Source organism: Lampetra planeri, chromosome 21 (assembly GCF_965212315.1).
Source record: "Lampetra planeri chromosome 21, kcLamPlan1.2.h2, whole genome shotgun sequence".
In the NCBI taxonomy this organism is placed as follows: domain Eukaryota; kingdom Metazoa; phylum Chordata; class Hyperoartia; order Petromyzontiformes; family Petromyzontidae; genus Lampetra; species Lampetra planeri.
The window spans coordinates 851,469-973,090 of record NC_136127.1 but is presented as its reverse complement, the minus strand read 5'-3'; the positions used below and the strand labels follow the sequence as shown (position 1 = coordinate 973,090).

At 50.1% G+C, this 121,622-nt stretch overlaps 1 protein-coding gene across 1 annotated transcript; it reads right to left on the bottom strand.

The window, feature by feature from the left end:
• Positions 1-40,116: 40,116 nt before the first annotated feature.
• On the bottom strand, positions 40,117-112,934 carry LOC144724777 (transmembrane channel-like protein 1). Its single transcript, XM_078604163.1, has 21 exons — positions 112,769-112,934; positions 111,502-111,612; positions 109,970-110,357; positions 109,408-109,548; positions 100,287-100,377; positions 94,150-94,231; positions 93,814-93,920; positions 93,395-93,493; positions 92,121-92,263; positions 90,457-90,604; positions 85,979-86,173; positions 84,119-84,298; positions 82,659-82,832; positions 72,089-72,217; positions 68,989-69,056; positions 65,542-65,781; positions 64,385-64,510; positions 54,924-55,002; positions 53,686-53,945; positions 47,669-47,676; positions 40,117-43,387 (listed from the first exon to the last, which is right to left on the bottom strand). The coding sequence occupies exons 1-21, from the start codon at positions 112,932-112,934 to the stop codon at positions 43,128-43,130; spliced, it is 3,195 nt and encodes a 1,064-aa protein (XP_078460289.1). The 3' UTR covers positions 40,117-43,127.
• Positions 112,935-121,622: the final 8,688 nt, after the last annotated feature.

Below are 121,622 nucleotides of genomic sequence, written 5' to 3'. Positions count from 1 at the left end.
ACGGTGCTCCGAGAGAGAGAGATCCAGGAGCCAGTGTTGAACAGCCAAGACACTCTTTATTCAAACACCCACAAAAGACTGCAATGTGATCAGACAAGGTTTACGACTCAGTCTGCAGAGACGACAACATGCCTTGCTCCAATCCCAAACAAGCAACCCCCACCCCGTGTTGACTTTAACGCCACATCAAGCATGAATTATCATAAATATTTGGTAATTTAACTCGAATAATTAACATTCCTTTATCCTTAATGTATATGAATTATGTTACATTTGTAGCACTTGAAATATCACACGCCACGCGTTCTGTTGCTAGGCAAGCGAGCAGAGTACAGTGGGAGCATCTGAGGACACGGTTGTTGTCGTGGCATTAAGGGGGAGGTCGTTAAGAGACGCGACAGGTGTTAGGGGTGACTGAGGATGCAGGCCGGTGATTGGTCAGGAGGGTGAGTGGTTAATGACAGGCGCCGGCCTGGCGGCAATAAAATGGTCACGTGAGGCTGGGGGCCTGGGGGCGAGTTGCAAAGCGGGGGATGAGATAATTGATTGGGACTGATTGGTGCGGGGAGCTGCACATCAATTGGTGGGTCACGCTCCCTTCCATATGTAGGACTTGAGAAACACTCGTTCCCGCGCTGGGTTGAGATACGTGCACGTGGCGGACAGTGAGGGCAAACGGGGACACAGGGCGCTGAGCGACTTACTGTCGTTGTTGTACCAATTAAGATGGCATGGTAGTTAAGGGGGGCCGCAGGTGGCCAGGGGTAATTGAGGACGCAGGCCGGTGATTGGACGAGAGGTATGGGTGTCTGAAATTGGAAACCGCTGTGTCTACAACAACAACGCCACGTGGCACTGGGGGCTGGGGGCGAGTAGCGAAGCGGGGGATGATCTAATTAATGAAGGGGAATTGGTTCAGGGATAAAGGCGGAGAGCGTGGAGAGAAACGGGGTTGGTGCCTGGGACGAGTGACGAACGGATGGAGAGACGGAGCAGTGGACAAAGAGAATATAGTATAAGGTAGCAGTGGACATAGAGAATATATCTTCTTGGTTCTTGTATATTGTATAATAATAAATAGTATTAAAGTGTACTGTTTAATACAATGTATAAGGTAATATCGTAATTGTATAGTGAATATACAGCAGTGTGGTATACAGTTGGGTGGGTAGAATAATACATAGTGTAATATTACAATGTATAGTCTAAAAACATATTAGTTGCTGCGGCGCCATATTATTAACATTCTTTCCCTTTATTAATTCTAACCTTACTCCCTCCCTTTGATACTGCTAATCCTGCATAATGCATGGGCATAATAACCCCTCGCCAATCCTCTTACGTATCTCACAAGTAGTACTAATCGCATATCTGCATTTCCCATAAATATGCTAAATTCCTCTTGATATGCAAATTATTTTGTCAAGACGCTCTTCGCCCCTCCATCCCAGCATAAATAGTCGCTCCAAGCCTGGAGCGTGCCATTCAGACTCTGTCTACTTGACAGACCTGTTCTCCACCTGAAGATGGCTGCTTGCATTGTGGCCGAAACGTCGTGAGAATTATTTTATTATTTTATTATTTTTATTATTTTATTACTTCCCTTCTACGTGACTTTACCGAAAGAACCAAGAAGATGAATCCCTGCAGTCACGAAAGCTTTAAATCGAAAGAGAATATAGTATAAGATAGCAGTGGACAAAGAGAATACAGTGTACGGTAGCAGTGGACAAGGAGAATACAGTGTACGGTAGCAGTGGATAGAGAGGATACAGATGGAGTAGCAGTGGACGGAGCGAGTACAGCGTAGGATAGCAGCGGAGTAACGGACCTTGGTGGAGAGAGCTACGACGGAGTGGGACGGCAGAGAGAACAAAGAGCGACTGAGCTGGAGAGAGAGCAGAGAGGAGGGTCGCTGGAGGAGCAGAAGGAGAGCGAGCGAAGCCAGCGGAGCGGAGCAAGCGAGCGGAGGGACATTGAGTGATGTTGATGGGGAGTTGCGAGTGGAAGAGTACGGAGGGACATTGAGTGATGCCGACGGAGGAGATGTGAACTATATGAGTTAATAAAGAACCGAGAAAGACAAAGAAGCTGTCGCGTCAGTACGATATAATAATGGGGAAAACCCGGTAAAAGCATACGGGGCGGAACTATATGCAGTGAGCACGCCCGGAACATGTAAGTCCTAGTCTGACAGGGCTTAATTGACACGTTGGCACAACATCGAAGTCAGGGTTCTGTGTAACCTCTCCACCATACCGTCCATATGGAGGTGATAAGGCGATGTGCGCACCTTCTTCGTACCCAATTGCTCGCAAACCTCTTTCAACAGCTTGGACGACTTTTTTTTGCCCTGGTCCGTCAAGAGACGTTCAGGGGCGCCTTTATCCAATACGTAGCCATGAAGGAACACGTCCGTGATGGTTCCAGCTGATTGGTTTGGTAGCGGCCAGGACATTGGCCAACGTGACAAATACTTCCCCCACGGAGTGGAGTGGGGGAAACGCAGATCGATTTCAGCGATGGGCGATCCGCTCTCATCAGAGGTTTGCGGCGAGCGCATTCTGTGCAACCCTGTAGCAGGTTATAAACGTCATCGGCCATGCCCAGCCAGAACAAGTGCATTTTTAGAGTAGCCAATGTCTTTTGGACACCAAGGTGCATTAACTGCTCATGCTCGGCACATATAACCCTTCCCCGCAGAACGAATGACAAAACAATGGCGTATCGATGGGATTCCTCGTCCCATCTCATCAGCAAGCCTCCGTCAAGGATCACCGGCGATACTTCTCATCTGTTACCCCGACCCTTTGCTTTATTGACACTGTGCCACAGTTTGAGCAGGGAGGCGTCTTCCATCTGGAGTCACCCCCATTCGTCATTCGTGAGGCCGAGTGTTCTATCATGCATCTGGACCGTGTCCATAGTCAGAACATCCGCAGGTGCCACCATAGCCTGAGGCAACTCCCCATCAGGGGTTTTGCAGCATCCCGCACCCATGAGGCATGTGCATGAATCTCGAGGTGGCAGTCTTGAGAGAGCGTCCGCGTTATGATGACGAACACCCTTTCTGTACGACACTTTAAAGGTATAGTCTTGAAGGACCTCTAGCCACCGCGAGAGCTGCCCGGACAGTTGGTCAACCCGCAGCGCGTACTGAAGGGCCGTGTGATCTGACCGCACCTCAAACGCCCTCCCATAGAGGTACGGACGATATACTTGGACAAAATAGACGATGGCCAACAATTCTCGTCGCGTTATGCAATACCACTGTTCTACAGGGGATAACACCCGACTCCCATAAGCCACGACCTTATCCTCCCCGTCAACAACCTGGGACAGCACGGCGCCAATCCCAGTGTCACTGGCTTCCGTGTTGAGGAGAAAAGGTCGGGAGAAGTCGGGATAGCGGAGAGTTGCTTTGACCAAACCCTACCGCAGTGCGACAAACGCCGCCTCCTCCATTCCCCAACGAAATTTCTGGCCTTTGACAGTAAGGACATGCAGTGGTTTTGCGATAGTCGCAAAGCCGGGCACAAATTGACATCCTGGGGGTCAACAACAACAACCGCCATTCGCCACTAAGTGGCGGTGACATCACCACGACGCTTGTGCCAGGCTATGTGCACCTTGAGGCCACGTGAAGTGTCGAACGCCCGCTGGCAGGAAGTCACGGAGCAGACCCAGATGCCACAGGTTGACTGACTGAGATGATTGGCTGATGCACCACCTTTGCCCCCTACTGTGCCAACTTGCTGTGCTTTTGCCACCCGGCGCTCCGCTTGTTGTTGTGAGCGTCGCTCCTCCCCCCTCCATTGTTGTTGGAGGGCAGACGTCCTCCAACAACAACAGATGCAGACGCAGTTGCCCAGTAGCGTCCTTCACGAGCCTCTCCACAGAGGCCAATCTTGACACCGCTGGTACCATCATCGGCAAGTCCACTCAGCTCTACATCCTCCTGTACCACATCACTCCATTTATTCTCTAGCCCGTGTCGCGCACGTTTCGCCCCCTCGATCCGGCCGAACAAAAGCTGTTTAGGCATGCGGTGGCTGAGCATGCGGGCAACATAGCCCAGCCAAAGCAGCCTTGCCTGCCGGAGGAGCTCACCGATGGGACTTTGCCCAGATCTTTCAAGGATTTGTGAGCTCCTCACACAATCCAATCTGGTTAAACCCAGGATGGATCGAAGGCAGGCCAGCCTAGATGTTTCTAACCGGCAAAGATGTTCCATTAGAGGGGTCCACGTTTCGCAAGCGTAGAGAAGGGAGGGAATGACCGTGGCCGAGAAGAAATGAAGCTTCGTTCGGAGCGACAGACCAGGTAGCTTCCACACAGAATTACGCAACCGATGAAAAGATAATGCCGCTCGACTGATTCGGAGTGAGACCTCTGCTGTTAAACTGGAGCCGGTCATGAGCACACTGCCCAAGTATGGGAAACTTTCTACTCTCTTCACAACTGTCCTATCACCAATTGGGAGTTGTGGGGGTGGAGTGTCCGATGGTACAAAATACCCAGGCAGGTGCTTAGTTTTGGTGGAGCTGATGGTAAGGCCCCACGTCTTAGTGGCACGCTCCAGTCTCAGCAGCAGCGTCTCCAACGCCTCCTCTGAATGAGCAGCTATTACCAAATCATCGGCATACGTGACATGCTCTTTGGTTCTTTGGGTAAAGTCACATAGGTAGAAATAAAATAAAACAAATCACGACGTTTTGATCACAACACAAGCGATCTTCATCAGGTGGGACAACCGCAGAAAGAAAATGCTGAAGTCGGCGGGAGAGCTGCCGTGGCAAGAGGTTATATAGGTGTAATAAAAGACTTGACCACGATCTCTGGCTCAGTGTCCTTTATTCGGTCCGTACTGCGTTCCCACACGGCTGTCTCTCTTATTCTCTCTGTGCTGGTTCCGATGTCACTCCAGTCCACATCAGCAGCCCCGCTGCTGTTCTTGTCGCTCTTGCAGCCCCACAGCAGCTCCGCTGCTGTACTCTCACACAGCTCCCTTGGCTGTTCCTGCTGCAGCTCTGACAGCCTCGTGCTGTCTCGCCTTCTCGTTGCTCCTGCGACTCTTGGCAGCCACCTCGCTGCCCCTCACACACAGCCTTACTGCCTATCTCTGTCTGCAGCTTTACACCTCCCAGTAGCTCCCTACTGTTCCCAGGGTTGGCTCCCGCTTCTGACGGTGCCCCCTCGGCTCGTACGCCCGCGTGGCCCCACACCTTTCCATTCACACCCCGACTGCCTTCTCCTTCCGGTTTACCCGCTTAAGGACCCCCTACCTTTCACCCACGTCACCTGGCTCCGCCTCCTCGTGACGTCACATCCGGAAGGTCGCTTTCGCCCGCATTACATAGGTAAGAGAAGGGGGAGGAGGCAAGGGGGGAGAGAGAGAGGGGGGGGTGTGGGGTAGGGGGGGGGGTGTGGGGTAGGGGGAGGCAGGGGGGCCGCGTGAGCGCTAGGGGAAGAGGACGTGAGGCTGGGGGGGGGGACGTTGGTGGGGCTAGCAGTATCCCGGCAGGTAATGATGGAAACAAAAACAACAAGTTAAGGCATTACCTGGTTGATAACATCCTTCCAATGATTGTTCAATTTGTATCCGTATCCATCTTCTCGGTTGAAGTTGTGTCTGTTTATATATCTGGATGGCTTCATGAACAAACCTTTGATAGTAGCCCAAAGGTTTGCAGAGTACCTTGGTCTCGGAAAAAACAATATCATGCGAGCCCACAGCGTTATGACAATGGCCAGCTATGGCAGAGGTATTGGTTCTGCCATGTTTCAGATCTGCCTTGTGTTCGCGAACACGGTCTGAGACATGTCGTTGGAAGGATGATATCAACCAGGTAATGCCTTAACTTGTTGTTTCCATCATTACCTGCCGGTTTACTGCTAGCCCCGCCCACGTCCCCCCCTAGCTTCACGTCCTCTTCCCCTAGCGCTCACGCCCCCTCTACCCCAACCCCCCTCTCTCTCTCCCCCTTTGCCTCCTCCCCCCTCTCTTACCTATATAACCTCTTGTCACAGCAGCTCTCCCGCCGACTTCAGGATTTTTTTTCTGTGATTGTCCCACCTGATGAAGATCGCTTGTGTTGCGATCAAAACGTCGTGATTTGTTTTATTTTATTTCTACCTACGTGACTTTACCGAAAGAACCAAAGAGTATGGATTCCTTATGTCACGAAAGCTTCAAATCAATACGTAACATGGTTGAGCAATTGGGAGCCATCCATTGACTGCACCGGGCATCGATCAGCCTCCCATTGTATCTGTACCAGATGGAAATTCCTCCAGTACAGCTATTGAAGGCTTCATGAACTACGTGGTCGAAATAGATGTTAAATAATGTTGGAGCCAGAGGACATCCCTGTCGCACCCCAAGATGTACAGGGAATGGTTCCGACTTCCGGCCATGTAGTTTTACCCAGGCCCGCTTACCATCATGAAGGTCCTTAATGATCGTGAGCAGAGGGTCAGGGACTCCGAAAGCACGAAGAACAACCCAGAGCCCTGGCCTACTGATGGTATCACAGGCCTTGACCAGGTCGTGTTGGAATTCCCTACACCTCTGCTGTAGCAGACGTACAGAAAATATGGCATCTGTGCAGGACCGCCCTTTCCTGAAACCGCATTGGGGCTCCGCAAGCCTCTCCTCAGCGTGCCTAGCAAGGTGATGTTGAATAATCCTTGCCAGGACCTTTCCCGGCACACTGAGGAGTGAGATGCCCCTGTAGTTATTACAGTCTGTGCGTTCCTCCTTCTTAAAGAGGGGGACCACCAGGGCATCCCTTCAGTCCTGCGGAACCCGTCCAGTATTCCAGACTGTTGTTATCATCTCATGTAGGGCAGTCTGTGCACAAACGGCACCCTCCCTCAACATTTTGCTTGGGAGATCATCTCTGCCCGGTGCCTTTCCTGGTCTCTGGATCGCCTTCAGTACTTCTGTAGTGATTTCCGACGTTATCTTGGGAGCGACACTATTTATTCCGCATTAACACGTAACACAACACGATCTACACTCGGGTCTCGAATGCCCATCTAACTACGATACGGCCGAACTAGTCACAGTTTTCTATCCCGGTTCGGACCACAAATGCGGTCCCGGACTGTGTGGCTAGAGGCATCTTCTCCTCGACGTCAATCTTGGTAACACCAGCACACGAAGAACCCCGAGCTCCGAACGGAGCCCTCGTTATATGCTCCTGGGCTGGGGCTGGCTATGCCCTTCGCCCCACCCACCTTCCAGGCCTCTCGAGCTCCTTCTCGAAGGTTCACGAGAGCTCCTTTTGACCACGTGACCACCCCACAGCCCCGGTTCACTGGTGGCCCCCCTTTAATATCGTCCGGTCACGTGACAGCAGGTCAACCAGCGTATCATGCCCCAAGATAACTCTGGCTGGCTGACGCTCCCTCACCGGGAGCCCGCACCGCACACTGCTCGCGGTGCCTCCGCGCTAACCAGCGCTCACCCAAACCCCGCTAGGGTTGGTACTGCATCCCGTAACCCGGGCTGCCCGTAATGACAACACATTACCGGCCGTGGCTTCGCAAGTCCCGGCACCATACAGTTACAAGCACAGTCACTACACTTCCTCAACAGATGGCACCTCAGCCAGCCACTCACAAGGGGTGACTTCTTCCAATATTTGAGGCACCGCAGCCTCGGCAGGGTCATACCCACTTTGTCCCACGTTATCTAGGCTAAGGGATGACAACACATTACCGGCCGTGGCTTCGCAAGTCCCGGCACCATACAGTGACAAGCACAGTCACTACACTTCCTCAACAGATGGCACCTCAGCCAGCCACTCACAAGGGGTGACTTCTTCCAATATTTGAGGCACCGCAGCCTCGGCAGGGTCATACCCACTTTGTCCCACGTTATCTAGGCTAAGGGATGACAACACATTACCGGCCGTGGCTTCGCAAGTCCCGGCACCATACAGTGACAAGCACAGTCACTACACTTCCTCAACAGATGGCACCTCAGCCAGCCACTCACAAGGGGTGACTTCTTCCAATATTTGAGGCACCGCAGCCTCGGCAGGGTCATACCCACTTTGTCCCACGTTATCTAGGCTAAGGGATGTCCCCTCCCCCAGGACCTCACAGAAATGCTCAGCAAATCAGCAAACCCGTTCCTGGGGGTCAGAGATTGGATCACTGTTCTTTCCCCTAATGATGGTAATATGTGTGGCGCTGCAGGTTACTTTTTTTATGGAATTAAAGAGCGATTTGTGATCGCGGGCCATTGAGGCAGAGTCCATCTCCTCAGCAACCCGCGACCACCACCCATCCTTGCAGCGGCTCACGGCTCTCCGAACCTCTGAGCGAAGGCTGCGGTAAGCCTCCTCATTCTCCGACATGGGATGCTGTAGCCGATGAGAGTGGACCTGTCACTATTTCTCAGCCAGCTTGTACACCTCCTCTGTCAGCCAGGGTCTCTGGGGACGTCTGGACCGTGTACCCAAAGCAGCCATTGTAGCTGCATGAGCCACAGTCCTAAACCTCGCCCATTTCCCCTCGACATCAGGAGGAGTGGGGGACGATGCCAACCCCAGCTGCAAGCGATGATTCAATTTTCGCTTGGAACTTTCATCAGCTAGCTGAGACCATGCCACTAAGGGTTTGAATAGGGTCCTGGGTGTACACCCACCACTGGTGTGGAAGAATGGCAGGCGCATCTTACAAATGACAAGTCGATGGTCAGTGGGCAGATCAGCTCCACGGTAGGTCCTAGTCTTCTTGGTTCTTTCGGTAAAGTCACGTAGAAGGGAAGTAATAAAATAATAAAAATAAAACATAATTAAATAATTCTCACGACGTTTCGGCCACAACGCAAGCAGCCGTCCTCAGGTGAAGAACATGTCTGTCGATAAGACAGAGTCTAAATGACACGTCTTAGGCTTGGAGTGTCTATTTAAGCTGTGAGGGAGGAGGAAGAGAGCCTTGACAAAAGAATTTGCATTTGAAGAGGAATTTAGCATATTTATGGGAAATGCAGGAATGCGAATAGTGCTAATTGTGAAATGCGTGGGAGGTGGGCGGGGGGTTTTCAAAGTCATATTATGCCCATGCATTGTGCAGGATTAGCAGCATCAAAGGGAGGGGCAGGGGCAGGGGCAGCACCAACAAAGGGAAGGAATGTGAATAGTATGCAGTTGCAGCAACCAAACAACCACGTAAAAAACTAAAGTATAAACTTCATAGTATCATCAGTATACGAAATATACTCTCCAATAAGCTGAGCTACTAACAGTAAGTAATACATTACAATTCTATGTCGCAAAAAATATAATATGCTTCCAGCTAAACTTTTTTCCCTTACATCAAACAGGTCTACCCCGTACTATATGCTGCCATAGACAAACCCAACATTAAATTACATACTGTATTACTATACACCACCCTATACCTTATACATTGTTATATTACACTATGTATTATTCTACCCACCCTAATGTATATCACACTGCTATATATTCACTATACAATTACGATACTATATATTACTTTGTACATTGTATTAAGCATATAAATGTTATACTATTTGTTATTATACACTGTACCATTGACCATCGTGTGAAAGATACTAAGAGGCAGCAACGAAATATGACAATGGGAGAGTAGCAGAGCAAAGAATCCATTCCCTGCGGAGAATACAATGCCAGTGAGTGGAACGCGGTCTGAGAGTCACTGTAAACGTGAACACAATCAGTTAAGATCCGAAATGGTTTATTACGTCCTTCCAATGATTGCTAAGCCAGAATCCATCTTCTCGGTTGAAATTGTTTCTGTGTTTGTATATGTGGATCGCCTCATGAACGAATCTCTCATGATAGCCAGATGGCTTGCAGAGAACCTCTGTCTTGGAGAAGTCAATGTCATGTGAGCCCACTGAATTGTAACAGTGATCTGCCACGGCTGAGGTGTTTGTCCTACCGTGTTTCAGGTCTGCTTTATGTTCACGGATGCGGTCCGAGACATGTCGTTTGGTTTCTCCAATGTAACTGCTACCACAGAGGCAACTTAGTTTGTAGACGCCAGGGTACTGTATGTCTGGAACCACATCTTTTACAGACGGGACCAGATCACGGATTTTATGTACTGTGTTGAATCGGACCTGGATCTTGTGTTTAATCAGGATTTTGGAGATCTTTTTTGTGACCCCAGCAATGTAGGGTAAGGTGATGGTCTTGAAAGACTCCTCAACAGGATCCTTCTTGATGGTTGGAGTGATGGCCTTGTGGATTGTGTAGTCGGAGTAACCATTAGCCTTAAGAGCTTGGCGTACGTGTTTGAGTTCACTGGCAATGTGTTCCTGGTCGGAAATGCATTGGGCTCTATGGTATAGAGTCTTGATGAGGGAATTCTTCTGGGATGGATGGTGGTGGGAATCCGGTTTTAGGTAAGCATCCGTATGGGTGGCTTTCCTGTAGACAGAGTGGCTCATTGAACCATCAGGTCTCCTTTTAATTAGGACATCTAAAAAGGGTAGCTTGCCATCTTTTTCGACTTTCATGGTGAATCTGATGGCTGGGTGTATGGAATTGATGTGGTCGAGAAATTGGTCTAGAGCAGGCCGGCCATGTGGCCAGATGACAAAGGTGTCGTCTACGTACCTCTTCCATAAGGTCGGGCGTAGAGTGGCAGTCTGGATGGCGTCAGTCTCAAATTTCTCCATGAAGATGTTGGCTACAACCGGAGATAGGGGGGAGCCCATTGGGGTGCCCTCCGTTTGCTTGTAGAAAGTTCCATTCCAGGTGAAGTATGTATTGGTTAAGCAGTGTCTCACCAGGGGGGGGTACCCCAGCATTCAGTCCTTGATGAACCAAGTCTTCAATGATTGCGATGGTGTCAGGTACAGGAACTTTGGTGAATAAGGAAACCATATCAAAACTGACAAGCAGGTCGTCTGGGGACAGGGCAATCCCCTTGATTGTCGATACCAGGTCAGTAGAGTTTAGTACCGCAGAGGTGGTTTTTCCAGTGAAAGGCCGTAGGATTTCAGACAAAAAACGAGCCAATTTATAGGTGGGCGAGTTGATAGTAGAGACAATGGGACGAAGAGGTGTATCTTCTTTATGTATCTTTGGCAAGCCGTATAATCTTGGTGGCCTGGCTGCAGAAGGTTTCAACGAGAACTGTTTGGTCTGATCAATTAATGCGGTTGAATCAGAAATGATTTGCTTGGTTTTAGAGACGAGGCTGTTGGTGGGGTCTCTTTTTATTTTTGTATAGCTGCCATCGTTGAGTAGTTCTTGGATTTTGTTGTTTTCTGTTTTGTCCATGATGACAGTGGCATTGCCTTTGTCGGCTGAGATGATGACAATGTCATCCCTCTTTTTTAATTGAGCTAATGTTGCTAGCTGGCATCTTAGCGTTTTTGAGGGTTGCAGAGATTTCAGATCTTGCTACGTCTGCAGCGATGTGACTCAGGCCCTTGAGAGCTACATCTACTCTAGCAATTATATCATTAACTGGTATGTGTCTAGGTGTGACTGCAAAGTTTAGTCCTTTAGCTAAAACGGATTTCAGACCTTCAGAAATAGAACTGTTACTGCGATTAATTACGACTTTGTTAACATCTAGCTTTTCAATGTGTGGGTCCGGTTTCTTGTTTGAGAGGCGGTTGAATTTGGAAATCAAGTTGTTCTTACATTTGGTCGACATAGCGTCAGCTGAAGAGGCAGTCATTTTATCTACATGTTCCCAATCCGATGTGGACATTGTTGCACTCAAAGATAAGTGTGATTTGTAGAGTGTCTTGTCTAACTGATCTAGTTCGGTGCGCGTAAGTTTGATTTTCTCTGAGATAAGAGCTAAGCTAGTTCTAGACAGAATTCGTTTCGCATTAGAAGAAGTTACAGCAGCAGATGTTAGTGTAAATGCGTTTGGTATTACCTTAGAGTCGCGGCATCTCTTCAGAAAGGTGAGAGACTCGATTAGCTGAGCCTTCTTATCCCGGAGCTTGTTGAAGGATCTCAAAGTTATGTGGAAACCCTCCCCGTAGAGGCGGTTAAATTTCGATTTAAAGCTTTCGTGACTGCAGGGATTCATCTTCTTGGTTCTTTCGGTAAAGTCACGTAGAAGGGAAGTAATAAAATAATAAAAATAAAACATAATAAAATAATTCTCACGACGTTTCGGCTACAACGCAAGCAGCCGTCCTCAGGTGAAGAACATGTCTGTCGATAAGACAGAGTCTAAATGACACGTCTTAGGCTTGGAGTGTCTATAGGCGCATCCACACATCATGGATGCATGCCGGGTCCAAGCAAGAACATCTGCTGGACTACATAGTGACGGATCAGCGGATGCGAGCCCATGTCCTTGACACCAGGACCTACCATGGAGCTGATCTGCCCTCTGACCATCGACTAGTTATCTGTAAGATGCGCCTGCCATTCTTCCACTCCGGTGGTGGGTGTACACCCAAGACCCGATTCCAACCTAAGGTGGTCTGGTCTGCTGATAAAAGTTGCAAGCGAGAATTTCATCATCACTTGCGGCTGGGGTTGGCATCGTCCCCCACTCCTGATGTCGAGGGTAAATGGGCGAGGTTTAGGACTGTGACTCATGCAGCTGCAATGGCTGCTTTGGGTACGCGGTCCAGACCTCCCCAGAGACCCTGGCTGACAGAGGAGGTGTTCAGGGTGGTTGAGAAAAAGCGACAGGCCCACTCTAATCGTCTACAGCATCCCACGTCAGAGAATGAGGAGGCTTACCGCAAGCCTTCGCTCGGAGATTCGGAGAGCCGTGACGCGCTGCAAGGATGCGTGGTGGTCGCGGGTTGCTGAGGAGATGGAGTCTGCCTCAGTGGCCCACGATCACAAATCCCTATTTAACTCCATAAAAAAAGTAACCTGCAGCGCCACACCTATTACCTTCATTAGGGGGAAAAAACGGTGATCCAATCTCCGATCCCCCAGGAACAGGTTTGCAGATTTGTTGAGCATTTCTGTGGGGTCCTGGGGGAGGGCAAATCCCTCAGCCAGGAAAACATTGTGGCACAAAGTGGGGATGACCCTGCTGAGGCTGCGGTGCCTCAAATATTGGACGAAGGCGTCACCCCCTATGAGTGGCTGGCTGAGATGCCATCTATTGAGGAAGTACTGAAGGCGATCCAGAGTCTGAGACCAGGAAAGGCACCGGGCAGAGATGATCTCCCAAGCGAAATGCTGAGGGAGGGTGGCGTTTGTGCACAGACTGCCCTACATGACATCATAACAACAGTCTGGACCACTGGACGGGTTCCACAGGATTGGAAGGATGCCCTGGTGGTCCCCCTCTTTAAGAAGGGGACCGCACAGACTGTAACAACTACAGGGGCATCTCACTCCTCAGTGTGCCAGGAAAGGTCCTGGCAAGGATTATTACACATCGCCTTGCTAGGCACGCTGAGAAGAGGCTTGTGGAGCCCCAATGCGGTTTCAGGAATGGGTGGTGTTGTACAGATGCCATATATTCTGTCCGTCTGCTACAGCAGGTAGGGAATTCCAACAAGACCTACATCTCTGCTTTATTAACCTGGTCAATGCCTATGATACCATTAGTAGGCCTGGGCTCTGGGTTGTTCTTCGTGCTTTCGGAGTCCCTGACCCTCTGCTCACAATCACGAAGGACCTTCATGATGGTGAGCGGGCCCGGGTAAAACTACGTGGCCGGGAGTTGGAGCCATTCCATGTACACCTTGGGGTGCGACAGGGATGTCATCTGGCGCCCACATTATTTAACATATATTTTGACCACGTAGTTCGTGAAGCCTTCAATAGCTGTACCGGGGGAATTTCCATTTGGTACAGGTATAATGGGAGGCTGATCGAAGCCCGGGTGTGGTCAAGGGATGGCTCCCTATTGGTCAACCACGTTATGTATGCCGATGATTTGGTAACTGCTGCTCATTCAGAGTAGGCGTTAGAGACGCTTCTGCTGAAACTGGAGTGTGCCATTAAGAGGTGGGGCCTTACCATCAGCCCCACCAAAACTAAGCACCTGCCTGGGTATTTTGTGCCATCGGACACTCCACCCCCACGGCTCCCAATCGGTGATGAGGCAGTTGTGGAGGGAGTGGAGAGTTTCCCATACCTGGGCAGTGTGCTCATGACCGGCTCCGGTTTGGCAGCGGAGGTCTCACTCCGAATCAGTCGAGCGACAATATCTTTTGATCGGTTGCGTGACGCTGTGTGGAAGCTGCGCACAAAGCTTCAGGTCTTCTCGGCCACAGTCATCCCTCCCTTCTCTACACTTGCGTAACGTGGACCCCCTTAATGGAACATCTTTGCCGGTTATAATCATTTCGACTGGCCTGCCTACGATCCATCCTGGGTTTAACCAGGCTGGATTGTGTGAGGAGCTCACAAATCCTTGAAAAATCTGGGCAAAGTCCCATCGGTGAACTCCTCCGGCAGGCAAGGCTGCGTTGGCTAGGTCATGTAGCCCGCATGCCCAGCCACCGCATGCCTAAACAGATTTTGTTCGGCCGGATCGAGGGGGCTTAATGGGCTAAATGGGCGCAGCAATGGGCTAAAGAAGAGATGGAGTGATGTGGTACAGGAGGACGTGGAGCTGAGTGGACTTGCCGATGACTGGTACCAGCGGTGTCATGATAGGCCTCAGTGGAGGAGGTCGTGAAGGACGCTACTGGGCAGTTGGAGGCAGTCGCCCTTCAACAACAACGGAGGGCGAAGGAGCGACGCTCACAACAAGGAGCGGAGTGCCCGGTGGCTAAAGCACAGCAAGTTGGCACAGTAGGAGGCACAGGTGGTGCATCAGCCACTCATCTCCGTCATCTCAGTTCGTCGACCCGTGGCACATGGGTTTGCCCCGTGACCTCCTGCATTTGGCGTTCGACACTTCACGTGGCCTCAAGGTGCACATGGCTTGGCACAAGCGTCGTGGTGATGTCACCGCCACTTAGTGGCGAATGGTGGTTATTGTGTCTCTCTATGTGCTTGTCTCTTTTTGTGGGTCTCTCTCTCTGTGGTTGTTTCTCTGTGTGTGTCTCTGTGTGTGTCTTTGTGTGTGTCTCCCTCTATGTGGATGTCCCTCTCTGTTTGTGGGTTGTCCCTCTGTGTGTGTCTCTGTGTGTTTCTCTCTCTCTCTTTGTGTCTGTGTGTGCCTCTCTCTGTGTCTATCTGTGTGTAGGTGTCTCTCTCTGTGTGTGTTTCTCTCTATGTGCTTGTGTCTCTTTATGTGGGTCTCTCTCTCTGTGGTTGTCTCTGTGTGTGTGTCTCTGTGTGTGTCTTTGTGTGTCTCTCTCTATGTGGATGTCCCTCTCTGTTTGTGGGTTGTCGCTTTGTCTCTCTCTCTTTCTCTCTGTGTCTCTCTGTGTGTGTCTCTTTGTGTGTGTCTCTCTCTGTGGCTCCACTCCATGCTCGCTGGGGAGAAGCTGCTGCGGGACGTGCTCCGCACCATGAAGGAGCTGCGCCTGAAGCTGGAGGCACCGGGAGATGGTGGCAGCCCTCCCCCTCCTCCTCTTTCCGGAGTTGTGCTTCTCCTGCGCGCAGCCCCCCGGCCACAGCGACTCCCGCAAGCTACTGAAGCTCCGAGGCTGCAGGAACGTGCCCCTCAAGAGTGCCCCAAACATAGCGCTCTACATGTGCTGCGTAAAGGCACTGCATTCCCGGGACCTAACCAACCTACTAGACACCAAATGGAGAGACCATTTCTCTCCCCTCATTGCGGCCACCCCTCAGTGGAAACAAATGTACAAGTCTCCCGTAGCCAAACGCTGCGGTGACCTCCAGTGGAGGTTGGCACACTGCACGTAACCATCGGCCGTGTGGCTCAGCCGAATCTCGCCAGGGGTAACAGACTTGTGCTTTTCCTGCGGTGCCAGGGAGGATCTGCCCCACCAGTACTTACACTGCCAGCGGCTCAAACCAATGTTCCGCCTTTTGGGGGACATCTTCAGGAAACTGGGGGTACCCTTCTACAACAGCAGCTTCGTATATGGGGTGCCTTACCTGGCTAACAAGCGCCATGACCTCGCCAACTTTGCCTGTGCTCAAGCGAAGATGTACGGTGTACAGAACGAGAAAAAAGATGCTGGAAGGTGACACTGACAGCTGCTCTGTGCTTCCAGTGTTCAGAGGCCTGCTTAAGGCATGGCTCCGACTGGAGCACGCATACCACACACATGTTGGTGATGTGCACGTCTTCTTCGAACGCTGGGGAGCCGGAAAAGCCCTCTGTACCAGCATGGATGGCACCCTCATGTTTACCTTCTGAAGCGCTCGCTCGTCACCGTGGCGTGCGCGATGACCACCACAACCACGTGACTTTTCTTTCGTGTTGTGTGCGGTGCTTTTAGCGCCACAGCGCGTGAATTTGTAGCGTTTATTTTCATTTGTTTGCTGGTGACTGTGTATTTCATATCTAAATCGCCTCCAGTGCTTTTGCTGCTGGTTGCAATAAAAGTTGTTTAAAAGTCAAGTCTGTGTGTGTCTTTCTCTCCATTTGTATCTCTTGCTCTTGCGGGTTTTTTGTTCCTGTTTCCCGGCTCTCTGACATTGACATGCTAATCTTCTCATTGGCACACCCCCGGTTGCTGGAGCCGTTTCACATTGACATGCTAATCTCTTACATTTACGTACAAAGTCCTTGTCTAGCTTCGCCCACTTACCCTTGGGTTGGGCCCACCAAAAGCCTATATAACCTCTTGTTGCAGCAGCTCTTTCTCCTACGTTAGCAGTTCTCCTGCTGTTTTGTTTCACCTGATGACGGTTGCCTGTGTTGCGATTGAAACGTCGTGATCTATTCATTTTCTATCTACGTGACTTGACCGAAAGAACCAAAGAGTATGGATTCCTGCAGTCACAAAAAGTTGTAAGTCAAAAACCACTTACAGTTGTTATCATTGAAATAGGACGAAAGCTTTCAGCTCAACCCCCGTTATAAGAACAAATTTTCCTGCTTCAGCCTTGAATTTAATCATCAGGCATCGTACAGAAATACAACTCTTGTAGCTGCTCCCGTTTTATTGCCACCACATTGCCATGTCACATATTTGAACCATGGTTGCTTGCAGCCACAACGCAGATTTATAACCACTATACGATATCGGCGAGTTACCCGACTTGTTGTGTGGCACTACTCCTGTCTGCATGCACAACGGTGCTCACAGCTTACAGCAGCACTGCAAAGCCTCACACATGATCAATCCCTGCTCATGCTCACACAGCGCTCTTTCTACGGCGTGGCTCCAGGCACCAGGGAAATACTTTCAGGTTAGGGGGAGAGGTGGGACCATTGTGGCCCAGGTGAAGCTAAACGGAATTATTTTTAAGGCTATAATTGTACTAGTATTACCATGAATTTACCTGATTAAGCAGCACGGATTCCAGTGAAAGACTAATGTGGAATCCACTTTGTGACTCTGGCATGAGGCTTACCGAGGGCTTTTGCCAGTGGGCCATGCGCTTGCCGTGATTGTATAGTGATTCGTACTCTGCGTTGTGGGTGCAGCAGTTATGGTTCAAATCCGAGTCTCGGCAGTGTGGCGATAATGATACGGCAGTGGCTCATTAACTTTTTTTTCCTGCAATCTGTATCTGAGTTTTTGTGTTCTTCTATTTAACGATGTTGGTTTGAAAAGTGCAACACCTTCTGAAACGTTTAGAAGTATCATTGTATTTAAATTAGTAATGAAACTATATATATTGCTCGCATGTGTCCATCCATCTGATATCTGGATTAATGGTTAAACCATTGTCTTCAAGGAATGTCAAAGCCAAGAGGTACGATGTTTGGGTCTCGAATGAGGTACTTATTCTGGATGTCCACAATGTTCTGCTCTGTTCATAAGCATAACTGGGTGAGATTTTAGGTTAGTAACAGCGTAATCCCAGAATCTGACGCAATCTTGAATCAACGAGGTTGTCATTGGCAAGAAAATGCGTAAACTCCATTGTCGTTTGAATGTGGATATTTGGTAGCCTGTTCATTGGTGTGCGTTTCAGGGTTCTGATTATTATGCACATTGCATTATGGGCAGTCATCGACTTACGAACTGGTTCCGTTACTGAGGTCCGTTTGTAAGTCGAATTATTCGTAAGTCAGAACACAATAATGTACTCTATTTAAATGCACATACGGTCAGTATTCATAAATGTGTTATAGTTCAACAAAAAAGGGAAGCGTCGTTAAACTCATAAATAAAAATAAATATTGAACATTTGCATGTCATACTGTAATACATATTGTATAATAAATACAACATAAAATAACACACAATTGCACACACATGGAGGCACACGTGCATGAACACACACTAACGACAATGATCTCCCATATAGCCTTAACAGACTGTTAGGGCAAGTGCTCTTAGTGAGTACCTATGAAGGCCGGCCATGACACACTAGGTGGCAGTGGCTAGCACTACGCTGGTCGCCTTTGACTGCCAGTGGAATGTTAATACACCATAGCAGGTACTCATTTATGGCTGAGTTGACCTAGGGGAGGCCCAGGACCCATTCAGATAATCGTCAAACTTGGGTCGTTAGGTTGGTAGCGCAGCGCGTTAACCGTTGCACTACCGCTCCCCCCACACACACACGTGCGTGTACACACACATGCACACTCACTTTTTAACACACACGTGTGCGTGTATACATATGTAGTGGGTTCAACTGAGTCGCACACTTAGACTTGGAGCCAGCGCATTTATTTAGTTCCAACACACGGGGTAAACTTTCCCCTTAACATGATAACAACCTAGGGTGGTGACCACCCGGCTAACTACACTAGTTACCACGTAACTGTTAACTATGGACCCGGGACCAACAGCATACTACCCGGGTCCACGTGCTGGAAGACTCGTAGAAGGAGATCGTAGTCGAAGGGTTTCTTTCCCGGGATGAACAACAACCACGATCCCTCTCGAGACTCGGCTTATATTCTTTGCAGCGTGGCAGGCTCCGCCCTTGGCCATGCCCCCCTTCCAGAACCATCAGGAAGAACCTGGGTTCTGCCCACGTGATCCTCCTAGCCCCATCTTCGGGTCCCCCCTGTCATTCAACCTGGTCACGTGTCCTCCCGGGTCAACCAGAGTGCCATGGCTTCACACGACCTTCCCCTTTGATCGGCATACACACACAGCGTGCCCTCTAGGGCCGGCACTGCACTTACAGTATGGTGCTATCCAGCGATGTCACTCTAAGCACACCGTGCCCCTCTAGGGCCGGTACTGCACCCACAGCATGGTGACATCCAGCGATGTCACTACACATTTTCACAAACATTCGCTTCCAGTGGGAGGCTGACTCAGTACATCTGAAGTATTTGAATGACGGCAGGAAACTCCTTGACGGGTAACACACTTTTTATTAAATCTTGACTTGTCACTATACAACGAGTGGTCTCTATTTCTCGGACTACACCCACTTCACTCGACACGTGTAGTTACTATTTCTCCGGCTACACACACTTCACTTGACTCGTGTAGCTTCTATTCCTCCGGCTACACACACTTCCCTTGACCCCGTAACGTCCGTGGAGCCTACAGGCCCACCCCAGCTTGGGCGTGGGCCCCAACCTCTGAGTCCCACGAGCCGGCTCTCTCACGGACGTTCGGCCCCGGGTCCCAGGGTTCCGCCTCTTCCTCCGTCTTCCGTCTTCGCTGGTACTCTCCCCCCGTGCGCCTGTGCGCATCCCCTTATATAGTCCCCGCTCACGGGAGACGGAGTGTATGCGGACCTCGACGTGAGCATCGCTCCTTAGTTGACCAATCACGCCGCGCTGTTCCTACGATCCGTTTTCCCCAGCGCGTGTTACCACTACACAACCAATCACGCCGCGCTGCCACACGATCACTCCCTCTCAAGTGCGTCACCGGCACACAGCCAATCACCACCACACAACCCATGACCCCGCGCTGACCCCTGATCCCCCACCGTCAGCGCGCGTCACCAACACACACAGCCAATCACTACGCGCTGACACACGATCCCTACCCCAGCGCGTATCACCACTACATCACCCCCTCCCACATAGCTCGCAGCCGGCCCGGCTGCTAAACAACAACACAACACAACGTCAACACAAGAAAAACCCCACCCCCCAAGTGTGCCCCGTAACGCAACAACAACAACACAACAACAACAACAACTTATGTACAAATCGACAACCAACGCAATAAAAGTCAACAACAACACACACAACACCTAGATAAGAAGCTATGTACAGCCCGACGAACAACACAATAAAAGCGAATTTCAGAAAATGAACGCGTCCAGTGTCTCTGCGACTACATGCAGTGACGAGGCGCTCCGGCCGCCTCGACTCCTCAATCGGTAGATCATAACAAGTAGCGCGACCTAGCGCGAGTCCGCCTGGCCGGTCCGTCGTATGGGACGGGACGCTGACGACCGTCCGGTGGCTCCGGCTGCTCTGGACGGTGCGGATCGGGCCTGGAATGACCGGCCGCGCCGCGAAGATCCGGCCGCCGGTGGTCGGCAGCTGTCAGTTCCGAGACACCTGGGAGCGGATCAGGCGGAGACACGTGAGGATCAGGCAGAGACATTTCCCCCCTTGGGTCATCGGTCACGTCACATGCTCGGCCCTCACGACACAAAGGGAGGCCATATGGAGGCGAGAACGGTTTCAGTCGGGAGGGGTGGACGTACCAACGACGCTTTCCCCATTTTATTTGAACGCACTGGGGGCGTGCAACCCGCACGACCTCCACGGGTCCCCGCCATGGCTTCAACAATTTAGGCGATGTAGCCAAAGGTGCCTGAGGGCAATGCAGCCAGGCCCTATCACCTGGTTTCCAGTCGTGCCCGGACACCTTCCGTGCACGCAACCGCTCGTTTGCAATTTGGCGAGCCCGCGAATTAAGCCGTGCGGCCTCCCTTGCCTCTGTCAGCTTATGGATATTAAATTTAATATGTTCTGCCAATTTCGAATTTGTTCGTGGTGCGGACAGGCCCAGCCGCGTTTCCATGGGCGGGTCGGCTTCCCGACCGTACATCAGATAGAATGGGGAAAATCCCGTTGCTGAATGGGGGGCCATTCTATACGCGGCGAGGACCCCCGGGACCTGCAGGTCCCAATCAACATGTGCCTCACACACCTGCTGGCACAGTATAGAAGTCAAAGTCCTGTGGAGTCTCTCCACCATCCCGTCCGTCTGTGGGTGGTACGGGGAGGTACGCACCTTCTTAGTACCCAATAGGTCGCACACCTCTTGCAGCAATTTACTTGAAAAAATTTTCCCTTGGTCGGTCAGCAAGCGTTCGGGAGCCCCCTTGTCCAGGACGTAGCCCTGGACAAAGGCGTCCGTCACAGCCGCCGCCGACTGGTTGGCGAGTGGCCACGCCATAGGCCACCGGGTAAAATATTCGACACCCACCAACAGGTACTTATTACCCCTAGGCGTGACTGGAAAAGGCCCCAAAATATCGAGCGCAACGAGTTCGTTAGTGCGCGAGACCTGAATAGATTGCAGCGGTGGATTAGATGCCACGGGCGGTGGTTTCCGTCTGGCGCAATCAACACATCCCTTTAGAATATTTACCACGTCACTCCCCATCCCCGGCCAATAATAGTCACGCTGAAGCAGAGCAAGCGTTTTGTTTACTCCCAAATGCAAGAGGCGTTCATGTGCGGCCAGGACAACTTTCCCCCTCACAGCGGAAGGCACCACAAGTGCGTGCCGCCGGGACAAACTATCCCATCTCATTAATAGGCCTTGCTTAAGTACCCAGGAGCCAGTTCGCTCCCGGCCCTCCTCGCGACCCCCCACCCTGCGGCGCAATGCTAGCAGGGAGCTGTCTTCCATTTGGAGATGGCCCCACTCAATCAGCGACAGTGAGAGTAGCGAGTCCTCTCCCTCAGGGGTAGCGGGAACATCCCCGATTGGTGCACCCGCGGTCGCAGCCAACGCCCCCATACCTTCCCCAACTGTCGGTTTACAGCGCGCCGATCCCAATAAGCACGCACATTTGTGACAAGGCGACAATCGCGACAGGGCATCGGCGTTTGTGTGGCGCAACCCCTTACGGTATGTAGTCGTGAACTGATAGTCCTGGAGGACTTCCAACCACCGTGACAATTGGCCTGAGGGTTGGGCGACCCTCAATGAATACTGAAGCGCCGCGTGGTCCGTCCGGACCGTAAAGTGACGGCCATAGAGATACGGTCTAAACTGTTGTACAAAAAAAACAATAGCAAGCAGCTCGCGACGGGTGACGCAGTAGCGCTGCTCCGCCGGTGACAATACCCTGCTACCATAGGCGACCACCCTTTCGACTCCCCCAACGACTTGCGAGAGCACCCCCCCAATGCCCGTGTTGCTAGCATCCGTGTCTAGCAAGAAGGGACTCGCAAAGTCAGGATAACGCAAGGGTGGGGCACCCACCAAGGCGTCCCGGAGGGAGCAGAACGCGGCCTCCTCCTCCGGTCAACATCGGAACTTGATTCCTTTTGCCGTTAGAGCGTGCAAGGGTTTTGCAATGGTGGCGAAATGCTCAACGAATCGGCGGTAATAAGAAGCAAACCCGATGAAACTGCGCACGTCCGAAACTGACGTGGGCGTCGGCCCTGAACTGACACAGTCCGTCTTCGCGGGATCGGTAGAGATCCCCGAAGAGTCGACAATGTGGCCCAAGTATCTAACGGACTTACGAAGAAGGTGGCATTTGGCCGGTTTAAACTTTAAATTAGCCGATCGCATTCTCAAGAACACCCCTCTCAATCGCTGGAGGTGTTCCTCAAACGTCTTACTGAAAACAATGACATCGTCAAGGTAAATCAAGCACGTATCCCATTGCAAGCCCGACAAAACCAACTCCATAAGGCGCTGAAATGTCGCGGGAATGGAGTGAAGTCCCATGGGTAACCGGTTAAACTGGAACAGGCCCCCTGGAGTCCGAAACGCTGTCTTAGGTTTAGACTCGTCGTCGAGTGGCAACTGCCAGAATCCCGATAATAAATCAAGAGTCGAAAAATATCGCGCACCAGACAATGCATCGAGGGACTCGTCCATTCTGGGGAGCGGATACGCGCCAGCCACAGAGATTTTATTCAGGCGACGGAAATCTATGCAAAATCGCAAGGACCCGTCCTGCTTTTTAACCAGCACAATAGGTGCTCCCCAAGGACTGGAAGAAGGCAAAATAATGTCGGCTTCCAGCATATCGTTGAGGGCCGACTGAACGTGTTCCTTCTCAGCAGGACTCAGTCGGAAGGGATTTTGCCTGACCGGTGCCGCATCGCCCGTTTCAATATGGTGGCGTAACAGGTTCGTGCACCCAATGTCATACTTATGCTTACTAAACACATCAGAAAACTCTATCAGCAACGCCCGCAGCGCACCCAACTGTACCGTTGACAAATCGGTCGAGTCCGCGCACAGCGAATCGACCCATACAAGGTCCTCCCTCGCTGTAATGTTCCGCGTGGGGCTCGGATCAACCTGCGCAACCAGCCGCTCTTCCGCAGGGACCCGTGCCGCGTGAGCTAGCACGGTGTCCTGCTGAATAACGGCCGGCCGCGACCCAGCGTTTAAAACCATCACAAACGGGTCCTTGTCAGCCCGAACCAAAGTGTGAGCCACCGACAAATCGAGACCTCCGACAGCCCTATTTGAAGGACCCAACAGCATGCCTTGTTCCGAGGTCTCCCCCACCCACGGTTTCCGCAACCGGAGGGGAATTAACATCTGTGAACCCGGGGGCACGTGCACGGTCTGTGTCGCTAACGCTTGTATCGTAGCGCACGCCGTCCGAATTTCAGTAGGGTTCGTCAAAAATGAAATACGGCGACCCGATGGTAGTTCAATGCAACGCTGATCGATGAGAATTTTAATGGGCATTTTAGCCAAAAAATCTGTGCCCAATAGACAAGGAACCGCCAAGGAAGAAGAAACGAAAACGGGGTCCCGACAATTTTATATCTCCAATGCAAATGGACGCCCTAATCTGACCGATAATGCCCAACGATCCCCCATTAGCGGCATAAAATGGCACGTCCACTGGGAGCAGCGGTCGACATTGGACGGGGAGAATGTTGTAAATGAGGTCCGATATAATAGTCGCCGACGCCCCCGTGTCCACTAACACCCTGACCTCGACCCCATCAATGAATCCCGTAACGACGGATGATCCCGCCGAGGCAGCCACTATTCTGTGCCCCAACTCCGACCATTTAATGTCCCCCCGGTCCCGGCCGAACCCCCCTTGCCGAACCGAATTCCCGAACCCTAACCGGCTCTCCTCCGCCGCAACGCGACGGCCCATGTGTGTCGTGCACGTAGGCCGAGCATGTGAGGTGCCGCGACTTGCCGGGGTTAGTAGGGACGACTTGGGGCCTTGGTCGTCGTCCAGCCGAGGTCCCATGGCACGCTGACGTGGAGCGCGGCAACCGGACGCCACGTGGCCCCGGAGGCTGCAGTTATAACACGTGATGAGGGTCGTCGGAGATCTCGGTTGCTCCAGCTTGCGGGCCGATCGCAGAGGCGAACGACCCCCCGACCTCCAGTCCCTCGGTCGTCCCGTGGTGAACGCCTCCTCTCGTGGGCTGACAACTTGGGGTTCGGTGACCACCGGGCCCAGAGCTGAGGCCACGGCAGCGTTGCAGACGACCCCCTGTTTACGTTGAAGGACCTCGTGCGCCTGTATACTTGTTGCGACTCGCAAGGAAGAAATATCGATCTCGTCGGCCGTGTTGATGGGGACCCCCAGGTCCTGCGCCAACTTGAGCAGTTGCTCCAAGACCATCGCGTCCTGGCCCTCCTCGTCCATACGAGGGAACGCGGCGTCGGCGAGAGCCAGCAACGCCGTCCGGTAGGCGAGCACGGTCTCCGTGTCCACCTTCCGCCTTGCGTAAAAATGATGGCGGCACGCCGAGGGAGGTCCGTAGACCTTGGCCATGAGACCCAACGCGGCCTTAAGCGTGGAGCGGTCCGACCTCCGTGCTGACGTGAAGGCCGCGAGCGCGTTGTCGTCCAACATGGCAGGCAGTGCCCGCAGCGCCGTAGCGTCGGACCAGGCGGACATTTCCTGATGCGCCAGAAATCTGCGCTGGAATTGGCCCCAGTCCCCGCCATCCGCCTTGAAGGCTGACAATGTTGGAAGGCGCTGTTGAAAGATGAAGGCGTCCTCTGCCTCGTGGTTCCTCTCCGCCCCTCCGTCGGTGTGCGAGATGGCGGCCCCAATGGCGGGTGTCTGATGGCGGTCCGCAGCGCGCGTTGATGATGTAAGCGGGCGCGCTTGGAGAACCGCTGCCACGTGGTGCTCGCCGTTCCCGCCAAAAGATGGCCGCGCAGTAGAAAGGGCGGGAATCCCCCAGTCATTTTGGCGGGAATCCGCGGGGCGACCCTGTTGAATGTCCGCCGACGTCCCCGCTCCTCCCGACGTGCTGATCTCCGCCAGGATGGACGCGGCGGCGAGCAGCAGCTCCGCCAGACGGGAGTGCGCCTCGCGGAGCACGGCTTCGGTCCCCAATCGCTCGTCCGGCGCCCTCGGCGGATCCTGCGGCGTCGGCATTTCTTCTTCCTCACCCCCCGATGCCAGCTGGCCCGAGTCGTCAAGGTTATCCTCGCGGTCAATCTCGTGAGTCCGACGGGTCTTCCTTGTATCCATGCTTGGAAGACTGTTTCACTTTTGACGCCAGTTGAAGTATTTGAATGACGGCAGGAAACTCCTTGACGGGTAACACACTTTTTATTAAATCTTGACTTGTCACTATACAACGAGTGGTCTCTATTCCTCGGACTACACCCACTTCACTCGACACGTGTAGTTACTATTTCTCCGGCTACACACACTTCACTTGACTCGTGTAGCTTCTATTCCTCCGGCTACACACACTTCCCTTGACCCCGTAACGTCCGTGGAGCCTACAGGCCCACCCCAGCTTGGGCGTGGGCCCCAACCTCTGAGTCCCACGAGCCGGCTCTCTCACGGACGTTCGGCCCCGGGTCCCAGGGTTCCGCCTCTTCCTCCGTCTTCCGTCTTCGCTGGTACTCTCCCCCCGTGCGCCTGTGCGCATCCCCTTATATAGTCCCCGCTCACGGGAGACGGAGTGTATGCGGACCTCGACGTGAGCATCGCTCCTTAGTTGACCAATCACGCCGCACTGTTCCTACGATCCGTTTTCCCCAGCGCGTGTTACCACTACACAACCAATCACGCCGCGCTGCCACACGATCACTCCCTCTCAAGCGCGTCACCGGCACACAGCCAATCACCACCACACAACCCATGACCCCGCGCTGACCCCTGATCCCCCACCGTCAGCGCGCGTCACCAACACACACAGCCAATCACTACGCGCTGACACACGATCCCTACCCCAGCGCGTATCACCACTACACATCTTGCAGGTGGATCGCTCTGTTGAACAAAATAGTTCTGCAGTTCAGTTTGCGAGTGCGAGTTTTCGTTTGCAAGTTACAAAAATTATCATGGAAGCTGGTTCGTAAGTGCGGATGTTCGGAAGTCGGGTGTTCATAAGTGAAAGACTGCCTGTATTTGTGTATGCGCTCCCATACCAGGCTGGAGCATTCTACTCTGCCAACAATTAGATTAGTAATAGGGTGATAATTAGCAGCAAATCAGCTAAGGCACCCCAATTTGTTCCTGCATGTTTCTGTAGCAGGACGATTCTTGATTTGGTCTTTCCTCACATCTATTTTTACGTGGGGTTTGAAGGTCAGGCTTATAACCACAACCTCAAGATATCTTGAAGTGGGGTCATAGTGCATTGAGCGACCACAGAAGGGCACATCAAGGGTGTAATCTGATGCATGATGGTTTAGGCCATGGGTCGGCAAACCTCTGGCTTAAAGAACCACAGAGCCGCATACGGTGGCTCTTTAAGGACTGCAGTTTGACTCTTGAAATTCGAAAAAAATGGCTATTATTATTTTGGTTGCCGACCCCTGACCATGGAAGTGCAGCTCACCATGGAAGTCCGGTTTTCCTTGGAAGTCCAGTTTACCATCGAAGTCCAGTTTGCCATGGAAGTTCAGTTTGTCATGAAAGTCCAATTTACTGTGGATGTCCAGTTTACCAATGAAGTCCAGTTTACCATGGGCAGGGGTCAGCAAGCTGTGGCTCCAGAGCCGCATGCGGCTCATTAAGGACTGCTTTATGACCTTATTTATTAAGGATCCTCTCGTATTCATCACGTGCATTGCGGCTCTTGAAATATTGTTTTTTTTTACCAAATTCGAAAAAATGGCTCTTGTTTAGGTGGAATGCGCTTGTGGTGGTCTTGGAGGAATTTGGTCGGAGTCTTCAGTGACAGCAATATGCCTCCAATAAAATATGACTCGAGATTTGTGCCCTGTGTCATCTACATACATGTGTCATCTACATACATGAACTTGCGAGATGATGTACATGACAGATGATTTTTACGTTCAATAGTGATGGTACTAGTACCGAGCCTTGAGGGAGGCCATTGTTCATTATTCAATTTTTACTGCAGTGACAACACAATGTGCACAATGAATACATCAATTTGCGTCAAATATTATAGAACTTTGCAAAAATTATCTACATTTGAATTTTAACAAGTGCATGTCTAATCTCGAGCAAAATTTATATTTCAATGCACACATTATGGTACAATTGAAATATTTAAATTATTACCGCTCTAAAGTGCAGTACATTTATTGGCACCAACTTGTACGGTGCAACATCTGACAGGCTTGTGCGTATGATAAAAACATAACTGGAAAGGGCGTGGCTAATTTCTGCGTGGCACCGCCAGGGAAAACGGAGTCGACGCTTCCTAATGAGCTTGTGATGTCACAGGATCACGGCTCTGTGCGCTGCAAATTCGGCACTTTTTTTTAAATAAGCGAACAAGAGTATCGCTGAAAAAATATAAGTGGAAAACGGGCTAAAGTATACTGCACCATTGTGATTTCAGGTGATTTTGTGGAAAATTAGCAACCTTGAGCCACCCCTTGACTCGGTCTTAGATGGGTGCCCAGTGTGGTGTGCACATTGGAATGTATTACTGCACACCTATAATTCAGTGCTTTGGAGGCAATGTTGAATCCCCAAAAGGTGGGGGCTAGCAGCTTCGCCAATGGTGACGTCATCATCACGATCTTTCACCGGCTTCTTTGTCTTCACAATTGTTATATTCATATGTATGTTGTCTTCATCATCATTGTTTTTAAGTAATGTGAAACTGCCTGTGGCTTAGCCCTACAATTTCACACTTCTGTGAAGGGTTCATGCAATAACCTGATTGGTCGACTTGGTATGCCAAGCGTGCCAAGCGTGCCGACATCATCACGCTGGACCTTCAGACGTTCCTCCCCTGGCTGCTAACTGGCTGTGAGAATTTGCGTGTAATGGGGCCTTATAAAAGTCATGCTGAGCCGGTGGAACCGGGCTGAGAGCATTTGAACTTGTCAATGAGGACCTCTCTTACCGGTAATTGCCGAAATGGCTGTGGCCTGACAAAATGGTTTACTGGTCGACATTAATTTTATTTAGAGAGGCATAGCGCTGTTGTTTTTTTAAAAATATTGCACTCACTGCAGATAACTGTAGTGTCATAAGCACACTATATGATAGCTGGTGTCAAACTATACCACACGCTCTCCTGCATGGCCTTGTGGGAGCCTTGGTAAAGTTATTTCCGTTTAGTTTTCTTATAGTTCCGTTTTGATGATGTACACGTACGTTATCGGAATGGAATCAGAAGAAAAACTAATGACGTACGTCATCGGAAGGGCAAAGGGTTAAGCTGGATGCGTGGCATGCTTGTCATTTTGAAAAAATAAATCCGGAAACACCATTTAATGGCGATTAAATGGCGCTGGTGTGTTCGGAGCACACACTTATGAAATATATCAAATCAATAAGCAGACAATACGCCTCAACATATCTGTCCATCGATGTTAAAAGACAAGTTACACACGGCCTTCTGGGAGAGCATAATTTCAGCAGCACTTGTTCAACACATGCAAACTCTGGATCAGTTTTGACATTCAGTGTCTCCTCAGCTGTCAGGCTTGCTTTAGATAGGATAATCTTGATTTGAAACTTTCATGACTGCAGGACTTCATACTCTTTGGTTATTTCGGTAAAGTCACGTATATAGAAAAAATAACGAATAAATCACAACGTTTCGATGGCAACACAAGCCATCGTCTTCAGGTGATTTTTTAAAATAAACAACAGGCGGACTGATGAGGAGGAAATGTAGCGAGATAGCTACTACAAACAAGGGTTATATACGTAGGGTAAGTGGATGGGACTAGGGATGGTATTTGCAAGTGGTGAGTATCGGCTAATTTGAGGAGGGGGAGGGGGGAGCTATCGCAACAAGTGAGAGGGTGGGGGTGAAATTTACAGAGGGAAAAATTGGGGAGGATTTCCACACTACTCAGACATGACTTCAACCGAGAAGATGGATGCAAAATGTAGCAATCTTTGGAAGGACATTGATCAACCAGGTATGGTGTTGACTGTTGTGTTGGCCGACTCTCTGAGTTGCATTACATTTCTAAGTTTGCTAAGTTTGATATCTTTTTTCGTTTCTCTCTATCACCTTTTTCCCTCTGTAGTTTTCACCCCCATCCTCCCGCCCGTTGCGACAGCTCCCCCTCCCCCTCCTCTGATTAGATGACACTCACCCCTACCCTCTCTGCGGTTACATTTATGTAGGGATGTAAGTAGAATCCCTACGGGGTGTATGCTGTAAGCACCCACGATTTATGCGAGCGAGTGCACCTACCTTTGGAGGGAGTCGACGGAGACATTACGGGAAGCGGGCCCTGCTCGGCGGGGTCCCGTCGCTGGAAGAGAGAGGGGATGTGCCAGGGAGTTAAGGGGGCCTGGAAATAAGGGCCCGAGGACATGAGATGCTGGCTTCTATTCCATCTCGAGAGACCGAGCAGGTGGTGTGACCGAGGGCGGCACGAGGCCAGGCTCGGGGGAGAAGAGGAATGGGGGTGGAGTGGAGGACTCAGTCCAGCGTGGAAAGCGATCGGTGCGGCGGCGTGGGGAGCCCGGAGAATCGGCTATAGAGGGCTGAGTGATAAAGGGACTTCTTCCAAGGGGTCTAGCGAAATCCCCTCAAGTGTTGTGTCCAAGTGTTGGGGACCAAGAGACGACCGGGATCGGCGGACGAAGGCCTACTCCAGAAAGGGATTGTCCCCCGCCGTATGCTTCAAATGCGGCCATCCGGGTCACATCGCCAAGGGGTGCCGGACTAAGCGGGGATGGCCCTCTGGGACGTCGCCTTCCTCTGGTCGACCGTCATTCGTCCCACAGGGCCTTCAGGTGAGTCGGGCTACACTGCACACCCGGCCCTCACACTCACCTCACCCATCCGATTCACGCATCGCGGTCGGATCCGCCAGGGACGGCTGTCCGGTCAGTTTGCTTGGCGAGAAATGCAAGGTAGGGAGACAGATGGGTGGCAATGACGACCCAGTCAATGGTGGGCGTTAGGCCAACGTATTGTGGCCGCGGCCATGACATGTTAATTGATACGGGGACATCTGCCACCATCATATCCGAAAAGATTTTTGATTGCTTGCCGCCTAAATTGGCTATCGTCCGTCCGGTCGAGGTACGGTGTTGCGCGGCCAACGGCGGATCGTTGGGCATTAAGGAGCAAATGGCGGCGACCGTGACCATTGGTGACATTACATTATCTGGCACGGTACTGGTTTCAAAATCGCTGGCCGTACCTTGCCTCTTCTTCTTCTTGGTTCTTTCGGTAAAGTCACGTAAAATAATAAAAATAAAACATAATAAAATAATTATCACGACGTTTCGGCCACAATGCAAGCAGCCGTCCTCAGGTGAAGAACAGGTCTGTCAGAAAGACAGCGTCTGAATGAACACCACCAGGCTTGGCAGCGTATATTTAAGCTGGGTTGGAGGGGGAAGAGCGCCTTGACAAAGGAATTTGCATATCAAGAGGAATTTAGCATATTTATGGGAAATGTAGGTATGTGATTAGTACTACTTATGCCCGTGCATTATGCAGGATTAGCAGCATCAAAGGAGGGGATATGGGAAATGCAGGTATGTGATTAGTACTACTTATGCCCGTGCATTATGCAGGATTAGCAGCATCAAAGGGAGGGGATATGAGAAATGCAGGTATGTGATTAGTACTACTTATGCCCGTGCATTATGCAGGATTAACACCATCAAAGGGAGGGGATAGGGGTAGCATTAATAAAGGGAAGGAGTGTTAATAGTATGTAGCTGCAGTAACTAAAACCACCACGTACCTTGCCTGTTAGGTACGGATTTTCTGGGGAGAATGCCCATTAAAATCCTTGTTGACCAAGGGTGTCTCGAGTTTCCGTCGGGCCGTAGAATGGCCTTCTTGCCCTTTCCGACTCGGCTGGTGAAGGCTAACACTGTCATTCAGGCCCTCGCCCGGCAGACGGTTTTGATCCCTCCTGGAGCACAAATGCTAGTACCCTTGCATCTCAGGAGGCAACTTGATCGGAACGCCACTCATGGCGGTGTTTTTTAAATCCTTTATATTAAGTTCACTTGCTTGCTTGCTTGTGCGCTTACGACCGTGCAAATCTTTCGGTCGTTTTTTAACCCACTTTCCGTGATCCAATCGAGCTGACATTTTGCACACAGACTCGTTGTGCGTGACAATTGCTTTTCGTGAAAAAAATCCAAAATTTTACACTTTTTAGGATTTTTTTTTTATATTTAATTACCAATTGCTTAATGGTGGCAGGCAATCATATGACCCATAGGTGGCAGCCATCTCAAGCCAGAGGACGAGAGGACTCTAGCCGCCCGTTTCAAAGACCAATGTCCTTATATACGACTTTCCTTATATTTAATTTAAAATACCAATGTGATAAAAATGAAACTCTTACTCAAGAAAAACAGAAATTAATAATAAAATAAAACCGATGCCACGCATATAAAGGATTTATAGTGAAAAACTTTGTTTTTACGGGTTAATTTTTTTAACACCGGCCAACAAAGTCAGTCGAAGCCTTATGTTTGTGGGGGCTCAGACGATCGTCAGGGACGACCAGCAACCCTTTATTCAGATTTTGAACACGGGTCTGGGACCCACAATCATACAGGTGGGCACGGTTCTGGCTCACGCTTCGCCAGCGGATGAACATGTCATGGGATTTAACTCTGAAAGATTAGTCGCAGCTGCGGAGCAGAGGGAGAGCTGCGATGACGCGTGGGTGGACGCTCTGTGCACCGAGAGCCCTGATCTGTCCGAGGATTAGAGGTCTGCATTACGTGCTCTCCTTCTTGAATTCTCGAACATCTTCAGTAAATCTAAATACGACATCGGCCGCACGTCCTTAGTGCACCATCATATTGAGACGGGCGATGCGGCCCCCATCCAGATGAACTCGTATAGGCTGAGCCCAACGGAGAAAGAGCATGTTCGCCAGATATTATCGCGCCTTCCACCAGTCCGTGGGGCGCGCCGATTGTCCTCGTGAAAAAACAGGATGGCTTCTTACGGTTTTGTGTGGATTTCCGGAAGTTGAACAAGGTATCGGTTGCCGACGCTTACCCACTCCCGCGGATGGATGATTCCTTGGATGTTCTGTCGGGGGCACGGTTCTTTTCAACCCTTGATTTGCGTTCCAGCTTTTAGCAGTTGCCCCTGGATGAAAGCTCAAAACCTAAGACGGCATTTCGTACCCCCCAAGGGTTGTTTGAGTTTAATCGGCTTCCCATGGGGCTCCACTCCAGCCCTGCTACTCACAAACAGCTTATTGAATTGGTTTTGGCGGGACTCCAGTGGGACTCATGTCTCATTTATCTCGATGACGTGATTGTCTTTTCACCTACGTTCGAGGAACACCTGCCACGGTTGAGGGCCGTCTTTCTTAAGATGCGGGCAGCTAACTTGAAATGCGAAGCTTTGTCGGGTTTGCCTCCTATTACCGTCGATTCGTGCCCGGCTTTGCCACCTTGGCAAAACTGCTGCATGTCTTTACCGCGGAAGGCCGGAAATTCCACTGGGGGATGGAGGAGGAAGCAGCTTTTACCACGCTGCAGAAGGGGTTAGTCGATGCACCTCCTCTCTGTTATCCGGACTTTTCGTGGCCCTTTCTCCTCGACACAGACACCAGCAACACAGGAATTGGCGCAGTACTGTCCCAGGTGGTAGACGGAGTGGAGAGAGTCGTGGCCTATGGGAGTCGGGTATTGTCCCCTGCGGAACAGCGATACTGAGTGATGCGACAAGAATTATTGGCCATCATCTACTTCATCCAATTGTATCGTCCGTACTTCTACGGGAGGGCGTTTGAGGTATAGTTAGACCACGCGGCCCTCCAGTACGCGTTGCACATAGAACAACCATCCAGACAACTGTCACGATGGCTCGAGATCTTGCAAGATTATACTTTTAAAATCTCGTATAGGAAGAGCATCCATCATAACAATGCGGACGCGCTCTCTAGGTTGCCACCTTGTGACTCTTGTGCGTGCTTTTCGGGAGCGGGTCGCTGCAAACCTCGGGGGGGTGAAGTTTTGCAGGCCATGGCAGCTTCTGATGACAGGTTACCACAGGACACGAATCACCTGCGTGATAGAACGCTTGGTCTCACGCAGGAGGAATGGGGCCGACTCCAAATGGAGGATGCCTCGCTACTTAAGCTGCGGCGCCATGTCGGTAAGGCTGGGGGTCAGGTTAACGTTGAGGGGTTGCATCGGTTACCCTCGATGGGGGGTTGTTGATGAAATGGGATGAGGAAATCCCAGCGTTATGCCCTGGTGGTACCATCTGTTCTACGGGGAAAGGCCATAAGGGCAGAGGACGAGTGGCTAATGCACCTAGGTGTCCAGAAAACGTTGGCTACCCTGAAACTATAATTTTTCTGGCCAAGCATGGCCGACAATGTTTATAACGTGCTGCAAGGGTGCACGGATTGTGCTCGCCGAAGACCTCTGCTGAGAACAGATCGTTCGCCGCTAAAATCCATCTGCGTTTTCCGGGTGAATGAACTTGTCGCGCACGATGTCCTCGGTCCGTTTCCCACCACCCCAAGGGGGAATGAATATTTATTAGTAGGGGTGGAGTATTTGTTGCGTTTGCCTATGGCTTGACCGTTACCAAACCAATCGGTAGAGGCCATCACTACCGCGTTCCTTCATGGCTATGTACTCGATAAAGGCACCCCGGACCGTTTCTTGACGGAGCAAGGGAAAAAAATTCCTCTAAACTGCTGCAGGAAGTGTGCGATCATTTGGGTAGCAAGAAGGTAAAGTACATCGCCTTATCACCCCAAATGGACGGCATGGTCGAGAGATTACACAGGACCCTTTCGTTCATGTTGTGCCGACGTGTTAACGAAACCCAGTCCGACTGGGATTTGCATGTTCCGAGCGTCCTCGTGGCATACAGTTCCGCTCCGCATGCTTCTGCGGGGTTTTCCCCATTTTTAATGTATAGGAGGTAGCGTGACCCGCCAATCGACGTACAATTGAAACCCCTGGGAAGATGGACTAAGATTTCGAACCCTATGCGCATGGTCCTGCAGCATTTGGAGGAGGCTAGGGAGGTGTCCTGGGGAAACTCGGCCAACGAACGTCTGGTCAGGCCTCGCCGGCCCACTATGGTATTGGCGAAAGGTGACAAGGCGTGGCTCCATTGCCCTCATGTCCCACTGGGCACCTCGCCCAAACTGCACAAGCCATGGCAGGGACCAGTAGAGGTAGTAGAGGTGCGGAGTCCACAGTGTGTGTGGATCCAATATGGTCGTCGTCGCTGGTTTGTGTACCCGTCGCGACTGAAACGTTTTGTTCCACCGTACGTTGGTTCTTCATTCCCAATCCACGAGGGCCGGGGGTCCGGTAAGTCTGATGAGCTGGGGCGCGCGTCACCTGATGTCCTTCCTCAGAACAGTTCTGCTATTCTGCCTGCAGGGTCCGGGCGCCTAGAGGGACCGATGTCGCCAGTCAGTCTGGGACAAGGGGTGCAGGGGAACACGGAGCTGCCATCGCCTGACCCTGCCCCGCGGGGGGATCCTCGCTTCAGGAGGTGCCGCCATCTTCCGTACCCCCTTTGCTGGATGGACCAGCAATGAGAACTCTGGCTAAGACGGCTCGATTTAAATGACCATCCGTCGGCAGTTGCTTATACCTACACCGGGGTCCACGTCTGCAACCTGAGCCAGATGAGCCGTTGGCTGAACCGAGCTCATCTCGTGTGCGGTATTGTATGGACGAGGTTTAGGGTTGGCCAGTCCGGGGGGTGGTTTACCCATTGTACATATGTTCTGACTGGTTTTGTTCCCTTCCTCAAATTTTTTATTTTTCTTGATTCTATATATAATGTACATATTGGCTTTTCCTCGTTCGGGTATATTTATTGTTGTTAATGGTTGTTCTTGTTTCGTTCTGTTGGAGGCCCACACTTGTGTTGCTTTTATGTTGGTCAGCCGGGACGGCTGAGTGATGTAGGGATGTAAGTAGCGTCCCTACGGGGTGTATGCTGTAAGCACTCACGATTTATGCGAGCGAGTGCACTTACCTCTTGAGGGAGTCGACGGAGACGTTGCGGGAAGCGGGCCCTGCTCGGCAGGGTCTCATCAGGGGAGTTAAAGAGGCCCGGAAATGAGGGCCCGAGGACATGTGATGCTGGCTCCTGATCCGTCTCGAGAGACCGAGCAGGGGGCGTGGCCGGGGGAGGCACGAGATCAGGCTCAAGAGAGGAGAAGAGGAACAGGGGCGGAGCGGAGGACGCAGTCCAGCATGGGAAGCCCGGGGAATCGGCTATAGGGGGCTGAGTGATAAGGGGACCTCTTCCAAGGGGTCTAGCCAAATTCCCCCAAGTGTTGTGTCCAAGTATTGTGTCCAAGTGTTGTGTTATACCTAGCCCTAGAAGTTATAATAAATTGTGGTGCCTCCAGATCTCTGCGTGTGCCTCGTCTGACACACTACATCTACTTACAATTTCATCCCTATTCCCACCCACTTACCCTTGGATTTTCAGACATGACTTCAACCGAGAAGATGGATGCAAAATTTAGCAATCTTTGGAAGGATGTTGATCAACCAGGTGTGGTGTTGACTGTTGTGTTGGCCGACTCTCTGAGTTGCATTACATTACTAAGTTGTTTCTGTCTGTAAATTTCACCCCCACCCTCTCACCGTTGCAACAGCTCCCCCCTCCTCGGATTAGCCGACACTCACCACTTGCAAATTTCATCCCTAGTCCTGCCCACTTACCATACATATATAGTGGCGCAACGCGCGTGTGTTTATAACGGCTACACGTACACGCTTGGCTGCCAGGGGAAGGCAGTTGGCGAGCATTGCCACGGGAATGGGAGCGCGACGCGGCTGGGTAACGTTGGGAGCAGCCGGGTGCGGGAAGTCCGTTGGTGTAATTAAAATAGGATAAGGACCGGAATTGAAGAGACCAGTACCTGTCAATCAGATATAGGAATATTCTGGACAAAATGTTCTGGAAGGGTTGCGAGGGCTATATAAGACGAGCAAACGAGCTCGGAGGGACAGTGGGCTGAAGACAGAAGACAAGACAAATTGAAGCCGGACCTGCATGGGCTAGCTAGAGTTTCCCTGGGTGGGAGTAGTCCTGTGTGGGCTCGTATAGGCTAGGGATAGGGACGCTAGGGGCGTGAGCGCAGTCCGTACGTCGGCACACTTAACCCCCGGGGTTGCCATGGTATCAATCCGCTGAGACGGCGAGACACGGGACCCATATAGACTAGGGGTAGAGACACTAAGGGAGTGAGCCCAGTCCGTACATCGGCATGCTTTAATGCCGTGGGTGCCATGGTATCGACCCGCTGAGACAGCGAGACATGGCAGCCGAAAGGGGCGAGGAAGGATTGTAGAGAGTGAAACCGGGAGGCGGCGAATGAGAGCGAACGAGCGGCGCACGGCAGAATCTCGCATGCTGCAACAAGTGCTGTAAAAGTGACATTGTGAATAAAGTGGCCTGGGAAGGAAAAGACAAGAGGTCGTCTGCCTCAAATCTACAACACTACACATATATAACCCTTGGTTGTAGTAGCTCTCTCGCTACATTTCCTCCTCTGCAGTCCGCCTGTTGTTTATAAAAAAAAATCACCTGAAGACGATGGCTTGTGTTGCTATCGAAACGTCGTGATTTATTAGTTATTTTTTCTATCTTCTTGACTTTCTGAAAGAACGAAAGAGTATGTTTAGATAGGATACTTGTTTTTTACGTGGAGAGACGGATATGTGGAGGTGTATTTTCAGCCTGGAGCCCCCCTTCTACTCGGTGGGCTCTAAGTTATGGCTGCATACCCCACGCGTAGGGGCCGGACAGGTGGGGAAGCTGCCCACCTACTGGCGCGGACCCTGGACCGTGGTGCGGCAGATCTCCCCCTACTGATCCAGGGCGGGGAGAGGGGCCGAGAAACGGTGGTCAATGTCCGCCGACTAAAACCGTGGAGGGCGGCCCCGGCGGGTGAGGCACCCACTCCTCGGGTGCCCCGAAACTCCAAAATCGCCGCACCCCCAGTACCCGACGGCTTCGCGCCGTACATGGGCCCCGCTGGGCCCCAGTTCCCAGCAGGCCCCGGCCCGACAAGGAGGCGCGGCAGCACTTAAACTCCTCCACCCCTGAGTTCGTTCCCCAGCCAGTGGACGCCGGAGGACGGGAGGCGCCTCTGGAATGGAGACGGAGACCACCGCCGGAGCCTCGGACAGCGGAGCCACCACCCATGAAACCGGCAACGAGGTCCGGGCGAGTTCCACGGACTCTGCGGCGCTACCTGGTTGGAGCGTCTTAGACGAGGTGCTCCAGTCAGCTCGGGATGGGGACGGACACCTCGGGGGGCTATGTGGTGCCACGACCACAGAGCAACTCCACAAGCGCTGCGACTCCCGCCCCCCACACTAAACACACACCCGCATGCAGTGCGCCCACGTAGTGTCCTGGCGGGGGGGTTGCCTGGCACATCGGGTTTTACTCCGAAAGGCCCCTAGGGGGAGAGTCCCACGGTTTCCCGGTGTCAGATTGGCCGACCCCCACAGGACAGCTTACATTGCAGTGCCCCTAAATTGGCTTAAAATTGTATGGGCGCAAAAAGAAAAGGTTCCCTGGGCCAACCGCAATGAGTTACACATATTGGGGGGAGGACGGAGGGTGGAATATTAGGCACCCTGAGCAAGGCACCCTGAGCAAGGAACCCTGAGCAAGGGACAATGGGTGGGGGCGTGATGGACGCTCCAGGTGGGGGCGGGGCATCAGTTGTAAATCGAAATGTAGGCACGTGATTGGCTGTGCGACACGATGCCCCCCGGGCCTTTGAAGTTTAGAGTATAAAGGTGGGCGTCCCGGGACGATTAGTTCAGTTTTCTACAACCTCTGGGCCATCCAGACCGACTCCCTGCCGTCCTGCCTCCTCGAGCCGCTCGCAGCATCCGCGTGATGCCAGCGAGTGCTGCTATGAGGCAGTGATAGGTTAGGTTTTCGCTCGTCCCTCTCCCTCTGACTCTCACAGCATTCGTGCGACGCCGGGAGTACAGCTACGAGGTATGTGGTAGAACACTTGAGTGACTGGGTTCATGGGCAGAGTTACACTAGGCTCTCCTCGCGAAATATTCCTCCTCCAGGCAGTGTGTATTGGCGCCATTAATAAACTGTAGTTCAGAATATCGGTGTAGTGTGATTTCTGTGTGTGTGGTTAGAACCTCGGCGTGGTGTCTGCAATTTGTATGTGGTGCGTCTGCGCGGGGGAATCGGGGTGCCTGAGAGAGCGAGCACTGGGATGCAGAGTGTCGGCGCGGGGTTGGTGATTTGAGCGTGTGTGAGGCACGTGTGTATTACAACATATACGTCTGCCATTGGTTGCGCGTGTTTACACGCGTGTGTGGAAAATGCGAACATTCAGCGCCGCGTGAGTGGGGCGGGGGCGGGGTGCGATACACCCGCTTGCTCACGCTCGCGCGTGTTCACAGCGCGTTTACACAGCGTGTCTAGACAGTAAAAAATTGACCCGTAAAAACTAAGTTTTTCACTATAAATCCTTTATATGCGTGGCGGCTAGAGTCCTCTCGTCCTCTGGCTTGAGATGGCTGCCACCTATGGGTCAGATGATTGCCTGCCACCATTAAGCAATTGGTAATTAAATATAATTTATTTTTTCCTAAAAAGTGTAAAATTTTGGAAAAAAATGTTCACGAAAATAAATTGTCACGCACAACGAGTCTGTGTGCAAAATGTCAGCTCGATTGGATCACAGGAAGTGGGTTAAAAAACGACCGAAAAATGTGCAAGGTCGTAAGCGCGCAAGCAACCAAGCAAGTGAAATTAATATAAAGGATTTCAAAATAGCATTAACTGTGAGTCGTGCACCCATAGTCCTAGCGCCGCCGCTCCTTTCCCTTTAGCATTAGCCTTTCTTTACACGGCTGATTAAGGCTTAACCACTGGGGGGGGGCGTGCATATTTATACAGTCCTATAGCATTATCCTTTGTGTGCAAGCGGATTAGGGTTTAACCCCCTGAGGTGCACGCGCATATTCATACTGCCGTTTTGATTAGCGCCAGCCTTTGTGAGGGAAATACGCACCTGCAGGGGCGCGCGCGTGCACGCCTCTGCGTTCGTTTTTGTGTGGTGGGGTGCGTGTGCGTGGGGAAGATAATCCCGAGCGGTGGTGAGCCAGCCGAGTAGCGATGTCCCTCAAAGAGGGCGCTGGCGCGGAGGGCCGATCACCCGATCGGCGGGGGCGCGGCGAGAGGCGACCAAAGAGGAAGAGGGGGGAATAGATGGGGTGGACGTCACGCCCCGCCCGCTCATGGGGAGCAGGGAGGTGGACGTCAGCCCCCACAAAACTCCTAAAGTTTGCAAAATGATTTTTTTTTGTTATTTAGCAGTACGATCAAACACTTCTGAGATCTGATAATCTTTTGCCGATTTCTGGAGTCGTGTGGCTGATAACACCTAAAAATTTGCAATTTTACACAAACTGTTGCTGACATTAGTTGTTCTTGCGGTGGTGCGTAGCGGATTTCGGGATTCGCCAAAAGTGGCACCCCCACATCGATGCTGATTTTTGGAGTTTCACTGCATCAACAAAAAAGGGAATATGCATTTTTTTAAATCGCTTTATTATAACACATTTCGATTTTTTAAGACTTATTTTGGTTGGGGGGGGGGGGGGTGTAAATCAAAGCAAAGCCTTTTGTTGCCAAAACCAGCAAAAGTACTCTGCAGAAACATCGCCACCACTTATGTTCCACACCTGCATTACAATCGTATTAAGTGCAACACAAGTGAACACTATTTTCTGGTGGCCCCATTCCGCTGCTTGTGACGTCGGCACAGCGACTACTCGAAGAATGGACAGGTTGTCGACCGTGACGACACACAGAGACGTGGCTGCCATAACTGAGCACTGCCACCCAGTCAATTTGTTGGCTGCAAAAACTAAGCATTGCAAAGGCTTTGCTTTGCACGTGTGGAAGAGGAATGACTCATCGGCTGGTCAGCAAAGGGACAAGTCTGCACGTGTTGTGGCCCGCGCTTCAAGGATGGTGTCACCGATGATAGAAATTGATGATGCCGATGGCGAGGGATGACAATGATAATGAGGGTGATGACACGTTGAGGGGTGGTAGGGGATGATACAACTAAAACTTTTTATTTAATTAGGTCAGGCCCACTGAGCTAGATAGCTCGTTTCCATAAGCGACCTGGCCCCAAATGATATCTCAAAGAAGTGGCATATCACGTAGACATTTATAGCAGTTGAATACTCTATAAACGCACGTTTATGTGGAGGGGAAACCGAGAGAAGCCAGAGAAAAATCAATGTGACCACGGGGAGAACATACAAACTCCAAATACAGGCGTCAGGGTCGGGATTGAACCCTCGACCTCCTGTATACCAGACGAGGTAGTTAATATCTCCTAGCCACCGTGGCGCCCGCGATATTTGGGATATGGGATGACTGTAATGATGGGGTAGAGGCGCATGCCATGCAAGCTGAAGAAGGGGTTCGGGATCAGAAGAGTTATTGTGGGGAAAGAAGGGAGGGAGGGAGGAGATTGGCAGGGGAGGTGGTGTAACGCAGATTGAGGTTGAAATGAGCAATGACAAATAAGAGAGGGACATGGGGTGACCAAGGATGTGGGACGAGTAAGGAGATAATAAAAATAATGGACTGAGGGATTTGAGTCAGTCTGGTCTGGTGGGGAAGCTGAACATAGAAGATGGGAGAGAGGCGTTCAAGGAATAGGATATTTAGCAGGAAAGGTGTTCGTGGTAGTGTTCACTATAGGATTTTGGTGGAAGGAAGTGTGGGAAATAGTGATGTACGTAAGACTTATTGAAACACTATGTTGGAATAAAAGTATGGTTTGGAACAACCGTGATGATGCCAGTGGAAGAGGAGTGTAAGCAAGTGAGCAAGTCTGGCAACCAGTCGACACGTAGGTTAAAAAAGAAAACAAATAAATTAAATCACGACGTTTCGGAGGCAATACAAGCTTCCGTCGATATTTAATGTATTTGTTTTATTTTTTAACCTACGTGACTTTACCGAAAAAACCAAAGAGTATGAATCATTGCAGTCACGAAAGCTTCAAATCTAGAACCAGTCGACAGTTACATCACGTGACTTTCAAATCAAGCAGCTGACTGACTGGAAGCATGTGTAAAGTACTCACTTGGAGCACAACTATAAAACCAGCCAGGTGTTAACAGCTAACGGTGGAGCCGCTCTCCCATTGGATAGGGACTGTTTATAAAAGAAGAACTCAGAGCACAAACAAGGCAGAGGATTTGGAGACACCAACAACAGTCCGGAGTGGAGGTGCCGCGCTACCAGCAACACCCGAAATAGTCTCACTGCTGCTGTGTGTGGTGAGCAGTGGACTCAACAGCACAATGGGGACTTATAAGCTTGACACCGTGATTACAATCCTGCATAACAGCGTGTAGTTTAATAGTTTAGCTTCATGTGCTGTACACCAGGGTCCTTGAGTCAAGACTGGAGTACGGTGAAGGTCGAGGCCAAGGTCAAATCAAGGGCAAGAACTGGTGCAGGGTGGGGCCGAGCAAAGAGAGCAGAACGCTGCCTTCCAGCGCCCGGCCTGTGGCAAGGGTGAGGCAGTGCAACTGACGTGGAACCCTTTTGCTGTGGACTAGGATGAAGAACTGAATTGTGCTTCCTGTCGGGCGTTGTGAATTGTTTGTGTGGTGCCTAGCATCGAGTGAATTGTGGTGAGGTTGGCGTGAGGCGCCATCTAGGAAATTGTGGAGGCAGTGTGTGCGAGGTCAGCTCGTGATGACGAGTGGGAGTGCTGTGTAGGGGTTGTGGTTGGAGGGGAGTAGTGGGCCTCAGGGCTCCACTCTGATCTCCAGAACCCGAAAGTATAAACCATGGGCAGGGTAAAACCGCGAGCGTGTGAAACCCCAGTGTAATCCAAATTATTTTGGCCGATGTGGGGAGAACTTCCGACGATCTTTTGTCAAGGCTCTCTTCCTCCTCCCTCACAGCTTAAATAGACACTCCAAGCCTAAGACGTGTCATTTAGACTCTGCCTTATCGACATACATGTTCTTCACCTGAGGACGGCTGCTTGCGCTGTGGCCGAAACGTCGTGAGAATTATTTTATTGTTTTATTTTTATTATTTTATTACTTCCCTTCTACGTGACTTTACCGAAAGAATCAAGAAGATGATCTAGAAGGCTGTCATCAAATTAACCTTGGTGCCTAACGGTGGCGGAGTTAACATTACTTCATAGTGTGTGTGTGAGCTTGGGAATACGCTAAGGATGTAGACATGAGCCCCTGTGCTCGGGAGTAATTTCTTTTGAGTTTTTTGAAAATTCTACTGTTCTGCTCCCTGTATAAAACTGGACTTCCTGGTACAAACAAGTGTCAACACAAGCGAGAGTTAGTCTCACGCGCGTGCCACTCCAACCGTCGTACATGCACAAGTGACCTGGCTGACCAAATGACACTTGTGCCGTCGGTAACGGATCTAAGCTATTATTATGATCATTACTATGACCACTGTGGTTGGCCCAAGGATAAAATGCAAAAAAAATACTTAGGCCTTTTGCACTTTGCAATGTAACATTTGCCACCTCTATCTCCTTACGTTCTGCTTTAGTTTTCTGATGCGTTTTCACAGCACGAATGTACATGTGCGTCGCCAAACGAGTGCCGTCAATAGGTAGGGCCACCCCTCATCATGGCGCGTGGAGGTCGGGGATATCCAGGGAGCATGCCGCCGCCCCCCCACGGAGGGTACATCATGCTTGGGTGTGCGTAGGGCGGGTAACCGTACGGATACTGCGGGTGCGCGTAGCGGGGGTAAGGGTGGCGGGATCCACCTCCACGCCCACGCCCTGGCTGCGGGGGCCCCTGCGGAAAGTCCGATTCTCCCCGCGTGGCTCGTGCCCCGTTCGGCTGACTTTGACCTCTGCCTGCAGATGACAGGATGGGCAACGTCAGAGGTGCAGAAAACCACAGACGAGCTGGATGGCAGCCAGGCGGTGGTCCAGTGCCAATAATTGCCCAAGCTCTGGTCATCTGTATATTAACATGTTTCCTGTTGATTAATGAATGTTTACACACGAGAGGAAACCAGAGTACACAGAGAAAACCAATACCAACGAGGAGGGGGGGTTACACTATACACGTACAGATGGAAAACGGTGGCGATTAATTCATTTGTTGTACTGCCACGTCCTGGCAAGCCAGGGTATGGCTCCGATTAGCAGTTGGGTACGTACGGTGCGAAAGAAGTTCAACATACGTACATACGTACAACCTCGACGCCCATGCGAAGGGAATTTCATGACATGTGTGCAATCCACCAAACCTCGCTGTCTCCACGGTGCTGGGTTACAGGTGTGCGCTACCACCACCCAGCGTGTTGTTATAAAACTGCACGCATCATTCTTGTGATTAACAAAATTACGTGATTTAGATTTGCTCTCTTGTATTAAAAGTTAAGAGACAACAATCAAAAAGTATTTATCATCTCTTTTCATGGCCAAACCCACACATATTTCACAGTTGCAATGAACTGTCGTAAAGTTCAACACAAAACCACAATATCTCAGTACAAATCGATTCCTCCGACCCAACACACAAATTATGCAAATTCCTGTAATTTATGGGTCACACCTGGACAGGTGGCGACCCTATATGTGTTGGTCACTCACAATTGTTTCAGGTTGACTGACATAGAATTTATGAAGCACATTAATGTTGCCATAATTTCCACAATTACCACCACATTGTTGCTTCATCAATATGTTACACCTATTACATCCTCAGAAGACAACATTAATAACAGCTCACTGCTCTTCGAATGTGAAGTTGTACAATAACACTGCTACTTTTCATCACTATGCATCCGCCAGCTTGTGGTAATATCTGGAAAAGTATTGCACATATGTATGTTGAACTTTTTTGCACCACACGTAGCCAACAGCACTAATCAGAGGTGCAGGATAACTACAAGGATTGTAATTTTTACTTCACTCACAATAACCAAACGTATAGAATGAAGTGTTTCTTAGCAAGATAACCTCACATCTATATAAATTGGGTTAATTTTCGGCACGTGCATGATATATCCTGCAAGCATTCTTCAGACGTACCAAGCATTTACAGTAATATCCTACAGACATCACGCCCATGAACTGAAAATTCCCAGAATTAGCCTAGGCATCTTCTTGGTTCTTTCGGTAAAGTCACGTAGAAGGGAATAAAATAATAAAAATAAAACATAATAAAATAATTCTCACGACGTTTCGGCCACAACGCAAGCAGCCGTCCTCAGGTGAAGAACAGGTCTGTCGAGAAGACAGAGTCTGAATGACAACCCAAGGCTTGGCGCGTCTTTTTAAGCTGGGTTGGAGGGGGGGGAGAGCGCCTTGACAAAATAATTTGCATATCAAGAGGAATTTAGCATATTTATGGAAAATGCGTAGGAGGTGGGCTGGGGGGTTTCAAAGTCATATTATGCCCATGCATTATGCAGGATTAGCAGTATCAAAGGGAGGGGGTAGGGGGTAGCATTAACAAAGGGAGGGAATGTTAATAGTATGTAGAAGCAGGAGACCCGCAGCGGAGCAAATAATGCATTCCCTGTGGAGAACACAAGATACACAGTCAATGCCAGTGAGTGGACTGCGGTCTGCAAGTCACCGTAAACGTGAACAACAATCAGTTAAGATCCGAAATGGTTTATTACGTCCTTCCAATGATTGCTGAGCCAGAATCCATCTTCTCGGTTGAAATTGTCTCTGTGTTTGTATATGTGGATCGCCTCATGAACGAATCTCTCATGGTAGCCAGATGGCTTGCAGAGAACCTCCGTCTTGGAGAAGTCAATGTCATGTGAGCCCACTGAATTGTAACAGTGATCTGCCACGGCTGAGGTGTTTGTCCTACCGTGTTTCAGGTCTGCTTTGTGTTCACGGATGCGATCCGAGACATGTCGTTTGGTTTCTCCAATGTAACTGCTACCACAGAGGCAACTTAGTTTGTAGACGCCAGGGTACTGTATGTCTGGAACCACGTCTTTTACAGACGGGACCAGATCACGGATTTTATGTACTGTGTTGAATCGGACCTGGATCTTGTGTTTAATCAGGATTTTGGAGATCTTTTTTGTGACCCCAGCAATGTAGGGTAAGGTGATGGTTTTGATAGGCTCCTCAACAGGATCCTTCTTGATGGTTGGAGTGATGGCCTTGCGGATTGTGTAGTCGGAGTAACCATTAGCCTTAAGAGCTTGGCGTACGTGTTTGAGTTCACTGGCAATGTGTTCCTGGTCGGAGATGCATTGGGCTCTATGGTATAGAGTCTTGATGAGGGAGTTCTTCTGGGATGGATGGTGATGGGAATCCGGTTTTAGGTAAGCATCCGTGTGGGTGGCTTTCCTGTAGACAGAATGGCTCATTGAACCATCAGGTCTCCTTTTAATTAGGACATCCAAAAAGGGTAGCTTGCCATCTTTTTCGACTTCCATGGTGAATCTGATGGCTGGGTGTATGGAATTGATGTGGTCGAGGAATTGGTCTAGAGCAGGCCGGCCATGTGGCCAGATGACAAAAGTGTCATCTACGTACCTCTTCCATAAGGTCGGGCGTAGAGTGGCAGTCTGGATGGCGTCGGTCTCAAATTTCCTCTTGATTTGCAAATTATTTTGTCAAGGTGCTCTTCTTCCACCTCCAACCCAGCTTATATATATGCTAAATTCCTCTTGATATGCAAATTATTTTGTCAAGGCGCTCTTCCCCCCCTCCAACCCAGCTTAAAAAGACGCTCCAAGCCTGGGGTTGTCATTCAGACTCTGTCTTCTCGACATACCTGTTCTTCACCTGAGGACGGCTGCTTGCATTGTGGCCGAAACGTCGTGAGAATTATTTTATTATGTTTTATTTTGATTATTTAATTACTTCCCTTCTACGTGACTTTACCGAAAGAACCAAGAAGATGAATCCCTGCAGTCACGAAAGCTTTAAATCGAAATTTAGCCTAGGCATGCTCGAGCATGTGTAGTAGGTTCAAGGAGACTTGGATGACGTAGTCGGAGGCACACTTATTTATTAACCACAGTGTATATTACAGGCCGAGATATACAACACTCGAAGGGGTATCGGCCCCTTCACCCGTCTAACAGGGAGATCCCACAATCTCTGTCCCGGCTAGCCTACTCCTAGGTCCTCCACTACAGGGCTAGGGGAGGCTAGCTGACCCAGCTCTGGTTAATCTGGGATTATGGCACCCTGAGTCCCCAGACCAGCTCTTACAAGAACATCGGCTCTGGGCTCTCGGGGCCACGCCACTGGCTTGCCCTGGTCGGTCCTGAGAAGGACAGCAATCCAGGGGAGTCCCAGGGCCTATTTAGCCGGTCTTCTTGCTTCGCTGGTTTAAGCTGAACACTGAACCCCGAGCCCTCCGGCTCACCGCCTTATATAGCAACTCCCCCACTGAGGGGTGGGGCCGTGGGGGATCCCAGTGCCGTGTTAGCCCCCCAGGCTAAATGGTGCGGACGTGGATGTAAGCATCTCTTCGCGTACGGGCATAACCACGCCCAGTGTGTTTGTTTGCCCTCCCGTAACACCTCTACATCACCCCCCCTGTACAGCCCGCAGCCGTTCCGGCTGCAACAAAATCACAATAAAGATGCATCCCCCCAACCCCTTGTGTGCCTCGCGTAATTAACAACAACAGCAACAACAACAACAACCCGATGCACCCCCCCCCCCGAATAAATACCCCATCCCGTAAAAAAACAACATATATACAATTTCCAGGACCCCCCCCCCACCCCGCAACCCCCGCAAGGGCCGCACAAGCGGCCGATCTCACAAAAGTCTGCGCGTTTTGGCGCGCATTCTTGCAGCGGGGCCGTCACAAGGGGCAGCCCCGGTTGGCCCAGTGGTGGATGTCAACAGTCCGGGTGCGAGAGTGTCTGGCTTCGCCGATGAGCGACCCCCTACCCCCCCGGGAGGGGTTGGCGGTCGTGAGCACGTCAATCCTGGTGCACCTGGAGGTGGAACAGTCGGTGGCAAGTCAGGCGAAAGCAGCGAAGTCGGACTCTGGGAGTCGGTGGACCCCTCACATGTTTGGTCATGTGTGTGTGTGCTAGGAACATGGGGCGCAACGAACGGTTTCAACCTGGAGGGGTGCACGAACCACCGACGCTTCCCCCATCGGACACGTACACATTGTGGCCGCAAGACCTGCACCACTTCCACGGGCCCCCACCATGGCCGCACCAGCTTAGACGAGGTCGCCAGTGGTACTTGGGGACAGTGCAACCACGCCTTGTCACCTGGTTTCCACTGGAGCACATGTGCCCGACCCAGCCTGAGCCTCTCATTCGCCCTCTGGCGGAGTTCTGAATTCTGGATGGCCGCCTCCCGCGCCTCTGTCAATTTAGCGATGTTGAATTTGACATGGTCGGTCAATTTTGATTTAGCATGCGGCGTGGAGATCTGCAGCTGAGTCGCGACAGGTGGGCTAGCCTCGCGGCCGTACATTAAGAAGAAGGACGAAAATCCGATCGCCGCATGAGGAGCCATTCTGTAGGCCGCCAAAACCCCCGGAATATGAAGGTCCCAATCGGTCTGGGATTCAGAGACCTGTTGGGACAGCATGGACGTGATAGTCCGATGCAGACGCTCCACCATCCCGTCGGTTTGCGGATGATATGGGGAGGTACGCATTTTTTTCGTACCCAGGAGCTCGCACACTTCGTGTAGAAGTTTACCAGAAAATTTTTTACCCTGGTCGGTCAGCAGCCGCTCCGGAGCACCTTTGTCGAGGACGTAGCCCTGGACAAAGGCCTCCGCGATGGCTGCTGCCGACTGGTTGGCGAGGGGCCAGGCCATAGGCCATCACGTAAAATATTCTACCCCGGTCAATAGGTATTTATTTCCCCTAGGTGTAGCGGGGAATGGGCCCAGAATATCAAGTGCGACGAGCTCGTTAACCCGGGAAACTTTGATAGACTGCAATGGTGGGTTGGACCCCCTCGCTGGTGGCTTCCGTTGCGCGCACTGAGTACACGACCCTAAAAGATCATCCACGTCCCTTGCCATGCCCGGCCAAGAAAAATCCAGCTGGAGCATGGCAAGGGTTTTGCGAGTCCCCAGGTGAAGGAGTCGCTCGTGCGCAGGCCACACCACTCTACCCCTCAATGCGGAAGGCACCACCAGCCGGTGGCGGCGGGATCTCCCATCCCAATGCATCAAAAGACCCTGGAATAACCCCCACGAGTCGACATTTTCCGCCCCCCGACCAACTCCCCCGATGCGACGGGGCAAAGCGAGGAGGGAGGTGTCCTCCATTTGGAGGTGCCCCCACTCCGCAACAGACAACCCCAGCAAAGAATCCCTCCCTTCTTGCTCAATAGGACCCGCAATTGAAGGCGCATCAGCGGCGGCCGCAAGGACCGAATCAGAGATCACATTCGGAGGTCTGCAATGCCCCGAACCCAGGAGGCAAGCGCACTCGGAGGTGGGCGGTAAACGCGACAGAGCGTCTGCGTTCATGTGGGGAACGCCCTTACAATATGTAGTCTCAAAATCGAAATCTTGGAGAATCTCCAACCATTGAGACAATTGTCCCGATGTCTGTTGAACCCGCAAGGCGTACTGCAGCGCCGCATGATCTGTGCGGACGGTGAAATGTTGACCGTACAGATATGTTCTTTGGTTCTTTTCGGTTAAGTCACGTCTAAAAATAAAATAATAGATGTGACTTAACCGAAAAGAACCAAAGAATAATTCCTGCAGTCACGAAAGCTCCTAAATTAAGATCGTACAGATATGGGCGATATTGCTGAATGAAGTAAACGATTGCCAATAGTTCCCGATGGGTAACACAGTACCTTTGTTCCGCCGGAGACAACACCCGACTGCCGTACGCTACCACATGCTCTACGCCCCCAACAACCTGCGAAAGCACGCCCCCAATGCCCGTGTTGCTTGCGTCTGTATCGAGCAAGAAGGGTTTTGTAAAGTCAGGATAACTCAATGGCAGAGCCCCCACTAGGGTGTCCCGGAGAGAGCGAAAAGCAGCCTCCTCCTCCTGTCCCCAGTGAAACTTGACCCCCTTTGATGTCAAGGCATGTAAGGGTTTCGCAATTGTTGCGAAATCAGCGACAAACCATCGGTAATATGACGCGAATCCAATTAAATTCCTGACCTCCCCCACCGAGGTGGGAGTCGGCCAGGAGCTGACACATTGCGTTTTGGCGGGATTTGTGGCAATACCTGAGCGTCCGACAATGTGACCCAAATACCGCACCGATTCGCGGAGCAAATGACACTTCTGGGGCTTGAATTTCAAATTAGCAGCCCGCATTTTGAGGAAAACAGCACGCAACCTCTGGAGGTGTTCATCTAATGTTTTACTAAAGACGATGACATCGTCTAAGTAAATCAAACATGAATCCCATTGCAACCCAGCCAGGACCAATTCCATTAATCGCTGAAAAGTTGCCGGCGCTGAATGGAGCCCCATCGGCAAGCGGTTAAATTGGAAAAGGCTGTGCGGCGTACGGAAAGCAGTTTTAGGTTTAGATTCCTCAGCCAGAGGGAGCTGCCAGAACCCTGACAGTAAATCCAATGTGGAGAAGAACCGCGCCCACGCCAGGGCATCAAGCGATTCATCCATCCGAGGGAGCGGGTGTGCGTCGGCTACGGAAATCTTGTTCAGCCGACAAAAATCGACACAAAACCGCAATGAGCCGTCGTGTTTTTTAACTAAGACAATCGGCGCACCCCAAGGGCTGGTAGAAGGGGATATAATATCCGCAGCTAGCATGTCGTCTACGGCCGATTTGACATGATCCTTTTCGGCGGGACTCAACCGAAAAGGATTTTGGCGGATTGGCACGCTGTCACCCGTGTCAATATGGTGTCGCAGCAGTTTAGTACAACCAATATCGTATTTGTGTTGACTAAAAACGTCGGAAAACTCGCGCAGGAGGATTCGAAGCCTCTCACGCTGTGAGTCGGACAGGTCCGATGATCCCGCACAAAGCGCATCCAGCCACCCCTCATCATGGTCCGAATGCGGTTGCGACGGAGGACCGGTGCTCACCTGACCAATGACCGGTTCCTCACAGGGTACCGGCGTCGCGTGCGCAAGCACAGTCCCTTGAGGAACCACAGCCGTTCGCGACCCCACATTGAGGACCGCTATGAAGGGGTCCCCGTCCCCTTTCACAATGGTCTGGGCCGCTATCAAATCAGGTCCGTTGACCCCGGCCCTAGATGGTCCCAACAGAACCCCCCGATCCCCAATCCCCTTAGCAAATGGTCGACGCAGCCTAAGAGGCACGAGCATCTGAGCTCCTGGCGGTACGCGTACTGTCCTCGCAACCAGCGCCTGTACCGTCGCAAATGCCGTACGGACAGTAGCGAGGGAGGACAAGAACATCATACGTCGGCCCGACGGGAGTTCGATGCAACCCTGGTCGATCAAGATACGAATTGGCATTTTGGCCAAGAAATCCGTCCCCAACAGGCACGGAACCGCCAGCGAGGAGGAGACCAATATCGGGCCGGATAATTTGATGTCCCCAATACAAATTTGCGCGCGGATCTGTCCGATAATGCCCAGCGAGCCCCCATTAGCAGCATAGCATGGAACATCAACGGGGAGCAAAGGACGGCTTTGAACGGGGAGAATGTTATGAATTAAATTGGACACAATAGTTGCCGATGCTCCCGTATCAACTAAGACCCGCACCTCAACCCCATCAATATGTCCCACAACGACCGACGACCCCGCCGACGCGGCAACAACGCGATGGGCCAACTCAGACCACTGGCCTGGTTGGAATGCCCTCCCCATCATGGAACATTTCGACGCAATGACAGGCGATTTTTGACCCCCGTTCATTGCAGTGAGTGAGTGTGTCACAGGTGTGTGCGTAGGCCAAACATGTGGGGTGCCACGACTCGCCGGAGTTTCCTGGTGAGGCTTGGGTAGAGGCGCGACGTCCGGCCACATGGCCCCGGAGGCCACAGTTGTAGCAGCGCGTGAGCGCCCCAGACGGCTTGGGCTGATCCTGGTGGCTCGGTCCGTCCCGAGCTGGTCGTCCCCCGGATCTCCACTCCATCGGGTGACCCACAGCACAGACCTCTTCCAATGGGAGGGTGGTTGCAGCCACGGTATGCCTGGCCGCCGCCTTGCTGGCCTTGCGACGCTGGGACAGCAAGTTTGCGTGGATGTGCCACGCGGCCCGCAGGGAACACATCTCCGTGTCATCTTGCGCCAAGACGACAATGTCCAAATCGTCCGCCAACAGCAATATCTTCTCTGCCACCATGGCGTCCACCCCTTCCTCGTCCATCCGCGGGAAAGCCGCCTTCGCCAGGGCCAGGAGAGCTGTGCGGTATGCCAGGGGCGATTCCTTGGTGCCCCGCTGGCGATCGTAGAACAGCTGTCTGCAGTCAGAAGGTGGTCCGTAGACTGCAGACAGGAGTTGAAGCGCCATTTGCAGCATGGCGCACGCCATTCTTGGCGCCGAGGTGAGGGTAGCAAGGGCGTCACTGTCGAGCATCGCCGGTAGCGCGCCTAGTGCTTCGTCATCCGTCCATTGTGACATTTCTTGGTGAGCGAGGAACCGTCTTCAGAAGGCTACCCAGTCACTGTCTTCCCCCACAAACTCTTTGAGGGGCGGTAATCGCTGCTGGAACGCGGCGTCCGCAGCCGTAGATCGCGCCCCGTCGTTCCCGCCACTCCGCACAGTATCGGCGGGAAGGGCGGGCGCCATCGGCGGTCGCTCTGCTGGTGACGCGCTGGCCGCTATTGACGACGTGGCGGCTTCTGGTTGGCGAATGTCGGTCACCTGACATAGCCCGGCCCCGCCCTCAACACCTCTACACATGTTACGCCATGGTCAGTGGAGAGGTCACAAACAGCAGTGAGAAAATAATGTATAGCTTAAAGTATCCACACACCTTTGTGAGCATGCCTGGAATTAAACATAGCAATCATTGCCCCCTACTGCTCGACTACTGCCCACTTGCAGGCCAGGTGCCGAGTTGCCTTGTGCATCCTAGGGACAGCTGCCACTGGGGGTACCCTTCAAATGTTTGAGATGTGATGCAAGTCACTTATCGCATGAACATCGCTCTGAGATGCAGTGGCACGAAGGGTACTCCATCAAAAACAAATCCTAGTCATTAATATAGCGCTATAGATGTATTTATTTAGGAGTTGAAATGGAAATGCATAAATGCCGATATGAAACATATTTGTCAAGCAAACCATGTTCACTGCTGCTTTCAAAATTAAGAGGGATGTTTTCAATTAACATGTTTAGTGTTTTGAGAAGTGTGACAACTCGCTGTGCCTCTTTGTAAGAATACCCCAGTGTTCACTTCTTCGTCAGCATGCTTGTGTTTTGATTTAACAACACACGCAGGCGTGCAGCATTGAATGGACAAAAGCTCACAGCCTTTTCCACACCATCGGCTCAAAATAACTGAATGCGTGGCGATGTTGTAATTTAGACCAACAAACTAAAATAGTTGAGAAAATGTGTTGTGGGAAGCGGTAGTGTAATGGTTAGTGCACTACGCTACGAACCCCGTTGCACAAGTTCGATTCCCGCTTACGGCCACCAACACCAGTGGCGATTATCTGAACCGGTCTTGGGCCTCCCCTTGGTCGACTCAGCCTCAACTAAGTACCTGGTGTGGTGTGTAAACATAGCCACCGGGGAGACAAAGACGGTCGGGTGTGGTGCTGGCCACCCACCCCCTTCATCTGCCATGCCGGCCTTCATAGGTTATCGCAAACACATACCTGTCAACCCATACGGTTTACCAATATTCTTCTACAGGGAAATTGGGGGTTTTCAGGTCCATACGGCATACAGCCATTTTAATATGGGCAAAACAAATTAATACGGCCAAATAAAAAAAGTCGTGGGACAGCATCAGCATGCAGGATCACAGACCAATTATCAAAATTAATACGTAAAACTGTTTTGTAACATAATTTGTGTCTATTTGTTTGTGTTTCTCCCTTGTGATGGGACTTTGTAGGATGAACGTTGACATTTATAATGGCACGGGGTGACCAACAAGGTCTGAATTGGTCTGTAATAAGGTAGGCACTGATAAGGGGTCGACAGGTATGCAAACAGCACTTGCCCCAAGTCTGTTAAGGCTATACGGGGCGTCTTTGTTGTTAAATCCACTTGTTTGCAGCGAGTGGGTTGGTCTCCACGCACGCACCTGCTACTGCTGCCTGTCCACTCTGCTGTCCCTGCGCCGCCGGCGGTCCCTCGTGAGCAGCCGCCCCGTGTTTGGCTCCCCTCTCCGCCTCTCCGCTCGCAGCCGCTGCCGCCGGTTTGTCACCACCTCCCTTTCCCGCTCCCATCGCAGCACCGCCCTCTGCCCCCTTCTTCACGTCCACGTTCGTCTGCTCCTCCTCGAAATCTTCCATGAGTCCCGCCGCCTTGCTCTTTTTGTTTTTCTCGTCGTCGCGTTGCTGAGACGTTACAACAGGAAGGGACGGAGGGCGTTGGGGGCGCACGAACCGCGGTGGTCAAAACAAAAATGATGTTCGGCGTCTCCTTGCTGCTCAAACGAGCATTAAGGCATTGGTGCTCATCTCCTGTTTACAGCTCTGAGCCAGTGTTGGAAATTCCCTTTTTCTATGATGGGGGCCACTCTCTCCAAAGGACTAATTTATGACGGGCAAAATCAACCCCCCCAACCGAGATTTGAACTCGCCACTTTTCAATTGCGAACCGTTCACTCACTACCGAGCCACCTGGCCTTACATCCACCACCCGGTGGTCGTTCAAATCAATTCCCTTTCACTCATTGATTTCTCTGCCCATGTTGAGACTCACCGTTTTATCTCACCCACACTCTTCTTCCACCACACTGAAGATCGCAACAGCTCACTAATTCACCCACCGGCTCACTACACTTCTCTTTCTGCGTTTTCTTCTCTCACAATCCCCGACTTCGGATTTCCCTCCCATCGTTTCCTTTCCCAAATTATTTTATAAAAAACATTGCCTTTGGGCTTGTGCTCAAACATGTTAAAACAGACAGTGTAAGAAATAATAGAGCAAGGAAAGTTCTTGGGACGTGAGATAATTATTGCATTAAACCAGGGGATTTTCGACATCTTCAGTTTTCGATTATTTTTGACTAGATTGGATTTGCTGTAGGCCTTCCAGTTCTGGAAATGGATTACAAGCCCCCAACCCATTATAGTCTCAACAGCCTGAAACCTATGCTTTTATATCGATCCCTGGCTTGTGGGAGCACCGGGCAAAATAATCATGCTCGTGGCATTATGTAATTGAATTTCAAGCCAAGAGGATAGTGGTAGCTCATGGGGAATTATGGATTCCCAGTGCTTTGCATGTGCTTGAATCGAAGTTTGAAGAAATCAGGAACGCGATGGCACTTAGAAAGTTGTGATGTATTGCCAAACGTGCAGAGTCCGTACCATTTGAAGTTTCTTCTTGAGCTCCAGGTTGGCATCTTTGTAAGATTGAGACACTGCCTGTAAATAGTACAGGGCTAGCCTGATGGGCGCAGGGCAAAGGGAACAGGCCATCACAAACGGCACAGCACATTTCCTCTCTGGTATTTTGCTACAGTTCGACCCATGTTACACACGGGCTATACATGAGCACTCTAACTTAAACATCTCATACTCTTTGGGTTTTTCGGTGAAGTCACGTAGATAGAAAAATGTTAAAATAGTAAAAAATCACGATGTTTCGATCGCAACAAGCAATCGTCTTCAGGTGAAAAAATTCAGCAGGCGGACTGCTGAGGCAGGAAGAAATATAGCGCTGCTGAGGCAGGAAGAAATATAGCGCTATATTTCTTCCTGCCTCAGCAGTCCGCTTGCTGTATTTTTTCACCTGAAGACGAATGCTTGTGTTGCGATCGAAACGTCGTGATTTTATTTTATTTTATTATTTTTCTGTCTACATGACTTTACCAAAAGACCCAAAGAGTATGAATTTCTGCAGTCACGAACGCTTTAAGTCAAGATTTAAACATTTTACACGTAAGTTGATACAACAGTTCCTCTGGGGCTAAAGAGGATAGAGTTTTGAATTAAGATTATAGCGTCATCCCTCGGTTAACGTTTTAAATCTGTTCCACGAAAACTGTTAACCGAAATAAATGTTAATCGAATTCACTTATAAGTTGAAAAATAAGTAAAAAATCATTGAGTCTGCAGGAGAGCTGTTTCCACCACCAAAACAGAAAGCGTTGTATGAACAAAGGCAGTCAAGGTCTAAACGCTCATGAATGGGCGTCGCTGATTGGCTGAGGCCATGGCTCAGCCCCACTTACTAGCAGTCAGATTGCCCGAAATTGGCGCTCGCGTGCATAACATAAACACATTACCAGTCAGAATGTTAGTGTTCGTCGAAACCATGGGGTCACTATGGGAGGCGAAACGTTAACCGAAAAAAGGTTAATCGATGTCACTGTTAACCGAGGGACTAATATAATTTGTTTCTGTTTGATGCAAATTAGACTTATACTGTATTACCAGCACATTGTGATATGCAGTGGGTGCAGAGACATCAATCTCGGAGATTAAGGAACTACTCTCTGGGATTTAACTCCAAGAGACCTTGTTTCCAGCATCCTATACACTTTCAGGAATAGTTTAATGAATGGCGACACGATTGTCCAGTGGTAGTACTTGTGGCTTACAGCATGAAGGTCCCGAGTTCGATTCCCAACTCGGGCGAATTTGTGTGTGGTTTGCATGTCATTTCCCTGTTATGCATGACAACAAAAAATGACATGCGATAGAACTAGTATTTGCCAAACATCCCAATGCTGAAAAGTGACCTGCAAATTACTCAATTGGGATTACACGCAGCAACGTTGTCCCCGACTGCGAAAAAATGGCAGGATCCTCCTCAAAAAGAGTATTTTATGTGTAAACAAGCATCAAAATAATAACTGTGAATGAAAACCTCAAAGTGATGGGTTCATCATCATTATGACAAAAGGGATGTGAGAAACAACATATCGAGGTGCTGATACAGTGAGGGATAGAAGTATTTGATCCCCTGCTGATTTTGTACGTTTGCCCACTGACAAAGAAATGATCAGACTATAATTTTAATGGTAGGTTTACTTGAACAGTGAGAGACAGAATAACAACAAAAAAATCCAGAAAAACGCATGTCAAAAATGTTATAAATTGATTTGTATTTTAATGAGGGAAATATGTATTTGACCCCCTCTCAATCAGAAAGATTTCTGGCTCCCAGGTGTCTTTTATACAGGTAACGAGCTGAGATTAGGAGCATACTCTTAAAGGGAGTGCTCCTAATCTCAGCTTGTTACCTGAATAAAAGACACCTGTTCACAGAAGCAATCAATCAATCAGATTCCAAACTCTCCACCATGGCCAAGACCAAAGAGCTATCCAAGGATGTCAGGGACAAGATTGTAGACCTACACAAGGCTGGAATGGGCTACAAGACCATCGCCAAGCAGCTTTGGGAGGAAGGTGACAACAGTTGGTGCGATTATTCGCAAATGGAAGAAACAATAAGAACTGTCAATCTCCCTCGGCCTGGGGCTCCATGCAAGATCTCACCTCGTGGAGTTGCAATGATCATGAGAATGGTGAAAAATCAGCCCAGAACTACACGGGAGGATCTTGTCAATGATCTCAAGGCAGCTGGGACCATAGACACCAAGAAAACAGTTGGTAACACACTACGCCGTGAAGGACTGAAATCCTGCAGCGCCTGCAAGGTGCCCCTGCTCAAGAAAGCACATATACATGCCCATCTGAAGTTTGCCAGTGAACATCTGAATGATTCAGAGGACAACTGGGTGAAAGTGTTGTGGTCAGATGAGACCAAAATGAAGCTCTTTGGGATCAACTCAACTCGCCGTGTTTGGAGGAGGAGGAATGCTGCCTATGACCCCAAGAACACCATCCCCACCGTCAAACATGGAGGTGGAAACATTATGCTTTGGGGGTGTTTTTCTGCTAAGGGGACAGGACAACTTCACCGCATCAAAGGGACGATGGACGGGGCCATGTACCGTCAAATCTTGGGTGAGAACCTCCTTCCCTCAGCCAGGGCATTGAAAGTGGGTCGTGGATGGGTATTCCAGCATGACAATGACCCAAAACACACGGCCAAGGCAACAAAGGAGTGGCTCAAGAAGAAGCACATTAAGGTCCTGGAGTGGCCTAGCCAGTCTCCAGACCTTAATCCCATTGAAAATCTGTGGAGGGAGCTGAAGGTTCGAGTTGCCAAACGTCAGCCTCGAAACCTTAATGACTTGGAGAAGATCTGCAAAGAGGAGTGGGACAAAATCCCTCCTGAGATGTGTGCAAACCTGGTGGCCAACTGCAAGAAACGTCTGACCTCTGTGATTGCCAACAAGGGTTTTGCCACCAAGTACTAAGTCTTGTTTTGCAGAGGGGTCAAATACTTATTTCCCTCATTAAAATGCAAATCAATTTATAACATTTTTGACATGCGTTTTTCTGGATTTTGTTGTTGTTATTCTGTCTCTCACTGTTCAAATAAACCTACCATTAAAATTATAGACTGATCATTTCTTTGTCAGTGGGTAAACGTACAAAATCAGCAGGGGATCAAATACTGTTTTCCCTCACTGTATGATCAAACCGAGCTGCTTTACCCCTCCTACACTCATGTCGTAGTTTAGGCCATCAACTCTGAGAGTTGATAAAACGTGACCATCACATGAAAGCAAAGCCGTGAGGCTGGTGGTGCAAGACAGGAACAAGCAGATGTATTTCACTTGGCCCCATTGTCTCTCGAAGACAACAGAAGGGAACTAAAGCAGAATAAGATCTTATTTCAAGCCACGTGATGTATAAACAAAAGACTTGTAGTTCAATAACAAGCCATCCATTTTGAGGGAAATGCAACCCAAAAAATGAAACAATTCTCATAACGCTTACCTTTTGCAAAGAAAATGTAAGCTGGTAAAAGCAGCATGAATGTAAAATAAATAGACTTCACAGTAGGGCAGCATTATGGTGATGAAATTTCATCATTGCGCTTGAAATATGGGAATTATACTTTGGTTCTTTCGGTAAAGTCACGTATAAAGATAAAATAATAAATTTAAATGAAATACTAGCATACGACGTTTCGATTGCAACACAAGCAATCATCATCAGGTATAAATTAAATAGAAACACAAATCTAGTATACTTAGAAATGTAATGTAATACAACAGAGAGTCGGATAACATAACAGTCAACACCCTATCTGGTTGATTACGTTCTTCCTGAGAATGCTAAATTTGAGAGAGAGATTAAACACAGAACCAGAAACATAGACAGACACATAAGCAGACAGATATCACAGAGATGCATAGAGAGAGAGCAAACATAGGCTCTCTCTCTATGTATCTCTGTGATATCTGTCTGCTTATATGTCTGTCTATGTTTCTGGTTCTGTGTTTAATCTCTCTCTAAAATTTAGCATTCTCAGGAAGAACGTAATCAACCAGATAGGGTGTTGACTGTTATGTTATCCGACTCTCTGTTGTATTACATGTGTAGTGGTGATACGCGCTGGGGTAGGGATCGTGTGCCAGCGCGTAGTGATTGGCTGTGTGTGTTGGTGACGCGCGCTGACGGTGAAGGATCAGGGGTCAGCGCGGGGTCGGGGGTTATGAGGCAGTGATTGGTTGGGTATCAGTGACGCGCGCTGACAGCGATGGGATCCTGGGGCAAGCGCGCGGGGATTGGTCAACTAAGGGGGATGCTCACGTCGAGGTCCGCATACGCTCCGTCTCCCGTGAGCGGGGGCTATATAAGGTGGTGCGCACAGGCGCACGGGGAGCGAGTGACCAGCGAAGACTGAAGACGGAGGAGGAAGAGATAGGGCCCTGCGGTACCTAGTCCCGCTGTCCTGTAGGGGCCGGGGCTCTGTGTGACCCAGAGGCGGAACCCTGGGACCCGGGGCCGAGTGTCCGTGAGAGGGCCGGCCCTTGGGACTCAGAGGTTGTGGCCCACGCCCAAGCTGGGGTGGGCCTGTAGGCTCCACGGACGTTACGGGGCGGAGTGCAGTGTGAGCATGCAGTGTGAGCCATAGTAACTACACGTGTCAAGTGAAGTGTGTGTAGTCAGAGGCATAGTAACTACACGTGTCAAGTGAAGTGTGTGTAGTCAGAGGAATAGTGACCACACGTGTCAAGTGAAGTGTGTGTAGTCAGAGGAATAGTGACCACACGTTGTATCGTGACAAGTCAAGGTTTAATAAAAAGTGTGCTACCCGTCAAGTGGTTTCCTGCCGCCATTCCAATACTTCACATGTTTGCTCTCTCTCTATGCATCTCTGTGATATCTGTCTGCTTATATGTCTGTCTATGTTTCTGGTTCTGTCTTTAATCTCTCTCTCAAATTTAGCATTCTCAGGAAGAACGTAATCAACCAGATAGGGTGTTGACTGTTATGTTATCCGACTCTCTGTTGTATTACATTACATTTCTAAGTATACTAGATTTGTGTTTCTATTTAATTTATACCTGATGATGATTGCTTGTGTTGCAATCGAAACGTCGTATGCTAGTATTTAATTTAAATGTATTATTTTATCTTTATACGTGACTTTACCCACGTCCTTCTTCATTAACCACCACTCTTTTTACTTTCATCTTCCACTACATTTTTCTTATTATTTATTTCGTTTGATTATTTTCATTATTACTTTGGCGTCGCCCGAGTTCTGGGTGGTGGCAGATCCCTGCCTCCAACCCCGCCTGCCTTTGCATTCACTGCATACGCCTCGCGGCGCTACAACAGCTGGAAATGCCGGCTGCTGCAGTGTCACACAACCCGGCTTAACTGCCGCATCGCACAGCTGAGGGGCAGTGCGGGTAAACGAGGCCTGCTGCTCCGACTCACGAGGTTGGAGGACGCTGGCTGCATTGTTCAAGCAGTGCGGCTTAACAGCCGCCCTGGGTCCGGTTCCTGCCAGCAACGTCCTCACAAGGCACCTCTTCCGGCACTATCAGTGAGTGGGAGCTTGGCGTGCCCCAGCATCGCCAGCAAGTGGGAGCTCGACGTGCTCCATCCACTGTTCAACACCATCAGCGAGTGGGAACGTGAAGCAGACTGTCCTCTCCTCAACACGAGAGAGTTGGTTTGCCTGCTACCCAGCACCACCAGTGAACGGGAGCTCTGCGAAGTTCGTCCACCCTGCTGTATCATCAGCGAGCTGGAGCACAGCGTGTGGTCAGCCAATCCACTGGACCTCGTGTTCTTCTGGCTGCTCCATTGTATACCCCACCTGCGTGGTTGTGTCCCCCCGTGTACGCGCTCAACGAGTGTTTACACGGACGTGTATGCATCCGCTACGTATGGGGAAGTGCTTGCTGACGGCACGGAGCTTGGACAACGCTACCTCGACTTGTTGCTACCATTGGTACAGAATGGGCTGATATAATAGGGCTTCGACATGCACCATATCTTCATCACCTGCACCTGGAACCCGCGCTCCTGAGGGCGCTCTCTGGCCTCGGGCTTCTTCGAGGTAAATGTCAGAGACTGCATCGGCACCGTGGTTGCAGAGGTGGTAGGGGCCGCTGTTCACAGGTCAACATTCAACCAGCCATCTCCTCAAATCTCTCGACGCCTCGCCACTACAGATCTTCACATCCACCTTCACACATCCGCCTCGGCCTACTCAACTCAGGCTCCATTACCAACAAATCAGCCCTGGTTCACGATACCATCTCGGACCACCACATCGACCCTTTTGCTCATTATTGAGACCTGGTGCAGGCAAGACTCCCCGCCAGCCATCTTTCTGGAAGTCGTGCCCTCGGGATACAAGGTTCTTCATAAACCTCACGCAACTAACCAGCGGGGTGGTGGCTTAGCGGTCGTTTACAATGCACAGTTGAAAATTAAAGAGCTCTATCTACTGATGGCTCCTGCCACCTTCGAGGTCCAGTCCGTATCCCTCACTACTAACGAGTGCTTTTCCATCATTTCCATCTATCGCCCTCCAGATGGCAGCATCACTACCTTCTTAAACAAGCTTTCGGAATTCCTTTACCTCATTCCTAACCCATCTCACAGGCTCGTGCTTACAGGATACTTTAATTGCCCCGGCAATACCCCTGCCTCCATTGATAGTCACCTTGAGTCAACCTTGGCCTGCCATAACCTAGTCATCACAAACTCAGGCCCCACCAGAGCTTCCTCAACAAATGTTGAGAGCATGCGCGACCTGGTTCTGGAACCTGACCAGCAGCGACGCATCATTGCACTGGGAGATTTCCAAACTGGTTACTCCGACCACCGCCTCATACTTTTTTCCCTTCAAATTCCCAAGCCAATCACCATCAAATTCACCCGCCACTCCCGTAATTTCAAGGGTATCGAGTTTTCTGCTTTACACCACCTCCTCGCAAATTCGCCTGCAATGTTATCCCCATCATCGGATCCAACCGTCTGCGCTCTCCAACTAGAAGCTGACATGAGGGCGCCGCTGGACAAACTGGCTCCATTAAAATCACGAACCGCTAGGCAGTCTTCCCACGACACTCACTGGATAAGCAAACCAGGAGGCGCCTTGAAAGTATCGCGTCCTGCAGTGGTCTACCTGCTGATCGACTTGCCTACAGAGTTGCCTGCAGGAAAACTAACAAACGTATCCTTGTCTCACGTTCCTCCTGCATTGAAGAATGCATCAAAACAGCAACCAGAAAACCGCGCATTTTATGGAAAACCCTCAAGGATCTTCTACATCCTGGTAGCACCATGGTGCCTCACCTTAGCGATCCCCCGGCCTCACTGAAACTTGCCACCTCTTTTAATACTTACTTCACCAACAAGCTGATCACCATCGCAAACTCCTGCACGTCTACCCACACATCGCACCATTGTACACCGCTCCAGTTTTCTGAAATTGTAAGCATTCACCCAGACACCTTTCTAACTATGCTCAAGCCGGTGTTTACAAATACGTTTTCTCTTTAATTGAATCACTTCAATTGAAGTAATCTCCACTCAACGTACTCCCAGCTTCCTTGTTCAAGCAATGTGGTCCGGAACTCGCCATCATGATCAGGAACATCGCAAATGCCTCATTCTCTATGGGGTGTTTTCCGTCCAACCTCAAATTTGGCCTGGTTTCCCCTTGTTAAAGAAACTAAGTCTCGACCAGGATGACCCATCTAGTTATCGTCCCATCACTAATCTCTCAAACCTCTCTAAACTCCTTGAACGACTAGCCCTCGCCCAGCTAAAACCGCACATCACTTCCTCCCCAAACTACTGCTGCTTCCAGTCAGCTTACCGTCAAAATTACTCCACAGAAACAGCACTCACTAGAGTGCTCGATAGTTCCGTACCTTACTGACCGGCAATCTTCAGTCAGGGTGGGCACGTCTACATTGCCTGAAACAAAAGCATTATGCGGGGTTCCCCAGGGCTCCATCCTAGGTCCCCTGCTCTTCACAGCCTACACTTCCCGGATCGGCCGGCTCATCGCAAGCTTCGGTGTTAAGCACTACTCATACGCGGATGACACTATTATATTCACAGCTATCTATTCTAGCAATGCATCTGGATTCGAGAGGCTCTCAGAATGTACCACCACCTTGCAACAGTCGTTCACTGCACACAACCTAGCCCTTAATCCGAAAAAGTCAGTGGCCATCATGTTAGGTACTAAGCAACGTATCAACTCATCAGCACTCCCAACACAATACAAATCTTTGATCACAGCATCTAGTTTACCGATCACTTCAGCTACCTTGGTGTCATCCTAGATTCAACTTTTTCCTTCGACCGTCAAACCAATCATATCATCAGTTCATGTAATTTTCACCTGAAGGCTTTCAGACACCTATGTCCTCTCATCTCCACTTAAATTGCCAAAACATTGGCATGTTGCATAGTTGGGTCTCGCCTCGACTATTGCAACTCCGGCCGAGTCCGGACCTCCACTGGCAACCTAAAAAAACTTCAAAGACTACAAAACAACCTAGCACGCATCGTCATTGGCCGCACTTATCCCCGTCTCGACTCACTTTCTTGTCTCCGTGCCCTTAACTGGCTACCCATTGCCAGTAGGGTCATATACAAGATCGCCTGCCTCTGCCACCATGCCTTCACATCTGCCTGCCTGCCGTACCTTTCTCCATTATTGACGACTTGCAGCTCAGCACATGGCAGATGCCTGCGCAGCGCGACTCACGACCTCCTCTTGATACCAAGATCCAGGATGGTCATGTCTATGTGCCACTTCTCGGTGGCAGCCCCAACAGTCTGGAACATTATCCCTCTGCACATTCGCAGCATCACCTCAATCGTCTCCTTCAAGAGACACTTAAAAACTCACCTCTATAACCATGCTTTCGAGCGACTCTGAGCTTGGCTCCGCGCCTCTGAGTTGCGGCTGTTATGTCCATAAATTTGCTCGCGTTATAAATTGCATTATTATTATTAGAGGGAAAGCCTATGGGAACTTCAATCTGAAGACATTCGGATCGCTCACAGCACGTGTACTCACTTAGTAATGCAGGTGCTTTCATTGTGCACATGGGTGACAGGCCATTCTTTTCCTCTGCTCCAAGATTGTGGAATGATTTATCTAAAGCTTTGAGACTCGGATACCAATTGGTATTTTAAAATCTCATCTCAAAACTCATTGTTATTAACTGGCCTTTATAAATCGATTGTTTTCTAGATTACATTGTCCGTCTTGTGACATTCATTATCGTTGTATCATTCTATTGTTTTGTATTGTACAAAGCAATGGGACATTTGTTTTGTGACAAACGCTACCCGCCACAAATATGCTCGTCTGGCCGATGGCAAAGGGAATGCATCTGGGATTCGAGATGAAAATTGCAGCACTGTGATGCAGCACTGTGGTGCGGCGCTGTGGAGTGGCGTGTGGTGCGTACACCATGAGGAGGATGAGCGGCAGGATGAGGCCCGGGTTGGCAGCGTAGCTGAACACGGTGCTGAACCAGGCTGGGAAGTCGGCTTCAATGGTCTCCTGGATGACCTCGTACATGCGCGTTTTTCCACTGGGGTCACAGGGTCAACAGGTAGGGGTTTGGATTGGGAGGGGTTTGCAATGATTGATCCAAACTCATTCACGGTTTGTTATTTTCAGTAATGTACGTACAATGCACACGCAATCGCTGGCAGGGAATAAGCTCTCTACGTAGATGTAAGCACAAAATTAACAAAATGTAATGCCAATACTCTGTCTGCAGAATAGATTGTAGCAGCCCCTGTCATGTAAAGTACATAATTAAAGGTTATATCCTATGTGTGTCCATATACTAAAACAATTTCATCCATTTACTAAGAAATTATGTCTTGGCCAATCCGGCCCGGTGTCTCAATGGTAGAGCCAACAGCTCACAATCGAAAGGTTGCGACTACAAAGCCTGGTTGGGGATTGACTCATCCCATCAATGCTCTGGGGTTAATAAAATGAGTGCCACATTGTGGGGAAGTCAAAAGTGAGTGTGTTATCAAAAGACTCGTCTCCACCCATAGGAATGTGGATTTTTCCACCACTGTAAATAGGAGCATCAATGCTTCATTGATAATTTTAGCAGGAAACCCCATTTTCAGGCCTGTATATGGGACCGGTAAAGAGCCTATGGTTCAACGATACCCTCAAGTCCTCCCTGATGAAGCGCGGAAACATCGGCCATATCCATCGGGATGCAACCCATTTCGAGACCCAACGTCACAATGGCGAAGCGGATCGCCGCCAAAAAAGAAAGGAAAAGGATGCTAACCCGGCACTGCGGATGCCACTCCATCTGGGACCGCATGCCATCTCAAGAGCCACCTCCAAATCTGATGGATGTCATCCTCGAACCCCGAGGGACTGTCGACGAGGTAGAGAGCCACTTACCTGCCCCACCGTGGCCTCCCAGGAAATCACTTTGATTTTACCCTGAGTATTAATTTATGGACGTTAAGAAGATTGGTCCAGCCTTTGTGTAGCACTGTAACTTGAGCGCCGTGTCCTCCTGTCGATGCTGGGGAACGGTTGAGTGGTTGGCCAGAACAAGTCGTGGGAGCATCGCCCACGCACCTAAAGGGACCGCAGTCGAATGAGGGCGGCAGGGACACGATGGTGTACGCTGTGGGCAGCAGGCTGAGGAAGAGGATGAAGAGGAGAATGGCCATGTAGAAGTTGTTGGAACGAGAGGCCTTGAAGACACGCTCATGCGGGACATTGCTGCTCATCACGGCCCAGCACTGCAGGTACATGGAGGCGAGAAGTCGCAGCACGTTGATGGCTGGGAGGCAGGGCGCGTAGAAAGAGCCCATCCTGGGGTAGGGTGGGGTGGCAAGGCAGTGTTGGCGAGCAGGTGGATGTATGTTATGCGATCTCTCCTCAAGCAAATGTGGCATCATCATTTAATTTCAAACCAAAGCAGAATTCCAATAACCTATGAATCCCTGTAATTCGAGGATTATTGGCAGTTTGCAACTGTTGTTATCGGTTGCGGAACATCGCAGGTGAAGAGAAAATGCTTCACAGCAATGCAAAACGTGATTCATATAATTGAGCAGCACTAATTTGGAGCTGCAGGAGCGGAGCTGCAGGGAGAGTGGATATAAGATGTGATTTTTTTAATAATTTAGGTTTACATTGCCCAGACTAGCTGTGCTGTCACTATTTATTTTGTGGAAAAGGATTTTTTTAGACTGATTACAAAGTAAAAGAAAAATCCCTAATCATAGACCCATGTGGCAGATTTTGGCCCTTTAGGTCAGAGAAATAATCATGAACTTATAATTTACCATTATAAGTTCATGATTATTTGAACAGCCCAGATGAACTCCCTCATCAAAACACTACACCATAGGGCCCGCTACATCTCCGACCAGCGCCACGTAGCCAGTGAACTGGAGCACGTACACCAAGCCCTCAAGATGAATGGATACTCAGACCGCACAATCCGCAAAGCTGTAGCCCTAGCCATGGGGAGACAAGCATCTGAGGACCCAATCAAAACCATCAGCTTGCCATACATAGCAGGTGTAACCAAAAAGATTTCCAAAATCTTAAACAAACACAAGATCCAGGTCCGATTCAATATAGTACACAAAATCCATGATTTGATCCCATCTGTGAAGGATGTCATTCCTGACATGCAATACCCTGGTGTCTACAAACTAAGTTGTGTCTTTGGCAGCAGTTACATTGGGGAAACGAAACGACATGTCTTGGACCATGTTCGTGAACACAAGGAAGATTTGAAACACGGCAGAACCAATACCTCTGCAGTGGCGCTGTTCATTGTTATAACGCAGTGGGCTCGCACGATATTGTTTTTTCCGGACCAAGGTACTCTGCAAACCTTCGGGCTACCATCAAAGATTTGTCCATGAAGCTATCCAGATATATAAACACAGACAATTTCAACCGAGAAGATGGGTAAAAGCTGAGCAATCATTGGAAGTACATTTATTAACCAAGCAAAGTCGTAACTTGATGTGGTGCTTCTATTCTTCCCTGCCGTTTGGCTATTATCTCCGACTCTCTGAATTGCATTACCCTGTTAGGTGCCTCTGCATTAACGGGCTGGGGTCTCACTAACATGGCCACCTCTGCTCCCTTAGCCTCGATGTACCGATGGTTCTGGCTGTGTGATGGGCTTTGTGTCTCACTGGCGCGACCACCATTGTGGTGGTTCTCTTGCGTGAACGTGCTTTGCCTCACAGTCGCGGTTGGCAGCGCTGCAGCTTTTGTTATACATAGACATGACATTAACTTACTAATCTCCCTGCCTAATCTCTCCCATCAACATAGTGCTAATCTCCCATTAACACTGCTGTTGTGCGCATATGTGGGGATGATACTCTGATGCGGCGACGGAAGCTCATCTCATGCTAATCTCTCTCCCTAATCTCTCTTTCCCTAATCTCCCCCATTAACACAACTGACGTGCTTCCGTCCGGGGATGGAATTCCTTTCCAGCTCACACCCCGCTTGCTTGCCCATCGCCACACAAATAACTCTTGTTGTAACAGCTCTCTCGCTGGTTCAGCAGTTTGGTTTTTCAGTTCCACTGCTGAACCAGCAGTGGAACTGAAGAACCAAAGAGTATTAATTTAGTAATTTGTCACATGCCGTGCTTCCCCAGTGGATTAACAGAATCCCGTGGCCAATTCCTCCCAAAATCCGCCACACAATATTCGTTTTTGTAGATTATAAGTCTAACCCCCGTGGTGTGTTGCGTATTACAAGATCCACGAAATGAGCACCCATATCAATACAGATCAATGGATTTCTGCCAATCGCTACTGTACGACAATATACATCAATAGTATAATATCTATACCTAAAGCTTTCGTGACCGCAGGAATACATATTCTATGGGCCTTTCGGTAAAGCCATGTAGATAAAACAATATATATCACGACGTTTCGATCGCAACACAAGCCATCGTTACCTGAAGACGTCACCTGAAGACGATTGCTTGTGTTGCGATCGAAACGTCGTGATATTATTTTTCTATCTACGTGGCTTTACTGAAAGACCCACAGAATATGATATCTATAATGACTGCGCAGGTCTCCATAAACTTGCAATTCCACGTGCTCCTATTCCAGAAGGTTGACAACCACTTCAGGCCACTTGGCCTTCTAAGCATAAGCTAGACAAAACAGTACTGTTTCCACGAACAAAATACTGCATTAAGTTTTCAGATGAAAACTAAACTCGTGAACATTTAAAGCAGAATCCGCTCTTCAGGGTAGCGATATGAGAAATAAAAAAAGAACAACACATGTGTGTATATAGACAAAGATCCCCCATAAAGTTTGAACAGACTGTTAGGGCAAGAGCACACAAATACAAGTACAAAGATTCCCCATATAGCCTAAACAGACTGTTGGGGCAAGTGCTCTTTGCAAGCATCTATAAAGGCCGGCACGGCACATGAAAGGGTGGGTGTCCAAACGCACACCCGGCCGCATTTATCTCTGCAGTGGCGATGTTTACACACCACACCAGGTACTCATTTGAGGCTGAGTCGACCTAGGGGAGGCCCAGGACCGGGTTTCCGGGTTCGTAGCACGGCGCGCTAAGCGCTGCACCACCGCTCCCCACATGTTTGTGTTTATACATATATACATACACGTAAGCAACCCTGTTGCATAAATGCACCATATCTTGTCGGTGTCAACTAATTGCTGTTAAAATGTACATTTATGGGAAGCAGAATTGTTCAAGAATAAACGGCCATTATTGGATTCGACCAAACATCCCAATGTAGGGCCGCAGAGCTTGGACAATTGTTGGTGCCAGCCCTGACTGCCTCCCCGCACGTGTGGTTTGCTGCACGTCTGAACCCAATGAAAACCCTGCAGTGCATTACACATTTGGGTATGAATTGATTCTTCATAATTTGTTATCGATACATTTCATATTGGGACCGAAAAGTTCCCCCATTATGACTCGTGTTTGTAAGACGACGTTCTCCATCCCCAGGAGTGCTTTAAGGCAGGGGTACTGTGTGATACTCACCAGATCATGCCCTGGTTGAAAATGAGTCCCAGAACATTCCCACTGATGTCGAACTCTGCATAGGAGGGCTATGTGTGAAAATTTAGTAAACACACACACAGACACAAGGTTTTGATACTGAAGCTGAACGCCGTCTTCTCTGAGACCACGAGAATGACTCAAATGCAGCATTTATACAATCGTGAGTGCAGTGTTGTATGTGTGCAAAGGACAGTGGTGCACAGCTGCAGATCAGCGCGTTGGAGGCAACAGTTGGTGGATCAAGTAGATTCATCACCTGTCAATCGTTTGGCTTTCTCCAGGTAGTCGTTTTCCTGCCACATGTAAAACACTTCTTTTAAGATATAACCAAACGCCCACATGCAGGGCCCTCCCAAAATGAGTTTTCAGACTCAGTGCAGCTTACCTGCTAAATTAATAAATAACATTTTTTCTTGTTTGTTTCATTGTCACTTGGTGGTGGTAGTGGTGTAAAAGACACATATCTCAAAGCCTCCCCCCCCAATGCTGCATCTTGATACGTTTGTAGTGACTGTTCTTGGCACTGTGTGGTGCCGGGACTCGCGAAGTCATGGCCGGTAATGTTGTCATTGCAGGTACCAACACTAGCGGTGGTTGGGTGAACGCTGGTTAGCGCGAAGGCACCGCTCGCAGTGTGCGGTGCCGGCTCCCAGTGAGGGAGCGAGAGAGAGCGTCGGCCAGCCAGGGTTACTCTGGGGCATGATACTCTGGCTGACCTGTTGTCACGTGACTGGACGATACTGGAGGGGGGCCACCGGTGGACGGGGGCCGAGGGGGGGTAAACGGGTCCCGGAGAGCTCTCGGGAACATTCGAGAAGGAGCTCGAGGAGCCTGGAAGGTGGGCGGGGCTGAGGGCGGAGCCAGCCCCAGCCCGGTGGCAAATAACGAGAGCTCCTTGAGGAGCTCGGGGTTCTTCACGTGTTGGTGTTCGAAGATCCACGTCGGGGAGAAGAAGTCTCTAGCCACGCGGTCCGGGACCCAGCGTGTGGTCCAGACCGGGATAGCGAACTGTGTCTAATTCTGCCGTAGCGTGGCTAGATGGGCATTCGAGACCCGAGCGTAGGTTATGTTATGTTGGTGCTGTTGTGTTGAATAGTGTTGCTCCCGAGTTAATGTCTGTGACTCAGTTGGACTCACTACATGTTAATTCTGGCGGTTTTTGCCCACACCTCACATTGACTTTGCAGGAGTGATTGTTACGCTTTTCTTTGACGTCTCTCTCCATCTGCGTCTCTGATAATGTTAGAACCGCCATTTTCCCCATGCTTACACGGAGGTTTTTTCAGCTAAGTCACTCCGAGGTGGATTCCTGACTCGTCTTTTTTCCCCAACGTCCAAAGCCCAATATAGATCAATCCCCAGCAGAAGGGGAAATATGGTTGGGCCCAGCTGTGAGCATAATCACCCCCGCTTAGAGAACTGTTCAGCCTCCTTTGTGACGTTGCAAGCACTCACATAGGGAAGAGGGGAGAGGGGAACGGGAGGGGGCTGCAGCGTGACACGTTCCCATTGTGTGTGTACCAGAGGTGGGACAAAGTCATTGTTATGCAAGTCCAAGTCGAGTCGCAAGTCATCAAATTCATGACTCGAGTCTGACTCGAGTCCAAGTCACATGACTCGAGTCCACATCTCATAGGTGGGACAAAGTCATTGTTATGCAAGTCCAAGTCGAGTCGCAAGTCATCAAATTCATGACTCGAGTCTGACTCGAGTCCAAGTCACATGACTCGAGTCCACACCTCTGGTGTGTACTATATTGAACTTCTTTAACACCGTACGTAGACAACTGTGCTAATCAGAGGAAATGACCAACATTCAGAGAGCGTTTGCAATGGATATTAGAATTCTCGCATATCAGGGAAATTTAGTTCTGCCATCTTTTCCACAGACAAAACCCCGGACATATTTCTCAGTGACCCGAGGCTATAAAACTCTGGCAGGCTACCCTGGTTAATACTGCGAGTGTATTAGCCATGGAATTCGTGCCATCTGTTGTACAGTGGATGTTAAAGATTCTGTGAAATGTATGTATGTAGGTTCAACTTATTTTGCACCGTACGCAGCCCACCATGCGAATTCGAGGTGCAGGCGAAGGACAACAAACTAAACACAAAAAGCAGTTCTAAAGAAATTACTTTTCAATTTAGATTTAAAAGTGCACAGCTCCAGTGGCTTCCTAATATCGGAGAGCGTTCCGACGGCCGCAGAAGCGTGGATGAAAGTACGCACTAAGGTAACCGTCTTTATTCAATGGCCAGCCAAAAGCCGCTGTGAGGATGACCGGAGTTCGCTTGATGATTTATGCTCCTTGACGAGATCAGCAAGGTATTGGTCGAATCTTGCAGTACCCATTACGACATGTGCCAGAGAATTTTGTACACGCTGCAGCTTGGTGATGTTTTCGTCAGACGTGCTGTAGAGTAGACTAGCGATGACGGTGCGCTAAGCCGGCAGTCAGAGCCATCCCCTGTTCACGTTAGGGTGCGATAGGGATGTGCTCTAGCCGCAATGTTATCGACGAGTCGCGTGTGGTTGTACTGCATCGCTTCACACATTACCCAGCACCATGAAATGACCAACATTCATATTTGTGTGTGGGGTAACAAATTGGGGGTGCAAAGCCTTTTAATGTGGATGTACAGTTAGCACCTTGCCTCAATTCTAAGTACATATGTTGGCGCTGTATGCTGAGGACATGCGGTTAGCTTATGACGTACTGAAGACGTTATGCAGAGGATACAGAAGCCTTCTTGGTTTACTTGGCGAACTTTGGGATGTAGTGTGGTGCAGGATATAATGCAGATTAGGGTTGCTACCTTTTCCACAAACCAAACCCAGACATTTATCACTCAGCGTAGGTCCATCAATACTTTGCAGTAAACCGTGATAAAAAAAAGCATAACACAGGTGTTAGGTATCGGTACAAATCAATTCCTGCATCCGAACACAGAGGCGAATTCTCAGACTGTCCAATTCACACCAGGACAGTTGTCAACTCCCCAGTGCAGGTTTTCTTGCAGCGAGCTGCACGCTCGTTGTGTGGTGAGGTGCAGTGCCGGGCTGCTGCAAAGGCCCTTACAAAGCCGTACTCCAGGTCCCAGCACCAGCAGTGGTTGAAGAGGCGAACGAAGACGGCACGGCCAAAATCTCCAACGAGGATAGTGACGTAAGTAGTGAGGGTGTCCGACACGGTGAGTCGCACAAACTCCTGCACACATCCCGCACATTCAGACGTTTTTGGTTAATTGCTCACAAGCTTACCATTAGAAGCCGCATAACAATGACAGCTAACACGAAACAATTAGCACACAAGCTTGTTCATTCAAATCCAACACTCTGTAAATGCTGATGAAAATCCATCAGAACAGGAATATGCCAAAGAATAACTAAGCCAGATGTTTGGCTCTTTTGATCGAGATAAGGCAAAAAGCATTGCAATTGAAAGGTGGTGATCACATGACATGCATGTGTAGCGCTGTAAATAGGGCTATATACTTAATGGGTCGCGCTACTTACCTGCAGTTGCAGACGTGGTCCACCAGGGGCAATACCTCGGACCGCAATATGGGCCGCTAGATTCCCCAGCTCCGAGGCAAGGGTGTGCTGAGATCCCCCGGGACCCCCCTTGGAACTCTCTGAAAGGGAGGCGTGGCCGGGGGCGAGCACGCCTCCAGAGCTGTATAAAAGCCGGACCTCTGGACGGCTCGGGCAGCCAGTTGAAGACTGAAAACCAGCTAGCCAGGACCCTGGGACTCCCCTGACCCACCGTCCTTGTAAGGGCCGGGTCTGAGTGGGCTAGTGGTGCGACCCTGGAACCCTCGGGGCCTGACGTCCTTGTAAGGGCCGGGACCGAGCGGCCCAGTGGTCGGGATCTGTACCTTGGTTGCGTCAGGTCAGAATAGCCTCCCCTAGGTCACCCTTAGCCGGAGGACCCAGAGACCTTAGCCCCAGTAGTAGGGCACGTCAGTCCGGAGGCGGTACCTCCTTAGGCAGCGGGTGAAGGGGCCGTTACCCCTTCAAGTGTTAGGGTTCGCTACATGCTGTATCGTAGCCATTGTTAATAAACGTGTTGCCTCTAACCGTCCGTCTCCACTCCCGTAAAACCCACACTACACATATGTAGTAAGTATTCAGGAGGCTTGACGACAGGATCGGAGGCACACTTATTTATTAACACCAACTTGTGTACAGTAGCGGGTACACACAGTACCTAAGGGGTTAACGTCCCCTTTACTCAACTAACAGGGAGACACAACATCTAACCCCGCTAACCTAAGCCCAAGTCCTCCACTACGGAGCTAAGGGAGGCTACCTATCCCAGCCCTGGTCAAGCTGGGATCCCGGCACCCTGAGTCTGGGCTCTCGGGGCCACGCCACCGGCTTGCCCTGGTCGGCCCTGACAAGGACAGCGAGCCAGGGGAGCTTCGGGGCCTATGCTAGCTGGTCTTCGGTCTTCGCTGGTTAAAGCTGATACTCCGACCTCGAGCACTCCGGCTCACCACCTTTTATAGTACTCGGCCCCCGGGAGGGGCCCGTGGGGGATGCAGGTGTGGACGTCGGTGTGAGCACCTCCTCTGTGTACGGCCCTAACCACGCCCCTTGTGTTTGTTAGCCATCCACGCCCATACACAATTACACCTCTACATCACCCCCCCCCCCCCCTGTACAGCTCGCAGCCGTCCCCGGCTGCAACAAAATCAGAATAAAAGTGCATCCCTCCCCAAAACCGTGTGTGCCTCACGTAATTTTAACAAGAACAATGACAACCATAACAACAACAACAACAGGAAACAGGTAGAAGAAGAAAGAGAAAGAAAAAAAATAACCCGGCGCACCCCCCCGAATAAATACCCCATTCCGCAAAACCAACATATATACACGCTCTCTGGACGCCTCCCCCACTCGTCCGCAAAGGCCCCCCAACGGCCGACCTCACAATAGTCTGCGCGTTTTGGCGCGCGTTCTCGCGGCGGGCCCGTCACAAGGGCCCGTCCCGGCATGCTCAGTGGCGGTTGTTGACGGTCCGGGTGCGAGTCTGGTTTCGCTGCCGAGTGACCCCCAACCCCCCCGGGGGGGGTTGGTGGTCGTGGACCCGTTACTCCAGTTGCACCTGGAGATGAAACAGTTGATGTCAGGTTAGGCGAGAGCAGCGACGTCGGGGAGTCGGCGGACCCCTCACACGTTTGGCCATGCGTGTGTGTGTGCGAACCACGGGGCGGCGCAATGAACGGTTTCAACCTTGAGGGGTGCACGTACCACCGACACCTCCCCCATTTGACGCGTACACATTGCGGCCGCAAGACCTGTACGACCTCCACGGGCCCCCGCCACGGCCGTACCAACTTTGACGAGGTCGCCAGCCGCACCTGGGGACAGTGCAACCATGCCCTGTCCCCTGGTTTCCATTTGAACACATGTACCCGCCCCAGCCGAAGCCTCTCGTTCGCCTTCTGGCGGAGTTCAGAATTATGCACGGCCGCTTCCCGCGCCTCAGATAATTTGCCGATGTTAAATTTAACGTGTTCGAACAATGTAGACTTCGCCTGAGGCGCCGAGAGCTTCAGCTGGGTCGTCACAGGGGGGTTAGCCTCGCGGCCATACATTAAAAAGAAAGGGGAAAATCCGGTGGCCGCATGGGGAGCCATCCTGTAGGCTTGCAACACACCGGCAATGCGAAGGTCCCAATCTGTCTGGGATTCCGATACCTGCTGGGACAGCATGGACGTGATGGTCCGATGCAGCCGTTCCACCATCCCGTCAGTTTGTGGGTGATACGGGGAGGTCCGAATTTTCTCCGTACCCAAGAGGTCGCACACCTCGCGGAGGAGTTTCCCCGAAAAATTCTTACCCTGGTCAGTCAGCAGCCGTTCCGGAGCACCTTTGTCGAGGACATAGCCCTGCACAAAGGCCTCCGCGATGGCTGCTGCCGACTGGTTGGCCAGGGGCCAGGCCATAGGCCATCTCGTGAAGTATTCGACCCCTGTCAACAAATACCTATTTCCCCTGGGTGTAGCGGGAAATGGCCCGGGAATATCTAGAGCAACGAGCTCATTAACCCGGGAAACCTTTATGGACTGCAGCGGAGGGTTGGACTCCCTTGCTGGTGGCTTCCGCTGCGCGCATTGCGTGCACGACCCCAGGAGATCCCCCACGTCCTTTGCCATGCCCGGCCAAAAGAAATCGAGCTGGAGCGTGGCAAAGGTCTTGTGAACCCCCAAGTGCAGGAGCCGCTCATGAGCAGCCCATACTACCTTACCCCTTAATGCTGCAGGCACCACGAGCCGTTGGCGCAAGATTTTCCGTCCCAGTGCATTAAAAGACCCTGGAACAACCCCCACGAGTCAACGTTCGCCACCCCCTGACCAACCCCCCCGGTGCGACGGCGCAGAGCGAGGAGGGAGGTGTCCTCCATTTGGAGGCGTCCCCACTCCGCGACCGACAACCCCAGCAACGAATCCCTCCCTTCTTGCTCGATAGGACCCGAAGCCGAAGGCGCATCGGCGGCGGCCACGAGGACCGAATCGGTGGTGACGTTCGGGGGCCTACAACGCCCCGAACCCAAGAGGCAAGCGCACTCCGAAGTGGGTGGCAACCGCGACAGGGCGTCAGCGTTCGTGTGGCGGACGCCCTTACGATATGTGGTGACAAAGTCGTAGTCCTGAAGAATCTCCAACCATCGAGACAACTGGCCCGATGGTTGTTGAACCCGCAGGGCGTACTGTAGAGCCGCATGGTCTGTACGGACGGTGAAACGCCGACCGTACAGATACGGGCGGTACTGCTGAATGAAATAAACAATTGCCAATAATTCCCGACGGGTAACGCAGTACCGTTGTTCCGCTGGAGACAGTACCCGACTACCGTAAGCCACCACATGCTCTACGCCCCCAATGAGCTGGGACAGCACGCCCCCAATGCCCGTGTTACTTGCGTCTGTATTGAGCAAGAAGGGTTGTGAGAAATCGGGGTAATTCAACGGCGGAGCCCCCACCAGGGCATTTCGGAGGGCGCAAAAAGCAGCCTCCTCCTCCGGCCCCCAATGAAACCTGACTCCCTTGGACGTCAAGGCATGCAATGGTTTCGCGATCGTAGCGAAGTCAGCCACAAACCGTCGGTAGTACGACGCGAACCCAATGAAACTCCTGACCTCTCCCACCGAGGTGGGAGTCGGCCAGGAGCTGACGCATTCCGTTTTGGTGGGATCAGTGGATATCCCCGAGTGCCCAACAATGTGACCCAAATACCGCACCGATTCGCAGAGCAAATGGCACTTCTGCGGTTTAAATTTCAAATTGGCAGCCCGCATTTTGAGAAAAACAGCACGCAACCTCTGGAGGTGTTCCTCGAAGGATTTGCTAAAGACGATGACATCGTCCAAGTAAATTAAACACGAATCCCATTGCAAGCCTGCCAAGACCAGTTCCATTAACCGCTGAAAAGTTGCCGGCACAGAATGTAAGCCCATCGGCAAGCGGTTAAATTGGAAGAGGCCTTGCGGTGTACGAAAAGCAGTCTTAGGTTTTGATTCGTCATCCAGAGGAAGCTGCCAGAATCCAGAAAGTAAATCGAGGGTGGAAAAGAATCGCGCCCCCGCCAAGGCATCGAGCGACTCATCCATTCGAGGAAGCGGGTACGCATCTGCCACAGAAATTTTGTTCAATCGCCAAAAGTCGACACAAAACCGCAATGAGCCGTCGTGTTTTTTCACCAAAACGATCGGCGCGCCCCACGGGCTGTTGGAAGGGGAAATGATATCGGCGGCTAGCATGTCGTCAACGGCCGATTTGACATGATCCTTTTCGGCGGGACTCAACCGAAAAGGATTTTGGCGGATTGGCGCGCTGTCTCCCGTGTCAATGTGGTGTCGCAGCAATTTAGTACAGCCAATATCAAATTTGTGTTGACTAAAAACGTCGGCAAACTCCCGCAGGAGAACTCGCAGCCTCTCACGCTGTGAGTCGGACAGGTCCACTGATCCCGCGCAAAGCGCATCCAGCCATCCGTCATCACGGTCCGAATGCGGTCGCGACGGAGGATCGGTGCTCACCTGACCCACGAGCGGTTCCTCACAGGGTGCCGGCGTCGCGTGTGCAAGCACGGTCCCTTGAGGAACCACGGCCGTTCGCGATCCCACATTAAGGACTGCAATGAAGGGGTCCCTGTCCCCTTTTACCAAAATCTGAGCCGCTAGCAAAATCGGGTCCATTGACCCCGGCTCGAGATGGTCCCAACAAGACCCCCTGCTCCGCAATCCCCTTAGCAAACGGCCGACGCAACCTAAGAGGGATGAGCATCTGAGCTCCCGGGGGTACGCGTACAGTCCTCGCCACGAGCGCCTGCACCGTCGCAAATGCCCGACGCTCCGTGGCGGGGGAAGACAAAAACATTATACGTCGGCCCGACGGGAGTTCGATGCACCCCTGGTCGATCAATATACGGATAGGCATTTTGGCCAAGAAATCCGTCCCCAACAGGCACGGAACCGCCAGCGAGGAGGAAACCAATACCGGCCCGGACAATTTGATGTCCCCAATGCAAATGTTCGCGCGGATCTGCCCAATGATGCCCAGCGAGCCCCCGTTAGCAGCATAGCATGGCACGTCAACGGGGAGCAAAGGACGGCTTTGAACGGGGAGGATGTTATAAATCAAATCAGATATAATGGTCGCCGATGCTCCCGTGTCAATTAAAACCCGCACCTCAACCCCATCAATGTGACCGACCACGACCGACGACCCCGCCGACGCGGCAACGACACGATGGGCGAGCTCTGACCACTGGCCCGGTTGGAGCGCTCGCCGCATTTCGGAACACTCCGACGCAACACCCGGCGATTTGCGAGCCCTGTTCGTTTCAGCGAGTGAGTGTGTGACAGATGTGTGCATAGGCCAAACGTGTGAGGTGCCACGACTCGCCGTATTTCTCTGCTGGAGCTTGGGTGGAGGCGGCGCGGCGTCCGGACGAGGTGTCGCTCCGCGCCATCGAGGAGCCCGGCATCCTGAAGCCACGTGGCCCTGAAGGCCACAGGTGTAGCAGCGTGTGAGCGCCCCAGATGGCCTGGGCTGCTCCTGGCGGCTCGGTCCGTTCCGAGCCTGTGGTCCCACAGATCTCCACTCCCCCGGCCGCTCCACCCCGCAGACCTCCTCCGATGGGAGGGTGGTAGCCGCCATGGCATGGCCGGCCACCCCCTTGCCGGCCTTGCGACGCAGGGACCGCAAGCCCGCGTGGATGTGGCGCGCAACCAGCAAGGAAGACATCTCTGTGTCGTCTTGTGCCAAGACGGCAACGTCCAACTCGTCCGCGAGTAGCAACAGCTTTTCCGCCACCATGGCGTCCACTCCCTCCTCGTCCATCCGCGGAAAAGCTGCCTTCGCCAGGGCCAGGAGAGCCGTCCGGAAAGCCAGAGGCGATTCGTTGGCGCCCCGATGGCGATCGTGGAATAGCTGCCTGCAGTCCGAAGGCGGGCCGTAGACAGCAGACAGAAGCTGCAGCGCCAACTGCAGCATGGCGCGCTTTTCCTTAGGCGCCGAGGTGAGGGTAGCCAGGGCATCGTTGTCCAGCATCGCCGGCAGCACGCGTAGTGCTTCGTTGTCCGTCCAATTCGCCATCTCCTGATGAGCGAGGAACCGTCTCTTGAAGCCACCCCAGTCCCCGTCCGCGCCCACAAACTCTTTGAGAGGCGGTAGTCGCTGCTGTAATGCGACGTCCGTGGTCGTGTATCGCGCCCCGTCGTTCCCGGCACTCGGTACAGTGTGGGCGGGCCGAGCGCATGGCATCGCCGGTCGCTCCGTTGGCGACGCGCTGGCCGGTGTTGATGATGTTTCGGCTTCTGCTTGGCACTCGGCGGTCACCTGATGCAGGCCGGCCCCGCCCTCTGCTCCCACCGTAGCGATGGCGGGAAATTTGACCGCGAGCCGCGTCGAGGTGGCGGGAAACGGCGCTGCGTGTCGGCCGCCGTCACCCCGTGCAGCCTCTCCAGCCCCCAGCCGCGTGATCTCTTCCAACATGGCGGCCGCCGCGTAGAGCAGCTCCGCCAGGCGGGAGTGAGCCAGCCGAAGTCCCTCGGCCGACGCTCCCCACCCTTCCTGTCGTTGCGGTGCGGGTGTACTCGGCCCCGGCTGCTCGGATCCGACTTCGGCCATCTCTGGTCGAAGAGATGGCCGAGTCGTCCCTCGTGTGTCCATCGTTGAACGATCACTTCTGACCCCAGATGTAGTAAGATGCAGGAGGCTCGGACGACGTAGTTGGAGGCACACTTATTTATTAACACCAACTTATGTACCGAGACGGGGATACACAACACTTGAAGGGGTATCGGCCCCTTCACCCGTCTAACAGGGAGACCCAATGTCTAACCCGGCTAGCCTACGCCCAGGTCCTCCACTACGGAGCTAGGGGAGGCTATCTATCCCAGCCCTGGTCAAGCTGGGATCTCGGTACCCTGAGTCTCCAGACCGGCTCTTATAAGAGCGTCAGTCTGGGCTCTCGGGGCCACGCCACCGGCTTTCCCTGGTCGGTCCTGACAAGAACAGCGAGCCAGGGGAGTTCCGGGGCCTACTCTAGCTGGTCTTCACTCTTTGCTGGTTAAAACTAACACTCGACCCCGAGCCCTCCGGCTCACCACCTTTTATAGCAATCGGCCCCCCGGGGGGGGGGGGCCGTGGGGGATGCAGGTGCGGACGTCGGTGTGAGCACCTTCTCTGTGTACGGCCATAACCACGCCCCTTGTGTTTGTTACCCATCCGTGCCCATACACCTTCACAATTACACCTCTACACATGCAAGGCATGATGAGAGTTGAGATTTCCTGCTGTCTGTTAGTACACCCTTTGTGTGTTGTTAAATCTCACAGGCTCTCCACAATTCAAGTCGATGTCAAAAAGTGTCCTTACAGTGGCTTGCAAGAGTGGTACACGTATATATACTCTATTCCACAAGAAAACATGTAAACCAGTAAGTGTAAATTCTGGACACCTCATGACAATTCTTTCTTTGAATTGCCATAGTGTGCCTTCTGTTATTATCCAGTTCAGCATTTGGCTGTGGGTAAAGGGTCATTTAACCAGCCAGATGGAATTAGCAGCAAAGTCAACGACTCACAATTGGAAGCTTGCAAGTTCAAATCCTGGTTGGGGGTTGACTAAGCCCACCAGTTGAACAATGCATCCTGCACAAAGTTTCCGTCGTCTGTTACACAGCACAAACATGCTGGGCCAACCGACAGATTTAGCTTCTGCTGTATCCGATCTGCCTCAAGTGGCCTCCAATCTCCGATTTGCCTTGTGACCTCCTCCTCGTTAAGCCCATTATCTCTGGAACCGGACAAGGTAACTTTCGGTTCTCTGTCACAACTGTGGTTGTCTGGAGTTCACTCCCTCCTCTTCTCTCACGGCGTCAGTGTCGACTTTTTGTCAGAATCTGAACACTTATCTCTATCTTTCATTTATTCTCCTGCGCCCCTGAATGTCCTTTTTGCGTTTAATTTGCGTGTGTTATAAATGTAATAATGAATGAATCATCCCTGCAAGGTTTATAAAAACGAGTACCACTTTGTGGAGTCAACACTGGTTGTGCTCTGGATAGACTGACCCACCACCATAGCAATGTGAAATTTCCACCATCGGCTCAAGGCTGTAAGCAAGCAGGAAATGAGCACCACCTCAACGCTCATTCGAGTGGGAAGTGATTAACCGACTTTTCCAAAAGTTAATGGAGGTCTGTATGTGGGGTCGGTAGATCACCGCTTTAACAAAAACATATTAAAAAAGTTGTATTTTACCAGGCAAGGCCCACTGAGCTTATATATCTCTTTTTCAGAAGCGACCTGGCCAAAAACGATAGCTCAACGAAGTGGCTTATCATCACGTGGAAATGTATAGCAGCCAAACACTCTAAACACATCTTCTTGGTTCTTTCGGTAAAGTCACGTAGAAGGGAAGTAATAAAATAATAAAAATAAAACATAATAAAATGAAATAATTCTCACGACGTTTCGGCTACAACGCAAGCAGCCGTCTTCAGGTGAAGAATGAGACACTACCAAGCTAGGAGCTTATATATAAACTGGGTTGGAGGTGGAAGAGCGCCTTAACAAAAAAGAATGTGCATATGAAGAGGAATTTAGCATATTCATGGAAAATGCGTAGGAGGTGGGCGGGGGGGGGGGGTTTCAAAGGCATATTATGCCCATGCATTATGCAGGATCAACAGCACCAAGGGGGGGTGCAGGGAGTAGCATTAACAAAGGAAAGGAATGTTATTGATATGTAGCTGCAGTTACTAAACAACCACGTAGAAAACTAAAGTATAAACTACATAAAAAACTAAAGTATAAACTGCATAGCACCATCAGTATACTTACTATACTCTACAATAAGCTGAGTTACTAACAGCAAGTAATACATTACAATTCTACGTCGTAAAAATTATATAATATGCTTCCATCTAAACTTTATTCTCTTACATCACACGAGCATATACCGTACTATATACTGCCATAGATAAACCCAACATTAAATTATATACTGTATTACTATAAACCACCCTATACCTTATACATTTCAACATAACACTATGTATTATTCTACCCACCCTAACGTGTATCGAAATGGTTTATTATGTCCTTCCAATGATTGCTAAGCCAGAATCCATCTTCTCGGTTAAAATTGTCTCTGTGTTTGTATATGTGGATCGCCTCATGAACGAATCTCTCATGATAGCCAGATGGCTTGCAGAGAACCTCTGTCTTGGAGAAGTCAATGTCATGTGAGCCCACTGAGTTGTAACAGTGATCTGCCACGGCTGAGGTGTTTGTCCTACCGTGTTTCAGGTCAGCTTTATGTTCACGGATGCGGTCCGAGACATGTCGTTTGGTTTCCCCAATGTAACTGCTACCACAGAGGCAACTTAGTTTGTAGACACCAGGGTACTGTATGTCTGGAACCACATCTTTTACAGACGGTACCAGATCACGGATTTTATGTACTGTATTGAATCGGACCTGGATCTTGTGTTTAATCAGGATTTTGGAGATCTTTTTTGTGACCCCAGCAATGTAGGGTAAGGTGATGGTCTTGAAAGGCTCCTCAACAGGATCCTTCTTGATGGTTGGAGTGATGGCTTTGCGGATTGTGTAGTCGGAGTAACCATTAGCCTTAAGAGCTTGGCGTACGTGTTTGAGTTCACTGGAAATGTGTTCATGGTCGGAGATGCATTGGGCTCTATGATATAGAGTCTTGATGAGAGAATTCTTCTGGGATGGATGGTGGTGGGAATCCGGTTTTAGATAAGCATCCGTATGGGTGGTTTTCCTGTAGACAGAGTGGCTCATTGAACCATCAGGTCTCCTTTTGATTAGGACATCCAAAAAGGGTAGCTTGCCATCATTTTCGACTTCCATGGTAAATCTGATGGCTGGGTGTATGGAATTGATGTGGTCGAGAAATTGGTCTAGAGCAGGCCGGCCATGTGGCCGGCCTGCTCTAGACCAAAAATAAACACATGACGTTGATTGTAAATTTGGAGGGAAAAACCTGAGGACCCAGAGAAACATCCACATGACCACGAGGAGAGAGAGAGCATGCAAACTAAACATATATAGCACGCGTTTTCAGGGGTCAGGATCTAACCCACGACTTCTTGTAGCTTACCTGCCCCACCATGGTCTCCCAGCAGGGCCCACGCGGAATGTCCATGGGATCCATGGGTATGAGCGGGGGCATCGTGGCGTTCTCTGCCAGCGTGCCGTTTAGCACCACGGGGTAGAATGGGTGCAAGATGAATTGCATTTGAGTCGAATTTCGAAGCTTGCTTTCCTCCACCAGCTGCTCGCAGAGGGAGAAAGACGCAATCGGTGAATTACTACACGTGGAATGTGCATCAGGGAGCTGGTAATGGAGTGTGTTGCACGTGCCACACATTCACATTTAGATCTGCAGGAAAGTGTGGAATCTGTCATCATCTTCATTCAACTGTCCCTGAACCATAGTGGTCATTGAGAGGGGGGTTCCACTGATGCCTCCTCGGCTGTCAATTCTCATATTTGCCAGTCGCCTGCAATCTATGTCAGGTGTTGAGCTGGCTTGTCAGTCCACGTTCCCACATTTGTCGTCCATTGATAGTGGGTTGTGTCCTCTCATTCTTTTCCCTTCTACCATGCCCTGTAAGAATGTGTTGGATAGACACCCCCTTTCGTGCCACGTGTTCAAATCATGGGAATTTCCTTTTCTTCGCGGTTGTGAACAGTGGTCTGTATTCTGTCACCGTTCCCAAGATTACAGCCACAGTGGATTTGTTTTTGCGTGGAATTCCATTCTAGTTCGATGTTTTTTTGGCGATACTACGTCATGTTGTACAATCCAAGGTCCACAATAAACATACCATCCGTTTAGCAAAATATTCATACCATAATTATTGTTTCTTATAAAAAAAATTCTAAACTATTTAATTTCCTGGCAAAATAATTATGAAATAATGATTAACTTGCATTATGATTAAAGTAAAAAAAAAGTTGATACCCATTAAATGAGCGCTTTGACGTCATAGGGATGATATGATGTCATAATTTTGTGACAGAGTGTACAATATAAGCATTACAGTGTACAATTGCAATGATTAGTCGACTATTGGCAGGCTAATTTTAGGTTAACTTACGTTAAATCACTAAAGATCAAAGTACAAAAACAAGACGATAAAAAAGTGCGAAATACAACGACAAACTTACGGAGAACTTATCGTGCAATAATCATTGTATTGTGAGATGTAACATTTGTATCATGAAATGTTACATTTCGGCGATCGTTCACCGAGGCTGCGTTTGTGTCACATTCATATCAATCAGCAAAGTGCTGCGCATGATGGCTTTGTTTGTTGTGTAAGTTCGTTGCTGGACCACGAGGGCTTCCATCTGTCTGGGTTACACTTGGACAGTCTGGTAAATGGGAATCTGTGTTTGTATGGCAGGAACTGATTTGTGCAGAAATGTGGTGCCATTTAATCTAATTGTATTGCAGGAGACTGCACCGTTGTGATAGACCTTGGCTGACTGTGAAATACATCCGGATTTGTTCTATAGTGCAAAAAGTGGCAACCCCATGTGCCAAGCCCTTACCTTGTTGTTGATTTCGTCCATGAGGGCGATGATGAAAGTGTACAGGTTGCCCATGAAGAGAGCGAAGATGCGGGCAAGTTGCCACCGCAGGGCTATACGGGGGTGGTAGTTTTCCAACTCCCCGATCATGTCAAAGAGCGCCGGGCAAAACATGCTCAAGAGCGACATGACCACGTTCACCTGCCCAACATTGGTACACATCACCACCGACTCAACAAGCCAGAATAACAGCCATCGTAATAAAAATATATATACGTATAACATTTGCATATTCAGGGCACTTGCTTAATTGCCTAAGAAACCCAAAGCGCCTGACGTCACATCTTATCTCAACGATTCAAAAGGGGACCCCAATAGTGGCAGCCGTCCCTGTGCGGCACGAGGTGACTCAGCATCGGCCTGCATAAACCATCACGCAAACTCTGGTCATGCTTGGAGTAGCTGTTGGCTAACCATCAAACAAAGAAGGTTACTACGTCGCGCACTTTCAGATGCGCTTCTGCGGATGTCTGGAACGCTCTTCCTTCCGATATAATGAAGCCACTTGAGCTATGCACTTTTAAATAATTATCTAGATTGAAATCTCATTTCTTTAGAACTGCTTTTTGTGTTTATTTTGTTGTTCTTCACTCGCATATTCGATTCGCACAGTTGACTACGTACGGTGTGAAAGAAGTTCAACATACATACAAGTCACGGAATCTTTATCATCCACTGTACAATAGGTGACACCAATTCCATGGTTAATACATTCGCAGTATTAATCAGGGTAGCCTGCCAGAGTTTGATAGCATCGGCTGAATGAGAAATATGCCTGGGTTTCGTCTGTAGAAAAGGTGGCAGAACTAAATTCCCCTGATATGCAATAATTCTAATATCACTAATAATTCTAATATCACTGCATTCTCTCTGAATGTTGGTAATTTCCAATGAATCCTAAAAATCCTAAACATGCCAGGTTAGTGTAAGTTGAGCTCACAAATAACGTCATCACATCTATCCCTCTATTTAAGGAACGGAACAAGAGGGTTTCTCCACAAATCTGGCTGTCGCCTGATGAAGCTAGTTGTTATTACTGGTGAAACGTCGTACTCAGGTTGTAAATGTTGTGGATTTGCTCACAAACACACCGGTGTCCTGTACTCGTGACGAAGTGCCATGTTTTATTTACGTGACAAATCTTACTAATTGGCTGTGTCGGGTGGTGGCGGGTTTAACGACATATTTATATTTACGCGATCTAACCCCAAAAAAACCCTATATTACTCGTGTAATTTGTTTAACCAGGTGAGAACTCAAAAGCACGTGACGACTTCACGTTCACGAACTAATAAGTGATCCATCAATCCCATCGTGTCTACCAACAGAGGCTATTGAGGTATCTCTTCTTGTAAAGTAAAATAAGGGTACAAAGTAGAGTTTCCACCTTTTACGCAGACTAAACCCGGACATACTTCTCAACCTATAGAAACTGTGCGATATACAGCAATAAAGTTCAACACGATACTGGTTCCAGACTTTGGTACAAATCTATTTTTGCCACCTAAGCACAGATGCAAATTCCCGGACTGCACAGAGGCATATCTAGAAATATCCAAAGGCAAGAGTGGCCCCAACATTTCAAGCTTTTTTATAGGGCTCTACATTATGCATAAAATAAAAGCATTTAATGAAATTTTTCTCGCAATTATAAATAAAAGTACTTTTCAGGGTCTGAAGGAGGAGGCATTGCCCCCGTCACTTCCCCCCGCCAGTTCCACCACTAAGAATGTCGGAACCAAACCCAGAAAGATAACAACGGTTATGAATGTACAATATTAGAATGATGCTGCTGATGACGATGAGCTGATGTGTGCTCACTTCATTGCGCTCCCACCACCCGTAGTTGTCCCATCCATTGCGTGAGAACGTTTGTGCTCGCTTGACGACGTAGTAGATCAGGTAGCCGCTGCCCGCAAGTGACCAGGCGATGAGGAAGTTGGCCAGTACTCGCAGGAAGCGCTGGAGATGGACATTCTCTTCCTTGCGGTTCTCCTGCTCTTCCACTATCGATTCCTGCATGCGCACAAAGACAAATCTGCATAACACCTACATAGTGGCAAAGATAGAAAACAAGAACCGACAGTGTGGCCTACACAGCTTGTTGCACAAGTGCTGTTTGCGAACACCAGGTTAATGCCAGAACACAGCACAGGAGGGTGTAAGTGTCCTCCGCACCCAAGTGCTGATGTTTACTTGGGCATCCGGTGGAAATCTGACCAAGGAATTTGACCAAGGGCGCTATGGTGGCAAGATCTTAATTATCTCGCCTGGTATACAGGAGGCCGTGAGTTCAACCCCGACCCTGACTCCTGTATATTTTGAGTTTGCGTGTCTCTCTCCCTGTAGTCGCGTGGACTTTTCTCCGGGTGCTCCGGTTTTTCCCTCCACATTTAGAAACATGTGTTTAGAGTTTACACCATTGGAACCTCATTTGTCAGTAAACAATATGATAATTGTTTTTTTTACCCTTCTATCTGGCAACAAAACTTACACCTTTTTTACAAGGAGTCATGTTTGCATAGACCAGGCATGTCGAAAGTCCGGCCCGCGGGGCAATCACGGCCCGCGGGGCAATCACGGCCCGCGGTCAGATTTCATACGACCCGCAGCTTCGGTCTTATAATGTGTTATTTATGGATTGCTATCTCTGTCAGAATAAATAAATCATATAACTTCCTCCTTCCGCCACACGGTGGCAGCACCATTCTAATGCCGTCTGGCTTTGCATACGTGCCACGAATCCTTCTCGAATTATTTCTGCCATGGCGACTGCAAAAAAAAAAGAGAAAAGTTGACAGTGAGGGCCGCCGCTTTCAGGAGCGGTGGGAATTACAATACTTCTTCACTGGAAATCGAGGCAATTGTGTTTGTCTAATTTGTAAAGAGACGGATGACTTGTTTAAGGATTTCAACATAAAGAGACACTACAAAACTAAACATGCTACAACATACGACAAGCTAACAGGGAGTGACCACGCTGAAAAAGTTAAGCAACTCCGTGCTGCTCTGGCATCGCAACAGCGATTCTTCACGCGGGCCTGTGAGTCAAAGGAAAACATCACCAAAGCCAGCTACGAAGTGGCCATGTTAATAGCTAAACATGGCAAACCTTTTACTGAAGGTGCATTTATCAAAGACTGTGTCATGAAAATGGTGGAGAACATTTTCCCCGAGAAGAAGCAAGAATTTATGAATGTTTGCCTGGCACGCAACACTGTGGCACGGAGAGTTGAGGACATATCGTCAGATATTCAGAGACAACTGGGGGACAGGGGAGTGGCTTTTGATTATTTCTCATCAGCCTGCGATGAAAGCACCGATGCATCTGACACTGCACAACTAGTTATTTTTTTAAGAGGCGTTGATGACAACATGAACGTGACAGAGGAGCTGCTTGACCTCAAAAGCCTTAATGGGCAAACCAGAGGAACAGATTTTTTCGTTTCTGTTTGTGAAGCTGTTGATGATATGAAACTACCATGGAGTAAAGTTTCTGGGATCATTACCGATGGTGCACCTGCCATGGCTGGTGAGCGAAGTGGATTGTCCACACTGATCTGCAATAAAGTCAGCGAAGAAGCAGGTAACGCTTTTAAACTTCACTGTATCGTTCACCAGCAGGCTCTCTGCGCCAAACATCTCAAATATGACGACAGTTTCAGCAGTTCTTGCGTGACATCCAGGCTGAATACGGTGACGTAATATATCACAACAATGTGAGGTGGCTAAGTTGGGGGTCCGCACTGCAGCGATTTTTCTCTCAAAGAGGAAATTGGACATTTTTTGGGTGAGAAGGAACAACCAATGGAAGAACTGTCCGATCCTGTATTGTTGTCAAATCTGGCTTTTTTGGTTGACATAACGAAGCATCTGAATGCGCTGAATGTTAATCTTCAAGGAAAATATGCAGTGGTGAGCCAGCTATATGCTCACATCAAGGCCTTTGGAACCAAACTGCAACTTTTCCAAAGACACTTGTCCCAAACAGAGCCCTGCACCGCGCACTTCCCAGCTTTGAAAGAGGTCATTGACAGTTTCCCACAGGACAACATCGGTGTGCAAATGAAGAGTTATGCAACAGCTATGGCATCTCTTTCTGTGGAATTTAACAAACGCTTTCGGGACTTTGCAGTTATTGAAAAGGACATGTTGCTTTTCTCTTCTCCCTTCTCCGTGGACCCTGATGATGCTCCTCCACAGCTGCAGCTGGAGCTCATTGAGCTGCAGTGTGACGAAGAGTGCCGCGGAAAACACCAGCAGTGTTATCTTGTTGACTTTTACCGGCAGCTGGACAAAAGCAGGTTTCCAGAAATGCGGTCATTCGCTAAGAAAATGCTGAGCTTATTCGGCTCCACATATTTGTGTGAGCAAACATTCTCAGTCATGAACTTAAATAAGAACCGATTGAGGTCAAGGATGAGTGACTCCCACTTTCGTGGCATTTTACGCATCTCAACCACTGCCCTCAAGCCAGACCTGGTCTCTTTACTGAAATCTATATCTCAGTATCATCCTTCTCATTAGTATCAGCAAGTTATCTATTCCTTGATACATCTGAAATTGAGTGTTTTGAACGGTAACATCTGTCACTATTAACAGTGAAAAGCCTAAAGCACACTAATGCACTTGGACTTATGGCACTTGTTTTATTAAACTCTTGAATAAGATTTGGTTATAACTGTTGATGTTATGTACCTGTAGATGCGACACAAACTATTGCTTTCTGAAAGATCTTGTAAAAGGCAAGGGCAAAATTCACTCATTTAAAAGTTTAATGATAACAGACCACTTTGCATTACTTATAACTCCTGTTTAAAATGTTCATGAGGTAAAGATATTTAACTCATGGAAATGTAAGGTATTCTATACAGTTTGTTCAATGTTATCTAACTGAATGAAAGGCAGAATTGTGTTTTTAGAGTTGTTCACGTCTGCCTGAGTGACTTATATTTGGTTACATTGTCATTTGAAAAATAAAGGTAATTGTGACAATGAAAATTGTTTTATAACAGTGTGTGTTTTCACGTAACTTTTGTGGTAAAAAAATGTCGGAATGAACTATTGGCCCCTGGGCATCTTCACTTTATCAAATTTGGCCCTCTTTGCAAAAAGTTTGGACACCCCTGGCATAGACCAATAAACCACAATACCTGCAGTCATAATGCAAACAAAAAACATAAAACATAACTCTGATAATGTATGCACTGTCCTTGAAGGACCAATCAACTTCAAGGACAGTGCAGACATTATCAGAGTTATGTTTTTTGTTTGCATTATGACTGCAGGTATTGTGGTTTATGCAAACATGACTCCTTGTAAAAAAAGGTGTCAGTTTTGTTGCCAGATAGAAGGGTTAAAAAACAATTATCATATTTTTTACTGGCAAATGAGGTTCCAATGGTGTAAATGCTTACTCGACCTCTCATACTCTGATGGTGCATTGTCTTTGAGTTGTGTGCCTTTTGGCGTCATCTGGTCCAACCCATGTGAGACTAGGCTCTAAGGAAAGCTGTCTCGGGTGTGGACCAATCAACTTCAAGGACAGTGCACACATTATCAGAGTTATGTTTTTTGTTTGCATTATGACTGCAGGTATTGTGGTCTATGCAAACATGACTCCTTGTAAAAAGGTGTCAGTTTTGTTGCCAGATAGAAGGGTAAAAAAACTATTATCATGATAAGCCACTTCATTTGTGCTATCATTTGTGGTCAGATTGCTTCTGAAAAAAAGCTATATAGCTCATTGGGCCTTACCTGGTAAAATAAAATAAAAAAATTGAATTTAGTTTAAACGTTTCTGTTTTCTGAGCCTATCGCATGATGCAGCCGAGGAAATCTCGGAAAGAGCCATTCATTAGGATAAACTACAGGTGAACCTATACGGTAGTTCCAATTCTTACAAGTGTACAGAACAGAAGGCATATTTACGACCGTACAATTTCTTGTGCTGGTTTGTGCAAAAGACACATACGTAAAACTAAAAAAAAATATGGGAGAAAGACAAGGAGGGAGATCACCAGTGCTGCCTAAGTGGCCGAAATATTTTTTCTTTTAACATTGAAATAAATTGTATTAGAAAATCACCATCTGGCAATGAGGGGGTGCAATGTCGCCACTAGCAGATTAACATCGTAGGCGGACGGCATGCAAGGCCACGATTCACCGATCGCGTCAGTCCCACCACGCGCTCTGCTAGCCTGCGCACGCTCGCACGCTTCTTGGGCATTGTTTGAATAAATTAAGTTGCACAGGTTCCACCAATTGCATCAGTCCACAAGAGTGCTATCGCTACGTACCCGAAACACTGTGGTGGTGGACGCAATCTTGCTGTCGGCGGTCTCCGGGTTTCCGATTAGGTAGTCCCAGCTGGTGAACATCTTCCAGCTGAAGTTGAAGTTATCGTCGCCCTCTCCGCCCTGGCTTTCATGGACATTGCGCGCCATCCTGAAGCACGGCACACACCGCGCATCGTGGGCAGGAGCACAGCCACCCAACAGCACGCGAATCAACTTAAGAACATACGCGTACACGTCACGTGTGTAGTGATTACAGTGGCATGCAATCGCATGGCAGTGACACACGTACGGTGAGTCCTCACTTAATGCGTGTTCACGTAACGCGTTTTCGCGATAACGTACCTCTTCCATTCGGGAAACACTTTGCTCATAACGCAGAACATGCCCTGTCATAACGCGGAACGCACCCGTTGTGACCCCGTTTCTGAGCTGTCGACGACAAACTATTTTCTTGAGCTGTGTGACTGAGCGGTACGATATTGCACGTGGAGTGATACAGTAACACGGCGGCGTACCCTCATTTATTTGTCCTGCCATCTCGCTTTGTGTGCATACACCGTCGTATCTCGCCAAACTTTATCGTTACATTATTTTGGGGGAAATAATTTTCCTTTAACACGGAACTTTTCAGGAAATGTATCTACCCCGCTCAACGAGGACTTACTGTACAGCACTGCGATTACAGAAATGCACCTGCAGAATGGTGCACTGTACAGTGAGTAAAGATGCACAAACGTGGAATCGCTACAAGGGTGGCCACCATGCAATGCAAATGTTTGGTAGATATTTGTACCCCCAGATATTTGTACCCCCAGTTTTCTATCATGAACCGCCACATACTTAAGGACCTGGATAAGGAAGCTCATTCATGGGGGAGCTGAGCTTCTGTTAACACCTGATGATCTGTATGTAATTGCCCATGAAACAATCTTAATTTACGACCCCTCTCTTTGTGCCGATTTGTGTCCTCTCTCTCTGTGTGCCGTTGTGATGTCTGTCTGCTTGTATGTCTGTCTATAGTTTTCTAGTTAGATTTTTGTTGCTATTTCTTTTATACCTGATGATGATTGCTTGTGTTGCAATCGAAACGTCGTAATATGTTATTTTAATTTATTATTTTATTTTTAGACGTGACTTAACCGAAAAGAACCAAAGAATAATGCCCATGAAACGTCGTTAAAAATTGTAAAAATGTTGCCTGCTGTTCAACAATCTGGAGATTTCCTGAAATTTATATATTTGCCCACATGACAACTTGATTTGATTGGCTGTCAGGTGACCGAGGGTATAACTTTAAATTGGTATTATACCGACATGATCTAACTCAAAAGTAAATAATTACGACACATTAATGGAGTTGGCCAAACATCCCAATATAGGACCATAGAGTTTGGGCAATTGTTGGCACCGGTTCTGGCTGTTTTCCAGCTTGTATGTGGTTCCCATGCCTTTGAATCTCCCTCTCTCTAAGAGTGCATGAAAACTGCGTATTACTAATGATAAATAAATATATGTACGATTATTACTTGCACTTGTTGGCTACATATTCCGTATCATTTCACTCCAAAGTGAAGGATTCTTCTGTGTAGAGCACTGACACTGATGGGCTGGCGATGCCAGGGTGTTGTCGGCGCATTTCGGGGGTGGCTCTCGGCGGCTCTTACGTGCGAATGAGCACCATGAAGCTGTAGGCGAAGCAGCCGAGCCCCACTAAGAAGTACGCGAGCGGCAGGCGGTACTTGAGCCAGCCCACTTGGCGCTGGTTGTCGTAGTAACCGCAGAACAGCACCGAGTACTGCGCTAGACCCTGCGAAACGGACGCGTTGTATCATTAATTGCGGGAACCGATTTACACACCCGGTCATGAATTTACACCGAGTGTAGAGAAATTCACTCAACACTCCGGGATTCATCTGGTGCGAGTGTACGCACCTGGTGTTTAACAACAACAACCGCGCTCGTAAACATTGATCCAAGCGACCACACATACACACACGCCCAGAACAGAGAACAACACCCCACACAAAGCAGAACACACGGGCTTGCAATATATCAGAATGCACTAGGTGCACACACAAAACAAATATTACTGTGAGATTTAATTAATGTAATTGTGGTGTCTGACAAATTGAATTGTTGATTGTAACTTCAAATTTACACACGTAACAAAACATAGCGTACATCAGGGCCGGGCGACGTGGGTGCTGGGATAGACCCTGCACCACCAAGTGTAATTTTGGCTCAACCCAGGCCACTCTCCTGGGTGGTGAATCACCGTTATGGTTGCCCACACAACCCAGCCTTCCTGCCCCCCCCCCCACTACCGATCCGAGAGAAGCTGCAGCCGGGCCTCACTGCACAAGGCATGTGAAATTATGGTGATCTAAAAAGGAAAACTCCGCTTGGGCCAGACACGGGAAAATGGAAAACAAAAAGAGCAACTATCTTTAAAACTAAACTACTTTTTATTTTATCATGTAAGGCACTCTGAGCTATGTAGCTCGTTTTCAGCAGCGACCCGGCCAAAAATGATTGCTCAACGAAGTAGCTAATTGTGTGGACATTTATAGCAGACACATACTCTCAATGCATGTTGATTCTAAATGTGGAGGAAAAAACACTCTAGGACAAGGCGAGAGAAAATTATGATGGGGCCCCGCACCCACAGGGACACGTTAGCGGTTAGCCCATCGGAGCCCTAGCAATATTCCACAGTGACCGCACAAACTTCCAATAAAATAACCGGCACAATAGTATGGCACAATTATGTGCATGTAAACCATGCACCATGCGCCCTTAACAACAACAGCCGAATTCAGAGATTGTCCACTAATTGACTATTAAAACCAACGAGATCTCACTCACTTGCTGCACAGGTTAACCAGTACAGACACGGGCATGACACACACACACACACGACACTCCAAAATTCACATACCATAAAATTCCACAGGGTGGCAAAGTTCATGGCGGTTGCAGAGTCGTTTCGGGGAACGGCCTTGCGTGGCATGCTGCCATAAGGTCGGCCCATCAATGCCTACATGCACCAAACAGAGTACATACACGCATGATGAGACTGAATGTTGAAACCGGTCCAGAGATTGCTTGTATTAAACAAATGCTGCTGGAGAAAAAAACACTCTCAGATGTCCATGGGGATGATGAGATGAGTCAAAAATACCTTGTTTTAAGTGCCGAGAAATATATGGACAGTAGGTATATAGTCTGCTAGTTATATTATAACAGTACTTTAGGCCTCCATAGAACACACACACTACACACAAAGCAGATCACATGCATACAATGTATAAGAATTAAAATTATATACATAACATAGCAATAGCCCATTATACGTACCTCGGGCACCATAACCAAGCCAAAGGTCAAACCAAAGAGAACCATGTTTATGCCGTACATCCAGCGCAGGAAGATGAAATAGGATGCAACCGATGAGCCGAAATGACCTTCCAGAGCACACACACACACAGATGCACACACTCAAGCATGAACACAAACATATATTGTATATGGGCCTGACAAGATTGTGCACACATTCACCTGTGTTGTTTAATTGTTCTTAAGGCAGCATGCAGGGCAATGTTTTAGTTTTCATCGTGTTATGGATACACAAAAATGTATAGTGTTGAGCCCAGAGGTGTTGAGAGAAGCTGTGCACGATGTGTTTTCACTCACTCTCAATCTCCTTGATCTTCATCTCCCAAGGAATGCAAGCCGTACGAAAATTCTCAAAATCCCGTTTGAATTTCATCCATTTCTGTGGAACGACGGTGCCAGCAAACACGTGATCGGTTAAGTCTAGTTTCAACATCAAGACGTCGTCGAGGCCAAAGCCGTTGATGTCATTGCAACTCGGTACCAACGCTCTCCACCCTCCGCCAGATCTGCTGCACAGGAGACGCACATCGACCTCCAAGATTTACCCTGACATCTATGATAACTTTTTGCCAGTATCAAAAATGATGAAAATAAGAATAGGTTTTAACATGTCTGACAATAAAACAGGTAAAAAATCTTAACACCTATTTTATTACCAGAAAGGGTAAAACCTATTCTTATTTTTCATCATTTACTCTGGCAGTTTCCCACCCTCTGCTCTTAGGTCTTCTCTTCCACTTGGTCATAGGACTCATGGAGCCTACGACAATGCCTGTCTCGGCAATTGGGCCCTCCCAACCTGCACACACGGCTCACCCAGCGTAGCTCGTTTTGGCTAATTAGTTCTCCACCAATGACCTGCCACGGGTCTCTTCTGGACTCTTGCGTTGTGTATCCTGTCTCACCACAGAATTCTTAATATAAATCACAAACACCTGTGCTCAAATGCCAGAAACTTTATTTCAAGTTGCTTAGTTAAGTATCCATCTCTATTATCCATACAGCAATAAAAGATAGCACTTCTGTCTCAAATGCCCTTTTAAAAAATCGGTCTGGTTCATGATGAGGATAACTTGTTCTATTAAAATATTTCACTTGCTCATCTCACCAGATTGATTCCGAATATTATCTCCCAAACACATCCTTATTCTCACCATCAGCCACGTACCCCTCACTTACACTCACCCTTCACAGCCATGCTCCGCACGCATCAATACCCGGTGTGAAATATCGTTAATGATATATAACATGCTGCTCATAATAATACCCGGTCTAGGTGTTAAGTAACCACACGGCGATGAATGTCGGTCATTTTCCAGTTCTCTTTAAATGTGGGTGAATGTTTTAGGCACAAAGCCAATGTCAGTCTTCAGTGAATTGGACAAACCCCAACAATACCCGATTCATAACTCAGTTTAGGTTGGGCCACATAATGATCTGGCTACATTTTTGTCACGAATCCCCACAACACCCGATATAACCAAATAAATGAAATTGTCATATGCACAAGTGTTTACACGGCGATCATTGTCAAGCTTCTACACACGATAACTGAAATTATTGGACTACGTTGAGGGGTGGAGAGTTGTACAACTAGTCCTAAAAGGCCAGATCACTACGTGGCTTAACCTCAACGAGTAAATAAAGAATCATAATATCGGGTGCGAATACCTGTGTGTTAAGATAACAACACCTGTAACAGCCATGCCGCCATAAAAAACCGGACCTGGTCTTTGTAAGAGAGGAATGCAACAAACACAAACGCAGTGCATTCCTTACGCCACATCACATGCTGGACCTGCCACAGAATTGCCACTGCGAGACAACTTGCAGTAATATGCTCTTCACAAACATTTCACTCCACACCTGTCAACCAGGAAAATTCAGCCAGCTGCTCATATTAAACCAGCGAGCACATACACCGTATGCCCAGGCTGTGCATTCCTTATCAAACAACTACAATTCGAGGGCAAGCTTGAAATTTGTATTTTTTATGAAGCCAGGTGTCATTGCAGTTATGGCAGTTACATCACTTCGTGAAATGTCAACAGTGGTTGTTCTATGGATAAAATGGCCCCTCCCATATGGATGTGGAATTTCCACAGCTAATTCTGAGCAGTCAGCAGATATATGTGATGCGCCAATGTTTGAGCGTGGGGAAACGTAGATTAGAGCAGAACTCCAATAATAATATAAATAATCAGTCCGATAATATGAATCTTTGTAATTCGCGGATTGTTGGCAGTCCATGACTGCTCCCGTATACCATGGCACACCGCAGTCGAGTGAAAACGCTTCTACGGAGCCACAAACCGCGATCCATAGGGGTGGTCATGGTTTATGACCACTCCCATGCTGCAGGAGCGAAGCAGTGCTGACATTATTTGATTAGAGAACATTTTTTTGCATGTGTAATGTAGTAACTCCACGGGAGACGACTTCACGGGTAACACACTCTTTATTTTATCAAACTTGGTTACAGGTGACTAACACCTACTTTGTATCTCGGGTGACAAACACCCATTTAGCTACTTGGCGACTAACGCCCACTGAGCTACTCGGATGACCAACATCCACTTAGTACTCGGGTGACAAACACCCACTTAGCTACTTGGCGACTAACGCCCACTGAGTTACTCGGATGACCAACATCCACTTAGTACTCGGGTGACAAACACCCACTTAGCTACTTGGCGACTAACGCCCACTGAGCTACTCGGATGACCAACATCCTCTTAGCTACTTGGCGACTAACGCCACTGAGCTACTCGGATGACCAACATCCACTTAGTACTCGGGTGACAAACACCCACTTAGCTACTTGGCGACTAACGCCCACTGAGCTACTCGGATGACCAACATCCACTTAGCTACTCGGCGACTAACGCCACTGAGCTACTCGGATGACCAACATCCACTTAGCTACTCGGCGACTAACGCCACTGAGCTACTCGGCTTCACTAGGTCTTCAGCTCCGTCTTCGGGTCTTCAACTGGGTAACTCTCCCCGAGTGCTCTCGCGCGTCCCCCTTTATACCCTACCTGCGGACGTCGCTGCGAGCACCCACTTATTCGACCAATCGCCGGGCGCTGGCTACGATCCTCTTTTCCCACATCTCATCGTGCCTCACCACTCACTCCGCGCCGCCTCGTCATCTGTCACTCCCGGCGCGCGCGTCCACACCACGCCCACAACGCGTGCCCAACCCCGCACCCCGCGCCGCCCCGTGATCCATCACTGTCACAGTCGGCGCACGTCAATACCACCACTACATCACCCCCTACCACATAGCTCGCAGCCGCCCCGGCTGCTACAAAAATATACAAACCCTCCCTGTGTGCCCCGTAACACAACACAACAACAAGAACAACAACTAAGCTAACAACACAACACGACGCGAACACCACCATCCGCAACCCTCAACCAATGCCACCCCGACAATAGAACAATATATACAAACCGGCGAGTGACAATAGCAATGTGTATACAAAAAAAATAAATGGAAATTTTTTTTTTTTCCTTTCGACTCGTGCAGTGTCCCCTTTTCTTCCGAGCGTCCCTACAACGGGACATTACCCCGGCAGAGGGGAACACCGGGCGAGCTCGGTGTAGAGCACAAAAAAACCGTCCTCATGAAAATTGTTGAGACCTAGCCCGAGTCCGCCTTGCCGGTCCGTCGTACGGCACCAGACGCGGTTGAACGTCCGGTGGTGCCGGCGGTTCAGGAAGACATCGGCCAGGCATCGAGGACTCGTGCGTGCCCCGGGGTTCAGGCTCTCGACGGTCAGCAGCCGTCAAGCCCGAGGCACCGGGTTTTGTTGGGATGACTTGTGGCCCTGGTCGTCGTCCCGACGTGGTCCTGCGGCGCGCGGACGCGGGGCCCGGCACCCGGCTGCGACGTGACCCCGAAGGCCGCAGTTGTAGCAGACGACGGACGTCGTAGGTTTCGGTTGCTCCAGCTTGCGGGGCGAACGTGTGGGCGAACGACCTCCCGTTCTCCACTCCCCCGGACACGATGCAGCGAAGCCCCGCTCCTGCACCGCAGCTGGCTGAGGTTCGGCGATCGTGGCGGCCAGTGCCGCATTCCCCGGCCATTTGCAGACGACCCCCGGCTTGCGTTTGAGGACCTCGTACGCGTGAATGCTCGTGGCGATCGCCAGGGAGCAGATCTCCATCTCGTCTGCCACGTTGATGGGGACCCCCAACTCGTGGGCCAACACCAGCAGCTGCTCCGTCACCATGGCGTCCTTCCCCTCCTTATCCATGCGGGGAAAAGCCGCGTCCGCCAAGGCGAGCAGTGCCGTGCGGTAGGCTAGCGTCGTTTCCCCAGCCACCTTCCGCCGATCGTAGAACTGGTGGCGGCACGTGGAGGGCGGCCCGAACACCTTCGCCATCAGGTGTAGTGCGGCCTGGAGCGTAGAGCGGGACGACCTTGCAGCAGATGTGAAGGCTGCAAGCGCGTCGTCGTCAAGCATCGCTGGCAACGCACGCAGGGCAGTGGTGTCGGACCACCCCGACATCTCCTGATGAGCGAGGAACCTTCGTTGGAAGGCTCCCCAGTCGCCCCCATCCGCCTTGAACGCCGACAGCGCGGGCAATCTTTGCTGGAGGACCCGATCGTCGTCGACGTCGGAGAGATTTTCCCGCGCTCCGCTGGAGTTGTGTAAAATGTCGGCTCGGTTGTCAGGCGCAAAATGGAGGGCTCCGGCGCGCGCCGATGACGTGGGCTGCGCTGCGCGGAGGTGTCCGGCCACGTGGCGTCCGTCTTTCCCGCCAATCGGTGGCGGCCCCCCAAAAACGGCGGCAACTTCCAGGCTTTTGGCGCGAAGCGCCCTTTGGCGGGAATCCTCCACCGTCGCTTCCTCCACGACCCCCGCAGCCGTTTTTCCGCTCGCCGGAACGGAAATGTCGGCCAAGACAGCGGCGGCGGCGAGTAGCAACTCCGCCAAGCGGGCGTGCGCGTCCTGGAGGCCGGTGTCGGAGGCAAGCGGAGCGTCGGCCATCACCGCGAAGTGCTGCATCGGCGGCAACTCCTCGTCCTCTACTCCCGAGGTCGGTGTCCCCGGTACGCCGTCGTCATCCCGACCTCGCTCGTGGGTACGGGTAGTCTTCCTTGTGTCCATACTTCTTGAAGACAGGTTTACTTCTGACGCCAGTTGTAATGTAGTAACTCCACGGGAGACGACTTCACGGGTAACACACTCTTTATTTTATCAAACTTGGTTACAGGTGACTAACACCTACTTTGTATCTCGGGTGACAAACACCCACTTAGCTACTTGGCGACTAACGCCCACTGAGCTACTCGGATGACCAACATCCACTTAGTACTCGGGTGACAAACACCCACTTAGCTACTTGGCGACTAACGCCCACTGAGTTACTCGGATGACCAACATCCACTTAGTACTCGGGTGACAAACACCCACTTAGCTACTTGGCGACTAACGCCCACTGAGCTACTCGGATGACCAACATCCTCTTAGCTACTTGGCGACTAACGCCACTGAGCTACTCGGATGACCAACATCCACTTAGTACTCGGGTGACAAACACCCACTTAGCTACTTGGCGACTAACGCCCACTGAGCTACTCGGATGACCAACATCCACTTAGCTACTCGGCGACTAACGCCACTGAGCTACTCGGATGACCAACATCCACTTAGCTACTCGGCGACTAACGCCACTGAGCTACTCGGCTTCACTAGGTCTTCAGCTCCGTCTTCGGGTCTTCAACTGGGTAACTCTCCCCGAGTGCTCTCGCGCGTCCCCCTTTATACCCCACCTGCGGACGTCGCTGCGAGCACCCACTTATTCGACCAATCGCCGGGCGCTGGCTACGATCCTCTTTTCCCACATCTCATCGTGCCTCACCACTCACTCCGCGCCGCCTCGTCATCTGTCACTCCCGGCGCGCGCGTCCACACCACGCCCACAACGCGTGCCCAACCCCGCACCCCGCGCCGCCCCGTGATCCATCACTGTCACAGTCGGCGCACGTCAATACCACCACTACACATGTATTAGACTTGGATATCACATTCAAAAATGCAAATATCCTTAAATAGACACATATGACAGGTTTCCACCATTTTGGGTCTTAGAAAAGAACATGTATTTTGGATTAATTTATCTGCTAGTCATGTGTCGCGTTTGCCCTATAATCCGCAAATCTTTTGTGGAATCACCTGGGTCTATTTCTGCCCTTAATCCGTGGCACACCACGCCAGCGTAAATAAAACATTGCCATGGATTGTTTGGGTTGCACTTCTGCGGTGTGATGCAGATCATAGGTTCTGCCATGTAGTCCCCACATACCAACACGGGGTATCGGAGTTCTATGGTATTTATAAGTGTTTTAAGAGTTGTGATGTGATGAAAAACGCGACATCAAAGCAAATAGTATGACGTTTGTTGTTTGAATAACACACCTTGGTCATGAGCACCTTGTAGGCGTAGAGTTTCCGTCCTCGTCCCTTGCCCAGGGCTCCCTCGAACTTTTCCACAAACGTCTGTGCCTCCCTGCAACACAGCCAGCACGGAACTCACTACAACGTCACAGCACACACAATACACACACCGCACACCCCACACACAACACCAACAACCGCCATTCGCCACTAAGTGGTGGTGACGTCACCATGACGCTTGTGCCAGGCCATGTGCACCTTGAGGCCACGTGAAGTGTCGAACGCCCGCTGGCAGGATGTCACGGGGCAGACCCAGGTGCCACGGGTCAACTGACCGAGATGACTGGCTGATGCACCACCTGTGCCACCTACTGTGCCAACTTTCTGTGCTTTAGCCACCCGGCGCTCCGCTCGTTGTTGTGAGTGTCGCTCCTCTGCCCTCCGTTGTTGTTGGAGGGCGACTGCCTCCAACTGCCCAGTAGCATCCTTCACGAGCCTCCTCCACAGAGGCCGATCTTGACACTACTGGTACCAGTCATCGGCAAGTCCACTTAGCTCCACGTCCTCCGGTACCACGTCACTCCATCTCTTCTCTAGCCCGTGCCGCGCCCGTTTAGCCCCCTCGATCCGGCCAAACAAAAGATGTTTAGGCATGCGGTGGCTGGGCATGCGGGCTACATGGCCCAGCCAACGCAGCCTTGCCTGCCGGAGGAGCTCACCGATGGGACTTTGCCCAGATTGATCGTAGGCAGGCAAGCCTAAATGTTTCTAACCAGCTAAGATGTTCCATTAGGGGAGTCCACGTTTCGCAAGCGTAGAGAAGGGAGGGAATGACCGTGGCCGAGAAGACCTGAAGCTTCGTGCGGAGCGACAGACCAGGTAGCTTCCACACAGCGTTACGCAACCGATGAAAATATATTGCCGCTCGACTGATTCGGAGTGAGACCTCTGCTGTTAAACCGGAGCCGGTCATGAGCACACTGCCCAGGTATGGGAAACTCTCCACTCTCTCCACAACTGCCTCATCACCGATTGGGAGTTGTGGGGGTGGAGTGTCCGATGGTACAAAATACCCAGGCAGGTGCTTAGTTTTGGTGGGGCTGATGGTAAGGCCCCACCTCTTAGTGGCATGCTCCAGTTTCAGCAGCAGTGTCTCCAACTCCTCCTCTGAATGAGCAGCAATTACCAAATCATCGGCATTCATAACGTGGTTGACCAATAGGGAGCCATCCCTTGACCGCACCTGGGCATCGATCAGCCTCCCATTGTATCTGTACCAAATGGAAATTCCACCGGTACAGCTATTGAAGGCTTCATGAAGTACGTGGTCAAAATAAATGTTAAATAATGTGGGAGCCAGAGGACATCCCTGTCACACCCCAAGGTGTACAGGGAATGGCTCTGACTCCCGGTCACATAGTTTTACCCCGGCCCGCTCACCATCATGAAGGTCCTTAATGATCGTGCAACACAGCCAGCATGGAACCCACTACAGTGTTACACACCACCCAACAACACAGCCAGCATGGAACTCACTCGAAAGTCACACCCCACAGAGCACACCACCCAACAACACAGCCATCATAGCGGCCGTTTGTGAGATCACACTCATTGCAGATGAAAAACAACGTATACTGCACAATATACATGTCACAAGGTCATTTCAATGATGCCACTGATGCCACCACATCGCAGGTCCTCAACTGTATCTGACCCACACACACAGTTGGGGTGTTTTAGGCATGAGCAGTTATTGGTCCAAATCATGTCACTCCTAATTATAAATAATAATTTTCTGCGATCTTACATTGACATGCTAATCTTTCACAATAAAATGGCCACCTCCGGGACCTCGTCGTGGAGGTAGCGCTCTGATCTTACATTTACATGCAAATTTCTCACTTTTACATCACTAGCCCCGCCCACTTCGTTTATTACCCTTGGGCTACACCCATTTCAAACCTTTTAAACAGCCTGCCTCAGCAGCTTTTCCCCTCTTTTTTCTCCTGATGACGATTGCTTGTGTTGTGATTGAAACGTCGTAGTTTTCTGTTATTTTTGATTATTTTCTTTGAACCTATCTACGTGACTTTACCGAAAGACCCAAGAATATGAATTCCTGCAGTCACGAAAGCTTTAAGTCAATAATTTTCTGCTTTATTTGTAATTTAGTTTGACTATATAGTCATGTTTGAGATGTTACGATGTTTTTCACAGACTTTAAAATTATTATTTTCAACAATATGAAAAGCACATCTTCATTCGACCATTGTCCCCACAGCAGCAATGCAATGAGCATCACTCTGTACGAACTCAACAGTGGTTGTCATAAACTGACTTCTGACATATGAATGTGGAATTTCCATTACTGGCTCAGGGCTGCCAATGGATATTACTCCCACCGCACACTCATGTAAGCAGAGAGACACTTGGACTCTTATCTTCACTGGCGGAGCAAGTGGGGGTGGGTTGGCACATGCCCCCCCAATGATCCGATCGAAATCCCTAATTTCGATCAGATCATTGGGGTTTATTAGTAATAAATCGGCATTTGCGACCCCAACTGCCACTGTGTAGCATATTATTACATGTCAGGGACTCTATGAGATGATAGGACAATAGTCTGAGTCCATAATTGGCAATAAGTAACGGCAAAGCAGTTTAAGTGACTCGCAGAATTGTGGACAGTTGCGTATACATTACACGACTTCCCTGAAGGTAAACACCTTCAGCAAGCGCGATGCCGATCACACGCGGTTCGAATTCGACCCTAGATCAATAGCTGCGCCATCGCCGCACACGCGTCGAATAAAAAGCAAGGGACAAGTCCTTACTTACTAACAACTCCTATCATTTTTCATTGCCGGAGGGGTTGCCCACCCTACCTGAAAATCCTGTCTCCGCCATTGCTTTTCTTTATATACCTTCCTCCTGCAATGTTTCTGTAATTGCACGTGCATCTCCGATGCATTGTGTACTCCATGAGGATAATACTAGATTTAAAGCTTTCGTGATTGCAGGGATTCATCTTCTTGGTTCTTTCGGTAAAGTCACGTAGAAGGAAAGTAATAAAATAATAAAAATAAAACATAATAAAATAATTCTCACGACGTTTGGGCCACAACGCAAGCAGCCGTCCTCAGGTGAAGAACATGTCTGTCGATAAGACAGAGTCTGAATGACACGTCCTAGGCCTGGAGCGGCTATTTAAGCTGGGAGGGAGGAGGAAGAGCGCCTTGACAAAATAATTTGCATATGAAGAGGAATTTAGCATATTTATGGGAAATGCAGGAATGCGACTAGTGCTACTTGTGAAATGCGTAGGAGGTGGGCGGGGGGTTTTCAAAGTCATATTATGCCCATGCATTATGCAGGATTAGCAGCATCAAAGGGAGGGGGTAGGGGTAGCATTAATAAAGGGAAGGAATGTTAATAGTATGTAGCTGCAGTAACTAAACAACCACGTAAAAAGCTAAAGTATAAACGACATAGTATCATTAGTATGCTAAATATACTCTCAATAAGCTGAGCTACTAACCGTAAGTAATACATTACAATTCTAGGTCGCAAAAAAAATAATATGCTTCCAGCTAAACTTTTTAAAACATTTTCCTTACATCACACGGGTCTATCCCGTACTATATGCTGCCATAGACAAACCCAACATTAAATTGTATACTGTATTACTATACACTACCCTATGTCTTAGAATAATACATAGTGTAATATTACACTATGTATTATTCTACCCACCCAACTGTATACCACACTGCTGTAAATTCACTATACAATTACGATACTATATATTACCTTATACATTGTATTAAACATTACACTTTAATACTATTTATTATTATACAATATGCTATACACTATACCATTGACCGTCGCGTGAAAGGTACTAAGAGGAAGCAACGAAATATGTCAATGGGAGAGTGGTGGTAGGAAGCTTGCAGCGGAGCAAAGAATCCATTCCCTGCAGAGAATACAAGATATATAGTCAATGTCAGTGAGTGGAACGCGGTCTGAAAGTCTCCGTAAACGTGGACACAATCAGTTAAGATCCGAAATGGTTTATTACGTCCTTCCAATGATTGCTAAGCCGGAATCCATCTTCTCGGTTGAAATTGTCTCTGTGTTTGTATATGTGGATCGCCTCATGAACGAATCTCTCATGGTAGCCAGATGGCTTGCAGAGAACCTCTGTCTTGGAGAAGTCAATATCATGTGAACCCACTGAATTGTAACAACGATCTGCCACGGCTAAGGTGTTTGTCCTACCGTGTTTCAAGTCTGCTTTATGTTCACGGATGCGGTCCGAGACATGTCGTTTGGTTTCTCCAATGTAACTGCTACCACAGAGGCAACTTAGTTTGTAGACATCAGGGTACTACTGTATGTCTGGAACCACATCTTTTACAGACGGGACCAGATCACGGATTTTATGTACTGTGTTGAATCGGACCTGGATCTTGTGTTTAATCAGGATTTTGGAGATCTTTTTTGTGACCCCAGCAATGTAGGGTAAGGTGATGGTCTTGAGAGGCTCCTCAACAGGATCCTTCTTGATGGTTGGAGTGATGGCTTTGCGGATTGTGTAGTCGGAGTAACCATTAGCCTTAAGAGCTTGGCGTACTTGTTTGAGTTCACTGGCAATGTGTTCCTGGTCGGAAATGCATTGGGCTCTATGGTATAGAGTCTTGATGAGGTAATTCTTCTGGGATGGATGGTGGTGGGAATCCGGTTTTAGGTAAGCATCCGTATGGGTGGCTTTCCGGTAGACAGAGTGGCTCATTGAACCATCAGGTCTCCTTTTAATTAGGACATCCAAAAAGGGTAGCTTGCCATCTTTTTCGACTTCCATGGTGAATCTGATGGCTGGGTGTATGGAATTGATCTGGTCGAGAAATTGGTCTAGAGCAGGCCGGCCATGTGGCCAGATGACAAAAGTGTCATCTACGTACCTCTTCCATAAGGTCGGGCGTAGAGTGGCAGTCTGGATGGCGTCAGTCTCAAATTTCTCCACGAAGACGTTGGCTACAACCGGAGATAGAGGGGAGCCCATTGGGGTGCCCTCAGTTTGCTTGTAGAAAGTACCATTCCAGGTGAAGTATGTATTGGTTAAGCAGTGTCTCACCAGGGGGGGTACCCCAGCATTCAGTCCTTGATGAACTAAGTCTTCAATGATTGCGATGGTGTCAGGTACAGGAACTTTGGTGAATAAGAAAACCACATCAAAACTGACAAGCAGGTCGTCTGGGGACAGGGAAATCCCCTTGATTGTCGATACCAGGTCAGTAGAGTTTAGTACCGCAGAGGTGGTTTTTCCAGTGAAAGGCAGTAGGATTTCAGACAAAAAACGAGCCAGTTTGTATGTGGGGGAGTTGATCGTAGAGACAATGGGACGAAGAGGTGTATCTTCTTTATGTATCTTTGGCAAGCCGTATAATCTTAGTGGCCTGGCTGCAGAAGGTTTCAACGAGAACTGTTTGGTCTGATCAATTAATGCAGTTGAATCAGAAATGATTTGGTTGGTTTTAGAGACGAGGCTGTTGGTGGGGTCTCTTTTTATTTTTGTATAGCTGCCATCGTTGAGTAGTTCTTGAATTTTGTTGTTGTATTTTATGTTGTCCATGATGACAGTGGCATTGCCTTTGTCAGCTGAGAGGATGACAATGTCATCCCTCTTTTTTAATTGAGCTAATTCAAAACGCTCATCTTTGCTGATGTTGCTAGCTGGCATCTTAGCGTTTTTGAGGGTTGCAGAGATTTCAGATCTTGCTACGTCTGCAGAGATGTGACTCAGGCCCTTGAGAGCTACATCTACTCTAGCAATTATATCATTAACTGGTATGTGTCTAGGTGTGACTGCAAAGTTTAGTCCTTTAGCTAAAACGGATTTCAGACCTTCAGAAATAGAACTGTTACTGCGATTAATTACGACTTTGTTAACGTCTAGTTTTTCAATGTGTGGGTCCGGTCTCTTGTTTGAGAGGCGGTTGAATTTGGAAATCAAGTTGCTCTTACATTTGGTCGACATAGCGGCAGCTGAAGAGGCAGTCATTTTGTCTACATGTTCCCAATCCGATGTGGACATTGTTGCACTCAAAGATAAGTGTGATTTGTAGAGTGTTTTGTCTAACTGATCTAGATCGGTGCGCGTAAGTCTGATTTTCTCTGAGATAACAGCTAAGCTAGTTCTAGACAGAATTCGTTTAGCATTAGAAGAAGTTACAGCAACAGATGTTAGTGTAAATGCGTTTGGTATTACCTTAGAGTCGCGGGATCTCTTCAGAAAGGTGAGAGACTCGATTAGCTGAGCCTTCTTATCACGGAGCGTGTTGAAGGATCTCAAAGTTACGTGGAATCCCTCCCCGTAGAGGCGGTTGACATATTTCGTTGCTTCCTCTTAGTACCTTTCACGCGACGGTCAATGGTATAGTGTATTGCATATTGTATAATAATAAATAGTATTAAAGTGTAATGTTAAATACAATGTAAAAGGTCATACATAGTATCGTAATTGTATAGTGAATATACAGCATTGTGGCATACAGTTGGGTGGGTAGAATAATACATAGAATAATACATAGTGTAATATTACACTAAGACATAGGGTAGTGTATAGTAATACAGTATACAATTTAATGTTGGGTTTGTCCATGGCAGCATACAGTACGGGATAGACCCGTGTGATGTAAGGAAAACGTTTTAAAAAGTTTAGCTGGAAGCATATTATATTTTTTGCGACCTAGAATTGTAATGTATTACTTACGGTTAGTAGCTCAGCTTATTGAGAGTATATTTAGCATACTGATGATACTATGTAGTTTATACTTTAGCTTTTTACGTGGTTGTTTAGTTACTGCAGCTACATACTATTAACATTCCTTCCCTTTATTAATGCTACCCCTACCCCCTCCCTTTGATGCTGCTAATCCTGCATAATGCATGGGCACAATATGACTTTGAAAACCCCCCGCCCACCTCCTACGCATTTCACAAGTAGCACTAGTCGCATTCCTGCATTTCCCATAAATATGCTAAATTCCTCTTCATATGCAAATTCTTTTGTCAAGGCGCTCTTCCTCCTCCCTCCCAGCTTAAATAGACGCTCCAAGCCGTGTCATTCAGACTCTGTCTTATCGACAGACATGTTCTTCACCTGAGGACGGCTGCTTGCGTTGTGGCCGAAACGTCGTGAGAATTATTTTATTATGTTTTATTTTTATTATTTTATTACTTCCCTTCTACGTGACTTTACCGAAAGAACCAAGAAGAGGATAATACTGTGCGCACTCTAGCATAATTAGTGCATTGGCAAGTATAGATTGGGATAAGGAATGAGTATCCAGGTATTTTCACCGGGCTTGAGAGCACTGGTGTGTTTTGGGCAATTCCAAAGTGGAGCAGTACGAGGGAAAAAGCAGAAAGCAGAAAAGATTGTGAGCTGCAGTGTTCTAAGTGAGTGAGTGATTGGGTGGGTGTTAAGTGAGTGGGTGTGTTGTTGTGACCTGCAGTGTGGTGAGTGATTGAGTAATTAGTGAGTGTATTATGACCTGCAGTGTAGTGAGTGAGTGATTGAGTGGTAAGTGATTTGGTGTGTTGTTGTGACCTGTAGTGTGGTGGCCTCAAGGTGCACATGGCCTGGCACAATCGTCGTGGTGACGTCACCGCCACTTAGTGGCGAATGGCGGTTGTTGTTGTTGTAGTGTGGTGGATGAGACAAAACAGCCTGATAGACCGAGTCCATATCAAAACCCATCTCTTCTCCCTTGCCTATCCTATTGCTACTCCCTGTCCCGGCCCGCCCAGCTACGACCAGGCCTACCCCAACCCCAATCACTAACCCATCACTATCCCAACCCCTATCACTACCCCAACTTCTGTCACTACCCCAACCCCTATCACTACCCCAACTCTTGTCACTACCCCAATCCCAATCACTACCCTTATCACTACCCAACCCCTATCACTACCCCGACCCCTATCACTACCCTTATCACTACCCCAACCCCTATCACTACCCCAACCTCTATAACTACCCCAACCTCTATCACTACCCCAACCCCTATCACAACCCCAACCCCTATCACTACCCAACCCCTATCACTATCCCAACCCCTATCACTACCCCAACTCCTATCACTACCCAACCCCTATCACTACACCAACCCCTATCACTACACCAACCCCTATCACTACACCAACCCCTATCACTACACAACCCCTATCACTACCCCAAACCCTATCACTACCCCAACTCCTCCTTGCTGTCACCATAGCTACACCACCGCTTTTAATAACCCCACTCTTTATGTGAACCGCTATCATCTAATGTACAATTTTATAATTCTTTTAAAGTGCCTTTTACAAAGGCGCTCTCTATATATACGATTAGGTGGAGGTTACACGTGAACAGTAACCATGATACTGTCGTAGCGGTTGAAGAGTGACAAGGAGGCGACTGACTGCCAGTGAATCGGTGAGTGGAGTGAATCAGCGAGTGGAGTGACTCAGTGAGAACTGGATCATCAATCACTCCGACTGCTATACGTTGAATATAAATCACAGCGAGGTAGGAGCTGGGTGCTCCACCCATGGGCGCAGCCACCTGTGGGTGCCCTCCTTTCTCCAGACTCACTTTTATAGAAATAGCTAGGAATGTTTTTTTGTAGGCTACCACTAAAGATGTTATTTTAGTTGCACCGTGTATTGGGTTTAGAGGAAGACAGTCTCACAGTGACAGTTATTAATTTAAAAAAAATGTTTAAAGGTACAATACGACTCATAATTAAGTTATCGTGCGTCTTGCTTTCATGCCGGCCCCATCGGTCTTGGATATCCTCAAAGGGGGTGGATCGCGCAACTTCACGTTGCTCTGTTAACACGATAGCCAGATGCGTTAGTTGGGCTTGGTCCATGGTAGACCGCAGGTCATTTTTAAAGAACACATTTTAATAATTACTTATTTTTCTTGACATGTTTGTACTTGTGTTATTCGGGGACCTCTTGTGGTTGACTGGGCCCCTATGTGTCGCATACCGCTGCTGCACACCCCCAAGCGTAGCTGCGTCCCTGGCTCCATCCACCCTAACACGCAGTGAAATGACACCCTTGGGCACTTGATGCGGAGAGGCACCTTAGTGTTTGTAGACGCCGTTTCATCCGCCAGGGTTTGTTCCGTAGCGTGCTGATGAGCTTCTTTTGCTCTTCCACCTGTTCCATCAGCTTCTCCAGCTCCTCCGCTGACAGAGATATCTCACTCTCTGAGCCGCTGTCACTAACATCGGGAATGCAACGGAGTCACGGCTCAGAACAGTAACGCGAGGGATAGCGCAACACAAGTTCACCGCAAAGGGAAACCGGAATAAGGGATAGCGGTGTCTCGAATGAGTTTCAATTAAGAGAGAAATTATACAAATTACGAGAACCACTGTGTGAACACATAGGTGGCCTGATTCACGTACAAGTTGGTTGTATGGCTTTGTGTAATGATAATTATACCAACATTATAGCGCTGTTAAAGTCTATGTTTAGTTGCTGTTGTCAATGTTGTATCCTCCCGAGAGATATGTACAAATGATGATGTACAAGTACCAAATATAACATGGGATGAACCATTGTACTCCAAGGAGGTTATTCTAATGTACGTGCCGAGGCTCTACTGAAACCTGACATTGTGTGTGTGCTTTAACTCTCACTTGGAAGCGTCTTTATTTTTCTTCTTGCCCTTCTCTTTCTTGCTGCCCTTCTTCCCTCGCTGCTTGCCACCCGTGCTGTCCTCATCCTCACTCTGCTCCTCCTCCTCTTCCTCCGAGTCGTCTTCGTCGTCACTCTGCTGCTGTCGCCTCTGCCTCGCTTTGCTGCCCCTGCCCCTGTCGCGACCCTGCCCTCTCCTGCCCTTGCGCTGGGCCCTCGCGTCCTTGCGCGGCGGCGGCGGCCGCTTCCGTCGTTTACGGGGAGCGTCCTCGCTCTCGCTGCTGCGCTCCTCCCCGTCGACGGCTCCGTCTTCTTGCTCCGCGTCGCTCTCGTCATCCTCCTCCTCCTCGCTGTCGGAGCCCTGCTCATTCGCGTCAACCTCAATGCTCACTTCCGGACACAGCGCAACATCAACAAGTCATTTCGTTCGTCGAAGCGTATGGCAAAGCAGCTTCTTGGGTGTTTTATTGGCGTGGTGACATGGTCCAGCGGTAGTGTGTTGCAGAGGTTCGTGGTTCGATTCTGGCAGACTGCCCTGGTTATTACTGTGGGGTGTACTGACCATAGAAAATGTACCGTCTGCTTCAGAGTGGATGTTAACAATCCACTGATGTAATTTGAAAGGAGTAAGCCATTTTCTGCTGGGCATCTGTGAAAACTGCTGAATATCTGTGAAAAACAGCTTCACAGCTCATCGGATTTCTACAGGATAAAGATTCTGATTTTGAAATTCGAAAACTACCAATACATTACTCAATTGTGTTAAAAATTTCAATCATCGCTCCCGACTGGCAGACTCATGTCCGATTGCAGGCCAGGTAATGAGTCAACGTGTGCCTACTTATACGTGACTTTACCGAAAGAACCAAGAAGATGAATCCCTGCAGTCACGAAAGCTTTAAATCGAAATAAATTAGTATATTTAGTAGTAATATGTTTGATTATTGACGGGGTTTTGTATGTTACTCAATAGCTACGTTTAGGTAACCATTCATATGCCATAATAAACGTTTTTGGGTTAGATCGCGTTATTTATAAATGTGTCATAACTCTCCACCACCCGACACGGCCAATCAGCAAAAAAGTGTCATGTTGACAAAAGACTAATAGTTCACTACTTTAGCCCACCGGTGTGTTGAAGTGTGAAACCACAACATTTTCAATTTTTGAGTACGCTGTTTCGCTGGTAATTGTGATTTAAAGTTTTTATTCACTTCTCAGCGGAAATAACAAAGAAACCCAAAGAAAGCAACACTTGGAGTAACATTTCATCCCGGACGTCTCGACAGGCCCCTTCCGATCTTCGTTCCATCCGCGGGTGCCCCCACCTACAATACGACAAAGGCCTGCCTCCTCAACACCCACCGCCCCGCTCCCCTTTCCCCACCATCGTCACCATTCACCCTCGCAATGCTCCTTCGCATCGCCCTCCCCCCCTTCCCTTCAAACTTCTCACATTCACAGACGCCATGGTAAGTTCAATGTCGGGATGTGTCTCAGTCCGACTCCGCCCTCTCCGCTCGCCCTCCGTAACAGCTTTCGTTCACCAGCTCCCGCAGCTTCATCTTGCCCCTTGCTCTCAGAGGTTTTCCCTTGCGCCGGCTCCCCACCATTTCCTCCATCCCCTCCCTCGAGGCCTCCATGTCTGGCGAAGAGTCCGAGGGTTCAGTGCTGCCTGAAGGGGTGACTTTTTTGGAGCTCTCTGTAGCTTCCTTTTCCTTCCAGTTGGTCCCTCCCATGTCTCGCTGCCGCCTTCCCCCTGCTGTCGTTCCCCTTTTCCTTCATCCTCCTCTACCGCCTCCGCCCAGTCTTCCACGGTCGTCTCGGAGATACTGCCCATGCCGTCGCTCCCCTCCCCCGCCAGCCCCCCCTCCTGCTCGCTCGATGTCGATTCCTCTCTTTCCGCGGGCCTCTCTCCTACTCCCGCTCCGCCCGTCGCCGGTGGCCGCTGCTCGGCCACCTCCCCTCGCTCTTCCCTCTCCAATTCCCTATCCGGCCCCAGTCTGGTCCCGCCCCCCTCCTCATCCCCCGCCCCCCCCCCCCATACGCCCTAACCCTGTTGGCATACGATTCCGGACAGTTTCTGTACAGATGTTCTCTGCTACCGCAGAGATTATATTGTGCCGAGACACTGCATTCTTCCACCACGTGGTCCAGTGCCTTGCATCTATAGCAGACCCTCGCCTCGCATGCTGTGGCCAGGTGTCCGCGTCCCCCACACCTCCTACACAGTTTGGGCTGTCCCGCATATACAACATATCCCCGGCTGCCTCCTATATTTAGGGCACTCGGGATGTGGCTCAGGGCCCCCCCCCCTGTCTTCAGCCGCACCCTCCATTGTCTAGCCCCTGTTGGCTCTATTTGTAACAAGCCCATCACTATTGACCGTACAAAGGTCGCCCGGTCGATGGTCACCTCCTCCGCCACCTCATCCTTCATCGCCACTCTGACGCTGTTATGTCGTCTGATGTGAGGTGGTGTTAGGCTCGCCCCTGCCCCGCCTCGCCACCCCCCCCACGCTCGTTCCCGGGGCCTCCCAGCCCCCACCAGTCCAGCGTCCACTGCCACCTTCTCCCCCCGGGCCTCCCACAGCCCCAGGGTTGCTGGCGTCTCCCTGGCCTCGTGCCCCACCCTCCGCTCTGGGGCACCCGCCCCTCTGCCCCCTGGCACCATACCTCTTCCTCCTCGGCCCCCCTCGCCCACCCCATCAACTCCCGCCCTCCCCTCCATTTCCGCCACCTGCCCCCTCTGCCGTGCCTCTGCCACCCTCCTCTCAACCCCTCGCCGTGCCTCCCCCTCACCTCCCCCTGCCGCCGGCAGGTCAGCCTGGTTGCTCCAGTCCCCCCCGGCGCCACAGGTGGTGTCGGTGGCCCTCTGCTCTCTCCGCATCTCCGTCTTGCCTCCTGCAATCGCAATCTGGCCGACTCGGTCGTCCCGGGCTCCCTCAACAGTGCAGGTGGCGTCCATTGCTCTTGGCGCTCACCCTGCCTCCTTTTCGTCTGCTGCGACCGCTAGCTGGGCGGCTCGGTCGGCCCGGTCTCCCTCGGCAACTCGGGTGGCACCCGTGGCCCTCGACTCTCGCCATGTCCCCTCCTCGTCCGCTGCGATTTCCATCTCGACGCTCCAGCAGTCCCAGCCTCTTGGCAGCGTGGTCATCCCTGGCCCCACGGCCAGGGCCCTCGCAGGCCTCGGAGCTGGTGGCTAAGTCTCGCGGGTGATCACTGTGACGAAAGCAGCTTGAGGTCCGGACGGGCTGGAAGGATCACCTAAGTGCTCCTGGTGTCTCCCCTGGCAAGCCAGGATAGTTGCACCCCTCCTCATCGGGCAATTCGCCAGAATGGTGAGGCTCTGCTCTTGCTCCCGGTCTTAAATATAGCAGCAGCAGGGTGACGTCATCATTTAACTCATCAGGTGCAACGATTTGAGGCGGAGGGGGGGGTTATCGTAATTATATACTAGATTGGTAATCAGGCAATTGCTACGATGTGAGTTGTAGATTAGTAATCAGTTGCAATGTGTGTTATTGTAATTATATGCTACGTTAGTAATCAGTTAATTAGTATGTGTTTTCCCTATAAGGAATTGTAATATGTATTATTTAATAATACGCTTCCAGGCCGCACTAAGCCTGTAGCTGTCTGAGCGATTAAAGTTATTTCTGTTTCTCTCAATTTCAATGGATTCTCTAATTAGTCTTTGCCAGTAGTAATTCGTTTTACACAACACTTCAACGTTATCAAAATCAATTGAGTGTCCCTGTTGGTAAGCATGTTCTGCCACTGCCGACAGTTGTGTTTGAGATAATTTAATATTTCTTTGGTATTCTTTTAGCCTTACACTTGTAATATGAAGAGATGCACCTGGGGGGTAACTGGGCCATAGTGATAGGCTCTGCCGGCCTCAGCCCGCAGCCAATGGGACGTCGAGCCAGGGGCGTAGCCTGTGGCTCCATGGCAACATCTGGAAGGTTCCAGGGGGCGAGGCTGATGATTGGCTGCGTGGTATCACGTGGGCCAGGTGTTATAAGGGGTGGAGAGAGACAGCTCCGGGTCAGTGTGGAGAGAGGCTGAGGAGGAACCACGTCTGTGTCACCGGCACGCCAGCGACCACGTGGCGGGCCGGAGGTTGTCTCCGACACACACCGTCAACCAGCGGTGTGGGGAAGTGAGGCAGCGAGAGGACGCCACGCTCGGGGAATGGAGTAACAGGGAAAAGAGGAACCCAACGTGTGAGGGGGCTGTGAATGAGGAACGAATAAAGAAAAGACACGGTCTCGTCTGGAGCGGATTTATTACATTGGTGTCAGAAGTGACTTTTGAGACCGCTTGGGCCAAGAACAACGATGTCCAGGCACCTCAAGAAGAAGAACCCACCGGATCCGCTGATGGATGACGACGATGACTCCCTCGACCAGAGCTTGCTGCATCACGGGGCGACGGCCCCGCTGGCGGCGACCGCTGCTGCGTCGGGCGCCGCGCTGCACGGAGAGGCTGGCGCGGATGCGACTATGGCTGCGGATGAGGGTTGGCGGCGGGTGGCGGAGCAGATTGAATCTCTCCGCATGGTGCTGCTGAACCTCGTCACTTTGGTCGCGTCGTCTGCTGCCCCGGGACGGCCTTGGGATGTGGTGCCGAGTGCGGACGACCAGGGCCTCCCTCGGTGGGTCTCGGAGGAGACGGCCGCCATTACGCCCGCCGCGTGGAGTGAGCCCGCCATCTTGGGTGCGGTCGCAGGCGCGCCGCCTGTGGCCGCCATTTTAATAGCGCCACGTGCCGCGCGGGTGGCGGGAGCGGGCACGCCCAGAGACGACGACGGTGGACGCAGCCATCGCCTCCCCAACATTAAGGAATTTGTTGCCGGTGGTGACTGGACCGCCTTTACTTGGCGGTTTGAGTCCGCTTATTGATCGGTGCCGTGGACGGAGGCCGAGGCGTTGGACGCTTTGCCCACACTGCTGGACGACGTGTCGTTGGCGGTGTTCCACTCCATCCCGGCCGACAAGAAGAAGACACTGAAGGACGCGTTGTCTGAGATGGCGGAGGTTTACGAGCCGCCTTCGGCCGCTCACAGGAAATTTATGCAACGGCGTCGGGGCCCCGAAGAAACGCCTCTGGCGTATCGCGGTGCACTGTTGGCGCTCGTGATGGCCGCCTACCCCGATTCCTCCGCCGACCTTCTCGATCCTCTCATCCTTACGAGGATGGTCGAACTGTCGCAAGAAATGGGGATCTCGCTGCCCGTGTATGGCCATGGGCTGCTGACGTCCCGCTGGGCGGCTCGGTGTTTGGACGCCAAGTTCAACTTGCGCCGTTGGGAGCAGATGGCTGCGTGGACGGGGGACCCGGACAAGGATGGCGAACCGCTGGGATGGGCCCCGTCTCGTGTCTTTCACATTCCGGACGGGTCCAGCGACGACGACTTGGCGGCCGCCGCTTCTCGCTGGGTGCCGCAGCGCCAGTCGGGGTTGTGACGTGACGGTGCCGGGATGCCGCGGGCCCGAAGGCCGGCCGCGTCGGCACCGGCCAGCGGCATCTTCATGCTTTAAGTGTGGCCGCTTGGGCCACTTCGCTCGAGATTGTCGGCGCTGTTCCAGTCATCCGCTGCCTCCATCGACTCTCCCTCCATCCTCTCCCCCGGAGGCGGATCGCAATTCTGCTTGGGCAAGTCGGCATGCATCAGACACCTGGCATATCCCAACACCTCATGCATCCCTTCACACCGCGGGGGGCCTATCTGATGATAATTGTGGATACGTAGATTCGGCGCGCACACTATTACCCAGTGGAAGAAATTGGCTCGGCGGGTGGTCGTAGCTGCGTCGGGGTCTTCTACGGTGCCGGGCATCATTCAAAGGGTGGACGTTCGTATTTTGGTAGACACCGGCGCATCGGCCACCATCATTTCCTATGTTATTTTTCACCTGCTGTCCATCCCTGCTGCGCGGGTTCAGCCGGCTTTTGACAAATGTATTGCCGCGAAAGGGGGTAGCATGGGTATCATTGGGCGGGTGGAGGTCCATATTGCCATATGGAACATTGCCACGTCAGGTTCGGTCCTTATCTCGTGGTCATTAGCGGTTCCCTGTCTGTTGGGCACCGATTTTCTTCGTCGGATGCCTGTTAAGATCCTTGTGGATCAGGGCTGTTTAGAAATGCCTGAAGGACGTAAACTGTGGTTCCTACCGTCCCTGTTGGGCCGCCCACCTCCAGAACCCGCCGTTCACGCGCTTGCCGATGTCGCAGTAGAGATCCCTCCTGGTACGCAGATGCTCATCTCATTGCGTTACCGTAAATGGCTGGAGGTTGCGGATGGAACGGCAGGTGTTTTGCTATCCCCGTCGAATTCCTTGGCTAAGGCTTTCTCTCTTGTCGCGGCTCAAACCATTGTTCGGGCCGGACAAGCCCCATTCTTGCAAGTGTTGAATGGGGGCCCAGAACGGGTAGTCGTTCCGGCAGGTGCGGTTTTGGCCCATGCCACTACCGCCTTTACTGGCCTCGACGGGGACCGCCCGCGTGGGTTGGCTGCGGGCGTATCTCGTACTGTTGATTCGGACGATAGATGGATCGCCGAATTGTGCCGGGAGAATTCGTCCCTGTCCCTTCCGCAGCGTGACGTGCTGCACTCACTGCTGTCGCAGTACGCGGACGTCTTTAGCAAAGATGATTTTGACTTGGGTCGTACCTCGCTCTTGTTACACCACATTGACACTGGTGCGGCAGGTCCAATACGTATGAACTCACACCGCATGAGTTCTGCGGAAAGGGAGCATGTGCGTGGCGTGGTGGATGACATGTTGACGGCTGACATTATATCGCCGTCCAACAGCCCTTGGGGCGCCTCGGTTGTGTTAGTTAAAAAGGACGGCGGACTTCGGTTCTGCATTGATTTTTGCCGGTTGAATAAAATATCCGTGGCAGATGCTTACCCCCTGCCATGGATGGACGATTCTTTGGACGCCTTGTCGGGGGCTAAATTTTTCTCTACCCTGGACTTCTCGTCGGGCTTTTGACAGCTTCCCCTCGATGATGCGTCGAAGCCAAAAACGGCGTTTCGCACGCCGCAAGGCTTGTTCGAATTTAACTGCCTTCCCATGGGCTTGAATGCCGCGCCCGCGACGTTCCAACGCCTGATGGAGTTGGTATTGGCAGGACTACAGTGGGATGCGTGCCTAATATACTTGGATGCCGTTATTGTCTTTAGTCGCACTTTCGAAGAACACCTTCAATGGTTGAAGACTGTTTTTCAAAGAATGTGTTCCGCGGATCTCAAGTTTAAGCCCAAAAAGTGTCATTTGTTACAGCATTCTGTCCGTTACCTTGGCCATATCGTCAGCTCTGGCGGTGTCTCCACTGACCCGGACAAGACTTCTTGTGTCCGTGAGTGGCCGACGCCCACTTCCATAGGTGACGTGCGACGGTTCATTGGCTTTGCGTCTTATTATCGTCGGTTCGTTCAGAATTTCGCCACGCTGGCGAAGCCTCTGCATGTCTTGACGGGCAAGAAACAGGGGTTCAGATAGGGATCGGAGGAGGAACTGGCCTTCCAGTCCCTCCGGGATAAATTGGCTACCGCAACGATGCTTGACTACCTGGATTTCTCGCAGCCTTTCATCCTTGACACAGACGCTAGCGACACCGGAATCGGTGCTGTTCTGTCTCAACGTAAAAACGGCGTTGAACGGGTTGTGGCGTATGGCAGCAGAGTGTTATCCCCCACTGAAACTCGTTATTGCGTTACTTGCCAGGAGTTGCTGGCGATCGTCCATTGTGTTCGCCAGTACCGGCCCTATGTTTACGGTAGAAAATTCCTCGTGCGCACTGACCATGCGGCCCTGCAATACTCGTTGAAATTGGAACAACCGTCTGGACAGCTGTCACGATGGTTGGAGTTGTTGCAGGAATTTTCTTTTGACATAACCTACCGTAAGGGTACCTGCCATGGGAATGCAGGCGCACTTTCCAGGTTGCCCCTGGGTCCTCCTTGTGCCTGTTCGATGGGCATGCATCGCTGCGCAGCACCGCCCTCCCCGCCCCGCCCTGTTATGAGTGCTGTGCCGAAGGTTGACGGGCAGGCCGCGCCGGTTGGGGCCGATAGCACGCTGCATCTGCCATGCTCGGTGTGGCAGCGTGAGCAGATGGCCGACACCTCGTTTGCTCCTCTGCGAGATCGGGTCGGAGGGTCGGGATCTCATTCGTCCTGCGGGAATTCGCAGCTGATTACCAACCAGGATGGGTTGCTTATGTGCAGAGATGGCTTGTTGGGCTGTTCGCTGCTTGTGGTACCGACATCACTCCGTTGTGATCTTATCCGCACGCTGCATGCCGACAAGTTGATGCATCTCGGTGTGCAGAAAACCTTGCTCACGATGCAGCGGGATTTCTTTTGGCCCGGTATGACGGCGGATGTCATCAAGGCTATCCAGGCATGCCAGGAATGTGCGAGGCGGAAACCGCCGCGTGAGAAATATATTCCGCCCTTGAAATCGATTGAAGTGTTGCGGATTAATGAGCTAGTTGCTCTGGATATCCTTGGGCCATTCCCCCCTTCAGCGAGGGGTAACAAATTCCTCTTGGTCGGGGTTGAATATTTTTCTCGCTGGCCGATGGCCTGGCCCCTGCCCGACCAATTGGCTTCCTCCATCACCGAAGCATTCCTGAATGGCTACGTGATGGACAAAGGGGCTCCGGAAAGATTACTCACGGACCAGGGCCGTAACTTCTCCTCTAAATTGCTCCGGGATGTATGCACAGCTTTGGGCACAAAGAAGATTCGCACTTCCCCTTACCACCCGCAGACGGATGGTATGGTGGAACGGTTTAACCATACCCTGTCGGCCATGCTTTGTCACACGGTGAGTGCAAAGCAGACCAACTGGGACTTGCACAAACCTGGCGTTCTGTCTGACTACTGCATGGTCTCGCACGCTTCTACGGGATACTCGCCATTTTTCCTTATGTACGGGCGGGAGAACGTGCCTCCCATTGAAGTGCAACTGGCTACGCCCACGAAGGAACCTCCCCTGTCCTTGCCTGAACACGTCCGCGAGTCGCTTTGTCGTGTCACGGAGGCACGGGAGGCCGCCAGGCTAGCTACGGCCCGGACACAGGCCCGGAACGAGCGATATGCTCGTCGGTCGCGACGCAACATGCCATGGGCGGTGGGCGACGCGGCTTGGCTCCGCAGGTGCCTGTGGGTACATCCCCTTAACTGCACAGGCCTTGGGAAGGGCCCGTTAAATTGATAGAAGTTCACAATCCCCAATGTGTTCGCATCCAGTCGGGGTTGCGTCACTGGTATGTACACTCGTCGCGGCTGAAACCTTATTTTGCACCACGCACTGGCCCTTCATCCCCACTTGCTGACCTGCCGGGGTCTGATGTGCCCAACATGCTACCTGGCTTGCCGATTGATCCCCAGGGGGGACCTGTTCTGCTCCCCACAGACACACAGGCTTTAAAGGACACCGCGCCCCCTGACGAGCGGCCTCCTGCCGGACCTGTTCCTTCCACGAAGGATGCTGGGCCTGCTCCGGCACCGCTGCCCCCTTCTGCTGGGCAGTCAGCAAGACGACCACGTTCCATGGGGGGAGACGGACCGGCGTCGCGCACGCGCTCTAAATCACTTCCATTCCGTTAAAAGTTGATTGTTGTGTTGCGCCTTCCCTTCCGATGCCGCTTTTGGTGTTCTTTATCTTAAGTCACGCGTTGTTCGGTGCACTAATGTTCATTCGTGTTGGCGTTCCTTATCTTCAGTCGCGCATTGTTGGCGCCCTAAATGCTCATTCGTGGGTTTACACATCTCGGTGGGTCGTTACGGTGCATCACCCTTTTCCCAGCCGAGATGGCTGACTTTTCACACCGGGGCGGGGGGGGGGAGGGGGGGGTGATGTAATATGAAGAGATGCACCTGGGGGGTAAATGGGCCATAATAATAGGCTCTGCCGGCCTCAGCCCGAGCCAGGGGCGTAGCCTGTGGCTGCATGGCAACATCTGGAAGGTTCCAGGGGGCGAGGCTGATGATTGGCTGCATGGTATCATGTGGGCCAGGTGTTAAAAGGGGTGGAGAGAGACAGCTCCGGGTGAGTGTGGAGAGGGGCTGAGGAGGAACCACATCTGTGTCACCGGCACGCCAGTGACCACGTGGCGGGCCGGAGGCTGTCTCCGACACACACCGTCAACCAGCGGTGTGGGGAAGCGAGGCAGCTCGGGGAACGGAGTAACAGGGAAAAGAGGAACCCAGCATGTGAGGGAGCTGTAAACGAGGAACGAATAAAGAAAAGACAAAAGACACGGTCTCGTCTGGAGCGGATTTATTACACACTGATGTTACGCCCCGTCTGCCCAATATAGCATCTGCCACATGCTATATTGGACATATGGGGCGTAACATCATCAGTGTAAGACTAAAAGAACACCAAAGAAATATTAAATTACCTCAAACACAACTGTCGGCAGTGGCAGAACATGCTTACCAACAGGGACACTCAATTGATTTTGATAACGTTGAAGTGTTGTGTAAAATGAATTACTACTGGCAAAGACTAATTAGAGAATCCATTGAAATTGAGAAAAACAGAAATAACTTTAATCGCTCAGACAGCTACAGGCTTAGTGCGGCCTGGAAGCATATTATTAAACAATACATATTACAATTCCTTATAGGGGAAACACATACTAATTAATTGATTACTAACGTAGCATATAATTACAATAACACACATTACAACTAATTACTAATCTACAACTCACATCGTAACAATTGCCAGATTACCAATCTAGTATATAATTACAATAACCCCCCCCCCTGCCTCAAATCGTTGCACCTGATGAATTAAATGATGACGTCACCCTGCTGCTGCTCTATTTAAGACCGGGAGCAAGAGCAGAGCCTCACCATTCTGGCGAATTGCCCGATGATGCTGGATGCTATTACCAGCGAAATGTCGTACTCAAAATTTTTAAATGTTGTGGTTTCACTCTTCAACACACCGGTGGGCTAAAGTAGTGAACTATTTGTCTTTTGTCAACGTGACACTTTTTTTTTTGGTTACGACACATTTATAAATAACGCGATCTAACCCAAAAACTGTATTATGAATAAAATGTGTCGCCAAAGCCTACGTGTTAAACTGATTCATATGCCAGTTTAAAAACATTTTAAATATGTAATTATTCTCAAAGCTCCATTGTGTAAAGTGCAGCCTCCAACTCTTATCATTATCCACTCTATCTCTCTATTAATGTGCTATGAAGAAGGGCTATTGCCTGAAACGTCACCTGTTTTATATATATACACATATTTCCTTTCAAGGCCACGGCGTTATTGACAAATGTTTTATTTTGTTAAATGTACTTTGTGCGCCCCTTGCCAACACAGCATCACCAAATATATCGTGTGATACTCATTTGACAGCTTAGCATCACACGATCACGTATCGAATGCTCTCAGAATGTAGTAGTTTGTATTCGGATTTGGCTCTAACATACATGGCTGTGATTATGAGTCACGTACAGAACAGAATTGCGAGTAGGAATAAGTAGTTGTAAGGCTGCCTCGGCGTTGCATCACACAAGGCGGGGTGCTGTTGGATGCTGCTAGATGCTACCCACGCACCTCAGTTTTTGTTCAGCATGCGTACATATCGCATGTGTTATC

Excerpts from the sequence above, each read along its gene's own strand:
- LOC144724777 (XM_078604163.1), bottom strand. The coding sequence starts at position 112,934 with ATGGACGCCACCTGCACTGTTGAGGGAGCCCGGGACGACCGAGTCGGC. Across the intron at positions 109,549-109,969 it reads AAAAATAAAGACGCTTCCAA|TGACAGCGGCTCAGAGAGTG; the intron begins GTGAGAGTTAAA and ends TCCCGATGTTAG. Across the intron at positions 90,605-92,120 it reads TTCATGGTGCTCATTCGCAC|GATGGCGCGCAATGTCCATG; the intron begins GTAAGAGCCGCC and ends GCCGTGCTTCAG.